The sequence below is a fragment of the Mesoplodon bidens genome, assembly GCF_964165515.1.
Source record: "Mesoplodon bidens genome assembly, chromosome: 16".
NCBI classification, from domain to species: domain Eukaryota; kingdom Metazoa; phylum Chordata; class Mammalia; order Artiodactyla; family Ziphiidae; genus Mesoplodon; species Mesoplodon bidens.
This window is the reverse complement of record NC_138173.1, coordinates 23,658,158-23,782,131: the sequence shown is the minus strand read 5'-3', so window position 1 is coordinate 23,782,131 and position 123,974 is coordinate 23,658,158. Positions and strand designations below refer to the sequence as shown.

Sequence of the window (123,974 nt, the reverse complement as noted above, 5' to 3'; positions counted from 1 at the left end):
TCACCTTCTGGTCACCTCCACCTAGCCACTAATAGCCACCATTTATTGAGCTTTTAGTAGGTGTTGGGCATTTCACACCCATTTCCTTTAATTCCTCACTCAAGGATGTGGTGCTGTGACCATCTGACAGATGAAACCACAGCCAGTAGACATGGAGCCAGAACCTGAATTATTTTTTTATTCACTTGTCATCTGCCATTACTAATATTTTTAAACAGCATACTAACAATTTGCAAGCTATATGGGAAAAAAGAAGCTTGTGTTTTTAATAAATCAAGAAGGAAAGTGTGGTTCAAGGAATACAGCAGGATCAGAAGTGCCATGATGTTGAAATACTGCCATTAGGGTTATCCTTACAATTGGCACTGATACGGGCAGGGACAGTGTGCAGATTCACTCAGTCCTTTACCCTCTCTCTCATTTGATGATTCTGATGCTTTACCAAAGGCAGAGAACTAGGCACACTTGAAGTCAGTTGATGCAAACTTACTCTTATCCATTGAAAACATCAGGATTTGTCCCCAAATGCATTATCACAGTACTGAAGGAATTTATCATCTGGCTGAGGTAGGACACGAAGATAATACATCTACTGAATTTTAGAGCTGGGATATTAGTAATCCCATTTGTTCTGTAGATGCTGATTTAGTTAAGTTTACAAAACACTTTCTTAAATTTAAGACAGAGGCTATGGGCTTCCCTGGTGGCGCAGTGGTTGAGAGTCCACCTGCCGATGCAGGGGACACGGGTTTGTGCCCCGGTCCGGGAAGATCTCACATGCCGCCGAGCGGCTGGGCCCGTGAGCCATGGCCGCTGAGCCTGCGCGTCCGGAGCCCGTGCTCCGTAACGGGAGAGGCCACGGCAGTGAGAGGCCCGCGTACCGCAAAAAAAAAAAAAAAAGACAGAGGCTAATAACTTGGTTTTTACGTGAGGAAACCAAATCAGCAACATTAAATTGGCTTGCCTGCGATCAGGACTGGAGGTCGAACTAGAACTAAGAACACTGGTCAACACTCTTTACAATTTACCACACTTTTTCCTGAAGAGAAACAGAAGTAGCAAAAGCCATAAAAAATAATGCAAACATATCTTCGGCAAGACTTCATTAATGGTCAAGGGAAAGAAACGGTTTATGTACCAAAAGGGAGAACTCACCTGGAGTAGAATTTATCTTAAGCTCTCCGCCGAATTTAAGGACTGCCGAACAGGTGGCTAGTAATAAGTTGTGTGTGATTCATACAGTCATGCACCATTCTAAGGTTAGTGCACTTCTAGGGTTCTGTCTGCTGTCTACGCAGTTGATGAGAACATCAGAGTTTTAAAATCCACAGTCAAAAGCATTATTGGGAATTCCCTGGTGGTCCAGTGGTTAGGACTCTGCGCTTTCACTGCTGAGGGCATGGGTTCAATCCCTGCTCAGGGAACTAAGATCCCGCAAGCTGCGCAGCGCAGCCAAAAAAAAAAAAAAAAAAAGTCTCAGTCAAAAGCATTACTAAAATAGGGGCTGTGGTCATACATAAAAATTCCTTCTGTCCAAGTACTTGTAAATGAGCTGGAAAAGTGCTTGCTACCTCCCTCCAGGTAACTACGCATTAATATAAAAATGCTGGGTAGAAGTTGGGTGGACAGCTTAATTCATAAACACTTCAAGCATGGAGTTAGGCTCGGTTTTGAAGGTGGGCAAATTCTGGCAATTAACTTGGGGCGGGTAGGGAGAAAAGCATAAGTGAGGGTGGGCCTCTGGTCGTGTATGTTTTGGCATTACGAAATTCCTTAATTCCCTAGAAGGGATTGTAGCTAAGAGGTGACCAAAAATGTGTCAAGTTAATATTTTTGTAACGAAACTTAGATCCGGGATTTCACAAATGTTTGAGCCCTACCATGTGCCCGCTGTCAGGTATTCAACAGCAAAATTCCTGCCCTCAGAGTTTACAAATCGAGAGAGCAGACGCTCAACTAAGTAAACTACGTGGCATATTGTCTGGGATTCCAATTCTAAATAAGATAGTCAAGGAGAACCTCTCATTTGAGCAAAGACCTGAAGAGCGGTGGCGACCAGAGAGAGCCTTGGGGCCATCTGGGGCAGACACGCAGGCGGCGGGGCCAGCAAGAGTCGCATTACCAGAATTTACAGCAGTACAGGCCCAAAGGGCACCCGCGAGGGCGAAATTGCTCCGAGTCAAAACCCTTTCCATGCAAAACTTAGCGCGTCGCTGCTAGTAGGGGACTTGAGCCACCAAGGATTTAGTCCCCCAATTTTACCTTAAGTCTCTCTCACACCACACTTCTCCCTTACACCGATTAGGCCACGCCCACCGGCCCACAGTGCTCCGCAAGTGGGCGGACCTCTCATTGCTCCGCCCCGTGACCCGCACGTTCGCGGAGAAGCCAAAGGTCAGAGGTTGTGGAGCCGTCATGGCGGCGCTGTGCCGGACGGGTGCCGTGACGGCCGACAGTCATTTTCTGCGAGTGCTTGTCTTCTTTCGGCCCTGTCGAGACGCAGGCACTGAAAGTGGCTCCGGAAGCGAGAGTTCTGATTCCACGGAGCCTAGGCCGCGCCTAGGCGGCTTCGCGAGCTCTTTGAAGCGGCACTCAGAGCTGCAGCGGAAGGCGGAGCTCGGACGGATGAGGGTGAGTTGTGGGCGCTAAGCCAGCGACGCGTTGGCGGGCGGGGCCCGCCGTTGTGGGTGGAGCCGGGAGCCGGGATGGAGCCCGGCGTAGGGGGTGGGCCCGGCAAGGTGGGTGGGACCGAGAGGCGGGGACGGGGCCCGGCGTAGGGAGTAGAGTGGGGGGCCGCGGTGTGGCTTGTCCCACCTGCTGGCCACTTAGAACAGAGCGTGTGGTGGTGTTTTTCCTCCGTTTGTTGTACTTTTGTACAGCATTTACGTGCTGGGCGTGCGCTGCCCACACTCCTTTGCATGCGTCTTCCTCGGGCGAGTGCTGGAAGGGAAACCAGCAGCGAGGGTTGCCAGTGACGCGCCTAGGGCGACTCTTGGGACTCCGAGTAAAGTTGGACTCACACTGGGAGAGGCAGGGCCCTTTGCTCCTCTTGTTTCTACCCAGTAGCTGCAGTGTGGACCTTAGTGTCTGGCGTACCAGGCTCATAAATATTTCTTAATTCAGTGGAGAGGTGAATCAGAATTACTGTCACTATGAACTTGAGCAAGTAATGTAACCTGTCAATGCTTCACTTTCCTTCCCTGTAAATGACCTTTTCCTTTTTAAAATCCATCTGTCCGAGGCAATAATTTTGTAAAATGCGATAAAATTACTAGATAAATAAAATGGAAGAAATAGACGTAAATACAAGTCAGATTTTTTGAGTCAGTGGACATGAAATTGGATGTCTGGCAGTATTAAACTGTATAAAAATAAATTGTATCAATTTCTGTACTCATCGCCTTGGGAACCAGTACCAAACAGTTTACCGATGGGTAGTGTCGTGCGTTATAGAAAACTGCCCAGCATCTAGCACGGTGCTTGACTCTTAGTGGGCACTCCGTAAGTGTTTGCCCAGTGCGTGAATGAATGAGTAGAACAGAAAGTGCACATTTGTACTTCAGGACAATCTGAGCAGTCTTTGAATTGAGATCTTTGTGTGACTGCTCACAAACGGTTGTATAAGTGAGGATAGGACAGGCTTGAGCATGTGAGTTAAATGTGCTACTCCAGAGTAATAACTGAGCAAAAACAATTGTCAGAGTAATGAGAAAACTGAAGGTACCACATTAGTTTTATTTTAGTGTTTATTGGAAGTTTTCAGTACTTTTGTGACATATTTATGATGAGGAATATGAGTAGTTGTTAGGTATTGATGTAAAGATTCAACTTTGTGAAAAATCTTTCACTTCACTCTTTGAAGTTTCTGGAACTATGTAATTGAAGAGTATCCTGAGATTACAAGATGAATAAAGTTCGTCTTTATTGTGTGATCAGGATTTTTGAAAAAAAATTGTAAAGTATAAAAATAGTATTGCAAAAGGAGCATGTAAATAGCACTGAAGGTTACTATGGGAAATATAAAAGCCCCCTTTTTCTTTCCCTCACTTTCTCAAAGCTGGAAGGTGTATTTTTATAAATGCATACTGCTAGAGATTTTATGTATGCATATATGAATATAAGCTAATTATTTATATATATATATATATATATATTTTTTTTTTAGAATGTACAAGTTTTGAACTACATTATTAATGTTTAAGAATGTAAGCTCTGGATTCAGACAGACTTGGTTTGAATTCTAATTTTTCTGTCATTTACTGGCTGTGTTTCCTTGGAAGGTTACTTGATATCCGTATATCTTCTTTTCCTTTTTTTATAAAAGGAAAACCTGTCATGGGATTATTATGAGATTAAATGAATTCATTATTTAAACACTTAGCACAAGTACCTGATAATAAGCACTCAGTATATTTTCATTGCTGCTGCTGAAAATTGCTATTCTCACTTAAGTATAACTCTGAATATTTTTCCTTATCATTATATATGTGTAGTGTAGTATACTTACTGCTGTCCCTAGGTATCCATGGGGGTTTGGTGCCAGGACCCTCTGCCATACCAAAATCCCTGGATGCTCAAGTCCCTTATATAAATGGTGCAGGTAACCCTCTGTGGCTCCCGCATCCGTGAATACAGAGGTCTCACTGTATATCTCATTGAAAAAATACTTGTTTGGTATTCCATGGTGCGGATATAGCATTATTTTTTTAACCAGGCCTTCACTAATGAGCTTCTAGGTTGTTTCTGGGGGGTATTTTCCCCCTTAATACAGACAGTGGTACAGTGAGCATTTACATTTTTCTTGCTTATTTATGGGATATATACTAGGTCAACGTGTACACACAATTTGAGTTTTGATACATACAGACTGCACACTTCCACTTACAGTGCATGACAGTGCCTGTTTCCTCACCCACTTATACATGTGGGGTATTATAAGTGGATTTCCTTGGTAGTGGACAGTCAAAACAGAATACAAAAATTGGGAACTGGAGTTGTTTATCTCTCACCTCTGATACCAGTTTGTAATTTTTATCAAAATAACTGCATGTTCACATTTTTTGACTTAATAAGTAAATGCTATCAATTTGAGCTCATAAAATACACTTATACCAACAAAATACTACACTTAATGTTATATATATTGGGGTTCTATGTAAGATTTAATTTGTAACATGGTTTCTGCTTTAAAAAATGTTTTTAGAAGGTAAACAGTTTGCTGTTCCCTAAACAAAGCACTATTTCTTTACCTTTGCTCTTTCCCCTAGAATTAGCTTCCCTGCCTGCAAATTCCATAGTAAAAATCACCTCTTCTTTTAGGCCTTTGTCATTTCACCAACCAGGTGAAACTCCTTCTGAATGTCTTGGGGCTTTGTTTTATGCTACCTTTATTTTACACACACAACTCTTAAGTTATATTAGAGCCATTTGTGAACTTGTTTTATCCCGTCTCCTAGATTGTAATTCTTGAAGGTCGGGGTAGTTTTTTATTTACCCTTTTCATTCCTTCCATAATGCCTTACACATAAGTAGGGATTTAATATATATTTGTTGATATGAATTGGAATAAGATTTACACAGTTTGATGTCTGAATAACTATAAATGAGAAATAACATCTCGTGTTATTGGATTAAAATGTATATATACATAGGAATGGAAGTTGACATCCTACCCATTGGTTTAATTCTTACTCTCAAAGTGCAGACATGTATCTATATGTGCACCTCAGAAATAAGTGATATTCAGTAAGAGCCAAGCAAGTTATCCTTACAAGGGACTCCCCCTACCCCCAGGCAGGAATTTAATCAAGGACAGTTAAAGGAATCTCAAGTTTAAATGACCTGAAAGGCCATTTACTCATCCGTGCTCACTTATCCATTATCTTTTCCTTGATTCATTAGCTTTAAGATTGGTTTCTGCATGTATCTCTTTAAGTGTTTTTTTTGTTTGTTTGTTTATTTTTTTTTACGATGGGAGCAAGTCCTTTTCATTTTTGTAACCAACATAACACATACTTATGAATACAGGACATGGTAAATGTTTGCTAAATACATTTTTAAAGTCAAATACCTTTTTTCTTTTTTTTTTTTTTTTTACTATTTAAAAAACTTTAACCCTTTTATGTCACTTAGACAATAGAGATTTGTAGAACCTGTTAAGCCGATGGGGAGCTATGGTATAGTGAAAGATCCACCTTATAGCCACAGGGTGGCAATAGTTGAGCAAAGAATTGGTTTTCTGCTTTATGAATATTACTGTTTCTTAACAGTAGAGGGGGGCATATTACTTTTCAGCACATTGAAAAAGTGGTTTGCAAGAGTTTATGAGGCTACACAGAATGTTTTATTTTTTTAAGGTGGAGAATAACATTTTATTGTTTTAGCTTATTTATGTAGAATACTGATATTATACTTTATAGTTTCATTTTAGCAATATATTAGAGTTTATGTAAATATTTTTAAATGTTATTTTTTACTTTTTCATGAACATTTCTTATCGGCACTTTTTATTTCAAAATGCTGGAATATTCCAGAAGATAGAATATTTAAATCAGCTATTTTGTCCTTTCAGAATACTGGGAAAATCCAAAAAATAGCTTAATTAAAGGATTTGTTTCAATTCTCTTATTTTTAGTATAAGTTTTAAGTCTTCTGAATTCATAAAATAGCAGTATTATACAGCTTTATTTAACCCTTTGTTTTCTCACTAGTTTTATATTGACAACTTTAAAGATTACACAAATGTTTTAAAAACTAATATGTAAAGGAATGATGAAAAATATTTCTGGTTTTAACCATGGTGCTCCCTAGTTTTTACATTAGAGAATTTTAGGAGAGTTATCTCTAACTAATAAATAAAACCTTCTGAACTGTCTAGTTTCACAGTAGAGTCTAACATTTTCAAAGCAGGTTTAGAGGAAATGACCAGCTAATATAAAAACAATGAAAGAGTGTATTGAGGTAGGTATAAATCTCTAGGGAAAATAGGTTTTTTTATCAACAGCTATAATATACCTATAAATAATACTATACATTTCCTACAAAGAAAAGATGAATATATTCTGTATGTATTTTGTTTTGTGGGTGGTCATATGCTCTGATCGTACGCAATCAGACTCTTAGGACTTCTCAAGTCAGCATTAGCTTTCACTAGTTGAATATCTTTCTTAACTCTTATTTTTGCTCAGGCATCTCACTCCCTTCTTTTAATGTGTTTGGATTTTGCTTTATTTTGTTTTTTCTTTTAAAGGTTATAGTAAGATTTTCTCTTTTGATTAATTTTTCTAATGTGATTACAACTCTTAAGTTTGTTTTTATCTATAGGTATTAAATAACATAGGAAATAAAGGAAACTATCACATTTGAGTGGAGCCTGGTTTGTAGGGATTCGGGCCTGCACCTGGTAAAATGCCTAGTCGGTCAATAGTCTGGGACATGTGAGATACCTCCCCTACTCCGAAGACAGAAGCAGTCCCTGCTGTCATGGCAGCTTTGTTCTTGAACCCACTGGGGAGGTGAGCAGGAGTGGCTGGGGAAAGAGGTTGACTGACCTCCACGTGACTAGTTATCTTATCCCTTGATTATTAAGATTCTTTTCTGCAGAAGAAATGATTCACATTTATTTTCTCACTCTGTGTCCATTCTATCTTCCTATCTCTTTCCCAGACCTTCTTGTTATCTGTTTCCTAGTCATGTTCCTGCTAAATCCCTGACCATCCAGCAAAATCATTAGTCACTTCACACAACTCAATATAGATCCCACCTTAGGCCATCTCTCTTTCCAGGCAAAACGATCATTCAGGTGTACGCTCAAAGTCCTTTACTGCTGCCGTTCAAAGGTACTCTAGCTCTGCACTACGCTTCACCTAGGGAGGTCTGTCAGAGTCTCATTCTACGTGTATATACTGCCACTGCCACATCTGCTGGGTTGTAAAGCTCAAGTAGTAGAAGAGCTTACCTGATAGCCTAGACCTTTTGCAGAGCCTTGTATTGTTCTGGGCACCACTCAAAACGGGCAGCTTTTTGGGTTACTTGGTAAAAGAGTTGAAGAAGCATGTCCAAATGAGGTATTTGTTGCCTACAAAATTCAAAGAGACCCACTAGGCATTGAGCTTCTTTCTTAGTGGTAAGAAAGGGTATGTTGACATAGCCCAGACCATTGGCTCCCTAGGAATTTCACTAAGGCCCAGTATTTTTGTGGGATTTATTTCCCACCCACTGGCATATATGTGTCTTACCATGTGTCAGGAGGAGTTCCAGCTTTCTGCTTCCAGGTCTAATCAGCATATGAAATGGAGCAGCATGCTGCTGTCCAGTGGAATGGAGTGGCAATCAAAGTCTTAGTAGACTAGATTGTGGCATAGAGCTAGAGAATTAATGTAACCTGGAGGTATATAGTCTTCACTAGCAGGTCTAGAAAAAGAAAGCATTTGTTAGATAATTATTGCATACCAGGTGCTGGAGGATATTTGATTTGCTCCAGCCATGAAATGACATCTGGAATAGCTGAAATTGGAGTTACCACTTGATTAAATTTATGATAATAAATTGTCATTTTTTAAGACCTGTCTGTTTTCTTCAGGGCCTCGTGGGCAAGTTGAATGGGCGTGTGGTAGGAATCACCACCGTGCATCTTCCAGGTCCTTGATAGTGGCACTAATCGCTGCAGTGCCTGTAGGAATGTGGTATTGCCTTTGATTTACTTGTTTGGTAGGTAGGAGAAATTCAACTACCTACCAAACAAATTCATCTTTTACTTGGCCTTCTGTACCTTAATAGCCTTCACTCCACAGATCAAGAAACCAGTGTGGGGATCCTGTCGGTTGCTGAGTGTACCCATTACAGTTTTGCATTCTGGAACTAGGGAGAGAACTATAGAGCAGGTTCATGGGATAGAGCTGAGCTAAAACTCCATTTATCACGTGATCTCTATAAGCCCCTGTTCTGACTGGCATTGAGTTGGTTCTTGAAGAGTTAGCGTCAGTTCAGATAATCCCTGAAAGGTCTGATGATTTCTCCTTCCTCAATGAACAGTCATTCTGGTAAATAGCCACAGCTCCTTTTGGGAAAGCTAGAAGGAAGATGGGTGATATAAATTTTTGCTTTTGTAGCAGGATCTTTCCTCAAGGGGACACAAACCTCCTCTTCATTCAGAAGGCTTGGTGTCTGAGAATTGCTTCAACTTTGGGAATTGGTTGAGGGGCTTTGATATTCATATGTGGTATTCAAGTCAGACTGCTGTTCTCTAGAACTAGAGTTTTCCCATCTATTTTATTTCTAAGGACACCATAACCAACCAGCCAACACCAAAGAGCTCTACAGGTCAGATTAGTTGGATTGCTGTTAGGCTCTGCTGCATTATGATAACGGTGCCCACCATGTTGTTGGCTAGTAAGTGCTGGCTTGACTCCTGCCACATTATCTCCACTGAATTCAGGGAGCTCTTGTTGGCAGCAGGTCTCACTGTCAGTCCTGGCCTACAGAGAATCACTACCACACAGCTTTCAGGAATGCTGGTGCTCCCTTCACACAGGTATTTCTCTTAGCCTTGGTGAAAGTGAGTATCTTATAGATCCTCTTGGGGGCCCTAGTAAGGAGTGGTGAACAGATCATAAACAGTAAATCCACTCCAGCATTCTACTCACTTCAAGCCTTTGGATACCTTTCTTTGTGGTATACTGAGGAAGTTCTGGTATTTCAGCTTCATCTAGTATAGCCTATCACTCTCAGCCATTTAAGCTAATATATTGTATCTGAATCTCTGCTTAGTGAGCCTATATTGGTAAATTTGGCTCAAGGCAACACTGTCTTCCTCTCACTCTGATCCAGTACCCTTAGGATCCATTCCCACATATATCCTCAGTTTCTTTTGATATAAATTAGCAAAATCATGCAAATCATTCTGGTTATCCAGCCTCCTCTTGTAACTATATTTCTCCCTATCCGGCATAATTATTCTCCTGCTACTATGATATACCTCTATTATAAAGGTTTCTAAACTTTTTTGATAATGCCCCTTCATTAAGAAATTTTTGAACATATGTTCCAATATTTATTTATTTCGTTTATTTATTTTTGGCTTTGTTGGGTCTTCGTTGCTGTGTGCAGGCTTTCTCTAGTTGCAGCGAGCGGGGGCTTCTCTTCGTTGCGGTACACGGGCTTCTCATTACGGTGGCTTCTCTTGTGGCGGAGCACGGGCTCTAGGCACGTGGGCTTCAGTAGTTGTGGCACGCGGGCTTCAGTAGTTGTGGCACGCGGGCTTCAGTAGTTATGGCTCGCGGGCTCTAGAGCGCAGGCTCAGTAGCTGTGGCGCATGGGCTTAGTTGCTCCGCGGCATGTGGGATCTTCCCGGACCAGGGCTCGAACCCGTGTGCCCTGCATTGGCAGGTGGATTCTTAACCACTGTGCCACCAGGGAAGCCCCAATATTTACTTTAAAAAGATTTATGGGGCTTCCCTGGTGGCGCAGTGGTTGAGAGTCCGCCTGCTGATGCAGGGGACACGGGTTCGTGCCCCGGTCCGGGAAGATCCCACATGCCGTGGAGCAGCTAGGCCCGTGAGCCATGGCCGCTGAGCCTGCCCGTCTGGAGCCTGTGCTCCGCAACGGGAGAGGCCACAACAGTGAGAGGTCCGCGTACCGCCAAAAAAAAAAAAAAAAAAGATTTATCTACTACAGTACTATTTATTATACACATTTTAAAGCATTCACAAGAAACAGTTTAAAGGGTTAAGTAAAAAAAATCACTAGAAGTTCCAGAAGTTTCTTCTTTTGTTCTCTGGGTTATCATGGAGATAACTGTTCTTTCATATTACTTGCCTTCTTTCCTTCAGCCTGCTCTCTAGGTTTGTATTCCTTGGTCCCAAGTCTCCTAAATCTTTCTGTGCAGTCTCCCTTTAAGCTTCTCACAAGTGTTTCTTGCTTTCTTCCTCAATTTCTCTTGATAACACTACTTCTCAGATGGGTTTGAGAAGAAAAGGAGTCATTTTTGTTCTTGCTTCTCTACCATTTCAGACCACTGTTGTGTTAGAAATATTTAAGGAAAGATTCCTTGATAGAAATCTTCTCAATTCTTTGAGTTTTTTTCTTCAGCATTTGACTCACAGCTTTTCTCTTTTCCCCTTCTTACTTGCCGTCTTCATGGACTTCAGCATGTACATCGATGACTTTGCTAACACTTGGGCAACAGAGATGCACATCGTATTCTAAGTATCATATTCTTTTTTTTTTGTTTGTTTGTTTTGTTTTTTTGTGGTACGCGGGCCTCTCCCTGTTGTGGCCTCTCTCGTTGCGGAGCACAGGCTCCAGACGCGCAGGCTCAGCGGCCATGGCTCACGGGCCCAGCCGCTCCGCGGCACGTGGGATCTTCCCGGACTGGGGCACGAACCCGAGTCCCCTGCATCGGCAGGCAGTCTCTCAACCACCGCGCCACCAAGGAAGCCCTACGTATCATATTCTTAGACCTTCATTTCTACTTTCTTTTACTTGCAGATATACCATAATTTGTATGTATACAAATTCATTATCACTTGGAGCGATATCTTCAAGTTCTCAAACTCCTGAGCCCTCTTGGACCACAGTTTTACGCCCTTCACCTTCTCCATTTCCGGAATCCCACCCTTATCTACTAGTCTATCAGCTTTTTCTCTGGGTCTACCTTTCTTCATTTTCAGTCTGGAACTACTTGGCAGCCGTTCTTAGGATCTCACTCCCTTAATCTTTTGTCTTGCCTTCTATCCTAGATCTCCCTAAATGCAACTGACATTGCTCCTATACCTGGCCTGCCGTGTGCTCCTAGGTCTGCTGAGTGCAGGGTTTTTCAGTCTTGGCACTGGTGACACTTCGGACCAGATAATTCTTTGCTGTGGGAGCTGCCCTGTGCATTGTAGAGTGTTTAACAGCATCCCCGGCCCCTACCCAGTGCATTCCAGTAACATCCCCAGTCATGGGAATCAAACATGTGTTCAGGCATTGACAGATGTCCCCGGGGCAGAGGGGGGAGTTGGGGGGTGGGGAGAGGGAGGGCAGGCAAAATTGTTCTGTTTGAAAACTACTAGGATTATCCATAAAACTTGATGGTGACTGGGTCTATAAGAAATTGATTAATTTTTTGTTTAAAGCTACATTTTAGGAGGTGTTTGCCCTGTCAGAGGCACAGTTTGAGAGCTTTACATATAATCATGTGTTTATTTAATCCTCACAACAACCCTGTAAAATAGGTATAATTATTAACCCCATTTTATAGGTGAGTACACAGCAGCACAGAGAGTCTAAGTGCATTGCCCCAACCACAGAGCTGGTAAGTGGTACCGCCAGGATGTGAACCATGTGGTCTGACTTCAGAGCCTTTAGGAGCCCGCCCTCCTACTCCAGGCCTTACTAATTGCTCTGTGACCTGTCATTTCGATTCTTTTCTTTCCTGATGGGCTAAGTTACCTATTGCTGAATAACCAACCCTCCTAACTTATTTCTCTAGACAATTTATTCAATTATTATTATGTTTTTTAGAGAAGAGAAGAAAAGTTTATTGTATTTATTTTGCCAGGGCAATAAATGCCTTATTATTAGGTATTGTGCACTTGGCCTTTTTGCCAGGTGTTCTGTGCTTGACAGAAAATTGCCTTCCCTGCCTGTATTCCTTTAATTATTCCCTTTGTTTTCAGGCTCTCTTCTCATTCCAGCTTTCTACAATTCCTGGCCTAATGGAGTCCAGCACCTTTATGGGATTCTTCAGAATAGATTGACTTATTTTCATACTGCATGTGTTTTTAGCTGCAGTTTCCTTCACTCTGCTTCACTAGTTACCACCCTTCTACATGTTTTCAATCCACTAAAAAGTTGTTGAAATCTCTTATATACTTTTTGTCTCCATTTTCTTCTCTTTAATACTGAGGGTTTGTAATTTTTTCATTCATTCTTTTACCCTCATTGAATGAAATTTCAGGAGGGGGAGAGAGATGTAAGTGCTCACTGTGCCATCTTGAGCCACTAATCCATTAATTTTACTAAAAGAGCATTGTTATGAGCATAACATTTACTGGTTAGGGTTGAGGAAACTGAAGTTGTTGCAGCACAGTTAATAGAAGGGAGTCTTTTTTTTTGTAATAAACATTTATTTCATTCTGATATCTTTTTTTAACATCTTTATTGGAGTATAAAGCTTTACGATGCTTTATAAAGCTTGGGGAGGGGGAAAGATGGGGAGGGGGAAAGATAAGCGGGAACCAAGTGGGAGAGTGGCATGGACATATATACGCTACCAAATGTAAACTAGATAGCTAGTGGGAAGCAGCCGCATAGCACAGGGAGATCAGCTCGGTGCTTTGTGACCACCTAGAGGGGTGGGATATGGGGAATGGGAGGGAGATGCAAGAGGGAGGAGATATGGGGATATATGTATATGTATAGCTGAATCACTTTGTTATAAAGCAGAAACTAACACACCATTGTAAAGCTCGTAAAGCTTTATATGTGGGCTTTCTCTAGTTGTGGCCAGCAGGGGCTACTCTTTGTTGCGGTGCGTGGGCTTCTCATTGCGGTGGCTTCTCTTGTTGTGGAGCTCGGGCTCTAGGTGTGCGGTCTTCAGTAGTTGTAGCTCGCGGGCTCTAGAGTGCAGGCTCAGTAGTTGTGGCACATGGGCTTAGTTGCTCCGCGGCATGTGGGATCTTTCCGGACCAGGGCTCGGACTCATGTCCCCTGCATTGGCAGGTGGATTCTTAACCACTGTGCCACCAAGTAAGTCCCTGCATGATAGTTTTATACATACATACATATGTACATAGGCTTTATATATTAAAACATTTTAAGTACTACATATTCTTTGTGTTCTAGATTTTCTAATATAAATAATATAAAGAAAAAAGTTCTATATGTAAATTTTTACAGTTAGCATTTGATATATTTCTTTTGAGGAATTTGTATCTATATAATATTACTGTAAACATATGTGTAAATTTATGTAAGTATGTATATGAATATGTGCACCGTGGGGGTTCCCTGGTGGTCTAGTGGTTAGGATTTGGTGCTTTCACTGCCGTGGCCTGGGTTCAGTACCTGGTCGGGGAACTGAGATCCCACAAGTCGTGTGGTGTGGCAAAAAAAAAAAAAAAAAAGTGCACTATTATTTTTAACTACCTACCAGATAGACAGTGTTCCCTAAAATTTTATGGGTATCAGAAACCTAATAAGTGTGAAACTAACTTACTCTCTTACTCCTGCTGCACTGCTCTCCCACCTCGTCAGTGGCTCCCCTTTTCCCTTGCTTTCTACAGCCAATTGGGTATCAAGTCTTTGCTGTACTTTTTGGTAAATAGGTCTGTATCCCTTCTTCCCTATGGCCACTGCTTCAGTGTAGGCCCTTTCTCATCTCTGTCCTAGTTACTGGAGGAGCTTCTCAACAGTTTGCCCCCTTTCCATTTTTCCCCCCCTTTCTCTGGTCCATTTTGCATACTGCTGCCAAAGTTTTTTTTTAAAACAAAGAACAAGTACTGTCACCCCATTAATGAGAAACTTCTTTTGATTTCCCACTGCTTATAGGATAATGTCTAACCCACTTAGCCTTTGGTATAGGACTCTTTACAACCTGAATGAGGGTAGCAATTATTTTCAGCAATTTTTGGACCCTAATGTCTTGTCACGTTCGTTTAACTGTTTCATATATTTTCATATCAAGGCTAGAACGGAGTCTGGGGTACATGACAGGCACTCGGTATTCAACACATATTTGATGAACGAATGAATGAAAGTGGAACTATTCCCTATATCTGTAATTCATTACCTTCCCCTGTTCTATCTGGGCAGTGCTATTCAACTTTCAGGCTTCAAAGGGAAAAAACAGTACAGCAGAGTAACAGGAATACTTAGGAAATCTGAGATTTATGACCAATTCCTAAAGGAAGCAGTCAACCCTAAGGCACCTGCTTTACCTATGACAACTTTATGAATGAACTTTGTAGCAACATTTTCCATAACCAGGATTAGACACTGAGATCTATGATACACCCAGAAGGTGACAGTGTGCCTGGAGTCTTTGCGGTCTGCAACAGCATGAGAGGAGCTAACAGTGTTGGTTATCATCATGGATTGTGCTACATTTATTATTTTTAGAAGCCATTTGACAAGTAAATGAGGAATTCAGAGATGATTCTAGACCATGTTTTTTGAAGGAGGGCTTTATCTAATTATTTGTTATAGTTTCCAAAAAGTATAGCAAGCATACAATTTAAAAGCAAATTCAGGTATTGATCAAGGTGTCATACTTGTGGTAAAATGATTTCACTCACTGAAACACATTGACTTCCATTGTAAAATATAACAAAGTGAAGGCAAAAATAATGGAACAAAAAGCAATAGCATTCTATTTTACTTGATTTTAAAATCTCCTTTAAAATAATTATTCATAATTTTATAAAGTTAATAATGTAGTAAATATTTTACAACACATTTACTAAAAATCTCAAGAGATCTTATTAAATAGTCAAGAACACTCTATTTTCTAAAACCTAGAGGGAAATACCATTTACTATCATACTAATCTCAGCCCTTCACAGTTGTAAAGTAGATTGTTGTTTTAGGAAGAGGCCCTAGTGATGGCTGAATTATCTTCAATATGTATTCAAGTATTAGATCTACTATTGTATCTTCCTCTCATCTTCTGCTGTTTTAATGACATCATGGCTTTAATTGAAAGTCTACCTGCCCCCCGTTCCCCCCCAAAAAAAACAGATGAAGAAGAAGAATAGATATCAACCACAGAAGTGGAGTAATGGGAAAGCAGGTTATAGGGAAAAATGAGAAGGACCTTCCCAGGTTGCAAGCAGAATGAGACCCCCAAGCTGATAACCTGTCTGGTCTTGCCTGGAACAGTGCTCTTCCCAGCTGCTCTGGATGGTGTAGTGGTTCCCAGCAGAGGGTTATAGTAGCTGCACTTGTCTCTGACAGCGTACTTCGTATTACTCTCTTTGCATCAAGAGGACAATTCATAGCTGTTTCTGTGTTGAGCCTATAAGATGTGTTTCATGCTTGGCTGTCTGCAAAAGAACTATTTTCAAGGTGCTTGTTTAAGGAATTAAATATTATACTGTGTAGAATCATAAAACTAGTATTATGGCTCAAAGTGTAATATTCCTGGCTACCTTTTCAGCTTTATTTGGCATCTAGGTCTACTGACTTGTCTTTGGTTTAGATCAACCCTTATGTGCTAAGGATTCCTTCCCATTGGGTTTCAACCCACTGAAACAAATCTATCACCATACCCTCCCTCCAGCATCTAAGGGACTTGGCATCTGTCAGATGATTTGACTTTCTTTTTCTTGAAGCAGAGGTCATAAACTTTTGGTTCATAGGTCAAAATGTGCTCTGATTTATAAAATGAAAGACTTTTTTTCAATGTATAAACACTTAAAATTGGAAATTTTACATTAATACATGGATTTCTGGCTTTTCTTGGAAAATCAAAAGCTGTGGCAACACTGGACTTGAACTGCAACTGCAGCTAGAGTTGAGTAGTGGCTAAATTTTTAGTTTGACATGTATTCTTCTGCTTAGTAAGCTCCTGGCTGGGCATTTGATTATTTTCTAATCCTTGGAGTATCCCATGCATTAACATTGTCATAAATATGGTTTTGTAGTTTTTAAAGTAAGTGTATTATCAAACTCTTAGTAATTCTCCCTTAAATAACAAATGTAAAATTCATTCCAGATACAGGGTATACATAGGCAGATCAGATTGATAATATTCTTCTGTGATGAGCTCTCACAAACAGAAACTCAGCTTCCCTTAGTTTGAACCGAAGTGCGCACACACCACACCACACACAAATTAAAGATGAGTAGAAGGCACAAATCTGTATTCGTGGATTTCTGAAAAAGCATGTGTTTGGAAAAAATTTTGGTAAGTTAAAAAAAAAAAGTAATCGGCTTGCATCATATGTTCAGCCCTACCTCAAGGAAATTCAGTACGTCAAACAACTAGAAAGTGAGTAGCACAAAACAATTAAAGCTGTCTTTCCTTTAAAATTTTACTTTAGGAAAAAGAAGAAAATTATAATGTTAAAATACAACATTAAAATGATAAAGTCAAGTCATTTGAAAATATTACGTAACAAGAGCTCGTGTTCAGACTGCTAATTAAAGGACCCTTAATCATTTTTATCTTAATGCTCACTTAAATTTGTATTAAAGCATAGTCACTTTTATTAAACCAGTATTCGAAGGCATTTTTTATTTTGCAGATGGTCAGTACTAGGACTGAAGCCAATTGCCTTCTTGGATGCCCTCCTCGCACAATCCCCTCCCTACCCCCTCCTTGCCCGAGGCCTGAGGCTTTGTCTAAGGGGGCTCCTTATCCCGCTCACATTCCAGATTCCACCCTGGGCCACCACATCTGCGCCATCCCCCACCAAGCACAGATGCCTGCTTTTCCCTGGCTCCTCTTCAAGAAGGAAAGGAAGGAAAAGGAAGTTGAAGAGCATCCCAGGCTTTTTAAAGCAAAATTCCATTTCAGTATTTTTATTATTGCTACAAAACGTAAATATACAGCAAATTGACTTTTAAAAATTTCCCCCGTAAGGCATTACTGTACCTACCATATTATACCTTAGCATTGAACTATTTGCATATAAATATCTCTTTTCATGTTTAGGGCTCTCCAAAAGATGTGGAATCCTTCGCGTCTATGCTGAGACATTCTCCTCTTACACAGATGGGACCTGCCAAGGATAAACTAGTCATTGGACGAATCTTTCATATTGTGGAGAATGATCTTTATATAGATTTTGGTGGCAAGTTTCCCTGTGTATGTAAAAGACCGGAAGTGGATGGAGAGTAAGTAGAATCATTTCTAAGTGCTTTAAGCGTGTGCATAAAAGTTGAAATACCTCAAAAGTATTACTGGACTTTAATTGGTGATTTTTTGAAAAGACAGAAAATATGTTTATTTCTCTTCATCATGCTAGTTAGTCAAGTTAGGCCAAGTTCATGTCATGTCATATTAGTCAAGTTAGGCCAGATCCATGTCTTCTCAAAGCAGTGAGATCAGTTTTGGGGAAGATTTGGATGTCCATCCTATTAATAAGGCATTTCATGCCATAAAATTAAAACCAGCTTTGGAATAATACATGCTGCTCAGGCCATTTTACGTGTAACTTTTTTGCCTCTTCTTTTCCACAGTCTCCATCTGCTTCTCAGAGAAACCTCTGCTTTCTGTTTCTTCATGTTCCTTTCTCTTACTTTAGCAAATTCTGATGCTTTATCATTTTCTTTTCTTACTATTTTGCATCTGCTCTCTGGATTATAATTTCTCCTGAGCAGAATTCATTCTGTTTATAGTCTGTGTAGATAAAGATAATTGTGAATATAAATATGCCTTATGAAAACCACTAAGGTGGGAGACCTGGGAGTAGAATATAAAGAGTGAAAAGAGAGGTGGAACTAAGACTCTGAGATTGGAAAACAATAGTCATCAAGATAGAAATGAATTTTTTCCACCAATTTTTAATGTACACTTTTTTTAGATTTTAATATTTCTGACAACAGGATGCATCTTATAGTTGATGCAATTTAATTGGCAATTTAAAAATTCTTATGGTGACTCATAATCAACGGCATCTTAGATAAGATGAATTACAGTGATGAAGAAGTTTGTGATGTTTAAGAATGAGTCACACCATAGATATGAGTAAGGAAAGAGTCTGCTCTAGTTCTAAGGGAGCAGTTACAAGAATGGGTTGCCTCTTTCCCGAGAGCTCTGGATACCTAAAGGTCTTCTTGATAACTGGGCTCACCCATTTAGGAGACAGGAGCTCCTTCTACCTGAATCTGAATAGGACCTGACAAACTCACCTGAATACACGTTCTCAGATCAGTGATATGTGAGTAGATACTTAACAGCGAGCTCTCCAATAAATAAAAGGCCTTGATTTGCCGATTTCTGTGGTATGAAATAGTTCCACCACGGCCAATGTTAAGTTACCTGTGTGATGTCATCGAATGTGGAGTTGGAAATATGAGTGCACAGTCAGCTTTCACAAGCTGGTGCAGTCTGGCTCCAGCACACCTCTACCGCAGGTAGTCAGAAGCTAAACAGTGTCTCAGCAAGGTGAATGATGCAAACCAGGTGATACCTGGAAGAGAAAATGGGTTCTGTGCTACGTGGCATGAGAGGTAATGGCTAGGTCTTGACTTGCCCTGGTATATCAAATAACATGCAAACTTAGTCAAAAATAGTAAAACCTAAAGAAATGTCTAAGTAAGATGTGTCTGTCCATCTAGATTTTAATACTGCAATCTATATTGTGTAATGGGTATTGAAGGGATTAAATTAGGTAATGTATGTAAAGGTTTAGAACAGTGATTGGTATATAGTAAACAGATGCTACTATTACTATTCTTTAAATCCTGATGACTTAGGGTTTTTGTGACCTAATGATGACATCCCTCAAGAATTTCTATTGAGAGTTTTTGCACCAGGCAAGTTGTGAAGATATGTGGTCCTAAAATTATCCTTCAAGAGAGGCAACCTAAACTCTTTCATACTGTCAGCAGGAGCTGTAGCAGGTCATTTTTCATTAATAGAAAATATATCAGTAATTTGAAAATGAAGTACTGCTTTGTTTTATATAAAGAAATCCTCTCCTCTCTTCCCTACAATTGATAAGCTTTACATCTTGCTACCATGGGTGCCACCCAGTTGCAGTGGCCATCCTTATTCTTACAAGCTGACCTAACATGCAGCCAGAACATCTGGTTTATAAAAACATCATTTATAAAAAAATGTGTTTTACATATAACTCTGCTGAATTATGGGTATTTCACCTGCTCAGTCAAATTTATTATAAATTGCAAATGCCAGTGATATACATGTTTCTTTATATTTGTGGATGGAATTTTGTTTGTGATATTTCTTTCATGGATATTTATTTCTTTGTGGATATTCTTTTATCTAAAGTTTTTTCCCCCATTTTATGTTATATTCTTGAGCATAAAATTTCAGAATGCTTTAGGTGTCTAAAATTTCTGATTTGATTTTTATGCCTTATTAACTAGATCACAGAATTTTAAATATCAGTATTTTTGACTAGATATTTCTCTAATCAGTTCTATAATATGATTTGAATTTATTTTATGTGTAGTATAGCTCTAAATGGTTAAATACTGGAATCTGTTGCAACATTAATTAAATTAATTTTAATTAGTTTAATTAAATTTCAGTTTAATGAATTGAAATATTAAATTAACTGTTCATTGAAAACTATGCACATACCACATAAGCACACATCCTATTAACAGAAATTACTATATGGTTGAAACCCCTGTCTCCACATGTACTCTCCTCCCAGTGAAGCAGTCTATTTAACAGAAGTGTTTGTCGCGGGAGAGTGGTGGCTCATAATAATTTTGCAAATAAATTCTCTAGTCTAGGGGGCAGTCACTGTATAAGAGTCTTTTTTTTTTTTTCCGTAGGAGAATTAAATGCCTGTATCTCTTTGTTCTGTAGTTATCTGCCATAGTTACCTTCACTGCTTCCATCTACCTGCCCAGTATCCAATCACTCTCACCAGGAATTCCCACTTAAACTTCCAAAGCACTCACAAAATCAATATATTCATGGTTGAGGATCATGAAAAGGGAGGAGCCATACTGGTGCAGGAGTTGATTTGTTCGTTCGTTCATTCATTCATTCATTCGTTTATTCAACAAACGCTTCCTGGACCTCTTCAATTTGGCAGGCACTGTTGTAAGGGCTGGTAAAGAAGACAGACTAGCTCTCTGCTCTCATGAAGTTGGGGGGACTTAGTCTATTGGGGCAATGAGGAACAGATAGTAAACTAGTGCACAAATCAATTTTAGAAATTGATAATTAAATGAGTAAGAAGGGGTAATATGGTGACAGGATGTCTGGCGAGTAGAAGATAACAGTAGTCAGAGAAGGCCTTTGACTGACGTCTGCTTCTATTGCTAAAAGTCTAAAATGCCACCAGATTGCTTCTTTTTAAAAAAGGTGATAAACAACTGATAAGAATCCTAAATTGTTTTGGTTAACTGAATATTCTAATTAGCTAAGTTATAGCCTTTTATTAAGTTCTGTAACTTTTTTGTTTTAATATATATATATATATATATTTTGTGTGTGTGGTACGCGGGCCTCTCACTGTTGTGGCCTCTCCCGTTGAGGGGCACAGTCTCCGGACGCGCAGGCTCAGTGGCCATGGCTCACGGGCCCAGCCGCTCCACGGCATGTGGGATCTTCCCAGACTGGGGCACGAACCTGTGTCCCCTGCATCAGCAAGCGGACTCTCAACCACTGCGCCACCAGGGAAGCCCTGTTTTAATATTTTTGATTATTGTTTAAAAGAACCAAGTTTTCAGTCTTTGACCCAAGAAGCTATAGAGTTATGCAGAAGGGCTTCAGAGATTGCCCTGGGAGTAGAGAGGGGAGTTAGGCCCTATTTCAGAGCAGCTCTGCATTCATTGTTTTATATGTTACAGTTCTGGGAGTGTTTTGTTTAAGGTGTTGGGGGGGAGTGGTGGTGAGTATTTGTATCACAAAAAAAAAGTTTGAAAAACACTTGTAAAAGAAAAATTAAGTCTAGAAAGATGTTATATTAATAGTAACAGAATATAAACTATAGTATTTAAGCATGAAAGGTAGTATTGTGATCTACTTTGAGTTGCAAAACAGAAATATTATAATTACATTCAGAAATTTTGGAGGTGTGGATGGGACCTGACTCTTACAGTACCAACCTCAAAAGTTTTAACCATTATATATTTTTAAATATCAATTTATGACTTGGAATCAGAAGTCAGATTATGACAAACCATAGTGACACTGGTATTAATTTCTTTGGCAGTTGTCATTGAATTAACTGACTTGCTAAATTAATCAAGATTCCCTTGTATAAAACCCATTGACGCATACCAGCACTTAGACGATTAGGAATTAGTAGTCCTCTACTATAAGTGGGCACTTTTACTTTCAGTTGAGGTATGTGTTTAGCAAAAGCTAGTTGTGTTTATTCCAAAACCCATTTATATTATTGCTAGGTAATTTATTTGATTATTGCATAAATTAATAAAATATGAGCACAGAAAGTGTTTTTGTTCTTATGCAAGCTAATTTTAATGTTTTAGAAAGGCTCCATAAAGGAGAGTTTTTTTTAATGAAATTGCTATTGAATTAGTTTGAGCAAGTAAACCATAAAGATGCGGGGTGGGGGGCGGGAATCATAAAAATCTGGAAGGAATTGCTTTCCAAATGTCTTTTCTGTCCCTGTATTACTTTAAAGTGACTGACTCTGGCAATTGCAGACATTGCAGTCTAGGTATTGTTTATTTAAGGAGATCAGTGCAGAGCTCCAGTGAGTGAGCCTCTACTTAGCAAGAAAACCTGGCTCTGTGTCAGAATATTTGCATTAGTTGCTAAGTTAATATCTTTAGAGTATATGTGTATACTTTTTTAATGAGTCCTCACTTTGACCTACTTTTCCATGAACGAACCTATGAGTCAGAGGGCTTCTACTGTGACTTAAAAGTATAAAGCACTTTTCCCTTTAGACATTTGTGTGTGTGTGTTATTAATACAGCACACAATTTAACAAAATTTGTCCTAGTGTGGATTAAGATCATTTCCTTTCTATGTCTGATAATCCCAATAGCCATTTTTTAAAAACTTATGTTGGCACTTTATGTACATCGTCTGATTTATTCTGCACAAGATGCATAGAAATTAGAAGATATTTTCCCCATTTTCCAAATGAAGAAAATGAGTCTCTGAGCATAATAAATAAGGTGGTACAGCCGTACAGTTATAGTTCACAAGGCAGGGATTCAATCCTAGGGCTGTGTGTATCCATCACCCAGGAATGTTCTTTCACTGTACTGTGCTACTCTCTAAATCCTACAACATATAGCTACTAAAGTGTCATAAAAACGTCCTAAAATAGCCTCACATATGAACCAGGTTTATACCAGGAACCCTGAAAACAGTACGGTAGTGAAGCTCTATAGAGGTCTGTTAAAGACTGGTAGGTAGCCTGTTCTAATATCCTGGGTTATGGTGTCTATGGTATAGTATATTTGAATAGTATTACCACCAATAAGCTAATGACCAGAGGGCCCAGGCTTTGTTTCATAATGGATGTGAATCATAATTGTGGTGAGACCTGTAGTCACAGGAACTGGTTAATGTCTGACGATGATTAGTAGCTTAGAGTCAGAATGCCTCTTGTTATTTGGGAATGATATATTTCAAAAAAGTTTATTTTACAAATAGTAGAAAGTTGACTGTGCATATAACACTTAATTTTTAATTGATTCGTTTTATAAAATGTGTCATTTATTTTCTTGAACCTTGTTAGACCTAAAGTTGTTTAACCTGTTTTTTGTCTTTGTTTTGATGACCCAAGGTCATCATTATAAACATTAATTCCTGTATTGTATCTCAACTCAAATATATAGAATTATTGTTTCTCAGCTACATAACCCTCTAGTTCTGTAGTTTTTGTGTTTCACCTTTGGGTGTCATCTTTCTTTTTCTACTGTTGTATCTGTGTCTGCATTTTTAGCTTTCTTAGACTTCCTAATTTTCCTCTCATATCTGATGCCTGAGAAATTGGTCACCAAAATTGTGCTTAAAATAAGAACAACTAGAGTTTGAGTAAGGACCTCACGGCCTCTTATGTAAGTAAAGTGTATGCACTTTAGTACATGAACTTCAACATATATTTTGACTGCTCCTAAACTCCCCTGCTTAATTCTCATTGGGTTCTGTGGAGACTTGGTGTCACCAGATAACCAACTTCCTGATAAGTGAAGTGTAACCAGGTCAGGGTCTTGCCTGTGTTGACTGCCTGTTCACTGATGCCCTTGATAAGGATTGTCACGTATCAGAAAAGTGTTTGCTGAACCAATCAAGGTGCTGAGTGTCTTGGATAAGAGCTGTTGTTGTGGTTGAGACTTTAACACCACCAGTAGGTATGGTATCGAAAATAAGATAGGATTATTGGATCTCAAATACTACTTGAGATGGTGCCAATTCTTAACAGTGAATTTGTAAGTAAATGAGTAAATTTCTTAAGAATATTGCTAAGTGCAGAGTATTGCTTTACGGCATTGATTAGTTTGGTTGGCTTGGAATGTACCTGTCGTACATTTTACCTGTCTCAAGAACTAAGCTGCTGATTTTATTAATCTTATTTTTAAGTAAACTGGGCCATGGTACGATTTTTCACTGAGTCAGCAAACACTTAATGAGCAGCTCTTGTGTGCCACCTCTGCGTTTTATGCTAGAGATGTACAGATGAAAGACAATCCCTGCTTTCAGGGAGTCAGTGATTCAGTCAGGGGATAGAGAAGTAAACCGATACACATAGTACCGTATGAGTTCTATTTCTTGTGTCCTACAGGAACGGAGAAGAGGGCATCGATGATGGAGTCAGCTTGTGTCAGAGACGGTTTCCCAGAGGAGCTAACAGTTGAACTGAGTTGTAAAGGGTGGGTAGGAGATACAAAGTGCAGAAAATGGGAGGGAGCTGTACTTGACAGAGCTTTCAGTGAGAGAGAGCCTGGCTCTTCCGGGAACTCAAGTGGCTTAGTTGGCTTAAGTTTAGGAGGAGTGAGGGGGAAGAGTAGGGAGATGGGCAGGAGCCAGATCTTCAAGGGATTTATATACCATTCTAGAACATTGGGCCTTTATTCTGAAAGTGGTAAAGACACATTAAAGTATTCTAACAGGTAACATGGACCACACTTGTGTTTCAATGAGATCATTCTGGCTGTGGTATGGTGTGGAGTATGTATTAGAAGAATGAAACCGGAGTTAGGGAGGCCAGTAAGGAAGCTTCTGGAAAGAAATGATAAAAATGTGAATTAAGTCTAGGGGTCAGGAAAGGAGACTTTTATTAATAATTTAGGAGACAGAAGAAACAGGTCTTGGTAACTGAGTAATGGTGGCTTGTGAGTCAGAGGGAAAAGTTTCTGATGGTGTTTGATTTCAGACATGAATGACTAGTAGATAGTAAATTGAGTTGTATTGGGGAGGTGGAGAAGGGAAATGTATTATGTTGATACTTTTGCCTGCTTCAAAAATTTAAAAAATGCCCAGATTTAGATTAGTTTGATTCTCCTTTTCCCCACTCCTGGTTATAATACTTGTGATTAGTATCAGTTAAGGAACATTCCTCTTTTTCACTGAAATAGAAAATCCCTGTGGTTAAACCATGCATATCTTTTTGGTTAAAGAGTCTTATTCTCTAAATCTTTTTATTTCATTATGTTATATTTTAATTTTGATTTTTTTTAAGAATTGTATACCTTTCTATAAAATCCTAAAGTTCAGTTTTACAAAGTCCATTGATTTCTTAATGTTTCATGAATATTGCCTCTCTTAAAGCATTATTTCTACACTCAACATCTCTCTCAACACACATGATTGACAGCTCTGAAAATCGAAGGGTTTCAAAACAAGCATGATTGGCAGTTCTAAGGTAACTAGCACATGCACTGAATACTATTTGTACTTTTATTTGACACTAAGGTGGAATAAACAAGCTAATTTCCCAGTCTTTGTTTCTATTTCAGGTTGTGTGATGTATAGGGTCACATAAAGAGTGGGATAGATACTAAATGTTTCAAAAACTAAAGTTCTCAAGGTGTATTGGTAGGGGGAAAAAGAAAATAAGAATTTGAATTAAGTAGTTCTTTTTATTCCAGAGGACATGACTTACAATTAAAAATATGCATGTTTTTAAGTAGATTGGTGATTGAAAGTCATTTTATTAGGTTTTCCTTAACAGATCTCTGATTATTTTTTTAGAATAAAGGAGCATCTGCTGTATTTAACTTTTTAATAAGAAATCTTAAGAATATTATAAATATTCTTATAAATACTGTAAACCTTAAGAAAATTATAAACTATCTCAAGAATGATATGAGTTCATGAAACACATGTAATTCAGACTGAATAACATTAGACCAAAAAAGGGGGGATCATAGATGCAGAGAGCAGATTGGTGGTTGTCAGAGGTGAGGTTGTGGGGTGGGTGAAATGGTGAAGGGGGTCAAAAAGTACAAATTTCCAGTTATAAAATAAATAAGTCCTGGAGATAAAATGTACAGCATGATTACTACAGTAATAATACTGTGTTGTATATTTGAAAGTTGCTAAGAGAGTAGATCTTAAAAAGTTCTCATCACAAGAAAAAAATTTCTTTTGTAGCTATTTATGGTGATGGATGTTAATTAAACTTCTGGTGATTATTTCATAATATACACAAATATTGAATCATTATGTTGTACCCTTGAAACTAATATAATGTCAAATGTCAATTATACCTCAATAAAAAATTTTTTTTTAATGAATAGTATTAAAGTTTCCCACCCACCCTCCTCACTCGGATATATGGCATAGCGGTGCTCTTTTGGATCGATTTTTTTCTATTGGATTCTACTTAGATTGATGTACAAAATTGATTTACTTTATGTGGCATATTCACATACATACGGCTTTATTAACCCAGAGATTGTGTAAATTTACATGTCTAGTAAGTTTGCCGTATATGCCTTCCCAGGACTGTAAAGGTTAAAAGTGAATCTGGAAACTACTATGGTGGCTGCTTGTTAAGAGAATGCAAGCAATTAAGTGTTCCCACAAAAGCTTTGAAGTTAATATCTTAATAGGACAATGAGGAGAAAAAGTCAAGGCTGCACTCCTACAATTGATTCAGGCTGTAGTTCTATTGACTTAAAAGTAGATTTTAGAAAAATTAAAAGTTATCTTAATAGAAATTGTGAGTTCTATTTTAGTTTGTAGAATTTTGTATTAATTTAGATTGCCACTTGATAACATCTAGAGACTTTCAGGGACCCAGAATTTCAACATGTACTTTATGGTTAGTAATAAGAACAATAATAGCTAACATTTGTTGAACACTCTGTGCTAGGCACTTTGCTAAGAGATTTGCCTCTGTTTTTTAAAAATCTTTTTATTAATCTAAGGTAGATACTGTTAGAATCCTCATTAAAAAGCACTGAAGAAACGAAGGCTTACAGAGATTTTAAGTAACTTAAAAACTAGTCAGCAGCTAGTAAATAAGCAGACTGGTGAGAATGTTAGCTCTAAGTCCATATTGTCAACCTCTACTTTTTATATACTCATCAAATACACTTCCAGAGTGAGTGTGACTTACTAATTTTCTCAGCAAATATTTACTGAGTATCTTAATTACAGTGTGCTGAATGCAGTTTAGAAGAACTGTATGGCATCTTTAGGAGGAAAGATGCATAGAGCCCAGCAACACAGAGGAATATATGAGTAAATGCCTAAATGAATGGTGTGGTTAAGCACAGAAGTGTTCAAAGGAGAACTGGAGAAGCGAGAGTTGAAATGGTTTCATGAACAAAAAAGAGGGCTTCTCAAGGAGATGGAACTTTGGCTAGATTCTGGAGGATAGCGGGAGGGGCACTGGGAGATGGATAATGAGAGAACAGTGGTGGGGGAGACGGCATGAGCAATGGCACAGAACTGAGAATGAGCTTGGGGGGATTGTATTAGTCATGTACATCTGTGTAACATATTACTCCAAAACTTAGTGGATTAAAACAATAAACGTTTATTATCTCACACAATTGCTGTGGGTCAGGAATCCTTGGGCGTCTTCACTGGACAGTCCTGGCTCAAGGTTTCTTATGAGCTTCAGTTAAGATATTGGCCAGGCTGCAGTCATCTGAAGGCTTGACTGGGACTGCAGAATTTGCTTCCAGGGTGGTTCCTCACTTGCCTGGCATGTTAGTGCTGGCTGTGGACAGGAAGCCTCAGGCCTCATCACATGACTTCTCCATGGGCTGCTTGAGTGTCCTCATGACATAGCAGTTAGCTTTCCCCTGAGTGAATAATCTAAGAGAGAGCTTGAGGTCATTGTGATGTCTTTTATGACCTAGTCACACATTGTCACTTGTGCCATATTCTGTTCTTTAGAAGCAAGTCACTAAGCCTAGCCCATACTCAATGGGAGAGGAGTTAGTCCCCACCTTTTAGAGGGAGGTATATACATAATATGCGTACATATTTTAAAACCACCATGGGTCAAGGGCCCATGGCTTGGATGAAGTTTTAAGGAATAAAATATTTGCTTTGCTAGACAGACAAGGATCCTGATAAAAAAATTCTGAATTTCAAGCTGAAAAATTGTGATGGTGGAGATACAAAGGAGTTGTATTTGGGGATTGGTGTTTTGAACGATGACACTGGTAGTGATGTGTGAGATGGAATGGATGGGCAAGGCCAGTTCTGAGACTATCACAGTAATCCAGACAGTGGTTTACTAAGGGCTGGCCTAGAGTGAGAAGAGATGGGGAAGAAAAGCTTGGAGAGACTGTTTGAAGAAATGACTGATAGGCTTTGGTGACTGGGGCTTGAGGTTTCCAGCCCAGTGACTAGAAAAATGGAGGTCACAGCAAAAGGGAAGTTGGGTGGAGTTGCTGTTCATAGGGCAGGACATGGAGCTCAGGTTTTTTAATTAATTAATTATTATAATTAATTAATTAATTTTTGGCTGCGTTGGGTCTTTGTTGCTGCAAGTGGGCTTTCTCTAGTTGCAGAGCGGGGGCTACTCTTCATTGCAGTGCACAGGCCTCTCATTGCGGTGGCTTCTCTTGTTGCAGAGCACAGGCTCTAGGCGCGCGGGCTTCAGTAGTTGTGGCTCACGGGCTCTAGAGTGCAGACTTAGTAGTTGTGGCGCATGGGCTTAGTTGCTCCGCAGCATGTGGGATCTTCCTGGACCAGGGCTCGAACCCGTGTTCCCTGCATTGGCAGGCAGATTCTTAACCGCTGTGCCACCAGGGAAGCCCAGAGTTCAGTTTTAGACATGTGGTTATTCTGTAGACGTTTGGCCACATGAAAGTGGATTTATGAGAAATTAGACTGTAGAATAACAGTAGACCTGAAATTAGCAACTTCATATTGGGCTCTAAGTTTCTGTATCTTCTGACTTTATCAGCAAAACACACAACAAAACAAAAAAGAAAGGCAACAGCATCAGTGCAGATTTGTGTTTGTGCCACGTTAAGTGAGTGTGATTTTTTTTTTTTTCCCCAAAAAGAAATCTTGTGGTGTTTAGGTTCAAGCATCCTGTTAGAGCTGAATAGCTTTGTTTCTAAAAGTGAAAGGCAAATATAGAAATAGCAGATGGGATCCTTTTGGAGAGGTAACATGTCTTGCCAGGTGTATTCAATATAGGATCGTATTATATGACTTCAACCAGAGTTCTGAAAATTCTTTCATTCATTTCTAGTAGATTCTTCATTACTTTACCTTTTTCAGTGTCAGGTCTCTTGTTCCTGTCTTCCACCTCCTTAGCAGATCACCTTATCTTCTTTATTAAGTTCATACATTAGTTTAATCTGTGTGAAATTGCTGGGTTTTTTAAAGTAAAAAATAGTTGAATATCTGAAATTTCAAATGATTCAGCCTACTACTCCCTGGCTTTCCTATTCTCTACCTTAAATTTTCTCTGTATCATCTTGTCTAGATTCTATAAAGTTTGAAACATTTTACCCCTTCAAGCTATTATTCTGTTCCTCCCTGTCCCCCAAATTGCCCTTATTTTCTAAATTTCCATTTCTTCCTCAGTTTAGCCCACCTGACTCTGCCCTCACCATTGTACTAATTGAAAGCACCCTCTTAAATTCATCAGTGACCTTCTGGTCCCCTGCCCAGTCGTTTTTGCTCAAGCTGTCTGTAATATTCAGCACTCTTTGTTGGCTGTTCCCTTTTCTGAAATTGTCATATACCTTCTTTTTCTTGGTTCTCCTTCTATTTCCCTGTTGTTTTTCTACACTCCTATAACAGTGCTTTATAAAATTTTTGAGGATAAAATGGTAGGAAGGAGATACAGTGGTTCTTGGAATGTGCAGGGAAGTTGAGCGGGGCAAGTATCAGGAAGAACATGGGCCCGGAGGGCAAGTCGCCTTGGTTCTAATCCTACATCAGTCAGTGTGTACAGTGAAAGTTCCTTTATCCAAGAGTCTAAACCTAGGCTAATTTAACCAAGAGAATTGTTCAAAAAGGAGTGCTTTGGAGCTCCCCTATTAAAAAAACCCCAGCATTATAATAATTGAAAAATACTTTATAAGCCTGTAAATGACACTTACGTCTTCATTTATATGTACCCCTTCTTCTTTTATTTGGTAAATTCAGTTTCAACATAGTCCTGTACTTGAAAATAAGATGCTCTGCTTTTAGCTTGTTTTAATTTTTAAGAAAAGATTTTTCCATAAGTATACTACAGTTAGATTTCTTCTAAAGTTTTAATTCAGAACCTTAATTTTGGACCGAAAATAGAATACTTTGTGTTCCTTTTAAAAATGCAGATTAGCTATTAATTAGCTTAATTAGTACTGATTGAGCATATTATAATGTTCACGTGGATTTTATGCTATTGCCTGTGTCATTTTTGAATTTATTAAGCAAATGATTCTTTCCTTGATGTATTTTCCTTGAAAGCATTTTCTTTTATATACAGTACTGTTTTGAAAATGTGGTTATCAATTATTGTTATGATATATAATGGAGAGAGCTATACCTCTTTCAGTGTGGAATATATGTTATTTGGCTTCCAAAGAATATATTGCTGTGAAAGTACATAATTTGAGACTTAACACTTTTGAGTTAACCTAACCGCAAAACTTCTACTTTATTCACCATCCATTTAGTTTTAGCCTTTACATTAATTTTCTGTTTACTAGAAAGAGATATGCCAAACTATTTTTGAAAGTTAACGACTACACATCAACTCTTTAGATCTCAGTCTTTTCCAGGAACTAAATATCTTTTCCTAATTGCAGTTACCAATATTTTAGCCTGTTTGCTGAATGTAATTTATTTAGAAACTTTAATTTTGAATTTTGCTTGTTTTTCAAATACTGCACCTCCAGCATGAATGTTTTAAAGTTGTTTCATTTATTTCACTGAAGGAAACGAAACATTCTGCCATTTGAAGGAAAACGTTCCAAACGTGGTACCTAATGCTTAGTATATGCGAGCTTGTGATATAAAATCTGTGTATGTTAGTAATGGTGCTGATGATGTTGATGACTGCTAACAGCAGCAGCCACTTCCTAATTTTTAGCACTGTTAGGATATTCTCTCTCTAAAGCGGTCTTAAATGACTTTAAGTAAATAAACATATGCTATTTCTTTGGCAAAAATAATTTTAAAATATCTAGCATAGTGCCTTGCAGATTATAAGTTCACCATAAATATTCATTGCTTACTTTTTTCTTTTTTTTTTTTTGCGGTACGCGGGCCTCTCACTGTTGTGGCCTCTCCCGTTGCGGAGCACAGGCTCCGGACAGGCAGGCTCAGCGGCCATGGCTCACGGGCCTAGCCGCTCCGCAGCATGTGGGATCATCCTGGACCGGGGCACAAACCCGTGTCCCCTGCATCGGCAGGCGGACTCTCTACCACTGCGCCACCAGGGAAGCCCCATTGCTTAATTTTGTTAGACAGGAGTCACAAAAGCATTTAGCTAACAGTAGGTATTCCAATTATTGGTTGACGTATACTGTTATTAGTTGCCCTTTGGTGTTATAAAGGAACAAAATTGCCTTCAGTGAAGAGTATTGAGTATTCCTGTTTCAGTAAAGAAGTGAGATCATCCTAATTTTAAGAAGAAAAATAAAATTAATGTTGAATTAATGAGAATTTATTACTTTCCAGAATGAAAATTAGGATGTACTTGTTCTTGTCTTCATAGTTGTCTAACATTATCATAATCATTATAGCCAACGATTATTAGCTTTAGCTCTTATTATGTTGAGTCACTTTTCTAAGCATCGTAGTGGTTTAAGCTCATTGGCCCTGAAATAAGAATTCCTGAATTTGAATCCTGGCTGTACTACTTATTAATTGTGTGATCTTGGGCAAGTTGCTTAACTTCATGGAGCCTCAATTTTGTTGCCTTCAAAATAGATGAATGAAATGATTACTGCAAATGGCTTGTGTGAGAAATAAGGTCATCATCATCATCATCATCATCATCATCATGAACATCTGACATTACCTTTTCTACGTGTCAAACAGATAACGATACCTTACTTACATATCTTACTATCTACTTACTATCTACTTTACAGAGGAAGAAAAGCGAGCCCCAGAGAATTAAGTGACTTTCCAAATCACTTAGACTTGTGTCAGTTACACTTAGCAGAAAACTTGAAGACTTGTGGATTAAACATATAGAGACTTACTTTTCTTGCATAAGAATCCTGGCTGCTGGAGCTTCCGGGGTTGCTTCAGCAGCCTGACAACATTAGGGCTGCTTTCTCCTTGCGTCACAGGTACAATAAGGCTGCTGATTCTCCTGGGCTACATATCTGTGTTCAAGAGAGGAAGAGAGTGGGGGAGGGTACAGTCAGCTTTTCTGTCCCTTTTATCAGTAAAACAAAAGCTTTTTTAGAAATCTCTTCCAGACTTCGGCCTACCTTTCCTTGATCGGACCTGTATAAGATGGCTCCTCCCTAACTGCAGAGAAAGCTCTGAAAACCTGCGTTTAATCTTTTCATTGTGGAGGCTGCAGGGGAGGAGTAATTCCCCTCTCATTAACCTAGCCAGAGGGCCCTGCTGCTTTGCCTAAGATCCAATAACTCTTCAGTGGCAGAGCTGAGATTCTAACCCAGGTGTATCTTGCTCCAAAACCTATTTCTCCAACTCTACCTCTCAAAGAATCAAGACCCCGCCACAAACACTTTGAATAACCATTTTCCAACTTCTGTATGCAGGCACAGTTTTTCTTCTTGAAATTTTGTATTTTTCAGAATAAAAATTTATTTACCTTTTTAGGCTGGCTGAATTTTGAAGGTATAGGTTATGTGTCCCTCCCTATCTTCAAATAAAAATATAAACCAAAAATTAGTGACTGAATGCTTTTTCTATTAGAAATGATTACCAAGATATGTTTATTTCAGGGAATTTCTGATAACATTTTTCAACTTTCTATAGTAAAAAAACATAATACATCATTAAGGTAGTGAGGTTTTGCCTCTTTCCGTTCTAATTATTATGTTTTTAACTCATGGTAAATGAGTTTGTTCTATGCTCATTTCCTAAGGGGTGGTTATCCACTGATTTCATTTTCTGGAATAAAGTTATGTCACAATTCTTGGAAACTGCATATTTATTTTTTTGTTTTGTTTTTTCAGAGATGAGGGTGGGATGAGGAGTGGGTGAAATGAAGGTCATAATCCAAATTCTCTATTCAGCCCTCAAATATATAACCATAATTTACTCTTATTTTGTCTTTTTAATATTTGAGATAAGTTACATTGAATTTTGTAGAGAAAAAAAAGGATAAGATACAGTAACATTTTGAGCTAGGCAACATTATCCACATTTTGTAGGCAAGCAGACTAAGCCTAGAGAAGTTAGGAAACTTCTGCAGTCAATGAACTAGTACACGGTAGGGTTTGGATTGGAGCCCAACCTGTTGCTCCATGCATTGAGAGGATAGAATCCTCAGCAGTCTGTTCACTTAGGACAGATCGTTCTGTTTCTTTTAAAATATTTAAATGACATGTTTATCAAATAAAACATACCTCTAGGTATCACTTTTTACATTTGAACAACTTTTTGTTGCAATAAGCTTTTGTAAAATAATCAAGAAACATTATTAAGTATAAGCCATAGTTTAACTTAAGCCATACCTTTTGATTTCTGTTTTACCAAATCACTTTACCAGAGATGTTATCAAGTAATATTTACCTCATGTAAGCTAAATTCACCCACATTGTCAATGGTAAACCATCACTGACTAATAAACAAGTGAACTGTTCCCGTATTGACCTTTCTAGTCTGAATTGCAAAGTATGTCTTTTTAACTAATGACATTGTGATGTGGTCCGTCTACATTTCTGTGTACATTTCTCTCTTTTCAGGTTCATTTTTTTGAATTGGATAATTAAGCAAAATATTTCGAGTTGCATTTTTTATTATTAAAAAAGGAAAGTAGAAAAAAGTATTTATACATCTATAATCGTAAATATCATCAAATACTGTGTTCTTTTACATTAAAAATGTATGGGTTACTGAAAATGCATACATTTCAATTTATGCAAGTATTCTTTCCCACTTTTCTATATACTCTTTTGTTTATTATAAAAAATATGCTACTGACCAAACCAAATCCAATTAATTCTGTTGGTTTCTTCATTTTAGATTAAAACTTTAATTCATTTATTTATTCTGTTGATATATATTGATCACCACAATGTCAAAGCTAATATTCTTCAGTGATCAAGCCAAATTACTAAAGTTATACTTATGTTGGAATTTCTGTTATTAATTTTTTCTTTTTGTTTCAACTTGTAAAAGTAATGCAGTCTCATAAAAAAGCTATGGGAAATTCCCTAAATAGGAAAATTTTAAAACTTCATAGGTCCAATTTTGTAACTATGTATGGTGATGGATGTTAACTAGACTTCTTGTGGTGATCATTTCGCAGTATATACAAATATCGAATCATAATGTTGTTCATCTGAAACTAATATAACGTTATATGTCAATTATAACTCAATAAAAAAATAGTACTGCTAAAGCTCTAAAAACAAAAGAAAGAACAACAAAAAGAAAACCTTCATAGATCCACCAGTCATTTTGGTGAATTTCCTTTCAGTCTTTTCATCTAGACACAGGTTTTCGTTTTGGTTGTATATGGTTTTAATCTCTCTATATAATTTTGAATCACGAGTTTCTCAATTTTGTAGCATAGCCTTTTTCATTATGAAGGATGCTTTGTATATCACTAAATATAACACCATTTCTTTAAGCAATCCTGTTTATTAGACATTTAGGTTGTTTCTACTGTTTTAACTCTTATAAGTGGCACAGCCATGAACATATTTGAGGGTAAGACTTTTAGGACTATTTCCTGAAGAAAGATTAAGTGGAATAAGTAGGCTTAAAGGTTATTGATATTTTTCACGCTTATACAAACAGATTGAACATTTCATAGGTTTTTTATTAATAGTATTTCCTTTTTTGTAAATTGTTACTTTCTTTGCCTAGCTTACTTATCTTTTGGGAATATAGTGTCTTCCTGAGCTATGTATATGAGCTCTTGGTATAATTAAGGTTGTTCATCTTTTTATTTAAAAAATATCATTTTATTACAAAAGTAATTAAATCTTATTGCAAAATACAATAAATTCACATAACTTAACAGAAATAAAGATCATCTAGTGAAAACATAATGTCAAAAAAATTTCTTAACAAGAAATCATATTTTTGAGTACTATTTTATAACTGGGTTTTCCCTCCAAATAGTTAGGTGTCTAAATATGTCATTATATATGGAATATATAGCATTCCATTACTGTAATTTATTTGATGTTGTTGATGTTGTTTCCAGTTTTCACTATTTTTATAAACACTTCAGAGACAATTCTGTGCATAAATCTTGATATGATTATTGGATTATTTCCTTGAAATAAATTCTTTGGAATGGGAAGACTGGAAAGGATGTATATTCCTTAAAAATTTATACATATTTCCCATTTGCCACAAAGAAACGATTTGTCCCTAACACTAGTTGTTATCATTTTATTTTTCATGTTTGCCAGTCTAATAGACAAAAATACTGTCATTGTTTTAATTTGCATTTCTGATGACTTAGCAGTGGTGAACATCTTGCCATTTATTTAGTCCTGAAATGAATGTTGTATTCCAGTTTCATTGGCCTGTTCCAATTGCTCATTAGTCTTTGGATTTATCATGTTTTTATTAATTTATACCCTTTGTCATGCTGTTAAAACTATTTACTACCAGTATATTATTGGTTACATTTGCCATACAACATTTTTCTATTATTATATAATTGATTTTGCGTATTTTTTCTTTTATAGTTTCTAGTTTGGTTGTCATACATAGAAAAACCATTCCCTCCATGGAAATATTGGCATATGTTTCCTTCTAGTATTTTATAGTTTTATATTTCAGTCTTTTTTCTTTCTTTTTTTGCGGTACGTGGGCCTCTCCCTGTTGTGTCCAATCCCTTTGCAGAGCACAGGCTCAGCGGCCATGGCTCACGGGCCCAGCCGCTCCGCGGCATGTGGGATCCTCCCGGAGCGGGGCACGAACCCGTGTCCCCTGCATCGGCAGGCGGACTCTCAACCACTGTGCCACCAGGAAAACACAATATTTCAGTCTTTTTTTTAAACTGTTTAAAATTTATTTTGGAATAAGTCAGGACTCCTACTCCCCCCCACCCCATAGTAATGATTACTAATATGCATTGAGCTCATATTACCTTCTTTTGTTGTTCTTAAGACACATTTATTTGAATTTTAACCTCTCTTACTTCCTTGAAATCACTATTGTCCAGGTGACAACAATGACATAGTTGTCATTGCCTGCCCATATGCAAAATTAGTCTTGACTGTTTATATTATTAACTTATATTTTGAGCTATGTTCTTGGTAGACTGTAAACCGCAATGTATTGTGTCATTCTCAGCATTTTTTTTCTTTAGTAAAATAGAATAGGAGATATTAGAATGCACTGCATATAGCAAGACTAATTATAGCTTTTAGGAAACTTATTTCAGTTTTGTGTTAATGTGTGTGTAGAAGGTAATCTCTTCAATATAATTCTTGTGTATAACTGAACCGCAGAAAAATAACTCCAGGGGTGCTGGGTTGTGATGTAAACCATGTTTCTTACTTTGTCAGCCATCATTGTCCAGAGATTGTAATGGTGAGGTTAAAGGCAATTATGGAAGATTGTAACCACTGCTGACAAGAAAAGACAAAGTGGCTGGTGCTGGAATGGGATAAAAGCTCAGATTTCTGTGCACCTGGATCTTCTGAGGATCTTCACTCTCTCTTCTGCTCCTAATTAGACTTTCCCCTGGCCACTTGTCTACCTGCTGCTATTCCCAATGTTGTAGACTTTTTCCGTGGCAGAAGCACCCAAGGGAGTTAGTCATGCTTGGCCAAATTTTCTTTTAAGCTCTGCTTCACACTTAGTAATCATAGATACTAGCTTGCCTTGCCTTCCTATATAGGAAGCACACCCAATATGTAGAAGCAAAGCCCCTCCCTATCCAGAATATACAGTTTACTGCATAGTTTATAAAGTTGTTGTTCCCAAATTGTTTACCACAAACCCACTGGACAATAACTCTTTATCATCTTTACTATATGGTTGTAGAAGCTAGCTTTCATTTTCTTTTCCAAATCAGCATATTATCTTTACCTTGCCCTGTGAATATCCATCAGTTTTCCATCTTAAAGATAGTTTTCCTTCCTTCTAATTACTGAAAGTTTGAGCTATCACTTGATTAGATAAATTCTAATTTGGTTTTTGAGAAAATTTAATTTGTCCTTTTTAACTCATGTTTAAGATTTCCCACTATTTTAGAGTGTTTGACGTGTATCTATAGCCCAAGTATAATATTTTCATTTGGTTTAAATGATACAGGGAATATTTACTGCATGGTAACCCTTTTTAAAAATAGCATCTTAAAGCTCTCTTTCTGTGTTGTGAACTCTGCATTTGAATTTCGTGTGCTAATAGTATGTGGTTTTTAAAAAAGCATATTTATCAATACTTGGGTTTTTTTCTTCCGTTACCTATTAGCAGAAAATAAGGAGTTTGTATTCACGATCTGTTTAATTATTATCATTTTTAAAAGCAAGAACTTTCTGATGGATGGGAATATAAAATGCTGTAGCCACTTTGGAAAATAGTTTGGTTGTTCCTTAAATACTTAAAGAGTTACCACATGACCCAGCAGTTCCACTCCCAGGTATATAACCAGAATAAATGAAAACATATGTCTACTCAGAAACTTATAAACAGATGTTCAAAACAGTGTTATTCATAATAGCCAAAAGGTGGGAAGAACCCAAATGCCCACCAACTGATGAAATGATAAGCAAAATGTGTGTATGTATGTGTGTGTGTGTGTGTATGAATATTATTCAGCCATAAAAAGTAATGAAGATACAACTTGCCTGAACTTTGAAAACATTATGCTAAGTGAAATAAGCCAGTCACAAAAGACTACATATTGTATAATTACATGTACATGAAATGTCCAGAATAGGCAAATATATTTAGAGGTAGAAAGTAGATTAGTCATTGCCTAGGGATGGGAGGATGAGGGGAGGGGCTTAAGGAGTTGATGGTTAGGGGTTGTAGAGTTTCTTTTTGGAGTGATGACGATGTTTAAGAATTGATTGTGATAATGGATGCACAACTCTTTTTAGTGAGTACAGTATACTTAAAGCCACTGAAGTGCTTACTTTAAATAGGTGAATTATATGGTATGTGAATTATATTTTACTTTTTTAATAGTCATTTTCATTATAATTCATGATTACATTAGAAACTGACATGGATCTCTTTAATAATAAAAATCTACGTTTTCATAGGCTTCTGCTTTCTTTTCACTCAGTTATGTAGTTAGAAAATCCAGTGTTTACTTGAGAATGGTGGAAAAGGCCAAGTAATATCTTAGAGGCGTTATGACAAGTGTTCACCTCATAAGTACTCTGAAAGGGCCTCTGGGAGCCCAGGTCAAAAGACCATACTGTCTTATGAGAATTGCCCGTACTCAGTGTCTTCTGGAATTCCTTATAAATTTCAGTGGGCACGTGGCCAACAGAACATTCCATTGCCCTACTGGTTTTCAAGGTGTGGTTCTGGGGCTACACGTTAGAATTTGCATTTCTAACCTCCTGTTCCCCTTTGATTTACCCTAACGGGCAATTTTTAAAAGGAGTCACATTGTACCTAAAGTTAGATTTTCATGCTGGCCATGCTTTTTTTATAAAAATAGTGTATTACTCACTTGGCCAACTCTCCCTGCCAGGGAAAGGACCCAAAAGCCTTATGTCACCCGCCAAAAAGCTAGGTGAGGCTCCTCCTCTCTCCCCAAATCAAGTTATTTGGAATCCCGAGCAAATGCAATCACAGAACAATAGTCTTTCCTGAAAAAGAAATGGCAGAGTAAGGGAGTCAGGACACTCAGTTTCTTTCTGTTTTGGTTTGTGAACTTGAGCAAGTCATGCATGGTCTTTGGTCTTCAGTCCCATCATCTTGTAGATCTTTTTACAGCCTTACCAACTCTAAAATCTATGATTTTAATTTGGGGGGAAATGATCTGATTACAGCTGTCAACAAATAGGCATTTAGACACACTGACTGCTTTTATTCATGGTTTCCCAAATTGCAGGCATGCTGATTTTGTAGGACTAATCCCGCTGCCCTCCTCTCCCTTATCATGGCTTCTAAAGGAAAGTCCATTGTTTGTTTATATTAAAGGCAGCATTTTCCCAAAGTTACTATACAGTGCAGTTCACCTCATTTCTTAGCCCAAACAATACATGTGGTGCCACAGAGTCTACTGTCAAATAGCTTTAGTTGCTCCTTTATAAAACAAGCTAAGAGTAGCCCTTGTCACTGCCATGTTAGTCAGAGTATCTCAGCAAATAACCAGAGACTTTATTTATAGCAGTGTATGTTTTGGATTTATAACATTTTATCTGTTATAGACATAGTATATTATTTGCTTGGTTACTTTATAATTGTGATAGTTTCATGCCACCCACCGTAGGTTGTTCTGCAGTGGTTATTCTAACCACAAATTAAGGAGTTATTTTTCTGCGGTTCAGTTATACACAAGAATTATATTGCAAGAGTTGCTGGAGCCCAAGTTCTGTAAACAGTTATTTTGGAAGAAGTCTTTGTCTAACAGACTGACTAGATTGCTGGTACTCAGAACATTAGAGGATGGAGTTTAGATGAGTAAAATGTAACTTGTCAATAAAATTGTTGAATATTGTGCTATAAAATGTCAGGTGAGAATTTGCCAAGTGCTCTCTGTGTTGGTATATGGCAGCAGTCTTTTCAGTAGGACAGAACTGTAGGAATTTTCCTGTGCCTAGAACAGTGATGGTTTATACTTTGGGGGTCATAGGCCCGCTTGAGGATATAGTGAAATCACATTGTGTGTCTAGGAAAGTTCACACACGTGTATACATACACACATTTTGCATGTGATTGTACAGGGTTCACAGATTCCCCCAACACATTCATTAACCTTTAGGGACCCATGAACCTAGGTTAAAAATCCATGATCTGGAAGTCTGGGAGCAAGGTAGATTTTATCTTCTGGGGTCACTAATGGTGATAATTTGGAGGTGGAGCCGTATGTTCTTCACGGCGGTGTATAAGGTGCGCTGGATTTGTTGAAATGTAGAGGCTCTTCCTATGATAAGCGCCATAGGAATGGCATCACACATGCCTGGCTCTCTGGTTTACTGCTGTGTCCAAACATGTATAATAGTAGGTGCTGGGTAAATATTTATTGAATGAATGAAGAGGTCCAAGGAGAAATGTGTTCTGTGGAAGAAGAGCTGACTCCTGTTTCCAGATCACTGTATCTTGTTTCTACCCTTTCTTAATAGCTGATAGTTCAGAAGCAGAATAAGCCAAAATGAGAATGCATCTAGTAACATTACAGAGGATGCATCTGAGCACAAATTTAGTTTTCCTATTTACTTCTCACCTTGCATAACCATAATTTTTCTTTTGTTGGAGATGGCCAAGTTTTCCCTCACTCTGTCTTTTCCATTTCAGACATGACTTTAGTAATTAGAGAAAAGGCAGGATTCATAAAAAGTTTTTGTACTGTTTCTAGTTGTTTTGAAGACCTATAGGATTTCTTGAAATATATTTTTGGCTAAATTTTTAGTTTTATAAATAATGGAAATTTTGCTGTGTGAGATTTTAGTCCAGATTTTTAAGTTCTCTTTCTATATATTAAAAAATAATGGCCCAAACCTAGGCTTAATATTTGCTTTCTTTTTTGAAATTCAAATAGGTATCTAAGATTTCTAAGTTTTTTCTGCTTCCCTGGTGAATGACTTCAAAAGACAATCCTTCCCACATAAATGCCTTTTTTTCCCTTAAATAGGTTTAGTGCATCATCCTCAGTCACCTTTTGAGAAGTAAATGAAGTCACATTGAAGTTTATATATAAATTACACTCTTTTTTTTGTTTTTTTGTACCACAACTAAGAAAGAGAGCTCTTAAATTGATTGACTTAATATAAAAGTCTGGTTCATAGTCTAAGTGATACGAATAATTTCTAAACAGGAAGCTAATGTTTAATGACCATTTGCTATGATCCAGGCAAATGCTTTACATGTATTAACTCATTAACCTTACAGTATTATTATTCCTATTTTATAGTGTTGGCAACTGAGCACAGAGAGGTTGAGTAACTTGTCCAAGGCCCTGAGTCACTCACTCATTAGTAATGTGCAGAACCTGGATTCAAACATTTGGAGTCTGACTGCAGAGCCTATACTCTTAACCACCTCTAGACTGCCTCAAACTCTGTAATTAAGAATGGATAAATGCCAGAGGCAGTCAAGGAAGGCTTCATGAAGGAGATCATATTTGAATTGATTCCTAAAGAATGAGTAGAAGGTCCTTAAGTAGAGAAGAGAAGAAGGCAGAATGTATGGATGCCTAGTAATATGAAAGGGTTGTGTGTTGTGAATAAGGCTGGGAAGGGAAAGTTGCAGGGGATGAGACTAGAAAGAGATTGAACTCAGGTTGTGGATTGACTTGTATTCTGTTCAGAGAGTCTTGGACTTTCCATAACACAAACCCAGAGATTGAGTTTGGGCTGGTTACTTGAGAATCAAGAGGGGAGTTTGTTAAAAAGGCAAATTCCTAAGCCCCATTCTAGGAGATTCTGATTTAGAAAGGTTAGGATGAGGGATAGGGATCTAAGTGGTTCTGCTGTACAGACATGCGTGGGACCTCTGCTGCTGTGAAGAACTATTAGCGGTTTATAAGCAGGGGTGTGACAAGGACAAGATTTTGCTTTAAATGGAAATTATTGAAGCTAGTACAAAATATATTGGACATTTGGAGGCAGAAGGGTCAATTAGGAGGCTATTCTAAAAATTCAGAAAAGAGATAGTAAGATCTTGAATTAAGGGTCTTCCCTGGTGGCACTGTGGTTAAGAATCCGCCTGCCAATTCAGGGAACATGGGTTCGAGCTCTGGTCCGGGAAGATCCCACATGCTGCGGAGCAACTAAGCCTGTGCACTTCAACTACTGAGCCTGTGCTCTAGAGCCCGCAAGCCACAACCACCGAGCCCGTGAGCTGCGACCACTGAAGCCTACGTGCATAGAGTCTGTGCTCCGCAACAAGAGAAGCTGCTGCAATGAGAAGCCCGTGCACCGCAACGAAGAGGAGCCCCCGCTCGCCGCAATTAGAGAAGAAGCCCACAAGCAGCAACGAACACCCAACGCAGCCATAAATAAATAAATAGATAGATAGATAAATAAAGATCTTGAATTAAAACTATGGTATTGTTGATGGTATTGAGGGGACTGAATAAAAAGATATTTCAGAGTAAGAATTGATAAATAAGCAGGAAGGAGACAGAGAAGAGATAGAGGATTATGCTAGGATTTATATAGGCTGAGCAAATGGGTGGACAGTTATGCTTTACCTGAGAGATGAGCGAGATCATTTTGCTATACTAACTTTTACTTATTTAGATATCTGTGCAGTCAACATAATATAAATAGTATATATCAAATTATGTGAGTTGAGGCCAGGCAGACTGTTTAGTATAGGTAACAAAAACTCAAGATATTTAGTAAAGGCTCCAGGGAGAAGGAGCTCAGCAGTTCTGTCAGAAGTCTCTCTCCCCTAGCCAAATGCAGAGAAACTGGAGGGTCAGGTTCAAACATGACCTGTCAGCTTCTTGGGGCAGTGCTGGCCACACTTCTCTCTGCTGTACACTCTTGTTACTTGAGGAAATCTGCCCTCCACCTCTTTGTCTGAGCCCAATTAGTATCCCATCCCCCTACCCAAGTCCTCAGGCAGTGTCTTCAACCTTGATTATCCAACTTGACACCTGCCTACCGGGCACAGAGCGATACGAAATTCCATCAGAAAGCATGTTGCTCATGCACAGCGCTTGTTTCTTGCTTATGCTGAGTGCCTTTTACAGTTACCAACACAACAGCACCTTTAGCTACCCCTGACCACCCAAGCAGTGGTCTGTGGGCAGCCATGTTGAAGCAGTGTGGCCTTTTCCAACTGATTAGACCAGAGTAGGCACCTATACCAAGCTGGAATCAAACCAAGTTCTAACCCCTGGATTTTGGAATTGTGAACAAGGGAAAGGTAATTAGTCTCTTCACATATCTGGGGCTTTAACTTGTAAATTCAAGGGCTAAGAGTAGCCGTATTTTATGCCATGCAGACTGGAGAACACAGAAAGCTGGTTCAAAGGAAGAGAGAATTATGCAGACATGTGGAGTGAAGACAGGTGAGAATCATGAGAGGGTTCACTGCCTGAGTCTCTCATGGCTTCTCAAAGTTTCTCGACCAGCCCTTCTTGAAGTCTGCTCCAGGGTTTCTGAAGGCACCCCTATATCCTTATAATGAATTCATTTTTTCTCTTTCTTCTTAAGCTAGTTTAAGTTAATTTCTGTTTGGGGGAGCTAAGAGTCAGTATCTACACATCAAATGGTTCTTGTTCTTGTTCTCTTTCTTGGTTTTTATTTTTTTATTTTTTTTTATTTTTTTTTTCCCAACACCCCCTCTTTCTTGGTTTTTAAAAGATATGCTACCAGGATGTGCTATCAGGCACACTAGGCCACCATTTTTGAAAGTATTTGGCTTTCAGACAACATCCTTGGATTCAGTGATTCAAAATACAGATCAGGCCTTCATATTTTCAGTTCAGCATATGCATTTGGGTTGAACATTACCAGAATTAGCCATTTAAAGTGGGAAACACAGTGGTGTGAGTTCCAACACAGGTTTTTAAATCCAAGTACATATCCAGTATATCTCTAAACACTTATAATTCAGGGTTCTGGTTTTTAATGTTCTTTTCCTAACTTTTTTCAAATGATTCTTTGATTCTTGCCAAGTTTTATAGACAGTTTTTGAATATAGAGTAAATTGGACTTTATTCAGTATCTTAGTCTCTTCTGGATGCTATAACAAAAATACCGCACATGAGGTGCCTTGAACAGCAAAACTTTATTTCTCACAGCCCTGGAGACCGGGAAGTCACATAATCTAGGCACTAGCAGATTTGGTGTTTGATGAGGATCCACTTCCTGGTTCATAGCAGCCGTCTTCACGTTTTGTTCTCACATGGCAGAAGGTTCAGGGAAGCTCTTTGGGGTCTCTTATTTTTTATTTTTTTATTTAATTAATTTTTTTGGTTGCATTGGGTCTTTGTTGCCGTGGGTGGGCTTTCTCTAGTTGCAGCGAGCGCGGGGGCGAGCGGGGGCTACTCTTCGTTGCGGTGCGCCGGCTTCTCATTGTGGTGGCTTCTCGTGGCAGAGCGTAATCTCTAGGCATGCGGGCTTCAGTAGTTGTGGCTCGCGGGCTCTAGAGAACAGGCTCAGTAGTTGTGGGGCACGGGCTTAGTTGCTCCGCAGCATGTGGGATCTTCCAGGACCAGGGCTCGAACCCATGTCACCTGCATTGGCAGGTGGATTCTTAACCACTGCGCCACCAGGGAAGTCCCTGGGGTCTCTTTTAGAAGGTCACTAACCCCATTCATGAGGGCTCTATCTATCCTTGTGACCTAATCACCTCCCAAAGGCCCCATCTCCAAATACCATCACCTTGTGCATTAGGATTTAACATGAATTTTGGGGGTACATAAACATTCTTTCTATAGCGTTCAGGAATCAAGGGTGCTTTAAATGCATGTATGCAATTTGTCAAAAGTGTTTTTTTTAAGGACATTTACATTGGACTCAAAGAATCATAAATGTATATCTTCAAGATGGAAAATTTTAAGATGCCAAACTAACTCAAACAGGTAATACCTTGGGATAGCCTAGTCAAGGAAGCTTCCTAATAAATATAAAGTAAGATAGAGCATAATAAATAAATAATTATAATAAATAAATAATTATAAATAAATAATTTATTTTAATAATTTATTAATAATAAATAATTGTATTTATTTAACATAATAGATTATTTTATTTTATTTTATTTTGGTGGGGAAGTGTACCATGGTTTATTAATCAGTGCCCTGTTGATGGGCATCTGGATTGTTTGCAGACTTTTTTTTAAAAACTTTTTAGTTTATATTGGAGTATAGCTGATTAACAAGTTGTGATAGTTTCAGGTGCACAGCAGAGGGACTCAGCCATACATATACATGTACCCATTCTCCCCCAAACTCCCCTCCCATCCAGGCTGCCACGTAACATTGAGCAGAGTTCCCTGTGCTATACAGTAGTCCTTGTTGGTTATCCATTTTAAATATAGCAGTGTTTACATTGTCGATCCCAAACTCCCTGACTCTCCCTTCCCCCATCCTTCCCCCCACACCCCGTAACCATAAGCTCTTCCTCTCAAGTCTGGGAGTCCGCTTCTGTTTTGTAAATAAGTTCATTTGTATCATTTCTTTTTAGATTCTGCATATAAGGGATATCATCTGATATTTCTGCATATAAGGGATATCATCTGATATTTCTCTTTCTCTGTCTGACTTACTTCACTCAGTATGACAATCTGTAGGTCCATCAATGTTGCTGCAAATGGCATTATTTCATTCTTTTTAACGGCTAATATTCCATTGTATATATGTACCAGATCTTCTTTATCCATTCCTCTGTCAATGGACATTTAGGTTGCTTCCATGTCTTGGCTACTGTAGTGTCTTGGCTATTGTAAACAGTGCTGCAGTGAACATTGGGGTGTACTTATTGTTTCGACCAAGAACATAATTTATTTTAATGAAAAAATATTGGTCACATTTTTATAGTTAGCATACATGATTATACTGTGCTAATCAAGTATTCTTCTTATGAATTATAAAAAATTACAGCCAGACAAACTGCAGGCTGTTAAATAAATTAGTTTACAAGAATGAAAGTGCTTTATTAGTATATATTATGTTGTTATATAGTACAGTTGAACAACTTGGCTAATTTATATATTTTCATGTTATTTTCTAAGTTCCATTATTTCTTCTTTGAGGCATGAGTTGTATAAAAGTGTATTTTAAATTTCCAAACAAGTAAGAATGTTTTATTATCAATTTCTAGCATAATTGTATTGTGACCAGAGGAAAAATACAAAATTTTTGAAATTTGTTAGAACTTCCTTTTTAGCCCAGTATTTGGTCAATTTTTGTAAATGTTCCATTTTCAAAACAGTTTTAATGGTGGATTTGTCTTTTCTGCTAGTAATTCTTTAACTTTTTACTGTATATAACTTGAGACTGTTTTACCTCTTTCATACAAATTTAGAATTTTCCTATCTTCTAGGTAATTTTCTTCTTTTTTCCCATTATGTAGTGACCCTTTGTGTCTATAGAAATGTTAAAAGAAGCTCAAGTTTTGCAAAACCCAGCTTCAGTGCTCTGTTTAGTCTTTGAGTTCCAGCTCTCTTTTCTTTTTCTGCCTTTCTATAACCAGTTCTAAATTGCTGACTCAGTGATACAATTAAAGAAAACATTTTTTGGTATTTTAACCACTGTGTTTATTTCTTTTTAGCAGGAGCTTTGGTCAGTTTACTTATCCTAACATATCGCTGGATATGGAAGTCTGTTACCTTTATTTTTAATTTAATTGTAATCAAGGTCATTCATGAATATTTGTCTATGTTTATACAAGTTTAGATTTTGAAGAATAAATTAAATCAGAGACATATGGAATGAATTTTTAAATAAGCGCAAAATTTTCCTTAAACTTCTGACATGGTTCTTGCTTGGTATTGATGTTCCATTGACCAATACCATGAGAGATTTAAATGTGGGGAGGCATTCTGGAAGTTATTGAAATGGGGGACTTTTTTTTATTTTTGTGATCATTTATATGCTTAAAGCATCTATCCTCAAGGCAGTTATTTTTCATTAATTAACTTCTTTGCATTCTCAGAATCATTGCAGATATAATTGACATGTAAGATTAAATTCATAAGCATGAAACTAATTATGGTTGTGTGGTGATGAAAGCAATTAAACAAAGCATTTTACTTTTTGACTCCTACTAGACTAGAAATAGTCAGCAACTGCCTGTTCTTTAAAAAGGATATACCTTAAACATATTTTAATTAATAGTATATTATCATTTATGAGGCTACTGTGGGTATGTGGTTTGATTCTGTACCAGAATCTTCTATTGAAAGGACTTCTTTCCTTTGCTAACTGTAAGAATAAGGATAGTACTACTTAGCAAGTTGTTACAGTTGCTTTCATAGGAATATTAGTGAAACGGTACAGTGTAGTGTTTATGAGCACTAGATGGGAAGTCATATTGCCTGGGTTTACTTATTTAACAGTGTAATCTTAAGCAAGTTACTTAATGCTCTGTCCTTTAATTTCTTCACTGTAAAAATAATAGTACCTTAGATAAGTCACTTAGAAGAGTATCTGGACCCTAGAATATCAAACACTTAATTAAAATTGCTATTGTTTTCCCTCTTAGGAATAATTTTTTTTTGGTATCTTTATCTTTTTTTTTAACATCTTTAGTGGAGTATAATTGCTTTGGGAATAATTATTAGGCTGTACATTGATGTAGATTTTGGGAAAAATTCAAATCATATACCTTTTTTAAAGTTTTAATATTAATAAGCTTGTGTATCTTATATATAGCCTATGTCACATGTATACCATCCATGAAGCTTGAATTTATTTACTAGAGACCACTACAGACAGCCTCTGGGTATGTGAAATATCCTCCTGGACTCAAGGATTAGCGATCTCAATCATCTGGTAAGAATTTTCCGTAGAGTCCTGAAAAAGCAGTTCTCTCTCTGTAGAAGTGGTAATGGAGTTTGTGATGTTAGTACTAGTTAGAGAATTACAGTAGTGGTTCTAATAGCAATAGGGGCTAGTGCTTAGTATAGGCAGTATTTATTGAGTTTTTACATAGTACCAGGTCCTGTTCTAGGTGCTTTACATGTAGTTTATCTTCACAGCAACCAATGAAGTGTAGGTACTATTAATATATCAATAATTATTTTTTGGATAGAGAAATGGAGGGACATCCCACTTTACAGGTGCAGAAATTAAGATTTGGAGGGATTATACAAAGTCACACAGCTAGTAATTGGCAGAACCAGAATTTGAACACAGTCCTGTCCCAAAACATGTACATAAACACAGATGCATTTCTGCCAGGATGTTTTTGGCTCAGGGCAATGACATTTCATTCATCTTTGGCACTTGTCGCTTACTTTAGCTACGTTTCTTGGCCAGTTATCAAGCAAACCAATCTTAAGCCTATGGTACTGTCTATTCATAGTCTCCAGTGAATTGTCTTAGAATTCTGTTTTATCCCTGGGTTGGGTTCTTTATTGTTATAATCCCATTACCTTGGGAAGTAGGCATAAAGATAGATGTGTATATACTTGGGACAGTATGCTGTTAATATACAAGCAAAGAAATGCTCACTGCCAGTCTTGCTGATGCCTTGGATCCCTACCTGGATCTTGCCTCCTTACCTGCTCTTTGGCCTCATTCCTGTGGTCTCTAGTGAGTCCTGGCCTGCATTACTTTAGTTCCGTACTGTGAGCCAGTCCCAGTTTCTCTTTGCGCCTAACATAAGCTTTTGAAAAAGAAATATGAGAAATGTGACAGAAAGCAAAACTCCAAAAGACCAGTAATTCAATCAATTAGTCTATTAATATCAAACCAATGGTGATTTTTCTTCTCTTTTCTAGGCACTCTAAATAATGCTTTCTTTGTATTTTAACGCAAAAATCACTTTATTTGGGTAAGCTGGGGTAGGAGGAGTTTTAGCAGGTGACTTTCCAGTTCTCTCTTGACCTGTTCTGTGCCTCTGGAGACAACTGCTGGCCACAGGGAAGAGTGTGGAGCATTCTTCCGCCTTCACTTCCTCAGCTCTTTAGCCCCCATTGAGCTGTGAACAGTGGCTGAGGACAAAAGCTGTATACACTGTACAAACAGAGCACCAAAGCAGCAGTACACTGAGTCATTCTTCGCTCTGTGTGAGAACTGAGGGGGACTCTATTCATTTCCTTTGTGCTGGTGTCTGTCAACAGCGCTGTTTGAGGCAAGGCCTATTGTGCTGGCCAGTGTTTCTTATTGACCTAAGTCTGTGCCTGCTATGTTCCCAGGGTCGAAGTTGCGAGTGAGAGAATGTTTGAAAAGGGGTAATCATAGGCTAAATGCATTTTGCTGCATTGTCATCTGACCTATTAAATCTAAACTGTGGTCTCCGTTAATGCAAACAGGTAATTATATAGTCACAGCTGCAGCTATTGACATCTGGTTACCACCCCCATAGGAAAAAAATATGTTTTTTGTCTGTGTCTAGGTTCTTATATGCTGGACATTAATGATTTTTAACTGAAAATAGATAATGGATTAGGAGGACTAAAAGAGCCGCAAGGTGGGTGCTTTAAAATAGCCTCTGCCACAGCTGTTTGCATATGTTTTCCTTTGATGACACAGTGCATTCCCATGACTCCAGAATGAGTAATCTCCATTCACTTTTAGTTTTTCAGGTGTGTAAGGTAAAGATAATTTTTATGTTTCCATCCCATATAATCCCATCATACTAAGTCACTTTGGAAGGTCTACCTCTGATAACTGTGTCTTGATTGCTTGCCTACTGGTTTTATCCATTGTGTTTCATTGTCCTGATACCCCGGTATAGGACAGTATTTGCAAGAGGTCCACACTCCCCAGTCGGTACAATTCTAAATACAAGTACATTGGAGTGAATTGAGGCTTTATAACTATTAATTATGTTAATAAATGCTGTCTTTTCTAGTTTCTTTCAGTATTCAAAGGAGCCAAAGTTATGAATAAATCAGTCCTGGTACATCACATCCTCAGTGTCCTTTGGAGACAAAATACGTTTATATTAGTAGAAGAAAAAATGTTTAGAAACATGTTCCCACCAACCATGAAAATCCATTTACCACAAGAGCACTCTATACCTGTATTTCATTCACCTCCATAATTCATTATTTTACAGTATTTTAAAAAGCCTAGTAGGTGATTGACTCTGTGGTAGGTATTGGGTCACAATTTAAAAATAAAAATCTGCTGTCTTAGTTTTTCTGATTCACGCTATTACTAGTAGCATTATGAAGTCTGTCAGGATGGAACTGAGGCAGGAGACAGAGTAAAACAGTTTTAAGACCTTGTAACTTCGAGGTTTTTCTGATGCTTTGACATTTCCTGTCTCCTAAATGTTTTGCTGCAGTACGTCTCTAAGTGGGTAGTTACAAATCGCGTTGGGACCATGAGGGGGAAGCACACAGGATGCCTAAGCGCTTGGATTATGCTGCCTTTTGAGCCAGAGTCCTGTGGACTGGGCTCAACCCATGCCTCCTTGCTGTGCACGGCTCCGAGTGTGTTAGGGCTGGGTGCGGTGCGATGTTTGAGATTGTGGTGGTTATTCAGAGGATGGAAATTCATCACGACCTCCTGTATCCTGGTACTGGAGATATAATGATGAATAATAGAAAACTCTTACAGTCAGGGAACTCAGATTAAATGCCTTCTTTTTTTTTTTTTTTTTTTACCATCCTCAATACAAGCACAAGTTTGAAAAAAAATGGCCTTGTGATTGAGTTTAATAGAATAAATGATACAATAAAATATCAAATACTAAATATATTCTGCATTTGAAAACGTGGGCAAAAATGAAGTAATCTTTTTACTTTAAAAATTATATTTCCTGTTAATGTTCCTATGTAAAGTTGGCATATTCTACATGGAACAACACTATGTGAAATTAAAATATTTACTAAAATGCATGCTGGTCACTATCTTAACTCTCAGAAATGAAAACTATTTTCAAATTCTTACAATGAAATTTTTTTACAAGTAATAATTTAAAAAAATTTAGTACTGTTTCATATATAGAATTATTTTGACAGATACCAAGTGTAATCACTTCAAAAGGCTTTTCATATTTGTAAGAAATAACAAACCATATGCCATCTTGTAGAAGCCTTGATTTGGAAAGAACATGGCTCTTGGCCAGCAATTAATTAAGCCACTCTTTTGTTTGACCATATTGTGGTGTTGTATAGGTTTGAAATTTTCTGTCTTCACCAAATAGGAATATTCCTGTGTATCCATGATAGGTATTAGGGAAAGCAGTCAACTTTTGCTGTTATTTTCCTACAGAGTAATGGGAATTATAAGTACAAGTAACTGAAGCACAAGAAGGATTGGGAAAACTATTGGGATAAAATGGGAATATGAATTTGGTACTGGATAGCCGAAAAGTGACCCCTGTCACTTCTGTCGCTTTAAAATTACCTCATTGTTATCAGGAAGGTGGAAGCTGAACATCTGTAGATGTCTATTTGCTACAGAATATAGAGTGAGAGAAGATTACTTAATTATCTGTTGTGTGTAGTGGGATACCCTGTTGTCAAAAAGAGAAAATAATTAGCCTGACCAGTCAATTTCCTGCATTTCTCCTGAATCCAACTCAGATATTCTTAAATTATCTTCAAATACAGATCTTCTCTGATATCAGTTGGTAGGGGCTCATTTAGGATACTCAGTCTTCCTCTCATCATGCGACTTCACTTGCTTCTCATTAGAGCAGAATTAACTTTTTATTCAGGATATAGTAGTTAAACAGAGTTATGGGCTTGGGTCTAAAGATTGCAATCAGGGAAGGCTGGCCTCAACAGAGAGCTTCCTTTCACCCATTTTGACCATTGTCACTGCTTCCCCTCATTCATCCTCATTGCTGTTGATCTTAGCAAGAGACCCAGAGACACTATTGCTTTGCTTACAAATAAGGTTTTATGTTTGATCTTTTTCATTTTGTAAAAGATAAAGCACCTAAGTCTTAAAAGGGTGCTTTCTTTTTTTAATGAACAGCAGTGGCTCTGGGAATTTCAAAAGCTCTATAATGTTTTGTTCATATGGTAAAAAGGATTCACAACAGACATTGTGATCCGAATACTTGTTTTCTTTCTCTTAATGGAAAATTATTTCCCTGAGGTTAAACATGATTAAACTGTAGAAGTCTTCTGCACTTTACTGCAAACCCTAACAAATAAAACCAAACTCCACTTATATTTGGAGTGGCTTCCTGAACCCTAGCCTTAGATATTGAGTTTCTTCTTTACGGTAAGTACTGGTAGCAATTACTGTACCGTGGTTACCTGCACGCAGCCACCCACGCACCCTGCTGTGCACTGCCTACAGTCTGGCACTTATCTTTATCTTTGGGAAGAGTGAAAGCATATCAAAGTGCTTCGCAAATAATTGTAAGTGGGTGCAGTACAGAGAGGGTTAACCATCAGGCATTTTCAGTGGCTTAATTAAGCTCTGGCAAAGAGCCAGGATCAGTAGAAAATGGGACAACCGCAGAAACCAGTGGGTTTCAGCATCTTGGCAAGGTCTGGAGCATTCAGCAGCAGTCTGTGCTTGTGCCTACCTGTTGTGGGAAAGTGAGAGGCTGTCCAGACGAGGGACAAAAGCAGCCAGGCATTTTCCCATCCAGCTTTCCTTTTGTATTTGTCTCTTTAAAAAGGAGGCAAGAGTACCTGTGATCCAGCAGACTGTAGTGGTTCACTGCACTGTGCTTTGCACCGTGCAAGGAGGGGCTAGTTTAAACCCCCTGAGGAAAGCCCTGTCACCTCTCTGAGGCTGCACTGTGTGGAAAGCAGTCTTCCCTGTAAAACAGGATGTTGTCAGGACTTGAGGTTTGGGAATGATCCATGGGGAGATTTGGCAATGTTGAGAAGCTTCAATCAGTCAATGTTTATTTAGCCTCAGTGTTTTTTCAAGAAAAGAAAGTACTAGAGTTTTATTGTAGTTGTTATTGATAAAATTAATATTGATCATAAGATTATGAACCTTTGAAATAAAATATCATTGTCAACGTGTATTATTTTTAAAAACATACCGTAGTTTTGTGAAGTGTACAAATCTACACTTTACCAAGGATTGTAATTAAATACTTTCTGCTTCTCTTTTTAGCTAAAATAAATTGATTTGCTATTTGAATGATTCATAACTCTTTTAGGACTAAAGCTTCTAATCTTTCCTTTATACCAAAAACCCATATTGTAAATGTGCTTGAATTTCTTTCTGCCAAAAAAGTTTTCTGGGCAGAATTATTTCAGTTAGGGGAAACCACTTTGCATTAGACACCTCCTTCTGGCCCATTTATTTAGAATTGTACCGTTTCATCTTTCAGGATGAAACCCAACTTTAAAAAACTAACTATAACAAAAATATAACAAAATCTTGTATATCTTAGAGAAAGCTGCATTGTTTTTTTATTTAGAAAAGCCAATTTTCCTATAATTATTAAAAATAGGTTTTTCAGCAATAAAAACAAAGTATTGATACATGCTAAAAAATTAAAAATAATAAAATTAAAAAAAAATTAAAATTAAAATAGGTAGAATACATCCCTGGGAGTAACAATTCTATTTTTTTTTCATGTTCTATAGCCTTTGTGTATTAATAACAGTATTTTGGAGCTGATTTGGTTTTACAATTAAAGTCAGATTAACAGTAGAATGTCATTAGTTCAATAATCTTTGCTGCAGTTAACATAATCCTGTACACTCTAATATTTTATAAGCTCACATGTGAAAACAGGAAAGAATTTCATTTTAAAATCTGTTGTGTAGCTCCAGCTGTTAAAGGGCTACTGCCATTGTCTATACCACACATTTATTTTGGTACTCGTTCATAGATGGGCTTGTATTATTTATTTAACTCTCCAAACTAGATTGTAACCCCATATCTGTCTTTAAGGCAGTGTTGGACAAAGGCTTAGAGTGAGCCCTTATTAACTGCAGTTGTGGAATTTGCTTGATTCAAGTGAGTTGAGCAGATCAAAACTAGTTTGGGTATACTTGGGGGTTAAATTTGAAACATTTCTTACAAGACCTAAGAAAAATTCACCCTGACTTTTTATACCAGCAGAATCCAGTGTCTGTAGTTTTGAGCACACGTCAACGTTTGTGAGTGTTTTAGCTGTGTGGACAGAGTGGAGCAGCGGGGCAGCTGCCACTCTCTATGTCAGTTTCTGTTGATACACACCCATCAGCATAGTCTCTGTTTCCCCCCCCCTTTTTTTTTTTTTTGTAAATGTCTTTAACAACTTGTTGGTGTACCAATCAAAATTAGTTAGCAATAAAAATCATTTTTTAAATAGCCTTTGAGTTCCTCTGAATCTCAACATTTTCTCCTTCACTCACGGATCTCTTTTCATATTATGCTATCTGGGGGAGATTTGCAAAAGTGATGATAACAAGTTTTTCTTGTAGCTCTTGCTTTGAAAATATTGCAAAAGATAAAGACATTGTAATGCAGCATGGATGAACCCTAAAAACATTATGCTAAGTGAAAGAAGCCAGTCGCAAAAGACCACATATTGTGTCATTCTCTTTATATGAAACGTCCAGAATAGGCAAGTCCACAGAGACAGAAGGTAGATTTGTCATTGCGAGGGGCCAGGAGAGGGGGAAATGGGGAGTTTCTGCTAATGAGTGCAGTGTTTCTCTTTGGGGTGATAAAAATGTTCTGAAATTAGGTGTGACCATAGTGGCACTAAATGAATATACTCCGTGAATATACTAAAAATCTGAATATACTCTTTGAATACACTAAAAACCATTGAATTGTATACTTTAAATGGGTAAATTTTATGATATGTAAATTATAGCTCAAAAGCTGTTTTAAAAAGCTGTAATAATGGGAAATATTGTAGATTAAAAAATTATTAATATTCTATGCTTATAGTTAACCTCTCCCAAAGTACTCCACTTTAGCATAGTAAATATAAGTTGTATGTGAACTAAACCATTAGCCTAGCTTGTAATAATACTGACAATATAGCAGTTAATCTGTACAGTCCTGAAAGTTGACCATTTAAAAGACTTTTTGTGTTCTTGGACCACATCATTATCAGCAGAGTTAAAATGCATTCATTCAGCAAATATTTGTTGACTTTCTACTATATTCCAGGTACGGTCCTACATGTTAAAAACACAGAGATGACCAGAGCATAGTTTTTACCCTCCAGAGTCTCACCATTAGGAGGGTGGACAGACAAAAGCAAAAGCATACCTAACGTGTGACAGTGTCATCATACTCGACATCCTAGAGTGGGTTTTGGGAATGCTGTGTCTACCTCAAAGCACTTGGGAAGTTTCTTTGAGAATAGGAGTTTGGTCTAATTGGAGGAAAAAGACAATGGGCCAGAGAGATGAAGGCTTCTAGGCAGAGCGAATGAATGGCTCATGCCAAGGCCCAGGGGACAAAGGGAAAACAAAACAAGCCCAGACAATTCAAGAACTGCAAGTGGCCCAGGTCTCATCTGAGGTCAGAGTTCATGTGGTGGGAGCTGCCACATGAGGCCAGCTGCGCCAGGAAGGCAGGCAAGGGTCCTAGTACCAAGGGCCTGATAGGCTTTGCTAAATTCTCAAAAGAACAGTTCTTAAGAACTGTTCATTTGTTATACATTTGTTAATTTATAATCACTCAATTTAAGTGCAGAAACGCAGTATTCAGTTCAGCCTTTCATTTTTTAGACCAAGGGCCAGAGAACTTTGTTCAAACTAGGACTGACACCTAGAACTCTTCTGAGTCCCATTCCAACAGGTTTGGTCCTGTATCACTTGCCTTTGGAAAATCAGAGGCTGAAAGGTTTAGTAACCCTCAGTAAATGTTAGCTATTCTTAATTTTCAGAAACATTTCTAATACTGTCCAGTAATAACTAAGAAGTACTGAAAAATTGTCATCTTTACACATCAAAAGTCAACTTTACCCATAGAACAAATGTTTCGACGAAAACCTTTGTTTCAAAATTTGATTAGAAGCATAGATTTATAAAGTATATGACTGTTTTTGTTTTAAGCCACTAAGTTTTGGAGTGGTATCTTACATAGAAAAAGATGACTGGCATAGATTCTAGTACCTGAAAGTAGAATAATGATATAAAAATAACCCAAGAATGTGACTTTGGCTTTGGGACCAGGCAGTGGGTGGAAGCTGTATGAACCTTGACATGTTAGCAGGAGCCTAAGGGGCATCAAGGAGACTGTCAGTGAGGGATTAGATGTTACTGGAAGTTGGGGGAAAGGGTATCTTTGTTGTAAAGTGGAGGAAATTTGGCAACATAATCACAATAATATGGAAAATTGAAAATGTACCTAATGAACTAGGTGACCTAGATAAGGAGCTTTCCAGGCAGAGGTTAAAGGTGCCCGCTGGCTTCTACCCTTTATAATAAAATGAGAAGAGAGATAAGCTAAAATACAAGATGCTAACTCTAAAATCAGCCAGGACTTGCTGGGTTCAAAAATAAATTTATTTTCTTGTTCTTTGCCTCTCCAGATAGTAGATGATTCTAAAATTAAGAAATGGCTTATGGGCAAAGGTGAAATCCAAGGGTGCTGTCAGGGAAACATGGTCTAAAGATGAAGTCAAAGATGTCACTGTAAAACCCTTTACCCAGACCTCAGAATGATTTAATAAGGAGGTATCTTATACACCCTTTCAAATAGACAAAAGGTCCTCTTAAAATCTAAAGGGTGTGCCTCACTGATCTTCTTTCATTAAATAGATTAAATAGACCTTCTAATATTCTTAAGAACATTATTGGTAACAGTTTTAAAGTTAGAGAAGGGCTTATCTCAACAAGATTTGTGGGTGTGACTTCGCTTTGGTCTAATGGAGTGAATCCAGTATTACTCAGAAAACTCACAAAATTTTTAAGAGAACTGTATTGGAGGAGACGCTGTTAGCTGTGACTAAAAGGGACAAAGACTGTCTAAAATGAAGAGGTGTTTGGACTCCTGGATTTCTAAGGGGAGGAAGCAGGCTTTGAAAACTACTATTCCACTGCAAATGCAGGCTACCTTTTATGAAAAAGGAAACATAGTTCAGAGGATGGAACCAAGAACCCAGAGGGCAGAGAAGAGCCCTAGAGAGTCATTCCCAGATAGTGGGACTAAGCCTTAATCAAGCAACTGGCAAGATTGACTGGCTTTCGGAGTTGTTATGGGCCAGAACCTGCTATGTGCCTCCTTTTTCCCCCCTTTTTAGGACAGAGGGTCTAGAGCAGTTATCTTATGCCTGTCCCACCAGTGTATGTTGGGTATTTATGCATAGAGGTGTGTACTTTGTTTTTTTAGTTTATAGGGCTTTATATCAAGAGGAATGGCAATAAAGGATCTGTTCCCATGGAACCACACTAAAGGTGTCTCATTTGCACCTGGACTTGATTTAGATCATGAGATCTTGGACTTTGAGCCTTAGCCTGATGCCACCTTACTAAATGAGACTTTGTGGAGATCTTGGGAGGAGGGAATGTGTGTATTTTGTTTGTGAGGGGAAAGTAAATAATTTGTGGGCAGCATCAGACTGTGCTGATTTTTAAGCATATCCACAAATTCTCTGATGCTCCTCCAATCTAGAGGTGGAGTCTAATTCCCTTCCTTTTGAATATAGGCTTGCCTTACAGTACTCACTTTTCACAAATGGAATGCAGTGGAAGTGACTGAGGAAGTGACATGATTTCTGAGGCTAGGTCATAAGACGATTCTACCTCGCTTTCTCTTTTGGAATTTAGCTGCTGTGCTGTGAGGGATCCCAGACCGCATGGAGAGGCCAAAGGTAGGTGGTGTTCTGGGTGACAGCCCCAGCTGAGGTCCCAGCCACATCTAGTGTCATGTGCCATGCCTGTGTCTGAGGAAGCGATGTGGGGAACCCTGGGTGAGAACTGCTAGCTAGTTTGGGGTTGGTAAGTTGCTTGGTCAGAGTGGTTATGAGTTTTGTCTTGTTTGGCAGTTAATCTTTTTTTTTCTTTTTTCAATCCTTTAATTGAAGAATACCATTCATAAAGAAAAGTGTACCGATCCTATGTATACAGCCCAGTTATCCCGAAGTGAACACACATGTAACCATCACCCAGTTTAAGAAATAGGAAACTACTAGGGACTTCCCTGGCGGTCCAGTGGTTAGGACTCTGTGCTTTCACTGCAGGGAGCCCGGGTTCGATCCCTGGTCTGGGAACTAAGGTTCTGCGTGCCAGCATGGCGTGGCCAAAAAAAGAAAAAAAGAAATAGGAAACTACTGGTACCTCAGGTGCCTCACATGTGCCCGCACCCAATCACTACCTCCTCTCTCCTTTACACAGGTCATCCCCATCCTGATATCCAATGCCAGAGATTAATTTGGCTGCTTTTTACCTTTACTTAAGTGGAATCATAGAGTAGGTGGTTTTTTTGTCTGGCTTCTTTTGCTAGCCTGTTGAGATGACCATATTCCTGTGTGTGACGGTAGTGTATGCATTTTTGTCACTGGACAGCAGTGTACTAATGGAATTGAGACCTCACTGTCCTCTGCAGCAGCAGGAGAGTTATGCATACTGCTTGTGTCATGGAATATGCAAGCAGAGTGGCACTGTATTTTTTTAAAGCAAGAGAAAACCGGCTGCAGCCTGCTGAGTGCAAGCAGCTGCTGCTTGATGTCTTCCACTGTGAGAGCACCTTTCTGACAGGTTCTCAGGCTCAAGTCTGAGGTCAGAACAGGATTAAGACAGGAACCCACTTTGCACTGACAGCTGCTCCGTTAGTCAGTGCACTGACTTCAGCTCCATGGCTTCCAAGGAATGTTTAATTAATTTTCTCACTACCAAAAGTTATCTCTGAGAAAGCTGTAATCATGTGTTTTAACTGGGTGGTGTTTTTTTTTTTGTAATCGGTTATCATTTTCCGACAAATCCGATGAAATTTTTGTCCCTAAAGCTCTTGGATGCTTTACCTAACACAAATTTATCAAATGTATCCAATTGTGAATGTTACTATCCAGTCTTCTCTTTATTATTATCCAGGAATAGATCATTTGCTTTGCAGACCTAGGCAGCTCTCAAGAGACACCCAATCATCCATCGTATTGAACAGCTGGTTCCCTGTAGCAGAGAAACTGCTCATGGGAAATAAGGAACTCTGTTGAGGGTGTGGGACCCTTCCCTATGTGGAGGACCCAGATACAAGGATGTAGGAAGAACTGAGCTAGTGAGGACAGGGATGCATCTGCTGTTGCTCTTTCTCTGATGGTTATGTGGAGATGAAATTCCAGACCATTTGGATCTTGGCACCAGAATGCTTCATAGGAAGAACATTTCTACCTCTGCACAAAAGCTAATGTCATTCTCTTGCCAGATAGAATACAGTGACATTTCTGTTTCCAGTGGAAATATGTTTGTTCCTATTCTCTATTTATTTGGTACACAGCTCATTGATGATGAGCTTAATTTTGGAAGGCCAGGGTAGGAAGAGAAAGAAAATAGGCTTACTAGAAAGTTAGTTTCTTTCTAATATACCATGTTAAGTCCATCATGATGATACCCCTCAATCTATATGAATAAAATTGTTTCTATCTAGCTATGATCTAGAAACCACTGAGAATATTCCAGCAAGTTTTGAAAGGGGGTGTTTTTGAATGGTTTGATTTAAAATATGGACAATGTAATACATAAAATTCACTTAGGGGAATAAGCATTTATTTTCCAAAGTTGATAAAGTAGGTTCTGTGAGATCTGTATTACTACCAAAAGTGCAATATCTTATGTACCAAGACGTTTTCAGCACTTAGAATTCTTCAGCTGCAATTAACAGAAAGACCCACTTTAACTGTCTTAAACACTAAGGAAATTTATTAACTAAAATAACAAGGAATTCAGAGGTAGGACAGTTGTAATTTAGTTGTGATAAGTGCCCTGGGTCCTCCTCTTTGTAACTCTCTAGTCTAGACTAGCCCTCCTCTCCATATAAGTTTGTACTCAGGCTGATCCCTTTATGGTTGCAAAATAGTGGTGACAATGCCAGGTATCACATCCAGAATTGACAACTTAAAGATGCAGAAAAGGGGGTATTTCTTTCTTGTGTCTCTTTTTTTTTTTAATTTTTGTTTATTTATTGGCTGCGTTGGGTCTTTGTTGCTGCGTGTGGGCTTTCTCTAGTTGCGGCGAGCAGGGGCTACTCTTCGTTGCGGTGTACGAGCTTTGGGCGGGGGCTACTCGGCTTCTCATTGAGGCGGCTTCTCTTGTTGCAGAGCACGGGCTCTAGGCGCGCGGGCTTCAGTAGTTATGACTCACGGGCTCAGTAGTTGTGGCTCGCGGGCTCTAGAGTGCAGGCTCAGTAGTTGTGGTGCACAGGGCTTAGTTGCTCCGCGGCATGTGGGATCCTCCCGGACCAGGGCTCGAACCCCTGTCCCCTGCATTGGCAGGCGGAGTCTTAACCACTGCGCCACCAGGGAAGTCCCCTTGTGTCTTTTAAGAGTAAGAAAACTTTCCCAGAAGTTCCCCTGCAGATATTCGTCTGTATGTTATTGGTTGGAATTTCATCACATGCCAAGATACAAAGCAATCATTGACAGGGGGAGAGACCACCATGACTGATTCAGACTTGTCAGGATCTGCTAGGCTGGCTGCAAAATTTGCAGGATTCACTGCAAAGTGATAATGTGATGCCCAAGCCAGGGACAAGGAAATTAATCTTCCCTTCCCATGGTCCCACAACCCTAATTCACCATGGAGGGCAACCCAAGGAGATTGCTGCCTGTGTGCCAGGATGCACAGAGGAATTATGCCCTAAAGTCCTGAGGCACATTGTATATAAAGAATTAACTTCTATACATATAGCTGATTCACTCTGTTATACAGCAGAAACTAACACAACATTGTAAAGCAGTTATACTCCAATAAAGATGTTAAAAAAGAATTAACTTCTTATGATCCCTGGGAGAATTGATAAAATAGTCATTCAAACCATTGTCTGTAGGGCTTCTGTCTCTGGCTGAACCCCAGTTGAGAAAGGCTGCTAGAGGGTCCACTGAAGACCAGCGGCTTTGTTACTGTTTCATCCAAACTACCTAAAAATAAAGATCAACACCAAAATATTAGATAAGCAAATGTCCTATTGGTAATATGAGTATTGTATGAAATATGAAAACCTTTTTAGTTGTACCCTTGGGGTGAAGGAGTGAGATCTAAAAGATGAAATACGGAAATACTAGTCAATGGTCACATCCAGTATTTTATTTTTAGCTGGTGATTCTGTTAAGCCAGCCTCCCTCGCATCCCGGAGACTTGGTGTTTATTGGCAAATCATTTTCCCATCAACAAAGTCACAAAAAATGATTTTCTGTCATGTGAGGGGAGCAACAATTACTGTGAACCAACCTTCAAGTAGGTATATTATGCCAAGAACTATAATATACATATTAATTATGCCATATAATATTTGGTCATAAGAGATACCTGGGAAGGTACAATTCAAGATAGTATTTATTGAAATATAATCATGGTGACAGCACCAGTCCCTCAGAGTGTTAAAATTTAGAGCTCTGTTTTTGCTTCCAAAGTTCAGGCAAACCACTACTTTATGCTGTATCACTGATGTAATTATCTTTACTCCACTAATAATTGTCAGACACATGCATGCTACTTGATTTCCCACTCTCTACCAACTCAGGATAACAAAATAAATACCAGCTACCAAAACTAGACCAAAGTGTCACAAGAAAAGAGAACTACAGACAATATCTCATGAACTGGGATGTAAAAATCCTTAATGAAAGGCTAGCCATCCAAAAGTAATTTTTTTAAAGGAGTAATACGTCCTGACTCAAGTGGAGTTTTTTCTGGGAATGTAAGTTCACTCAGTGTAATTTATAATATTAATAGAATAATATTATCAGACACAGAGCATTTGACAAAATTCAACACACATTCATTAATTAACATTCAGCAAACTAGGAATAGCAGGGAACTTCTTCAACCTAATACAGGCATCTGTGAAAAACCTACAACTAAGATCAAACTTAATGGTGAAAGGTTCAATATTTTCTAAGATCAGAAATAAGACACAGACGTCCATGGATGTCCCCTTTTCACCACTTTTTTTTAAGTAATTTTATTTTTTTAATATTTATGTAATTTATCTATTTATTTTTATTTTTGGCTGCCATCGGGTCTTTGTTGAGGCACGTGGGCTCTTCCTTGTGGCATGCGGGATCTTTCATTTTGCCTAGCAGGCTCTTCGTTGCAGCGCATGAGCTTCTCTCTAGTTATGGCACGCCGGCTCCAGAGCGCGTGGGCTCTCTAGTTGAGGCACGCAGGCTCAGTAGTTGTGCCGTGGGCTTAGTTACCCCTTGGTATGTGGGATCTTAGTTCCCCAACCAGGGATTGAACCCGTGTCCCCTGCACTGGAAGGCAGATTTTTTTACCACTGGACCACCAGGGAAGTCCCCACTTTCACCCCTTCTATTCGACATTATACTGCAGGTTCTAGCCAGAGTAGTAATTAAGACATACAATTTGGAAAGAAAGAAGTGAAACTGTCTTTATTTGCAAAAATCACAGTCATATATGTGGAAAACCCAAAGGAATCAGCAAAAACCTAGTAGCACTAAAAGTAAACTTAGCAAAGTTACAGGATATAAGATCAGTATACAAAAGCCAATGTATTTCTGTATACTAAGAAATAAACAATTAGAAAATGAAATTTTAAAAACTTTATTTACAATAGCATAAAAATGTCTAGGAATAAATTTAATGAAAGATGGATATGCAAAACCTCCACACCAAAACACAAAATATCACAACGGGAAATTCAAGAAGACCTACATAAATGGAGGCATCAGTATTGCAAATTAATCTATCGATTCAATGCAATCTCAATCAAAGTCCTAGCAGACTTTTATGAAGAAATTGATGAGTTGATTTTTAAATTTACTTGAAAAGCAAAAGAACTAAAATAGCCAAAACAATCTTGATTGCTTCTTATCTGATTTCAGTACTTACTATAAAGTTACAGTAATGAACACAGTATGGTACTGACATAAGAAGAGACATAGAGATCAAGGAGGTTTGAAAGGGTTTGTTGGTTGGTTTGCATGGAGATATTGTACATGTTTTATATTTATTCCTAGATATTTTATCTTTTGTTGCTAGTGATATCTTTTCATCTACTATGTCTTCATACTAATTTTTGTTTATATCTATGATGACTGCTTGATTTTTGTGTGTTAATTTTGTATCTAGTCACTTTACTAAGTTTATAGTTTGTAATACTTATTACTTTGATTATTTTAGGTTTTCCACAGCATAACCATCACTGTGAACAAGGAAAATGTGTCACCTCCTTCCAATTTTTATGTTTTTCTGTTTCTTTTTGTTTTCTAAATACATTGGCTACGTTGGCACTCCTTGTTATTAAAGTACGAGAGTACCAAGTTGCAGGTTTTCTTTTTTGTCTATTAAGCTGATTTTTTAATACTTAGAGAGCATTCTGAAATTTTAAATTGAAATGATGCCTTTTAAGAAAAGCTTCTAATTTTAATTGGAAAGTAATCACTTTGTAGATCTATGATTAGTGACTTGCTGATGCATTTTTTTATTTACTGTAAAGTAACTGGAAAATTTAGAAATTATGTAAGAACAAAGAAAGAAGAAAATGAATCCTGTCATTTGCAAGTGGTCATTGGAAATATAATGGTGTGTTGCATTCTAGGGATTTGTTTCCCAAGTAGGATATCTCGAACAGAGAAGGTGTATTTTAATATGTAGTGAATGATATTTTTAAAAGCTAGCTATAATTTTGGCAAATTGGTTCTCTTCCTATAAGATTTTGAACCTTGGAGTAAATATTAAATTGGATTTCTGTCAAAAAAAGTAAGACTCTTTTGGCTAGGAGGATTGTTTGTATTTTCATTGGTAGGAAAGAGCTTATGTTCCAATATCTATTTCTTCCTCACTTCAAGCAAACACATATTAAGAGAGTAATCCAAGAATGCCACAGTGTAGTATATATATCAAAACATGACTATTGTTATAGAATTTCCTAAGTTTTTTTTCAGGTGGAGGGAAGGGTGAGATGAGCCCAGAAGAGAGGTAACAGATTATTGCTGTAGTCAAGGTGTGGTTTAACTTTGACTTAATGATTTAACTTTGGACAGTGGTATTGGGGATGTAAGGGAAAGAATGGGCTCATGAAATATTTAGAAAATAGTAAGCAGTGGAATTGGTATTTAAAATGGAGCATTGGGGTCAAAAGGCTTTTCAGATTTCTATTTTAAGAACCTTGGATAAGAAAAATTTGGTCTTGAAATTGTGTTAGACCTTTTTGGATTGGTCCCTAACAAAAATTAGATTCAGTAGTTTTAGGAAGATTTCTCACTAACCTCCTTCACTCTCGTTGTAAAATGTGGCTTTACAGTATGTGCCTTGTAGTGTTGTTTGAAGGACTTAATAAGTTAATATTAAGAATATTGACTTATTAAGAATATTGTACTGGACACATATTAAGTGCCCAGTAAATGTTAGCTATTTTTCTTCTGATTTGCACAGGATTACTTATATGGACTTGCTTTTTCTTTTATTCTCTCCCACCTTTTTAGACTGTATAGTTTCTTTCGATATAATTTTGAAAATTTTGAAGTCATTCATTATATTGACAGTTAATGGGGTACTATATTTATTCAGGTAACATAGAAGTAAGGGAGGAAAGCTCTGGAGCTGCACATGTCCATTGAGTTGACTCCTTGACATGAAAGCAATATTTAAATCTGGAGAAAAGTTGGATAGCCACAGTAGAGGAGAATGTAACTTTTAGGAACGTGCCACAGTGGAAATGTAAACTGCTGTAAAAATACAGCATTCTTGTAAAATAGTAAAGGAATGGTTAACTTTGTTAAGTATATCTTAATAAAACCTCTTTTTAACTGAAAAACTATGGGAAATAAAACAGCTACCTGAATGTCCACCACCTAGAATTAACAAAACACTGGTTTTGGTGGTGGTGGTTCTTCTTGTTATTGTTTTACTTCAGATTTCTTTTTAATCAAGGAGACAAATCAACAGGTTAAAAAAAATTGAAACCCCCTCTTGTATAGTTGGGTGAAGCTAACTGAGACAAACCCAAACAAACCCCAGAATTCTAATGGCTTACCACTATTTCTCACTCATATAACACTGCCATGTCACTGTTCCTGGGTAATGGCTGGCGATGTAAAGACCCAGACTCCTTTCATTTTATGGCTCCACTATCTGCAGCACATGTTCCAAGGTCACAGTGCTCATGAGGATCAAGCTGATGGAAAAGGAAAGAGAAACTGTGGAAGGTATTCCCACTGATTAAGTTCCTTGGTCTTTGTGTGACCAGCCTCATTTCTGCTCATATTCCTTCCATTGGTGAGAAAATGTCACATGACCCCACCTCGATGTAAAGGTGCTGGGAATATAATCCTTGGCCTCCCAGCAACAGCATGAGGAGGGTTCAGAAATCTGTGGTGAATAGCCCGTTTTCTCTGGTATATTTACTTTGTTTAACTCCCCCATACCATTTACCTTTCTCTCCAGGGGTAACTATCATCTTGAATATATAACATATAATATATACTTTGTAATATTTTTACTCTATGGGTACGTAGCCATAAAGAATATATGATATTGCTTTGTGTGTGTGTGTTTAATTTAAACATGTTATTTTATTTAAAAAAAGTTTTATTTTATATCATCTTGTAACATTTTGACTCAACACTGTATTTTTGATATCTGTCCAAGAATCTACATTGAGATCTAGTTCATTCACTTTATCTGCTATATAGATTGTACTCTATAGATATACCTCAATTATTGTTTATACTTTTCCCTATTGAAACTTTAGGTGGTTTCTAGTTTTTAATATTATAAATATTATGAGCATTAGCTTTCTTATCTACATTTCCAGAGACAAATGCATTTGTTTCCTTATATTATCTGAAAGCTTAATCATTGGATTGAAGACTGTATATACATTTTCTGTTTTATTAAAATACTGCCAAGTTGCTTTCTAACATTATTATTCCATTTTAAATTTAAAGTTTATGGTGGTTCCCATTTTCCCTCATATTCATCAAACTTTGGGGTTTTTTTTAAAAACTTTATTTTATTTTGACAGTCTAATAGATGATATATTTTTATTTGCTTTTTCCTCATCACTATAAAGTGACGTTGAACATCTTCTTTATACATTGGCCAATCAGGTTTCCTCTCCTGTGGGTTGACTGTTCATATTCTTCATCCATTTTTCTATTTGTTATTTTTATATATTCTAGATATTCTTTCTTATATATGTTACAAATTACCTCTCTTCAAAATGCCTTATGTTGTACCTTTTTCACAGTGACTTTTGTCATGCAAGCGTTTTAAATTTTGGTATAGTCAACTCTGCCCATCTTTTCCTTCAGGAATGGCTCTTGCAGTCTTAAAACACAGTCTACAAATTCTTTGCACATTCTTCCCATCAAGGAGGGTCTGTATCCCCCCCACCTTGAATCTGGACTATATGATTCCTTGAACAGTAGACTAGCAGAGGTGACATTGTGCCAGTTTTGGGGCCCAGGCCTTAAGAAACTTATAACTTGCAATTCCTGTCTCGTGGGATGGTTTTGAAACACAACCACCATCCTGTGAGGAAGCCCAAGCCCCGTACAAAGTTACATGTGGACAACAACCAGCAGTCAGTTCTAACTTGCCATCTCTGTGAGTGAGCCATCTTGGAACTGTCCCAGCCCAGTCACCCCAGCAGACATGGTGTGGAACAGAGGTGTGCTATCCCTGCTGAGTCCTGCCGAAATTTCAGATTCTTGAGCAGAATAAATGATTGTGGTTATTCGAAGCCACTGTTTTAGGATAATTTGTTATCCAGCTGTAATAGTTGTATTCTGTGTGTCTTATCTGGAAAAGCCTTTTCTACGCTGAGGTCAAAAAGATATTTCCACTATTTCTGTACAATGTATTCAAAGCTTGATTTTTCAGACTTAGTTTCTGTAATATATTGGTAGCTTATTGTTTTATTGTGATAGTATACATATAACATAAAATTTACCATTTTAATCATTTAAAAGTATACAATTGGATGGCATTTAGTATGTTCACAATGTTATGCAACCATCATCACTGTTTATTTCCAGAACATTTTCATCACCCTAAAAGGAAACCCTGTATCTATTATACAGCTTATTTTTGTGTATGGTTTGATATGGAGATATACATAATTTTTTTTTCCAGATGTAAACCAATTTTCCCAATACATTTTACTGAATGGCCCTTCCTCTTTCTTACAAGATTAAAATGTTTTCTCTATTATATACTAAGTTCCCTATGTATACTTAGGTTTGTTTTAGGACAATTTATTCTTCTCAGTTCTCTTGCTGAGGGATTTAGGAAAGTAAATTTATATTTATAAACACACTGCCTTTTGGGTAGGCTTCTTTCCAACATCCCTTTGGTAGTTCTCTCTGTACAGTTATGTATATATATTTTTCTTTAATACAATAACAGATCTCTGAATGGCTTTCCATGTGAGCAGGATGCTAGGACTTTCCAAAATTACATACTGGCTTTGTCAAAACTTATTATATGTTTTGTATAAAGTCATATGTTCCTATGCCAATCAATCTAACTATATTATTAAAAAACACCCCTTGTTGATAGTAATAGTTAGTTGATTTGAAATTTTGTATTTGACAAGATTGTAGCTTTAAATAGGATTAATCTTAAGTATACATATCTTACTACTGTTCCACACTGACCTAAGCAAGTGTGGTCATGCCCTATTCTTGGGTTCCTTCTGTAGATAATGGTAACCTCCAAGGAAATTTGAAGCAGGTAAGGACTAGCTACTTCCTTTAACATCATTATCAAGTTATAATGAAAGCAAATCTCAGACCCAATTCTGCTACACATAAAGACACACAGAGATTTGTTAACTAAGTATTAACAAGCAGGCACAGGGCAGTACTTGGAACAGGAGGAAATCCCCGTTCTCAGTACTCAGAGGGGCTCTGCCCAACGCCTTGCAGTAAAGGGGTCACTTAAAGGGGAATTGTGTCTCCTTCATACCAGCAACAGGCAAACAGAATCCTCCACGTTTCAGGCTGATAGAGGAGTGTTTGATTTAAAGGAGGGCATCGTCCAGCAAGGAAAGCATCCATGCCCAGTTTGGTTCCTAGGCTTTTTTCGTTAAAGGATGGAACAAGTTGTTAAAATACTCTTTAGCCAGCCTATATTTCTTGAATGCTTTTTACTTCACAAATGGGAGCCCATTTTTAATATTCATCATGCTAGTTATGGGCCACTATATTCACCAATGAAACCTTTTCTGACATTCAGTATGGTGATTAGCAAAAGGTCAGTTGTCCACTGAAATACAGATAATAGAGGCACTTACAGGGGCCACCTTTAGAATATGGATTTTTATTATGACTACAATTTGACCATCCCCTGAAATATATGTAAGTATATTTTAAATATTTCAAAGTAAATTGCAGATATCATGATCAAGTATGGTGTACAATATTTTTATTAAAGTAAAAATGTTTTCTAAAAAAGAAATATAAATATCAGTTCTGCTTATAAACTCTATCTAGACTTTTAATCCATATTAAATGTATTCAAAGAGGGCCATTTTAATGAAACAGAAACACTCTTACAAATGTTAGTTCCCATCAAATTATTGTCAGTCTCAAATTCAGTTGTACCCTGGGATGATTCTCAGATTATTTTGAAGCTTTATAACAGTGTTAATGTTAGAAAAATCAGTTGTTGTTTGTAACTCTTAAATTTTTGGACACAAATCTTTAAGATTCTTTATTGCTTAATTTATTGAAATGAAAGTAGAAATCAGTACTGTTTATGTAATAGTGAGGATTTGCCTCTGTGCATAGAATGCTGAAGAATCTAAAATTTTAAATATCAAAAACAATGTAATATCTCATAAAGAAAACAATTTGGAAATAGAATGCGTTATTGGTAGAAATTAGTTGTATTCATCCTTTCCTTGTTCTCTTGTAGCTATTGTCGCACAGCACACTCTACAGCAGTATGACAGGCAGGCAGCTGCCTACACAGCCATTGCCAGTACTAGAGATTTTTCTAGGCCTTTAGCACTCTTCTTTCATCTGTAAGGACAGGCAAGGCAGCTGTCTTTATGTATTGGTGTAGCGTTGGTTGGCATGGTTTGCTAAGGCAGCTGCTAGCCTGACTTCACAGCTGGGGAAATAGCACTTGGAATTAACAACAAAATTTAACAGAAGTATGAAAAAGACAATTGGCGGGGGCTGGGTGGGGGGGTGGGTCTTTTAATCTTAGATCTTGGCCAATTCAAATGGAGTAGGGCTATTGATTCCTCCTAAAAATATAGATAATTAATGGAAGGATATTGAAGTAGTTTTCATTGAGTTTCCTGCTAGCCTTTTATTTCCCCCCCGAATCTCCCCTTCCTGAGTTATTTAGGACAGGAACATACAACTGTTTATTTTATTCAAAAGTAGGCCACATATTCAAACTTCCTTTTATCTGTAGACAGCACATGAGATTTTACCTTATATTAACCATAGTTATTGATAACTTGTTAGAAACTTTTAAAATATTTGTTAATTTTTTTAGTATTTTTAAAGCAATCTCAAGACCAGTCTAATTAACTTCAGGTGATAAAATTGTACAAATAGTGGCCTAGTGTTGCCCAGAGATGCATTTTGATGAAGTCAGTGAACACGCTGGGATTCTTGAGAACTCTTGGATAAATTCACATTGACCCATAACAACTCTGACTTCCAGGCTTCTGGTACTGGTCCTCTCAGCTTTGTTCATAGAAATTTCATGAAAGAAACTAGTGTCACAGAACCAGATGGATACAAGTATTGCCTGGAATTGGTTATTTAGACAGAAATTTGGGGATAATTCCGGGATTTTGAGACTCATCTTCAAAATCCCAGAGATGTCATGCCTTCACTTTGAGCAGAGTCAGTTCTTGAACCCGAGCCATCCTGAGATAGCTACAAAGCATAGTTCATGCTGGTGACAATTTGTGACTCTCTTGAAATTGTGACTTTATTTTTACCCATCTTCCAAATGTGTTGCTTCCTGAAATGCAGCCTGGCCTGGCCAGGGAGAGCCAGTGCAGTCTCTGTCACCGTCTCTCTACCCACTTCCCTACAGGATTAAAATACAGTCCCTGAACATCCTCAAGCAAATCAGAAATGTTCTCATTTTTACCCCGAAATTTTAAGTTCACTATTCTCAGACATCTTGTCCCCTCAGTAAGAAACTCTGTGTGCACTAGGGGGTCTAAGTTGAGTCTCAGACCTCCAGGAGCTTTAGCCGATGTAGCTTACTTACTAACTTCAACATATTTCCTTGCCATCTGACCACATTAAACTAAGTTAAATAAACATACTACGCTTTTCCTTCTTCCATAGCAATGGTCAAAGTAATTAACATGAGCATGAATATGAAAAACACTTTTCATCTTAATCCCTTTCTCCCTACTGTACAATACTCGTTATAAATTCTTAGGATGGATGGTGCAATGGAAGATATACAAATCTATCTACTCTTTAGATCTGAATAAATTGTTGACAGTTTTCTCTTTCTTTTGCAAGTAACAATGAACTTAAGTTTTCAACATTTAAAACCAAACTTTCCAAATTCATTTCCAGCTCATTAGTTCATGCTAGCTAGTTTGACTTAAAGAAAAATTTGAGCCTAAAATCTTGGAAGAGCTGTATTTCAAGCTCCTGTTGACTTAGGAGGGCTAAGAGCAGGAGGTTTGATTGGATGACTTCTCAGAGAGCTTCAAGAATATAAATTTTATACTATATTTAGTTTGTTTTGTTCTGCAGATAGCTTTCTTAATCAATAATGGTTTAGTGTGGGGAACTGAGTGTTGAAAGTCTCTGGCTTTAAGATTGACCACCTGTGTAGCACAGGGAACTAAATTCAATATATTGTAAGAACCTATAATGGAAAATAATCTGAAAAAGAACGTGTGTGCGTGTGTGTATATAAACTGAATATATACATAACAGTATATATATAACTGAATATATATATATATATATATAACTGAATCACTTTGCTGTACACCTGAAACTAACACAACATTGTAAATTAACTATACTTCAATTAAAAAAAAAGATTGTACAAACTCAGTATTTTATATACAGAGAATAATAGAGGATGTGGAGAATAATAGTTACATCTTTGTGCTATTTGGAGCATCTTTCTTCAGTTGGTGATCTGGAAGAACAGAGGGAGCAATGGATCAAGATGTTATAGTACCACATCTGGAATTGAGGAGGGGCTGGAATATTTGAGGATTTTCATATATTTTGCCAAATGATTAAATTTATAAAGTAACAGCCAAAGATTATGTCTTACCTCTTCTAAAGACACATTTTTCTAATGTCCTACTAATCTGATTTAACATTTTTATTTTATATTTAAGCATAAGATTATGTCAGTGATTTCTCTATTAGTGGGGGGAAAGGGATTATACATATTTACAAATGATAGCTGCTTTTCAGGTATTTCAATACCTAGGTCCAAATAATAATGAAATATAATCAATGTTATATGCTTCATTGCTTTCTTCATGTGTGAGAAAACTTTCAACAATTCTTTCTACCCCAAGGGTACTATAGATTGCTTGTACTGTCAGTACTTTTCTCCATTTCTTTTGTCCAGTACAATACACCTCCTTGTCCCTTTTTTTGAGAGTGGTGGTAGAATTTCACCTACCATTTAAAATGTAGATGATGCATTGTTTGGGAAAGTTGGCTTTGAAAAAAGTAGTTTAAATCTGAGTGAATTATCACCTAGGTTGTGTGTGTACCTAGACCAGCAACCTGATACTGTGGGAAAGCTATACACCACCTTTGGAGACTGTGAAAAAAGAAAGATTCTGCTGTATAGTTTCTTTTGCTGTGACATAAAGGCAGGGCTTCTTAATCACTTGCCTGTTGTTCTTTCCAAATTTATAGTATATACCCCATCCTGCAAGACTGCTGGCAAGAGCAAAATTTATAAGAGAAACTTTAAAAATCATTCATCTAGAATAAGACTCCTATAATGACAGCTCTTCAGAACAGAGCAGAGAACCTGAAAATAATGTGGAATTCTAAAAACAGTGGCCACAAAACCTCTGTAAAAACCTGGTCTCTTCTTAATACGTTTCTGCCCAATATGTAATCCCTTAAATTCACCCCAAATGTAAAGAATCAGAGTATCTGGGGATGAGGCCCAGAAGTCAGCCTTCAACACGTCCCCCAACTACTTCAAGCGCTAACTCAAAATGAATGTTTGTATACTTCCAACCCCCTTAAAGAGCTTCACCAACCCTCATTAACCTATATTTCTTAATAAGATTTTTTTGTTTCTCAGCCAAGAGGAGATTAGAAGTGGTTTACTTCTAAAACCATGTGGGAAATTGAGACAAGTACCAAGTCATCTTAATGACAACTGAGACCAGGCTGGGCTTTTTGTTTGTTTTTATTTGTGTTTTTTGTTTTATTTCTTATTACAACATTGCTTGTACAATAAAATTTAAAATGCAGTTATAGTCTCAGTGACCTAAAAAAGGCAAGGAACTACGTGTATTGTAGGCAACTCTGACTAGCTATACTTTTTGCTTTAAAATCACCATGCAGGCAAAGTATTTAAAAAATAACAATGGGCTGATTGATGACATGGAAGATGTTTGATTGCATGACTGCATCATGATGAGTCTTTAGGAATCAATATGCCTCTCAGCAAGCAATGACTTTGTCTAAGGAGTATTGACCCGCTTTGAAATGTGTAAGAATGTGGTGTGACCACAAAAGATGTTTTTTTCAGTGTGAGCAAAATCATTTTGAAGGGAAGGATGAAAATCATTCGTGAAACCAGGTAGCTGAATCCAGTCTTAAGGAATTTGTAGAGAAACTCTGCCCTGATCTTTCAGTAAGCATCTCTGAAACTGTGATTGCTGGTGCCTGACTATAGAAACAGTACACAGAAGCAGTAGTCACCACAGACATCCTGCCACCTCTCTCCCCCTTCCCACAGGCAGAGAATCCTCCATTCATAGACTTTATGTTAAATGTTTGGTTTCACTTACTTAATATTTGTGAATGTATATAAAGATTAATTTTGTTTCTTTTTCATTTATTTATGTGATCAAATCAAAGCTCCTTGAACATAAAACCTATTTATATCACTGAACTTTTAGTTCAGCTTCCCTAGAAATCAGGTTATGACCTGACAGTCTACTGTGGCTTTTTGACAAATTTGCAAAAAAAAAATTGTCCAGTTATCTATAAATTCTGTTATGTCAAACAGTTGTTTTGGGTCTAGCTTGTGTTAACAAATAGACTTTGCCAGTGTCTTGAGGAGAGGGGAGACACTGGCAGCAAGTAAGGTATCTTTGATCTGGTAGTGTCACTGCTGAAACTTCAACCATAAGGTGTCCCATAATTTCAGCATTCGATCAATCTACTTCTCTTGACCCTATAACGTGGTAAAAAGAGCACAGACTGGAGTCAGAGAGATCAGGGTCCGAATCCTAGCTCTACTGTTTACTAGCTCTGTGACTTTGGGTAAGTTTTTTCACCTGGAAAATGATGATAGTAACACCTACCTCTAAAGTTGTTTGTGTGAGAATAAATGAAATAACATGTAAAGTACAAGAAGTACAATGCGTGGCAAATAGCAAGACTTAGTTAAATTCCATTTAAAATAAAGTCCAGTGTTCAGCACAGGCCTTTGTTTCTGTGGCACACCCTCCACCTGCATCTTGGTGATACGGCATTCACATTTCACTTGATAGACAAGCATTCCCCTGCAGTATGTTTATTCAGTAATTAAACCAGAAGGAATCAGTATATCCTTTAAAAGTTGTATTATTTGTTGACAGGTCTTCACATATCTAGTTAACTGTTCTGCCTTTAATTTTATTTATGAACATATTTGGTCATATACTAGTGAACATAAAGAACAGATGGATCAGTTAGCTTCTAGAATAATAACACTTTAAAAATATCACATGAAAACCCTGCTTATGTACAGTGAGGGGAAATCCAGATCACAAAGCAGGACACTTTTTATTGCTTTTCCAGTGATGGTTTTTAAATACCATGTAGTAAACTGGTGTCAATTAACAGAGTACAGCTCCTTCTCATTTATATTTAACAGCTGCTTTGCAAACACTTTTTTTTTGGTGGCCATTTTAAGCAGATAATTTTATTTTTTTCAAAAGAAATACATAGGTTACTGTAGCAGAATCACAAACAAGCTATGTAATTTAAAACTGGTTTATAGAATGTATCGCAGAAAAAGAATGATATAACTCACAGGATAAAGCCCACACTTTGTCTGCTTTCAGAATTCATAGATCTTCTCTTTGTAGCTTCCTGGCTCCTGTGCAAGATGTCAGAGGAGAGTAAACAGATTAAATGGAAAGTAATAGAGAATTCCTTTCATCCTTTTAGAATAAAACTGGAAAGTGATTTCCTTATTAATCCAGTTTTGTAGTATAAGGTAAGACAGGTAAAAAATGCTCTCCGTATTATCTTTGACTTAAAGAATAGAAAACTTCATTATTTTCCATTTATTCCATTTCTACCAATAAGGTACACACACACACACACACATAAAATTACAGTTGTTTCTTGTTTATGTTGTTTCATTGTTTTAATCTACTAAAAGTTAGAGATACATTTCACATGGACTGGTCTTTCAGGCTATGAAATCAGTGTCAGCTCTAACTATCTTCATTAAACTTTTTGAGTTACAATTGGGTGATTGCCAACTACTACTTAAAGTGATAAATCTAAGAGATTTTTCCATTCTCAATCTTAAATTATTGTAGTGATTCCCTCTTCCTGTTTGTCTCTTGCTAACAGCTTTCATGTGAAATTTTACATGATTTTCAATGGAACAGTTTTTGAAAACCTGGGAAAATGTTAATGTATCTTTGAGAAGAAATGAATTACCCTTTATTTATTTAATGATAATAAATTAAATTTTTCCATCAGTTCTAAGAAGAAATAATTCAGGGACTTTTTTCTGGTTTAAAACTAAGGGCATGTTTATTATAAAATAGAGAAATTTATTATTACACCACCATGAGAGAATACTATTGTTAACATTTTTTGTGGGTTTTTTTTTTGCGGTACGCGGGCCTCTCACTGTTGTGGCCTCTCCCGTTGCGGAGCACAGGCACTGGACGTGCAGGCTCAGCGGCCATGGCTCATGGGCCTAGCTGCTCCGCAGCATGTGGGATCTTCCCGGACCGGGGCACGAACCCGCGTCCCCTGCATCAGCAGGCGGACTCTCAGCCACTGCGCCACCAGGGAAGCCCTTGTTAACATTTTTTATTTTTCCTAAGCAGGCGTACATTTTTAAAAGGTGGATTGCCATTATATATCATATTTTATAACCTGCTATATTCACTTAACTATGTAGTGAAAGTTTTTATTATATATTCTCTTAAACTTCATTTTTCTTGGTTGTATAGTACTCCTTGAAGAGTTGTATCATAATTTATTTAACAGAGCCTCTATAATTGGATATTTATCTGTTCCTAAATTGTTTCTATTTTAAATAAAGCTACAGTAAACATCTGGGTGCCCATCTCTTCTCACTTGTTTTGGATAAAATCCAAAAAGTGAAATTGCTGGGCCAATTTGTATATAAACACTCATACTGCCAAATTGCTCTCTAGAAAGGTAGTACTAATTTAAAATGCCAGCTATTCCATTCCTTTGCAGACATGTGTAGTCTGTTTTCAAATATTAACCATACTGATAGCAAAAGTATCTAAGTTTAATTTGCATCTATTTGGTCACTAATGAAATTTAGCCTTTTTTTTCTTTTGTTTAGGGAGCAGATAGAAATTGTGGGTCTATAATATGTAATTTTCCTCTGGTCAATTCCTAGTCATATTCTTTATGCATTTGTCTCTTGGTGCACCTTAATTTCTTTTACCTCTTTAAGCCCAACTATTGATTTGAGGTGAAGGTAAACAATAGAAAAGTCTTTCTTCGGCATGAAACACCAAAATGTAATATTCTTATGGAAGCAATAGCTTTTGTTGTAAACTTTCTACAGGGAACATATAGTGTACAAGTTTTTTATTCTCGTGAGTATATTACCATTTTTTAGTTTTTATTTGGATTTTTCACTCTCTATATAAGTAAAGTTCTAGAATATTCTCGGAATTGGGTAACTTCTTTTTGTTAATGTACCTTAAAGTCAATACTCTTCAGATGATCACAAGTCTAAGCTCATAGGGAATCAGGATTTGGATTTAATGTGTTTTCAGGATTTGGATTTAAAGTAATAATAGTAGATGGCAGATGTAGTTGTTTGTCACTTTAAACAAGCAAACAAACAAATAAAAGGGAAGAGGACGGGAATGAAAGACCATTTCCTTACCAGCAATCACATAGTTTATTGTCTAGGAAATTAAAAAGAAGAAGAAAACAGAAAGTAAGAGAAAGAAAAAAGAAAAGAGCCAGTTTTGTGTACTGTCGAGCACACAGATGTTCCTCTTGGCAGCCACACAGTACTAGTCAGGATCGGGGTTTGTGCAGACGTAGAATGTGAGGCTTCTTTGTTGGAGACAAAGTGTTGCCTGTGGTGGGAATTGCTGCAGTGATGGGAAAGTATCGTAATGTATTGTTGGACCTCTGTGATTTTCAATAGAGACAGTACATTAAAGTAGCTTTGTGGGCAGTGGATTGTTTCAGCCAAGCCTGGCTAATAACACACTCATCTTGGCAAACTCTATTTAAAAGGTAGAGCTGGCATAGTTTTGTGGTCATGGAGCCTGTCCCATACTTGGGCATCAGAATTACTTTTGCAAGCACTTGTTTGATCTGACAAGAGAGTTTGTGACTGTAAAGTTAGGACTGTAACCAACTTTTCAAATGGAACTATTTCTTTTTTTGATAATTACTAATAAACTAGTCTATTTCAGAATTGTTATAGAAAATATCTTTTTAATTGAGTTGTTTCTTCTCCACCCACTCGTTCATTTGGGATGAGATTTTGTTATAAAACAGAAGATGCATGATTTACATGTTTTACAATTTAGCAATCTCTCTGTGTATAGCTAGAGTGTGTTTTTGTTTAAATATAAATACTGTATTGTGAAATGGTTAAACCATATGTTTAAATCTAATCACTAGAAAGCAAAGGTGAGTATTTAATTTGCCTGCCACTATTACCTGTCCTGATTTTCCTTACAGTTTACTTGAAGTAGAACAATTACCCTAGATGTTAACTGTATTTTAAGGTTAACATTTAAACTTGAAGGATTGATAATTGAATTTTTTTGTTGTTCCTTCCTTCCCCCCTTTTATGTTAAATATAATATTGGATGAATTTTTATGGCCTTTTAATTGCTTGTATAAAATCTGAACAAGAAGGGAAAGGAGATCTTTTTTAAAGTAGTAAAGACTGGTACCTTTAAGAAACCCCTGATTAGACAGGGTTGTTGAATGAGAGATTGAACTAGTATGTTCATGGAGGTTCATGGAGATTGAACTAGTATGTTCATAGAGCTTGTCAGAACCGTATATACATAGTCAACTCTCTCTTTCGAAAGAAAAAAGTGAGACCCAGAGAAATTAACCTGGAATATTCTCTTTGTTAATGAGGTGTTAGAACCTGATTATAACCCTCCTAATTCTCACATCTAAGTTCTCTCTTATACATCCTTTAGTCTCCTCAAATCAAAGAACCTTCATTAACTACTATTGAAGGATTCATCAGCTATGTTCCTTACCTTCAAGAAACATAGGCATGCACTCATTAAAACTTACTGATAACAGAAGACTTAAATAGTTCAAGAGAATAGTAGAAACGGTATCTCAGAGCACTACTTTAACGGCCAAAAGAACTGTGCAAACAATAGTTATTCTTGAAACTCAGTAAAAGGATACATGTCTTCAGGCTGGGGGAGTCCAAGGAATACCTATTTCATAGAGGTTGGGTTTTGAGGTAGTTCTGGATTTTCTTGTCTACCTCACTGGTGAATTCCCACTCATTCTATAAAATTTAACATAACTGTCAGCTCTTCTCCTTATGGTTTCCTGACATTGGTTTCCCTAATAGAATTCTTTGTGTTTACATATACTACCTCTAGTATAGTATTCCACATTTTACTGTAATTATCTCCCCTGCTAGACTCTAAACTCCTTGAGATCACAGATTTATTCTTCATATCCTGAATATCTCATTGTTATATAGTGGCAATAAATATGTGTTTCAAATAAATTTAACATTTGCTTGTACTCACACAAGTAGGAATTCATAATGATACATTGTTATGGACTGAATTGTGTCCACTCAAAGTTCATGTGTTGAAGCCCTAACCCCTATTATGACTATATGGGGTATAAGGAGGTAATAAAGGTCAAGTGAGGTCATAAGGGTGGGGACCTAATCCACTGGGGTTGGTGTCCTTATAAAAGGAAGAAGAGACGTGAGAGTACTCTCTTGCTGTGTGTGCACTGAGGAGGGGCCGTGTGAGGACATGGTGAGAGGGCAGCAGTCTGCAAGCTGGGAGAGAGTCTCTTCCAGAAACCAAATCAGCCAGAACCTGCGTCTTGGACTGCAGACCCCCAGCCTCCAGAACTATGAGAAAATGGATGTCTGATGTTTAAGACACCCAGTTTTGTTATAGCAGCCCAAGCACACTAATACACTTATATAAACGAACAAATGTAGGAGTAGACATTGCTTTAGGAAATTTAAAGTCTTGCCTCCCCAGATTGCACCATGCATCTTTGAAAACTTTGCCAACTGCTGTCTGTCTTTATAAAGATCCAACTCTATTTCCAAGGCAGTTTGCCACCCCGGAGGACGTTAACAGCCAGGCTCTGCCAATTATAACAGGAAGTAGGTGGTCCTACACGTGCATAAATTGTTTGTTAAAACAAGAAGAATACAAGCAGTATATTAAAAGGTTCAGCCCAGCTCTGCTGTGATCCTGGATGCATTATAACCAAGACACACAGTATTATCATCGGTAGGATTAGATCCAGCTGCTTTGATCCTGGAATTTGGTGTGCCAGCACAGCTATATCTCACTGCAACACCTTTGCCCGTGGGTAAGTTTCCTAATTAGCCCTTCAGTCCTCCCCACCCAGAGTCTTTCCATCCTCACTTCCTACAGTTCGTTTTCCAGAGAGTAGCCAGAGTGATCTTCAAAACAGAAATTTGATCGTGCATTCCTCCAAGATAAACCCCAAACCTTTTCTGTTGGGGTCTGAGGCACTATGGGTGGCCTGCCTCCTTCCTTCCTCTCTGCCCTCTCACTCCTCCCAGTGTCCCTGCCACCCAGTGCTCTCCAGCCACGCTGGCCTTCTCCTGCTTCTTTAAACATGCCAACTTGTTCCTTTGAGCCTTTGAACTAACTGTGCCTCTGCCTGAAATGCCCTGCCCCCATCTTTACACAGCTGGCTCCTTTTTTGTCATTCAGAGCTCCACTTAAATGCCACTTCTTCGGAGATGCCTCTCTTCACCACCCAGTCAAATGTCACCCCTGTCTCTCATACCACCTTATTTAAATTTTCTGCACAGCATTTCATCCTACCTGATTGTTTATTGTCTTTTCCTCCCTACCACAGTATAAGCTCTATGAGTGCTGGAACACTGTCTTTCTTGTACATTGGTTACTCCAGCACCTAGAACAGTGCCTGCCACAGATGGGCCTTTAGGAAATATTTGTTGAACAAATGAATGAATGAAGCAATGAAGCAACGAACAAACTGACAGGTTGGAACCCCAGACCCAGGGCAAGCACTCATGCTGGGCCCACCTTTCTCAGGGCTCATACTCTGTTCCTGTGTCCTTCGTCACGGGAGTCCTACTCTCAACAGAAAGGCCCTCTAGGTCTAGAAACACATTTGGTCAAGGGTCTAGCTACTTATCCAGTAGATTAGCACTCGACAGCCATCGAAAGTTAAACCCAATCTCTTTGAACAGGAGATCTTTGAAAACTTTTCTGTCAACTTCTGTCCATCCCCAACAGGACTCAACCGCCTGCCAAGTCAGTTTGCCAGCCCCAGTGAGCCTTACAGCCAGACCTACATTGATTGTGACAGAATTCGTTATATGCCTGAATAATTTCTTTGTTAATAAATCAAGGCCTGTCCTGACTAGACTTTCACTGAGCATTTCCTAAGTCCTGTATATACATTCTCTTGTACAATCTTCTCAGCAATCCTAGGAGGTAGGTACTATGGTGATTCCCATTTTACAATAAAGGTAACCTTGCTCAAGATTACATAATGGTCATAGAGTGGTTCACATAAAACAAGTAAATTGGGGAACAGAATTGTTCTTAAGCACTGTCAGTTTGTTATCCATGGTCCTAGCTATCACTGAACAATAAACCATGGCTTTCTTTAGCTATTAATATGACATGATATATGCTTTTTGAACAGAATTGTGCTATTCACTCACCCTTTTCTGGCAAGTTTAAAAGCTCTAGGATCTTGAGCTTTTTCCCCACATTTTGTAGGCACTGATTTAGGAAGTCCATTTACATGGGCAAAGAAAGCTGTATACAGATAACCTCTATAAAATAGAATTTGAGAGGGGAAATGAATGCTCATCAAAGTTGAGTTTCTTAATCCCTTTTTAGCAGTGAAGGGAAAAAATTTAATCACTATTCTTCCCTGTTTTGCTTTACTTTAAGAGCATTAGAATTTATTCAGAGTTGCTAATATTGGTCAAAATGCTATCCTAATACAGTTCTTTTGGAATTTTAGTATTTTTTGAATCTTGTTTCTGAGTAGTAAAAGCCTTGAAATAGTATCATTATCTAATCCCAAGGAAATAGCCACAACCTCCTACTAAATAAAAATAAAAGCAAAAAAAAAAAAGCTCTTATTTACAATTTTTAATCACAAAGAGATGCTTTGATTTTGATTCGGAGACTCCAGAGTGTGTAATATTTCTTTTTTTTTGCAGAATTTTATTCCAAAGATATTTGACTCTTAACAATATTTTACTCTATTAGCATTTAGAATAAAGTCACCCTAGAGATACCAATTTGCTCCAAAACAATTTCTTTTCTCAAATCAGAAGCAAAAAAAAATCACCAACTGGCTGAGCAGAAGCCCCCTGGTCACTGTGCAGTCACACTCCTGTGCTGATAGGAATGACCCAGCGATCGGGGAGCACTTGTGGCATTCTGTAACACTCTGTCAACATGTAGGCTGCTGCTCAGGATTTGAAGTAAATCAGTGTGGCCTTGAGATTGGAGCCCAGTTAAGGTGCACATATGACTAGTGGTGGAATGCACTGTGGTCAAATGTAGACTCCCAGTGTACAACTCCAGTTGCAGAAGTTTTGCGTAGCACATGAGAATGTATATTCACTCTAGTCTTCCACAAATGTTTATCAGGTGCCTCTTATTTCTAGTGTAGTGCAGTGCTACAGAGTGCAAGTTCAAAAGTATCACATTAACATAGATTTATTAAAGAGAACACCGTTAAGTAACAGAAAAAGGTAGCTCTATTTGACCTCTGTCACTTTTCTCATTTGTATCCAAGCAGAGGGTGATTTAGAAATGGCCTACCTAGGGAAGTGACAAATAGAAGGGGTAAAACATCTGTTTTTGCTGGTCAATTAACTGTGTATTCTATCTGAAACAAAATTTAGTTTGTCATCTAGCCAGCAGTCGCGTCAGGCATCATCTTTAGCTTCAGATTTGAGCTAGATGAATAAGTTAATCGTGCCTAGAGGATATTGCTATCCAGAAATAAGTCAAGGCACCAACATGGTCTGAGAGTTAAGTGCTGAATGGTAAACTAAAAAGGGGTCGGAACGCGGGCCTCTCACTGTTGTGGCCTCTCCTGTTGCGGAGCACAGGCTCCGGACGCGCAGGCTCAGCGGCCATGGCTCACGGGCCCAGCTGCTCCGTGGCATGTGGGATCTTCCCGGACCGGGGCACGAACCCGATGCAGGCGGACTCTGAACCACTGCGCCACCAGGGAAGCCCCGGATTTTAAATTTTTTACTGCATATCTGACCTACCATCTGACCATTTGGCTGCTCTTTTTTTTAACTTGCTTTCCAGCTTTCATGCTTCCAGAATGGTGGAAGACCTAATGAGTATTCTGAGTCATAGAATCATAAAATTTTAGAAATGGAAAGAATCTTAGAAGTCATCTGATTCAGCCCTTACTGAATTCCAACTCCATCACTGCCACAGTCGTCTCGAAAATTCCCTGTGATTTCCTCCATTAATGCACAAAACACCCAGTTCCTCTTCCAGCCAACTCTGTTAGAAGTTCTTCCTCATATTAAGCTGAAATCTGCTAAATCTGCCATTCTGTAACTTGTAACCCTTTTTTCTTATTTCTGCTTTTTGGAGGCATACAAAGTAGATGCGCAAAATAAATATTGTGACCTCTTTAATAATATTATCTAATCCTTGCCCTTCACATTCTTCTGACAGGTATAAGGTCCTTTTTCAACTTTTTTTTCAACCTGTTAACTGCTCTCCTTCCCTTAATTTTTCATTCACATAATACAAGATTCTTTCACTGTCTTCTTTCCAAACAGGTGACAATTCCCTAGAGTGGTCAGAAAAGTGCAAGGAGATTGGGATTATTATGTGGGAAATGTGGAATATATACTGTACTAATTCAGCCTAAATTACAGTAACTTTGGGGGGAACAGAATCGCATTGGTGATTCTTATTGAGCTTTCAGCGATCTAAAAGCACCTTATCGGGCTTCCCTGGTGGCGCAGTGGTTGAGAGTCTGCCTGCCGATGCAGGGGACACGGGTTCGTGCCCCGGTCCGGGAAGATCCCACATGCCGCAGAGCGGCTGGGTCCGTGAGCCATGGCCGCTGAGCCTGCGCGTCTGGAGCCTGTGCTCCGCAACGGGAGAGGCCACAACAGTGAGAGGCCCACATGCTGCAAAAAAAATAATAATAAAAATAAATTAAAAAAAATAAAAGCACCTTATCACGTGAAATGCATTTAAACGACTTGCTTCTCTGAACGTATGTAGTCAGTTTTCTGTTTTATTTTTAATTTCACAGAACTTCTCTAGGCTTCATTGCCCTCAGTTTTAAAAGGCCATGAACCAGAGTGTTTCATGCATATACCCAGATTTGGGGGTGCAGAGGACAAATATCAGCCCAGGACTGTGAAGGGCCAAGTCGCAAGCTCTATTCCAAGCCCTAAGGGTCTCTCTTAAAACCAGCCTGACTTCAGCCTTGTCAGCATGTGATAGGAGTCTTTGTGCTCCATTCCCTGCTTCCACTACCCCTTTCCTAACCGCCGTCCCCCGCCGCCCCCCCCCGCCAACCCCAGACACTGAGTCTCGTCCTACAGAGGAGGCTGTTTGAAACACTCTGGATTACATGAAATCTGCAGGCATGTATTTGATTCTTTTATGAAAGGTTTTTCTCTCTCTGACTCTTGCCAGCCCACAGAGGCTACTGAGATAACAATCTCTTAAGTATTTGCATTTCCAAAAGACATCTGGTAAAGTCTCATGTCTTATTGAAAGGGCACAGAAATCAGGATTGACCTGCTAAAGTAGTCCCACCTCCCACCGAGGGAATTGATGGAAAATGGGTTTTCACTCCATTTTTGCCTCCATGGGTTGGGAGGAAGCAGGATAGTTTCTCTCTTTCTTGTTGGTACCCCCTTACCCCAGTTGAGCAGGTGTTTGTTGAAAATTCAGTAATACCTATTTAATAAGTAACTAATTCAGAGAGACAGAAACAAGATTAAAAGAAAAAAGGAAACTGAAAATGGGTTGGTAACAGTGAATTTAGAAGTCCTCTGTTCTCTTAATGTAGGCAAAACTACAGGAGTAAGGAATCTGGAGACAGAGTTTCTGCCATTGAAGGACATTATTAAGGACATTTTAGGGATGGGATCAGGAGATGACATCTGCCATAAGATAATTTTCCAGCTAAATTTGACAGTTGTTGTATAAGCCAGCAAGTGTTAGGTTTTCAAGTGCCATGGAAGTGATTTTGAGAATCTTTTGGTCATGAAAATATATCCTTAACTGCAATAATCCTTATATGGCCAACCTAAAATGATCCAGCCCTTTGTATAGATGGAAATACATATTAATCTCTTCAGTTTTCATAATAGAAAAACAACTTTGCTCATCTCATATTTGATATTTAAAATGTGCAGTTCTAACTTTGACCTTCTATATAACGTCTGTATTGCATGCACGTGTTAGGGAAATTAAAGCTTGAATTGAGCAAGATTCACCTTGGCCCCCAAACTGCCGTGAACTATTCATTTGGAGTTTGATTGAGACAGAGACTCAGAGAATGTAACTTATGAACACTTTAAACAATACATTTTGAACAAGACCCATTTGAGGAGTTTTTCCCCAAATATGCATGAATCTCCAGCTCTACCCTGTTGATTTTGAGGGAGTAGGTCTGGGTTGGACCCCAGGCATCAGTATTTTTTAAAAGAGAAAACACTGTAAAAAGTTTCCATAGTCAATTGATTGTGTTTTGCCTCTCAGCTCTGACTCCCTGCAGACTCACCAAGTCTGTCCTTATAAAGTAACCCCTGGATTTTATTACCTTCCTCTCTCAGCCCCAAATTCAGACTTAAAGAATGCCTTCAATGAGTTTCGTTTTCCTTTTCTTTCTTTTATATATATTGAAGGTTGCTGTCAGACTTATCCATTTGAACAGTATTCTAGTTATCTTTAATAAAATTACATTTGAAGTTACTATCCTTTCAGTTCTCTATTATACTTTATATAAGTATCAACAGAGTGAGTTTCATAATAGCTACTATTTATTGAGTTCATATATATGTGACAGGCACTTTCCATACCTTATAATGTGTTAGCATCAAAGCAACCTTGCCAGGTGTTATGTATCGCTTTACAGATAAATAAACAGTTCATACAAGGTAAGTTTCTTGTACTCAGTCACAGTCAAATCTAGACCTTTCTATAACTTTTTTTTAATTCACATCTTTATTGGAGTATAAATGCTCCACAATGCTGCGTTAGTTTCCTCTGTACAACAAAGAGAATCAGCTATATGTATACACACATCCCCATATCCCCTCCCTCTTGAGCCTCCCTCCCACCCTCCCTATCCCATCCCTCTAGGTCATCACAGAGCATCGAGTTGATCTCCCTGTGCTATGCAGCTGCTCCCACTGGCCATCCATTTTACATTCGGCAGTGTACATATGTCAGTGCTACTCTCTCACTTCATCCCAGCTTCCCCTTCCCCCACGTGCCTTCAAGTCCATTCTCTAAGTCTGCATCTTTATTCCTCCCCTGCCACTAGGTTCATCAGTACCACTTTTTAAGATTCCATATATATGCGTTAGCATACAGTATTTGTTTATCTCTTTCTGACTTACTTCACTCTGTATGACAGACTCTAGGTCCATCTACTTCACTACAAATAATTTCATTCCTTTTTTTGGCTGAGTAATATTCCATTGTATATATGTGCCACATCTCCTTCATCCATTCATATGTCGATGGACACTTAGGTTGCTTTCATGTCCTGGCTATTGTAAATAGTGCTGCAATGAACATTGTGGTACATGACTCTTTTTAAAGTATGGTTTTCTCAGGGTATATGCCCAGTAGTGGGATTGCTGGGTCATATGGTAGTTCTATTTTTCGTTTTTTAAGGAACCTCCATACTGTTCTCCATAGTGGCTGTATCAATTCACATTCCCACCAACAGTGCAAGAGGGTTCCCTTTTCTCCACACTCTCTCCAGCATTTATTGTTTGTAGATTTTTTGATGATGGCCATTCTGACCGGTGTGAGGTGATATCTCATTGTAGTTTTGATTTGCATTTCTCTAATGATTAGTGACGTTGAGCATCCTTTCATGTGTTTGTTGGCAGTCTGTATATCTTCTTTGGAGAAACGTCTATTTAGGTCTTCTGCCCATTTTTGGATTGGGTTGTTTGTTTTTTTGATATTGAGCTGCATGAGCTGCTTGTGTATTTTGGAGATGAATCCTTTGTCAGTTGCTTTGTTTGCAAATATTTTCTCCCGTTCTGAGGGTTGTCTTTTCATCTTATTTATGGTTTCCTTTGCTGTGCAAACGCTCTTAAGTTTCATTAGGTCCCATTTGCTTATTTTTGTTTTTATTTCCCTTACTCGAGGAGGTGGGTCAAAAAGGATCTTGCTGTGATTTATGTCAAAGAGTATTCTGCCTATGTTTTCCTCTAAGAGTTTTATAGTGTCCAGCGTCACATTTAGGTTTTTAATCCATTTTGAGTTTACTTTTGTGTATGGTGTTAGGGAGTGTTCTAATTTCATTCTTTTACATGGAGCTGTCCAGTTTTCCCAGCACCACTTATTGAAGAGGCTGCCTTTTCTCCATTGTATATTCTTGCCTCCTTTGTCAAAGATAAGGTAACCATATGTGTGTGGGTTTATCTCTGGGCTTTCTGTCCTGTACCACTGATCTATATTTCTGTTTTTGTGCCAGTACCATACTGTCTTGATTACTGTAGCTTGGTAGTAAAGTCTGAAGTCCGGGAGCCTGATTCCTCCAGCTCCGTTTTTCTTTCTTAAGATTACTTTGACTATTTGGGGCCTTTTGTGTTTCCATACCAATTGTAACATTTCTTCTTCTAGTTCTGTGAAAAATGCCATTGGTAATTTGATAGGGATTGCATTGAATCTGTAGATTGCTTTGGGTAGCATAGTCATTTTCACAATGTTGATTCTTCCAATCCAGGAACATAGTATATCTCTCCATCTGTTTATGTTATCTTTGATTTCTTTCATCAATGTTTTATACTTTTCTGAATACAGGTCTTTTGCCTCCTTAGGTAGGTTTATTCCTAGGTATTTCATTCTTTTTATTGAGATGGTAAATGGGATTGTTTCCTTAATTTCTCTTTCTGATCTTTCGTTGTTAGTATATAGGAATGCAAGAGATTTCTGTGCATTAATTTTGTATCCTGCAACCTTACTAAATTCATTGATTAGTTCTAGTAGTTTTCTGGTGTCATCTTTTAAGATTTTCTATTTACAGTATCATGTCACTGGCAAAAGGTGACAGTTTTACTTCTTCTTTTCCAATTTGTTTTCCTTTTCTTTTTTTTCTCTAATTGCTGTGGCTAGGACTTCCAATACTATATTGAATAATAGTGGCGAGAGTGGACATCCTTGTCTTTTTCCTGATCTTAGAGGAAATGCTTTCAGTTTTTTACCATTGAGAATGATGTTGGTTGTGGGTTTGTCGTATATGGCTTTTATTATGTTGAGGTAGGTTCCCTCTATGCCCACTTTCTGGAGAGTTTTTATCATAAATGGGTGTTGAATTTTGTCAGAAGCTTTTTCTGCATCTACTGAGATGATCATATGGTTTTTAGTCTTTAATTTGCTAATATGGTGTATCACATTGTTTTGCATTTATTGAAGAATACTTGCATCCCTGGGATAAATCCCACTTGATCATGGTGTATGATCCTTTTAATGTGTTGTTGGATTCTGTTTGCTAATATTTTGTTGAGGATTTTTGCATCTCTGTTCATCAGTGATATTGGTCTATAATTTTCTTTTTTGTGATATCTTTGTCTTTTGGTATCAGACTGATGGTGGCCTCGTAGAATGAATTTGAGAGTTCCTCCCTCCACAATTTTTTGGAAGAGTTTCAGAAGGATAGGTGTTAACTCTTCTCTAAACGTTTGAAAGAATTCGCCTGTGAAAGCATCTGGTCCTGGACTTCTGTTTGTTGGAAGATTTTTAATTACAGTTTCAATTTCACTACCTGTGATTGATTTGTTTATATTTTCTAATTCTTCCTGGTTCAATCTTGGAAGGTTGTACCTTTCCAAGAATTTGTCCATTTCTTCCAGGTTGTCTATTTTATTGGCATATAGTTGCTTGTAGTAGTCCCTTATGATCTTTTGTATTTCTGCAGTGTCAGTTGTAATCTCTCCTTTTTCATTTCTAATTTTACTGATTTGAGTCCTCTTCCTTTTTTTATTGACGAGTCTGGCTAAAGGTTTATCAATTTTGTTTATCTTCTCAAAGAACCAACTTTTAGTTTTATTGATCTTTGCTCTTGTTTTCTTCGTTTCTATTTCATTTATCTCTGCTCTGATCTTTATGATTTCTTTCCTTGTACTAACTTTGGGTTTTCTTTGTTCTTCTTTTTCTAGTTGCTTTAGGTGTAAGTTTAGATTGTTTATTTGAAATTTTTCTTGTTTCTTGAGGTGAGCTTGAATTTCTATGAACTTCCCCTTTAGAACTGCTTTTGCTGCATCCCATAGATTTTGGATTGTCTGGTTTTCATTGTCATTTGTTTCTAGGTATTTTTTAATTTCTTCTTTGATTTCTTCAGTGATCTCTTGGTTATTTAGCAATGCACTGTTTAGCCTCCATTTATTTGTGTTTTTTACTGTTTTATTCCTGTAATTGATTTCTAATCTCATAGCATTGTTGTTGGAAAAGATGCTTGATACAATTTCAGTTTTCTTAAATTTTCCAAGCCTTGATTGTGACCCAAGATGTCATCTATTCTGGAGAACGTTCCATGTGCACTTGAGAAGGAAGTGTTGTCTTCAGCTTTTGGGTGGAATGTCCTAAAAATATCAATTAAGTCTATCTGGTCTGTTGTGTCATTTAAAGCTTGTGTTGCCTTATTTATTTTCTAACTGGATGATCTGTCTATTGGTGTAAGTGGGATGTTCAAGTCCCCCACTATTATTGTGTTACTGTCGATTTCTCCTTTTATGGCTGTTAGCATTTGCCTTATATATTGAGGTGCTTCTATGTTGGGTGCATAAACATTTATAATTGTTATGTCTTCTTCTTGGATTGATCCCTTGATCATTATGCAGTGTCCTTCCTTATCTCTTGTAATAGTCTTTATTTTAAAGTCTATTTTATCTGAAATGAGAATTGCTACTTCAGCTTTCTTTTGGTTTCCATTTGCATGGAGTATCTTTTTCCATCCCCTCACTTTCAGTCTGTATGTGTCCCTAGGCTGAAGTGAGTTTCTTGTAGACAGCGTATATAAGGGTCTTGTTTCTTTATCCATTCAGCCAGTCTGTGTCTTTTGGTTGGAACATTTAATCCATTTACATTCAAGGTAATTATTGACATGTATGTTCCTATTACCACTTTCATAATTGATTTGGTTTGGTTTTTGTAGGTCTTTTCCTTCTCTTGTGTTTCCCACTTAGAGAAGTTCCTTTAGCATTTGTTGTAAAGCTGGTTTGGTGGTGCTGAATTCTCTTAGCTTTTGCTGCCTGTAAAGCTTTTGATTTCTCCATCAAGTATGAGTGAAATCCTTGCCGGGTAGAGAATATTGGTTGTAGGTTTTTCCCTTTCATCACTTTAAATATGTCCTGCTGCTCCCTTCTGGCTTGCAGAGTTTCTGCTGAAAGATCAGCTGTTAACCTTATGGAGGTTCCCTTGTAGGCAATTTGTTGCTTTTCCCTTGCTGCTTTTAATATTTTTTCTTTGTATTTAATTTTTGATAGCTTAATTAATATGTGCCTCGGCATGTTTCTCTTTGGGTTTATCCTGTAAGGGACTCTCTGCACTTCCTGGACTTGATCGACTCTTTCCTTTCCCATGTTAGGGAATTTTTCGACTATGATATCTTCAAATATTTTCTCAGACCCTTTCTTTTTCTCTTCTTCTTCTGGGTCCCCTATAATTCAAATATTGGTGCGTTTAATGTTGTCCCAGAGGTCTCTGAGACTGTCCTCAATTCTTTTCATTCTTTTGTCTTTATTTTGCTACCCGGCAGTTATTTCCACCATTTTATCTTCCAGCTCACTTATCCACTCTTCTGCCTCAGTTATTCTGCTATTGATTCCTTCTTGAGTATTTTTAATTTCAGTTACTATGTTGTTCATCACTGTTTGTTTGCTCTTTAGTTCTTCTAGATCCTTGTTAAACGTTTCTTGTATTTTCTCCAGTCTGTTTCCAAGATTTTGGATCATCTTTATTATCATTACTCTGAATTCTGTTTCATGTAGGTTGCCTATTTCATCTTCATTTATTTGGTCTTGTAGGTTTTTACCTTGCTCTTCGTCTGTAACATATTTTTTTGTCTTTTTTTTTTTTTTGATGGGTGGGGCTGTATTCCTGTCTTAGTGGTTGTTTGGCCTGAGGCATCCAGCAGTGGAGTTTGCAGGCAGTTGGATAGAGTCGGGTCTTGGTGGTGAGATGAGGACCTCCGGGGGGCCTCATTCTGATGAATATCCCCTGGGGTCTGAGGTTCTCTGTTAGTCCAGTGGTTTGGACTTGGTGTCCCACCACAGGAGTTCGGTGGTCCCAACCTCTGGCCTGGGAACCAAGATCCTGCATGCTGTGTGGTGTGGCAAAAAAAAAAAGAAAAAAGGAGCAGTACAATAACAAAGAATAAAAAATAAAATAAAATTAGAAAGATAAAAAAGATATTAGGAAAAATAAAAATATAATTGAAACAACTGCAACAAGGTAAACAAAACCACAACAGGAAAAAAAAAAAAGGCCTTGGCTCTGGGGGTCAGAGTTTAGGTCGGGTTGGCTCTTAGGCAGGGGCGGGGTTTAGGGTGGGGTGGGGCCTAGGTGGGGGTGGGGTTGATGTTTGAGCGTGGGGCGGGGCCTCTGCTTCGGACCTGTGCGGAAGGGGAGAGGCAGCACATCCAAAGGGGGGCCTCCATAGTGTGGAGTTCTCCATAGTGTGGAGTTTGGAGCTAAGGCCCTGGGTGAGGGTGTGTGGGTGGGGTTTAGGCCCAGAGCGGTTGGAGGGTGTCTCAGAGGGTGTCTCCGAGTGTAGAAGTAGGGCCTTGGGTTGGGGTGTAGGGGTGGGGCTTGGGCTCTGCACGGCAGGAGGGAGGCTCCAAGGGCAGGGGGTTAGGCCCGGGAGCCCAACAGGCTCCCCAGTGCCTAAGTGGACAGGGAAAGCACTGGCCGTGTTCCCTTCTGTTCCTCCCTGCCCCCCGCCTACTGTCTCCCCCATGGTCTCCCCTGTTCCTGCTGGGCCCCTAACCGTGGGTGGGTCTTGCTGGGTGTAGGAACTCCCTTCCTCCAACCACCCTTCAGGGGTGCCGGCCCTGGAGGTCCGGCCTTTACTTTTGCTCCCCCTTCCCTCCCTCCCACTCCCTCAGGACCTACACGGCTGGAGGGGGCCTCGGTGGGCAGAGGGTCAGGCCTGGGATCTCAGCAGGCTCCTGGGGGCCCAAGTGGGTGGGGGAAGCCTGGCCACGCTCCCTTTTGATCCTCTGCCCTCCCAGTGGTTCCCCAATTTCCCCCTTTGGGCGTGGGATCCCTTCCCCTCCCCCAGCCGCCCCTCAGGGCTCCAGTCCCGTCCAGCCTCCACTTCTCCTCCCCCCCACTCCCCCCCCCACGCCCCACATCGTACCCAGTCACTAGGGGTTCCTCCCGTCCCCTTAGGTGTCCATGGTCCCCCAGTGGTGCCTGGTAGGTGCTCTAGTTGTGCAGAGACGCGAATTCTGCATCCTCCTAGTCTGCCATCTTGACTCCACCCCTCTGTAACTATTTAAAGCCCATATTCCTTCCTCTGTTGTACACTGACAAAACTTATCTCTGGCAATAAATGTGTATATTTTCTTTTCTCATAAAACAAAACTTGTATACCATAAAATGTATCCTCTGCTTAGATGCTGTAATTCTGGCTCCAACTTTGATCTAATGTTAGTCATCAGCGTATCTCAGGTGCCTGAAAGCATTTATTCCTTATGTTTCCTTTGGAGTTTTTGGCCCCTCTAAATATAAATATGTGTATATTCTTTTTTATTATATATGTATATTCTGACCAGCAGCAAACATTTTGGGTTTTTTTGTTTGTTTTTGTTTTTTTTAAAGAAGATGTTGGGGGTAGGAGTTTATTAATTTATTTATTTTTGTTCTGTTGGGTCTTTGTTTCTGTGCGAGGGCTTTCTCTAGTTGTGGCAAGCAGGGGCCACTCCTCATCGCAGTGACAGCCTCTCACTATCGCGGCCTCTCTTGTTGCGGAGCACAGGCTCCAGACGCTCAGGCTCAGTAGTTGTGGCTCATGGGCCTAGTTGCTCCACGGCACGTGGGATCCTCCCAGACCAGGGCTCGAACCCGTGTCCCCTGCATTAACAGGCAGATTCTCAACCACTGTGCCACCAGGGAAGCCCTGTTTTTTTTAAAATAAATATGGACTTGATATAGTTATTAGGTTATAGGGTTTTCCTTTCCCTAATTTCTTAACACATCTTCTTTTGTTAACTCTAGGAAAAAGTTATAACTATCATTATTGATGCTATATGTAATATATTACATTATATATATATTCCACATTATTAAAAAGTGAAATTATTTATTGGACATTTAAAAATGTTCCATTTTCACATTTCATAAAACAAATCAATGTTTGAACAAGAGACAAAATTTCTGTTTGTGGCACAAAATACTTAACTGGCAGGGCAAGGTTAAGAAGAATTTGGTTTAAGGGAAAAACAAAATCATACATTTATAGTAGAGTTGCAGAAAAAGATTAAAATTCTTATCCATGATGATAGCAATTTGAGGAAATGCATTTTAGTATTATGAACATTTTAAATTTTAATGAGTTGAATTATTGGAGAGCTACAGAACTTTATGAGCACTCTCTACCTCTATTTTGTTAACCATGGATGCTGTGCTTGATAAGACAGTATAGATAGTATGTGGTGAGTCAGTCTTGACAGGCATCTTACAGATTGAACAGAAAGAAGCAATAGACTAGAAACACTGTCAAGGAAACACAGTGATGGTACTTTGAAAAAGGGAGACAAATCTGAAATACACCACAGAGTCTGCATATAAAAGTTCATTTGGGGCTTCCCTGGTAGCACAGTGGTTGAGAGTCCACCTGCCGATGCAGGGGACACGAGCTCGTGCCCCGGTCTGGGAAGGTCCCACATGCCGCGGAGCAGCTGGGCCCGTGAGCCATGGCCGCTGAGCCTGCGCGCCCGGAGACTGTGCTCCGCAACAGGAGAGGCCACAACAGTGAGAGGCCCACGAACCGCAAAAAAAAAAAAAAAAAAAAAAAAAGTTCATTTGTTAATTGAATATTTAAGACTATAATAATATTTTATATATCTAATAAAAAGTCTTAAAATTTTGCATTTTGTATGTATATTTAATCAATTTTGCACTTAATAGCTCTCTATACTATATCTGTTTTCAAACACTTAAAATTGTATGAAAGTAGAACAAAATCATAGAACTGCAAAAGACCTTAGGTCTCTTCTAACATTGTGCTTTTCAAAACTGAGGAAATTGATTCCCAGACAGTTCATTTAAAGAGTAATAAAGTACATATATTCCCTCATGCTCACATGCAAATGCTCTCCCTCACACACACACGCACACACACGGACAAAGTACGGGCTTCACACAGAGATCAGCATTACTGTGAACATTTGTATGAATTAGAAGGGACAAATAGGTGGTAATTGAACCATTAGAAACATTTTAGCTTTCTCTCTTCAGAAAACAAAATTTTACTTCTAAAGTCTTAAAACTTTAACGAATTGTAAGAAAATCAGAAAAAGTTCTCAACTATTTTAACTTACTGGGATGAAAACATAGATGGTTAATGATTTCAAGAGAACTATTTTTAAAACCTCTGAGAACTATGATTACAGCAAGACAGCTAAATTGACTAGCAAAGTCAGAATTCCTTACAAGATTCTCTTTGGATACTGAGGTTCAATCCAAGCCTTGTATTTGTCGGCTTTGTATTATTTAATATATGTATATCAAAGAACTAGTCAGAGAGACTGTCTCTATTTTAAGTCTACGAGAACCGTCACCAGCATGCACTGACAGATGTTAAAGAATGTCTGTGGAAAGAATGTCAAAAACCTCTCCAAAGGAAAGTCTTTAAACCATGTCCTTAATACAGAAATGCAAAACCAGATTTAATTGCCCTTTTCCTCAACAGCTCAGACATGCAGGCTCATTCACTGCAGCATATGGTCTGCGAAAATGCACCGTGGAAGAGAGCAGTGATGGTGAAGGCTGGCATTGAATCCATTTAGGCTGGAGTTCACAAAGATCAGTCGGAGGCAAGCACTTGAAGTTAAAGAAACACACCAAGCAGTGAAAACACAGGCTATTTTCATTTTGAACATGCTCACTGGAGACATCCTATTTGCTTTCAAGACAACAGTATTCCATGTTTTATAATATGAAATACGGCATTTCTGAAAAACTAATATCCAAAGTGTTTTTTTCTAATTAAAAAAGGTATAAAAATAGACAACCTTTCATTAAGCCATGGAGACTTTTTTCTGATCATTCATTATTTGTTACCACGGAAAGTCACCATTTTCCTAGTGGGGAACAGTTAAAACAGTGAGTCGGGCGGCAGCCGCACGGTTTACATTGTATTTCAAAGGGAAGACATGAGGCCATAGGAAGTGGTAACTTCTTATCACTGCTAAAGGGGTTAAGTTTACAGTTCTTCTGAGAAGTCAGAGGTAACTGAGAACTCAAGGAAAGGAAGAGGAGGAGACAAGTCTGTGAATCCTCTTATACAGCTTTGTGGTGTTGGCCAGTGACTTCCATGTATCTTAATTTTCTGTCTGTAACATGGAAGAAGCTGTCGTTACAGAGAATTTCATTTTAACCTATAAATATCTAAAAGACAGTTCAGTTGCTCTGTGTCTAGTACAGTGTCACACAGATTTGAGGAAAAATACAAAAAATCACAGAAAGGAAAGAAACAATTGAGGAGTTAGGAATGGCAAACATGGATCTGATGGTTTATTATTGCTGGAATCTAATTAGTAATAGCTATTTATTATAACACATTATTTCAGAGTTCTATGTTTCTTGTAAAACTAGCCCTCCAGTGTTATATATGGTAGGACAAATATGCTTACTATTTTTATTGTCAATTTGAAATTGTCTATAACTGCACTAAATGGCTATTTAAATTTGATTCAAATTAAATAAAATTTAAAAATTTGGTTCCTCACTCACATTAGTCATATTTCAAGTGCTCGATGACCACCTTATATGGACTGTTTCTGTCATTACAGAAAGTTATGTTGGGCAACGGTGTTTTGGTATTATTGACATTTTAGTTAAGTTTTTATCAATGCATTTCATTGAAAGGTGAGAAGATAAATCATATATTTTTAGATAGCAGGTGTAGAGGGGATGGATCTCCTCCCAATGCAGACAATAAGCCAAAGTTTAAGCTGTAAGGAAGGCACATTTAACCCATGTAGCAAGACACAAAAATGAAATGGTGGTGTTGTTATGGCAGTGTGATTTTCTGAAATAGTGAGCAACTCTTGCTAACACTGTGGACAAAGTCAGCCTTCCATTAATTTACACAGTAATCACATTCTTGGAAATTTAGTGTATACTTAAACTCTTATTTTTAAAAAAACCAACTCTTTGTATTTAGCAGACAGAGTTTTAGGCTTAGATAATTATAAGCAGGTTTTTCACCCACATCAATGTCTAGCACAGATGCAGGACAACTCTGTTGTATGGAAGAGTTCTGTGCATTACAGAATGTCTCCATCCCATCCACCCCTACTAAATGTCAATCTGATCATTGCCATACAGTACTTCTGAACATTTCCAACACATTTTGGTATAATTATTTGCTATAAACAAACATTTATGGTATAAATATTCAGGATGGTGGGGCCCATTCAGCTTCTTAAGAGTCATCTCAAGCCTGTTCCTTTGTTGGATACATTTTATTGATTTATCTTTTCATTCCATGTTTATTTGATTTATTTTTTTTAATTGAAGTATAGTTAATTTACAGTGTTGTATTAGTTTCTGGTATACAGCAAAGTGATCCAGTTATACATGTATATATATTCTTTTTCATATTCTTTTCCATTATAGTTTATTACAAGACATTGAATATAGTTCCCTGTGCTATACAGCAGGACCTTGTTTATTTATTTTACATACTGTAGTTTGCATCTGCTAATCCCAAACTCCTAATATATCCCTCCCCCCCTTACCCCCCTTTTCTATATTTTTTAAAGTGAAAATATTATGCTTCTGTGGACCTAATTCTCTTTTTAACATCTGTCCTTATTCATTCCTAATAGTTTTAAACTTAAGGAAGTGACCAGGGTAATGAAAGAAAAATTCCTTCTTTACATATGCCATGGACTTTTGTCTTATATCCATTAGAAAATGAGGCCGTGGTAGATAGAGGTTGGGTCTACCACTTACCAACTGTGTGGCTGTGAGCAGTGGCCCAGTGAGCTTGTTCATTGAAGTCCTAGGTTTCATTAAGAAACACTTTGAGAATTAAACAACACACATAATTATCACAAGGCCATGTTGTTGTGTAGATGGAATGAGAACCCATTTCTTTTACCTCAAGAAATATAAACAGACTTAAAATCTAGCACAAAACTTTTTAATCTTATAGGTCCGTAGATGACCTTCAGGTAATCTGTGAACCTCTTAAAATTGTAGCAAAATTATGGGTATTTGTGCATTTTGAGAAGGAAGAGTCCATTGATGTAATCAAAGGAATGAGGAAAAACTAATTAAAATTTAAAAATAATAAAACCTCATTATAGAAAGAAGACATAGAGGAGATAGTGTCTGGTATATAAAGAAAGGGGATGGTTGATTAGGTTAGAAGTTAAGTCTACTATTGAAATGGTAAAAAATTTTTTCTTAATTTTTGAATTTTATTTAATTTATTTTTTTATACAGCAGGTTCTTATTAGTCATCAGTTTTATACACATCAGTGTATACATGTCAATCCCAATCGCCCAATTCATCACACCACCCCACCCCCACCCCCACCCCCACCACGGCTTTCCCCCCTTGGTGTCCATACGTTAGTTCTCTACATCTGTGTCTCAACTTCTGCCCTGCAGACTGGTTCATCTGTGCCATTTTTCTAGGTTCCACATACATGTGTTAATATACAATATTTGTTTTTCTCTTTCTGACTTACTTCACTCTGTATGACAGTCTCTAGATGTATCCATGTCTCTACAAGTGACCCAATTTCATTCCTTTTTATGGCTGAGTAATATTCCATTGCATATATGTACCACATCTTCTTTATCCATTTGTCTGTCCATGGGCATTTAGATTGCTTCCATGTCCTGGCTATTGTAAATAGTGCTGCAATGAATATTGTGATACATGACTCTTTTTGAATTATGGTTTTCTCAGGGTATATGCCCAGTAGTGGGATTGCTGGATCATATGGTAATTCTATTTTTCGTTTTTTAAGGAACCTCCATACTGTTCTCCATAGTGGCTGTATCAACTTACATTCCCACCAACAGTGCAAGAGGGTTCCCTTTTCTCCACACCCTCTCCAGCATGAAATGTTAAATTTTAAAGGAAGCTAAAAAATGCTTCTTGGAAGAAAAAATAATGAACCTATTGAGATGATCATCTTCCCCTTCCAAGAAATAGTATGTGCTAAAAATAGATTCATTGACGGCTTAACTCCATCAAGAATTAAGGAAGAGTGATAGGAGATAGGTAAAATTAGACAGCCCTACCCGCCCCTCAATCCTCAGTATTCCTTGAACCACTGTCAAAAAGAATACTAGAATAGATAAGTCACTGTGACTGACAATATAGTCTACTTTCTTGTTTTCAGTTATATTGTGGTTAATGCTGGGAAGTGTGGACTGTTAAATGTGCAGTTCTCTGAACTTTACTTGCTTTTGTTCAGTGCTATTTTGCCTCACATCTTCAAAGGAAATTCACCATTCATTTCAAGAGAAATTGTTTTCTTTTTTGTAGGACATTTATAATGTATTTATATATATTGCATGTTATATACATTATATAATACATTTTAAGAGAGGAATGCTTATACCATTAAAATAAGTAAGATTTGAATCAAAGAAAATTATTGAAAGAAAACCCACCCCCAAAACATACCTTCTACAGAAATCCTTCATTGATTTAATTACTTGGAATTATATCTGGGACCGCCCTTGTACTCCCCATCACGCCAAGGCTGGAGCATCAGGTGTCACTGTGTTTGTTTTGATGGTGATGGTGGTGGTGGTGGTGGTGGTGATTGATGATGGTAGCTAACATGTATTGAGTATTTATAAGGGCTTGGCAGGTGTTAACTCATTTCACGCTCATAGGAACCTAGAAGGCATAATTATTTCCATTTTACAAATGAGGAAGCTGAAACAGAGAGATGAAGTAACAGCTCAGAGTTGTATATTTATGGATAAGAGCTGGGCACACATCTGGCCATCTGGCTCCAGAGTCTAGAGTCTTGACCACCACATTGCCTCTTCTGGATATTTATACTTAGGCCCAAACCTTTGAATAAATAGGCCATTTAAGAACTGCATAAACAAGCTGGGGAAAGAGTTTACTGGCATTTTCATTTTAAATCTTGTTATGTGGAACAATGGAAACCCAAATGGGAAGACTAAGTGGTATTAAGTGATTGTCAAAGACTACAATACTGAAGGTTCACCTCAAATTTCATTGGCAGAAATGGAGTTCTCAGAAATACATTAGTTATTTCTTTACTTCCCTTTAATAAAGTGTTTCAAAGTTAAAGCACGGATAAGCTCCACATTAATTGTATGGCTGCTATTCCTGTTGGGTGAGGACTATGCTAACCTTTCCATGTCCCGGGTCTCCCAGAAAGGACAGTCTGTGTCTGGGGGAGGCAGCCCCACCCCAGCTGTCAGTAGGCTTTGTTCAAGGGACTGTTCTTAGGTGCCTTTCTCCATTATATATTGTCATTCCCTGACCCTTTTTTTTTTTTTTTGATCTGTTTAAATTACTCACCCTAAAGTCTGTTGGCTTTTTCATCACTTATAGGAAACATCTGTTACCCTCAAAGGCTGTTAATGGTGGCCACAAAGTCCTGTCAGAGGTCCTCATTTTACTGGCCCTTTGTATGTGTGTAGGATGCTGTGTCTTGTATACAATAAAGGTAATTCTAGGCCAGATTTTTCTCAAATGCTGATCAGAGAAGACTGCATCCAAATCACCTGGGGAGCTTGTTAAAAAGGGAAATTCCCAAGTCCCACCCTAGATTTGCCAGCTCACTCTCTGGGGTTGCTTCCTTCATTTGCATTTTTAATAAGCACCCCAGGTGCTTCTGATGTACTGGAAAGTGAAAAACCACTGTTCAAAAGGCTACATTAAATGAAATGTATACATCTCAGTACTGTAAGAGAGGCAGATGTGATTAAAGCCCTGCCCATAACGAACCTGTAGTCTGCTAGGGAAGATAACACATAGAAATAATGCACAGTGAAAATTAAGTACCATAAAAGTAGAAACAGCTACTTCAAGGTAGCAGAAGTCAGAGAATCTTCTAGCGGTTTTTTTTGTTTAGTGTGAGGTATATACATGTGGGTGATTCTTCATTCATTTAGCACATGTAAAGTCCTGCAGTTCATTTTTCATCTCCTTTACCAACTCACTGGATAACTTCTAAAATTTGCATAATTTTTAGAGATGAAGACAAAACTTTCATATTATTAAAGGCTACTACACCTAAAAAAAGTGTTCCTTTCCATAAACTACCAAGCATACTGTGCACTCATGGTATTTCTGATTTTATTTTTTAACAGGAGATTGCTAGCATTTTATGACACAGAACGATCTACACTGAGAGCTTCCCCTTCAGTGAGACCGTGCCCAGAAATTGTGTCCCAAGTGTTTGTGAATGTTCAACCTTTTTCATAAAAAGTCACTGTTCCGCCTCATCATGGTTGTTTATAGGCCAGATATGAATAATGGAAGGAGAAGAGAACTAACTTTATTAACTACTGTGCACCAGGCACTTTGCCAGGCAAACTTCAGAGAGGTTAAGTAAATGAGCCAGGCCACACAGCTGCTAAAGCCAAGAGAATGGAAAACCTAGGTAGTCGGTAGTGTGGTGGCTTTTGCCAGCAAGCGTCTTGTTAATTTATTGACAAACATTTGAGTACCTGCTGCATTGGCACTGGAAGGATACAGAGATAAATACACTGCCAGATCTTGGGGAGTATTCGACCTAATGAGAAATCAGAGATTTACACAGTTAACCAATACAGGTGAGTGAAGGGCTCTGACATTTGCACTTACTGGGCTATGCGTTTTCAATATATAATATTATCCCATTTAACCATCCCAGCAAACCTGCCAAGTAGTCGAAGTCTGTTATATAGATGAGGGAATTGTGGTTCAGAGAAAGCAAGTTACCCAAGGTTACCCAACTTGTAAGTAGCAGGGCTCAGATTTGCATCCAAGTCTGTGACTGCAAAACCTCTGTCTTCCTTGGGAATTCGAATGACAGAATCTGCATTCTGATAAGGGGAATGTGGAGGCTCTCAGGAGCTGCATTTGATGCATTCGACCTGGATACTTAGGAATCAATAGGATTTATTTAGAAGGAAAGTCCAAGCAGTGCTACAACAGAAGCAAAGGTGCAGAGCAGTAGAAGTGTGTGGGAATGGATATTGGCCATTTCCACGTAAGCAGAGCAGATGTGGAACCATTATGAGAGGTGGACTAGGAAGGTGGGCTCTGGGAAGACCAGGTCCTACCTCAAGCTTTAGCTAAGCATGATGAGACCTGAAGGGCCAAGCTCAAGAAATATCTATGTTAAAAAATGAACTAAACTTGATAACTAATTGGATGTTGTGTGGGGTGTGGGGGTGGTGGGGGATGGGAAGGGGGTCGACGTGAATCAAAGCTGATTAAATGAATCACTGGAGTAGTGCTGTAAGGACAAATGAAAGAATCCATTAGAACACAGGTTACAGCTCCAAGTATTGCAGAAAATAGTGTTCAGCTTTACCTTGTCTGTGAACTTAGCATGTTTTCCCAGTGGTTAATTCCTATGGAATGTGTTCTATAACTGCTCTTTTCTAAGAATATAAAGCTATGCCTTAATATTCTAGGATATCTCTTTAATTTTTCTAAACAGAGACAGAAAGTAAGATCTATGCTGTCAGATACACACACCCATGTACATATATATAAACATACATATAGAAGGACTAGGAAATGTGACTGACATCATGATTTTCCAGATTTTACAAAAGGACATTTCCTTCTGTAACCAGAAAGAAAAATAACTTAAAAAAAAAAGCCAAATAGCCTAAATGTTTACTTGATGGACCACTAATAAATTCCTCCAGAATACCTAATCAAACATTGTTCATTATATGGTCTACTAAAATCATTTTCCAGTGACTTTTTTGGAGAAATCTGTTTCTTCATTTTCTGTTTATATAAAATTGTTTTAATTTTAATTTTAAGACTAACTTGAGTACTTGAGGTATATATTTTTAGATTTTTAAAGATTTGTGGTTTTCATTCAGTAGCCATATTTTCACTTTCCCGTACCTTTTCATAATGTTGATGTTAAACTCTTAAAATAATTGATCAAGGAAGAAAGACAAATGAGTATCAGTTTTCATTTGGTATTATGAAATACTTGAAAAATTTTTTTGACCAAATTGAGCCATCATGCATGTTATGGCCAGCATTATACTTTAGTTACAGTTCAATCAATCCCCAATACTAAGTACTTTGCACTTAGACTGTTTTCCATTTTGTTTTTGTAAAATTTCTTTTACTTTAAAAGAAGATTTTAATTTTAGAAGACAAAATGTTTCTGAAAACATTTTTCCCCTTGATACTTTTTGACTTTAAAAATAACTGACATTAAAATAAATGTCAGTTTCAAGAACCAACTTGTTTGAATTTCAGTTTGGAATACATTTTTATATAGGTTATAAAATCTTTAAAGGCAGCTTTAAGATGAAAATTCTGATACAACTAAATTACTTTTCTGTCAAAAACAACTATTTCTCATATACTAGTGTTAATTTTGTTATCTTGAGCCAACACAAATTAAAATTAGAATTTGGGTTTTACTTTAAAGGAGTTGTTCATTTAGTGATATTCAGAATTAATGGAATTTTTTTTCTTACTATTTAGGAAATACCAGAAAGGAACCAGAGTCCGGCTGCGGCTATTAGATCTTGAACTTACATCTAGGTTCTTGGGAGCGACAACAGATACAACTATCCTAGAGGCTGAAGCAATTCTGTTAGGACTCCAGGAGAGTAAAGACTCAAAATCAAAAGAAGAACGTCGTGAAAAATAAAAGAACTTTGCTTAGCGTATTCACTCCTTTTTTGTTGAACCCAGGTATTCATCACGAATGCCATTAGACAATTATGAATAAATGATCGGAGAAGACATAGTAAATGCAAGCTATAATTATAGCTCTTATTTGTCAGAATTTTCTTTAGGTGTATCTCTCCTCCCCCTGTTTTTATATCCATTCTTTCCTTTGATTGGAATAGTGTAAACTGTACTGAGAAACTCTGTCATTCAATAAATATGTTTTGAGTGCACTCTTTGTACAGGGCATTGTTCTAAGTACTAAAGAAACAGCAGTAAACAAGTTAGACAAAATTGCTTGCCTAGTAGAGCTTACCTTTGGCTGGGGGAAATTGATAACAAGTAAAATATTGATATATAGTATGTTAGACAGGGATGTGTGCTGAGGACAGAAATAGAGCAGGAAGGACAGAGGATCTGAATAGACATTTTTCCAAAGAGGACATACAGATGGCCAAGAGGTACATGAAAAGGTGCTCAAAGTCAGGGAAACGTGTCAAAACCACGAGATACCACCTCACACCTGTTGGAATGGCTGTCATGAAAAGGCAAGAAATAGCAAGTGTTGGCGAGGTTGTGGAGTTTTAAAAGGGAACCCTTGTGCACTGTTTGTAGGAATGTCAGTTGATGCAGCCACTACAGCAAACAGTATGGGGTTCCTCAAACAATTAGAATTATCACATGATCCAGCAATTCCACTTATGGGTATTTCCAAAGAAAATGAAAACATTAACTCAAAAATATATACACCCCCATGTTCATTGCAGCATTATTTACAATAGCTAAGGTATGGAAGCAACCTAAGTGTCCATCAATGGATTAATGGCTAAGGAAACTGTGATACACACACACACACACACACACACACACACGCACATAATGGAATATTATTCAGCCATTAAAAAATAAGGAAATCTTGCCATTTTTTTTTACGTCTTTATTGGCGTATAATTGCTTTACAATGGTGTCTTAGTTTCTGCTTATAACAAAGTGAATCAGTTATACATATGTTCTCATATCTCCTCTCTCTTGTGTCTCCCTCCCTCCCACCCTCCCTATCCCACCATTCCAGGAGGTCACAAAGCACCAAGCTGATCTCCCTGTGCTATGCGGCTGCTTCCCACTGGCTATCTAGAAAATCTTGCCATTTTTGACAACATGGATTGACCTTGAAGGCATTGTGCAATGTGAAATAAGTCAGAGAAAGATAAATACCCTAAGATCTCACTTATATGTGGAATCTAAGAAAAAGAGCTCATGGATTCAGGGAAGAGATTGGTAGTTCCAGGGCAGGGGTTGGTGGTGGGGAGAGGGGGCAAAATGCGTGAGAGGGGTTAAAAAGTACAAACTTCCAGCCATAAGATAAATAAGCCATGGGGATGTAATGTACAGCATGGTGACTATAGTTAATAATACTGTATTGTATATTTGAAAGTTGCTAAGAGAGTAGATCTTAAAAGTTCTCATTACAAGGAAGAAAATTTTAAACTATGTATAGGGATGGATATTAACTAGATTTATTGTGGTGATCATTTCCCAATATACACAAATATCAAATCATTCTGTACACCTGAAACTAATGTATTTCAGTTATATCTCAATTAAAAAAATAAAGCAAGGAATGGGGTTATGAGGTATCAGAGTGATAGACTGAAATTTAGGTTGTGCTGTCAATGGAAATCCTCAGAAGAATTCACTTTTCTTTTTTTTTTTTGATGTAAAAGATTTTATTTTTCCACTGATACGGTATTTAGAAAAAGCTCTTTAAAGAGCTTTTTTTTTAATTGAAATATAATTGACATATAATGGTATATTAGTTTCAGGTATACAACAGAATGATTCAATATTTATATATATTGCAAAATGATCACCACAGTAAGTCTAGTTAACATCCATCCCTGTATATAGTTACCAGGAATTCGCTTGAATAATAACTGAAGGATTGAAGGAGCTAGTCCCATGAGTCCCTGGGAAAGAGTATTCTAACAGAGGGAACACCTACTACAAAGGGCCAGATTGTGCTTGTCCCATTTAAGGGGCTTGGGAAGAAGCCATCGTAACAGCATAAGAGGAATAGGAGATGAACCTGAAGAAGTGAGGGAGGTCTTGTTGGTCCTGGTATGAACTTTGGCGTTTATTTACTCTGATTGGGGTGGAGGGTCTTTGCAGGATTCTCAGCAGAGGAAGGGTATAATCTGACAATTTCACTGGATCCCGTACTAGCTGGGTAGACAAGATGAACAAGGGCAGCAGCAGCAAAATGTTAGGAGACTTTGCAGCAAATCCAGGTGAGAGATGCTGGTAGCTTGGACCAGTGGAGTAGCAGTGGAGATGGTGAGAAGTGATTGCAATCTGGGTGTATTTTGAAGGTAGAGACCATGGTATTTCCTAACATTGGATATGGAGTGTGTGATAAAGAGAGCAGTGAGGGATGACTCCAAGGTTTTTGGCCTGTGCAACTAGAAGAATTGAATTGCCTTTAATTGGAAAGGGAAGAGCAGGTTTGAGGGGGACTATGAGGGCTCAGTTTTGGACTCGTTAAATTTGAGATGCCTATTAACGATTTAAGTGGAGATGTTCTGCAGGCAGTTGGATATGTGGATCTGGAATTCATGGGAGAGGTCCTGATGTAATATAAAAACTTGCAAATCATAAACACTTTATCATACTTCGCAAATTATGTAGGTCAAGCGCCCCAGAACAAACATGACCCATTAGACGAGTCCTGTATTAAGTAGGAATGGCCCATCTCTGGTACTCCCACCAAGCTCCATCATCGGAGATTCTCAGTGTTTCACCTCAGCATGAACACTCTTGGTTGATCCTGGAGGTACAGCAGCTAGAGGCTGTCTACGACGCACACTCCACAAATCAGACTCTCACTCTTTTTTAAACCACTTCATTGAGGTATGACTGACATGTAAAAAGCTGTACATATTTAATATATACAATTCAAGGAGTTTGAGAAGTCTACAGCCATGAAACCATCACACCATCAAGACATAGACACATCCATCACCTCCCAAAGGTTCCTCCCACCCCCTTTATTTATTTACTTTTTTTTTTTTTTTTTTGCAGTACGCGGGCCTCTCACTGTTGTTGGCCTCTCCTGTTGCGGAGCACAGTCTCCGGACGCACAGGCTCAGCGGCCATGGCTCACGGGCCCAGCCGCTCCGCGGCATGTGGAATCCTCCCAGACCGGGGCATGAACCCGTGTCCCCTGCATCGGCAGGCAGACTCTCAACCACTGCACCACCAGGGAAGCCCTATTTATTTACTTTTTGAGGGAGACCTGAATAGTGTGTTTTTATGCCTACCACAGTTTCCAAACATCCAAGAGCCAGTGTGTAAAAACTACAGTTCTGATTTGTCTTTTGGTTTTCTGAGCAAGAATATAAACTTGAAATAAGTGAATTATCAGTCATGACAGGTTTATCATATCTTTGTAGGTGTATAATTTTATTTGAAATATAGATGTGTCATAAGTCTCTCAGCCCTTCCCATTTTCATTTTTATTTGGCCTAAGATTTAATTAATGTGGCCAACTCTTTAGTTTTCCATATGTAGAGAGGTACGGTGGTGTAGATTACCCTAATTATTCGTATTTAGCTTTAGAATATACACCCTCCAGAAAGTAGGCATAGAGGGAACTTACGTCAACATAATAAAGGCCATATATGACAAACCCACAGCCAGTATTGTTCTCAATGGTGACAAACTGAAACCATTTCCACTAAGGTCATGAACAAGACAAGGCTGCCCACTCTCACCACTGTTATTCAACATAGTTTTGGAAGTTTTAGCCACAGCAATCAGAGAAGAAAAATAAAAGGAATCCAAACCAGAAAAGAAGTAAAACTGTCACTGTTTGCAGATGACATGATACTATACATAGAGAATCCTAAAGATGCTACCAGAAAACTGCTAGAGCTAATCAATGAATTTGGTAAAGTAGCAGGATACAAAAATAATGCACAGAAATCTCTTGTATTCCTATACACTAATGATGAAAAATATGAAAGAGAAATTAAGGAAACACTACCATTTACCATTGCAACAAAAAGAATAAAATACCTAGGAATACACCTACCTAAGGAGACAAAAGACCTGTATGCAGAAAACTATAAGACACTGATGAAAGAAATTAAAGATGATACAAACAGATGGAGAGATATACCATGTTCTTGGATTAGAAGACTCAACATTGTGAAAATGACTCTACTACCCAAAGCAATCTACAGATTCAATGCAATCCCTATCAAACTACCACTGGCATTTTTCACAGAACTAGAACAAAAAATTTCACAATTTGTACTGAAACACAAAAGACCCCGAATAGCCAAAGCAATCTTGAGAAAGGAAAACAGAGCTGGAGGAATCAGGCTCCCGGACTTCAGACTATATTACAAAGCTACGGTAATCAAGACAGTATGGTACTGGCACAAAAACAGAAAGATAGATCAATGGAACAGGATAGAAAGCCCAGAGATAAACCCATGGTCACCTTATCTTCGATAAAGGAGGCAAGAATATACAGTGGAGAAAAGGCAGCCTCTTCAATAAGTGGTGCTGGGAAAACTGGACAGCTACATATAAAAGAATGAAATTAGAACACTCCCTAACACCATACACAAAAATAAACTCAAAATGGATTAAAGACCTAAATGTAAGGCCGGACACTATCAAACTCTTAGAGGAAAACATAGGCAGAACACTCTATGACATAAATCACAGCAAGATCCTTTATGACCCACCTCCTAGAGAAATGGAAATAAAAACAAAAATAAACAAATGGGACCTAATGAAACTTAAGAGCTTTTGCACAGCAAAGGAAACTATAAACAAGATGAAAAGACAGCCCTCAGAATGGGAGAAAATATTTGCAAACAAAGCAACTGACAAAGGATTAATCTCCAAAATATACAAGCAGCTCATGCAGCTCAATATCAAAAAAACAAACAACCCAATCCAAAAATGGGCAGGAGATCTAAATAGACGTTTCTCCGAAGAAGATATACAGACTGCCAACAAACACATGAAAGGATGCTCAACGTCACTAATCATTAGAGAAACGCAAATCAAAACTACAATAAGATATCACCTCACACCAGTCAGAATGGCCATCATCAAAAAATTCTACAAACAATAAATGCTGGAGAGGGTGTGGAGAAAAGGGAACCCTCATGCACTGTTGGTGGGAATGTAAACTGATAAAGCCACTATGGAGAACAGTATGGAGTTTCCTTAAAAAATGAAAAATAGAATTACCATATGACCCAGCAATCCCACTACTGGGCATATAACCTGAGAAAACCATAATTCAAAAATAGTCATGTACCAGAATGCTCATTGCATCACAATTTACAATAGCCAGGACATGGAAGCAACCTAAGTGTCTGTCGACAGATGAATGGATAAATAAAATGTGGCACATATATACAATGGAATATATAAAAATATATTAAATTATAAATTATAAAATTATAAAAATATAAAATATATAAAATTTAAAAGTATATATATTTTTTGATGAAGCAAATCCTTTTTTTTAATTGTGGTAAAATATACCTAATGTACGATTATCATTTTAACCATTTTTAAGTGTGCAATCCAGTGGCTTTAAGTATTGATACATGCTCATTGTTGTGCAACCATGACCACTGTTGATCACCAGAACTTTTTCATCATCTCAAACTGAAACTCTCTATCCATTAAGCAGTAACTCCCTGTTTCTCTCTGCCCCCATCCCCCATAACCATCATTCTATTGTACTTTTCTGTCTATAAATTTGACTACTCTAGGTAGTATTGTACAATAAGTAAAATCATACAATATTAATCCTTTCATGTCTGGTTTATCCCACTTAGCATAAATGTTTTCAAAGTTCATCCGTGTTGCAGCATGTATCAGAATTTCATTCCTTTCTAAAGCTGAATAATATTCATTGTATGTATATACCACATTTGTTTATCCATTCATCTATCAATGGACATTGAGTTGTTTCCAGGTTTTGGCTGCTGTGAATAATGCTGCTGTGAACGTTGTGCTAGAATATATTTTTGAACTTACAATTGAATGGGTCTGTGACCTAAACAACTTACGGCATGCAAGAAAAATATGCTATCCCATAATAAGTAATGGGGTGATTCAAGATAAGCTGGTTCATTGTACAGCATCTTCACAAACTCTTTTCTTGCACTCCTTTCAGGTGTTTGATGAAACCCATAACCGCCCCCAGTGCTTTGCCAAAAAGAACTGGCCTCTTTCTGTAATTTGCTGATTTTCCCTTTTCCATGCAAATGTTCTTTCTATTTCCATGGTGTTTCAAACAACTAGGAAAGACTTTAGAAATCATCTAGGCCAGGAATTTAAAACATTTGTGGGCACAGAAACCCTTATTCAAATAAAATTTTACTTAGTGTGAAAGATTGAATTAGTGATTTCAATTCTTCCCTTCAGTGTAGTAATACTGTAAATGCATACTCTCAGCGTGGTCTTATGACAATGAATTATACTTTCCTACCCCTTGACTTTGGACTTGGGCATATGACTTGCTTTGGCCAGTGGGATCTTAGTGACAGTGAACAGAGGCTGAAACATGCTTTAGTGTTTGGCCTTTCTCTGTGGCACAGACCTTCAGAGCATAGCCAAGCCTAATGGACCCACAGCCTGAAACAGAGCCATCCCAGACTTGTAGACCAGTGAGTGAAGTGAAAGCTTATTGTAAACCACTGACATTTTTGTGGCTGTTTGTTAAGCAGCAATAGCTAACTGATACAGAAATTAGTACCTAGAAGTGGCATTGGTCCTGGGATTGGGTGGTAGGCAGCAGGAAAATTGTTATGGGGGACTAGAAAAATAGCAGCCTGTGTTAAGTAGTAGCAAGACATTTGGTAAAACTGTCACCTGAGGTAACTTAGAAGATAGAAAACATACCTAATTAACAGAGACATTTGGCAAAAAAATGTTGAGGCAGAATATTGCAAGCATAAGCTGCATTTAATAAGGTACTACAAGAAATAGTTGAATTCAGGAAAAATTTTATCAAACCAAGGGTGTAGGCCTTAAAACATTGCTCAAGCAAAAGTGAAATCCACAGTGTTGACATGACCTCAGGGTAAAGACCAAATCTAGAATGTAGCTAAAACATTTTGAAAGGACTTTTGAAAGGACTAAAATATGTCTAGCAGATTCTTTCAGATAGACAGAAGAACTCACAGAAATCATAAGGGCAAAGTGTTACAGAAGCCTGAATGTGCCCAAAGTGAAGTAATTAAGTTTAGAGAGATAAAGGCTTACCTCAGAAAAAGAAAAAATTGTGGGTGTGCCTTTTGCATATGAAGTTTATTGGAATCAAATAAGTAGAAAGCTCAAAAAGTTTTGGGGAGATACCTTTTGACAGAAGTGCTTCCAGTCTAGACTAAAAGAGACTGAAACTGTTCAAGATATAAAAAGATTTCATGAACCCCAACTCCTACAGCCAGGAAGGGGTCTTTAAAAATGGCTTAGCTGATATGTTCTTATGTTCTTATGTTCTCTTCACAAGATGGCAAGGAGTATGACAGAACAGAAAGAACCTCTTGAGAAGCCAGGAACAGTGGAGAAAGATGGACCTGAGAGCCAACCCTGTGAGGCAGAATAGGGGTCTAATTGTGGAACACCCCTTACCTTAAGATGGGTTTCCCATAACATTTACCTAGTAGGATTTAAAAATTGCTGTGGTCCAGGGCTTCCCTGGTGGCGCAGTGGTTGGGAGTCTGCCTGCCGATGCAGGGGACACGGGTTCGTGCCCTGGTCCGGGAAGATCCCACATGCCGTGGAGCGGCTGGGCCCGTGAGCCATGGCTGCTGAACCTGCACGTCCGGAGCATGTGCTCTGCAATGGGAGAGGCCACAACAGTGAGAGGCCCGGCTACTGCAAAAAAAAAAAAAAAAAAAAAAAAATTGCTGTGGTCCAGTGATTGCTGTGTGCCCTCTATTCTTTACCTTTTCAAATTGGAGTATTTATTGCAGTCATCATGTTCCACCATTACACCTTAGGTGTTATAGTAATTATATATTGCTAAGTAAAAAATTACCCCCAAATTTAGCAGTTTAAAACAGCATACATTTATTATGTCACAGTTTCTGTGGGGTCAGGACCCCAGGCACAACTTAACTGGGTCCTCTGATTCTGAGTCTGTCACAGGCCTTCATTCAAGTTGTCAGCCAGGGATGGGGTCTCATCTGAAGGTTTGACTGGGGAAGGGTCCTCTCCCAAGCTCACTTACATGGTTGGCAGGATTCAGTTTTCTGAGGGGTCCTATACGGAAGGCCTTAACTCTTTGGTGGCTTTTGAATGGGGGTCACCCTCAGAGCTTCCTCCACATGGCACCTTGCTTCAACAAAGTCATCAAGATAAAAAGGGATCCATCTACTGGCAAGATGGAAGTCACTATCTTATGTGACCTAATCACAAAAGTGACATCCCCTTAAAGTTGCCATATTCTATTGGTTAGAAGCAAGTTACTCAAGGGAAGAGGATAACTCAAGGCTATGAATGCCAAGAGGTGGGGACCATTGGAGTCATTTTAGAAGCTGCTTGCCTTAGGTATGTGGAAGGCAGATAATTTTCTATTTAGTTTATAGGTCTCTGGGTCAAGAGTAGCAGGGTCTGGACTTCATAGAGATCACAAGATCCTGTATTTTTTGCAGATACTGTAATTGGATATGGCTTAGGGGAGGGGGCAGTCATCGGATAGGAGTGAATAAGTTTTTCATGTGAGTAGGATGTGAATAGTTGTAACCAAGAGGACAACCATGATAGATTGGATTATTCACCCCAATTCTTCACTCCCCTGTAGTAGAACCCTTGCTATAGTCTCATGATGGATAGGATGTAGAACCCTTGCTACTGGGGAACTTGTTTCTATAATTGATGTAAGCTAAAGATATAAGTAAGTTCAGGAAACATTTAGATGAATCTATGAATGGTAAACCCAGATTTGAGTAATAAAGGAAACCAGGGAGTTTGAAATGAATCCCAAAACTTCTGAGGCCAACATTAATGGAATACTAAGAGACTTTGAAACCACAGGCTGGTTAGACCATTGGGCTGACCCAGTATTGCATTTCTTATATTCATATCATTTGGTTTTAAAAATAAATACACATTTTAGTATAAATTCCTAAGGGAAACTTGTAGTTTATTTGAAAAGACTGTAACTTCCCCCCATGTTTCTTTTAAACTAATTACAAAGAACTCAGAGATGCTCTAAGCCAAAGGATGTAGGAAACTCTATGAATGAAAGTGTGTGATTTTATGTTCTCACACCTGTGTTCTATGTGTGGGAAATGGAAAACAGGATTTTGAACATAGGATCTTAGCCTCCAGGTAAGAAATTATATGGGACCCTGAAATCATCCTGTGGACAGATGAAATCTTTAGAAACCAAAAAGTGGCTCAGATTACTACCATTTGCTTCACAAAATTGCCTGCTTGAAAAAACAATCCAACTTTATTTTTTTTTTTTTTTACCATACTCTATAAGTCTCAAATCATTATGGTTTGGGAAAAATGCACATGAGACTGTGATAGCAATAATTACTTCAAATGAATAAAAGAAAGCAAGATATTGTGTTTTTTTTCCAGGCAACATTTAAATGCAGAATCCTTCATTTTTAGATGCAGTAAATACCACAGAAGCCAGTAGATAAAAATGATGTCCTAACTCCCAAAACCATACCAAAGCAGTGGGAATTCCACTCAGGCGGCCAGCTGAGACAAGGATTGTGGGTAAGTGCTGCAAGCCTGTTGGTGGGAAATAATGGTACGTCTGAGTTATGTTGCTGCATAACTATCTTTTAGATATATTTAGTGATGACCAATGCACTAGTAAATTTCCAAAATAGAACCACAAAATAGATTACAATTTAAGGTAATCCCATGCCTGTAATTTTTTTTTTTAATATTCTGGGCCATTAGCCATTTCTATCTTTGTTAACACCTCTCCCTTCCCACTCATCCTTTGGTGCAGGTGTTAACAGAACTTGAAATGACTAATCGACCAGAAAAAGTCCTGGAAAATCTACCAAGTGGATATTATAATCAGCCTCCACATCTTCTAATTTAAATGTTCCTTGACAGGTGTGGAGCAAGAACTAGAAAAGACACTCTTCCACAAAGAGCAAGAGGGAAAGTGATTATAAAGTGGGATCCTCTGGTAAACCACAATTTAAAGTCTTACTCATGTGAAGTGAATTAACTTTGCAGTGTCTATCTTCTAAATAATTCTCTAAGCTTAGGAAGTAATCTGTCATGGCTGTTTACAGTGTGGATTGATGACCACTTGAGTCTGTAATGTTTAGGGAAGACTCTACAAAGTTTCCATGGTTATTCAGGGAAACAGACTCTGAACTCACCTATAACAAAGAACTTGAGCTCATTAGACAAGACTTGCTCATCCTTATAGGACCCTAGGGTATGTTTTGGCTTATGTTCCTAATGCCCTGTTCCAAGACAGAGACCAGCTTCTGCTTTCATCAGATTGTTCCTTCACACAGCATCTCAAGCATATCTAGAGAGCTCCAAGTCAAGGCCCAGGGAAGCAAGGCCCAAAGAAATTTAGGTGTCCACTCTCCCCTGTGTCAGGGCCTGCTTGTCAGGTTTATTTCCCATTCCATAGCCGTCTTCCTCCCGATGAAAGACAGGGACTGTCCACAGAAGTATGCCTCTTCCCTGGAGCCTAGACAGGATTTGCATATTGGGATAAAACACTGTAACCTTCACATCTGTTGCGGAAAGATATAGGGAGGCATGGTCATTACCTAATGTTCTCCAAACCTCATGGCTTCATTGGTGGTGACCTGCCTCCACTTTCCACCACAAAATCTCTATGCAGTTGTAATAGGGAAGACTCCATATTGGATCCATTTCTTTTACTTTAACCTTTGTATCCAATTGATTTTACTGCAAGTTAATCACTAAAGGAATGTTGCCTATGGCTTAAAGTATACACAGTGGCCCATCTCTGGGAACCCTGCCTCCCATGCCTGAGTGTTAAGCTAAAAAACTTTGTTTAGCTCAGAGGAAACATCCTGATCAGGCCCACCTGTGAATGGCTGCAGGGAAAGAAGAAATTAACACATCCTCTTCAGCGTCTGGCCAGAAAGAGGAAATAGTTGCAAAAACTTATCACCTCTTTTTGTTTTACCTCCTCACCTCCCCCTCTTCATTCTATAAAAGAAACTAACATCCAAGCCCCAGGCAAGATGGTTCTTTGGGATGCTAGTCCACCATTGTCTTGGTCTGCTGGCTTTCCAAATAAAGTCACTATTCCTTGCCCCAATAACTCACCTCTCAATTTATCAGCCTGTCATGTGGTGAGCAGTACGAGTTTGAACTCGGAAACCCAGTGAGTTCATACTAGCATTAGCAAAGGTGCCAAGACACCACATATTCCTTTTTTTTTTTTTTGCGGTACACGGGCCTCTCACTGTTGTGGCCTCTCCTGTTGCGGAGCACAGGCTCCGGACGTGCAGGCTTAGCGGCCATGGCTCATGGGCCCAGCCGCTCTGCGGCATGTGGGATCTTCCCGGACCGGGGCACGAACCCGTGTCCCCTGCATCGGCAGGCGGACTCTCAACCACTGCGCCCTCAGGGGAGCCCCACCACATATTCTTTATGCTGTTTCTACTGCTGTCAATTTTCTCCCTATCATCTCTCCATCAATACACATTCAACACAAAATGCTTTCCCCAGTATAAGCCAAGTTTAGTACTTAAAAATAATTTTAGAGGGCTTCCCTGGTGGCATGGGTTCATGCCCCAGTCCGGGAAGATCCCACATGCCGCGGAGCGGCTGGGCCCGTGAGCCATGGCCGCTGAGCCTGTGCGTCCGGAGCCTGTGCTCCGCAATGGGAGAGGCCACACAGTGAGAGGCCTGCGTACCGCAAAAAAAAAAAAAAAAAAAAAATTTAGAGATATATGGAAAACATAATCTACTATTTTTCTGACTAACCATTTCTAATGGTATGTTCACATGGTTGACATTTATTAGAAAAAAATTCTTTAAAAATTTTATTTATCAAAAATATGGTAAACTCTTGCTTAATCAGAGAGATGTCAGTTGCTAGGGAAAATGTAAATGTCTACACAACAAAATCTTGCCTACGAAACTCTAAAATGGATTACTCAGTCGCCTGCCCCCAAAAACATTTCCTGCTTTTTAAAATAGAGAATACTGAACAGGATTTAAAGTTTCCCTTTATGACTCAGGGCCACCATTATGGAAAACAATTTCATAATGATGTGATTTCCCAGGGATTATTAAGGTGGGTAGAGTTGCCAGTTCCTACTGAGTGGCCCAGGATCATTGCACTCACTGAAGTTTTTTATCTTGTTACCTATCACCTCCCTGGCTATCAGCTGATACTCTTTACTTATGTCAATTTACCTGCTTCTTCTAGGAATTCCCACGCTGCTCTCAATCTAACTTTGGGAGATTCTGATTATACACTAAATGACTCTCAATGACAATCCATCAGTTCTTCTATTGTTTTAAACATTTTTGCCCCCTCCTTTCTCTGCTGTCAGCTGTCACTTTTACTGGTGTCAGTGTGCTTTTCTGTTTCTAACTTAGATGCTTGTTTTACAGTAGCCTGGAAGAGGATTGAGAGCAATTTTGTAGAATTGTAGAAATGTGTATACATTTTGTGATATCTATTTTCTATCTGAAGCCTTTCAATCCATTTTTTCCAGAACCACAGCTCTGTTTTAGATGCTAAAAACTGTTATCAGTCTATCATTGAAATGAAAGATTTTAGAAAAAAAGAGAAGACAAATAAGAAAATAACTGACTAGGTTTCAAATCAATTTTGAGTGTCCTGGTACAATTTCCCAGGCCTGAAGTATCTGAGTAAAGAAGTAGATGGAAGAATGGTTGGATTAATTATTTCTACATTGAAGCCTATTAGTACTTTGTAGATTTATCTCTTAGGGAGTTATTTACACTTTCTTAATAAACTGTTAATATGTCCAAGATAGGGATTAGGTTTCACTCATTGTCATGTCTTCTGTGCCCAACACAGTGTCAGGCACAGAGAAAATATTCATCTATATCTGTTTAATGTAATTTAGTGGATTCAGTGGCCATCACTGTACAAAATCCTCTATCAACAGAGAAAGTTTAGATGTTCTGCAAACTCTGCCCCCCAAGGTGGGAAGCAGACAGTTTTAGCAATAAGACTGGTACACATAATCTCCTGGATTCCCGTCCATTTTGCTCTTCCCCACCTCTACTCTTCACCTCCACTGCCAGCCCCTGCTTTCTGAGCTACCACTTTGTTTTATAGGCTTTGAACAGAAGCTCTGAAAGATGATGCTATATGAACAGACTTCGGGTGTCCGTATGAGTCTGGTTCATATCTCCTGGTAATTTTCTAGCAAAAATCTGGTTGCTGGGCCCATGCCTCCTTGTTTAGCATTTTGCTGGCCTGCAGGGCAAGGACAGAGAAGGTGACTTTGTGTGTGACTTGAAAGGATGTCTCATTATTATTATTATTATTTGTGTGTGTGTGTGTGTGTGTGTGTGTGTGGTACGCGGGCGTCTCACTGTTGTGGCCTCTTCCATTGCGGAGCACAGGCTCCGGACGCGCAGGCTCAGCGGCCATGGCTCACGGGCTTAGTTGCTCAGCGGCATGTGGGATCCTCCCGGACCGGGGCACGAACTCGTGTCCCCTGCATTGGCAGGCAGACTCTCAACCACTGCGCCACCAGGGAAGCCCCAAGGATGTCTCATTATTTCATGTTAACTGGGCTTTTTTACTTCTGCATTGGCACAAACATTAGAGTATTCACTATATTCATTGCAACCAGGGAAGATTTTCTTGAGTCTAAAGGTTGTGGCAAGTTTGAGGAGACAGAAAAGGAGAAGGCCCAGAATTCCATTCTCTCTTGGAGCATTCTGGTGCGTTCATGAATTGCATGCAGGTCTGGTAGACCTTCAATGTCCACTGCTTTCCTGCCTCTGAGTACTTTTCCCTCCATCACTCATAGATGCTGTTTACCCAAGAGTTGACAGGCAGCTTTTTCCTCAAGGATGCTGGAAAGATGGTTCCATTGAAGCTAAGCATTTGGCTCCCTGTTCGGTACCACAAAAAGTGGACAAGGATGCCTCTTAATCAAGTTTGTCCTCACAAAGAGATAATCTCTGCTCTTTGATTTGAGAACCACTCCTCTGGCCCCATTCTCATAGTAAACAATGGCTTGTTAAACTTTTCTCTGTGTCTATACACAAAACAATGTCACTCAAATAGAGTGAATAATTGCATGGTCTACACAGTATAACTTCCATCTGTTCCATCTGTGTTTCTTCTAGCCCAAGTCCCACAGATTAAGCTATGACGTAACAGGTGAAATATTTCTATTATTTACCTAAAAATGAAAATGCAAGCAGTGGGAGCTATGAAAGAGGCCTGGCTAGACTCAAACTTCTGACATCAGACAGTCTTCTTACATATACTCTCACAGGCAAGTTCTAGGGATTTATTTGTTTATTTATCTATTAGGACTTCAGAACAGATAAGTTGAACTGCTCTTTTTCTGTGTCCATTCCAAGTTGTAGTTAAAATAAAACAAAACAGCAATGACAATAAAAAAACATTTTTTAAGCGATTGTGTACAGTTTTTTGGCACTAATATAAGCTGTATGCTGGAAGCTACTCATTTTTCTGACCTCAAGTTCAGGTCTATGAGTCTGATCCCCCAGGGAATAGATAAGAGAGGGCACCTTGTTTTTGTGGACTTGAAAGTGACTTTAACTGTAAGTACGTAACTTCCGGATGGATATTCTGGCCCATCAGGCTTTACAAAAATTTGTTTTGATGTTGAGTTGTATGAGCTGTTTATATATATGTTGGATACTCACAAGCCAGTTAAGAAATGGGCAGAAGACCTGAATAGACATTTTTCCAAAGAGGAAATAGAGGTGGCCAACAGACACATGAAAAGATGCTCAACATTGCTAATCATCAGGGAAATGCAAATCAAAACCACAATGAGATATCACCTCACACCTGTCAGAATGGCCATCATCAAAAAGAACACAAATAACTAATGTTGGCAAGGATGTGGAGAAAAGGGAACCCTCGAATGCTGTTGGTGAGAATGTAAATTGGTGCAGCTACTGTGAAAAACAATAAGGAGGTTTCTCAAAAAACTAAAAATAGAACTACCATATGACCCAGCAATTCCACTCTGGTGTATATATCCAAGAAAAACCAGAAAAACAAAATAAAATGATTCAAAAAGATACATGCACCTCAGTGTTCATAGCAGCTACGTACAATAGCCAAGATATGGAAGCAGGCTAAGTGTCCATCAACAGATGAATGGATAAAGACGATGCAGTATATATATACTGCATGAATGAAATTTTGCCATTTGCAGCAACATGGATGGACTTGGAGGGCAAGTCCCCTCAGCCCCACAGTGTGTAGCCTCTGCCTGGAAATTCAGTGTCCAGCCAACCTCTATCTCCTCACCTCTCTTATTCCACTTCCTGCCTCCCTGTCATTCAAGCCTCAGACTTTCTGGCTTAACTAGCCTTCCGGGTAGGCAGGACTCACCTATGGGCATTTCCATGGTAGTAGGTTCTTAAAAGAAACAAACAGAAGAAGCAGCAAACACTAATATATTCTCCAAGCAGGTAGTATATTTTCAAATTTTCTTATGACTTGTTGGATTCCTTTCCAGCTTTTCATGGTCTTTTCACTTTGGTTTGCACATGTTTTAATATCCTCAAAATAGCTTATCTTGAAATCTTGCCTTCCATTTTGTAGAGAACCCAGAAGGAGAATGGTGCCTTTCTGAAAAGCCAAATAACTATGTGTCTTGTTGTAACAAACAGAATTGTTACTTGGGAACTAAGTATCACCATAGGTAAATGCTCTCCAGATGCCTGCTCTGCCACCAGAGTATAAACAGATATTTTCTGGTCTGTATTTACCTCTTAAAAATGCAGCTCTTTAAAACACACACACACACACACACACACACACACACACACACGAAAGAATTAAGAGGTCCTCGTCTCGAACTTTGGACAATTAGTAGTATTTCCCCCAAAGGGAGGCAAAGGGGGATTAGAACCTGGCCTGTCACTATGGAAACTTCATCAGTTGGCTGGACTTCATGGAAGCCCTCCTGGACTGCGTGGTGGAGGTCCCCATTCCTGGGAGCATTCCTACTCCCCAGAGGCTTTCAGTGAGGAATACTCAACAATGAGAAACAAGTAGAAAAGCTTAAACATCTCAATGAGCAGAATCCAGTATGGGGACCATCTCTGACAGTGCCTAAGTTTTCTACATCCTCGGACCAACAGCACGACACTTGGACTTTCCAGGGCTTCCTTGAAAGACAGTGTGGCCATCACATTCCACCTGGTACTACTGTGGAGACCGGGGCACAAGGATGAACAAAGCCAATACAGTCCTGGCCTCCTGGAGCTTAACTTCAGTGGGGAAACAGATATTGTACACATACTCTCAAAAATAAATATATAAGCAGAAATTTGGTAACTTCCAGAAAGAAAAAGTTCTGTTTGCATGGGAACATAGCTGGGTGACTTGGTTTAGATTGGAGGAGTCAGGAAAAGCCTCAGCAAGGATGGGGGAAACTGCGTGCAAGGACATATATGAAGACCCAAGGGCATGTGAGAGCTCGGCCAGATGCAGAGACAGAGACATCAATGGGCAGAAGTGTCAGGATCATTATGGGGCGAGTTTTTTTTCAGGAGAAAATCAACAATGATGGATTTACAAACCTGACAACCTTGAAACTGCTTCTTTGAAGATTAAAAAAACACAAAATTTTAACAGTTAATGCAGTAAAATTACCACTTGGTTATGGGTAATCTAAAAATATTCATGTGAGCTGTATTCATTAGTTCAACCCTATGTAAGAGAAAAGGCAACAACAGTGGCTAAAGCTACAGAGAGGTTTCTTGTTCTTAGTGGCTGGTTGTTTGGTAGCTCAAGGTCTCTGTGATTCTTGGCCTTTTCCTCATGACTACAAGGTAGCTGCTTATGCTCCAGCCGCAGTCACTATCTCAACTTTCCAGGCAGGGACAGGAGTGACGTGTACATCAGGAAAGCAAAACTTTGGATGGTGCTCATCAGTAGACATCACATAAAATTTTTTTAGTGTCATGTGGCTTCTCCAAGTTGCCAGAGAAGACTGGAAGTATTTTTAATTTGGGCATCAAAATTGGGTTCTATAATTAAGGAAAAAAGGGAATATGGATGTTGGATGGGCAACTAGTTGCCTTTGCAACCTACAGTTTTTTTAGCCTACTCTGTAGGTAGAAATCCTTTTTTCTACACTCATGCAAAATTTGTCACATGTACTTCAATAAATTATGACTTTGGGGCATGTGTTCATCATCTTCTCTATGACCCCCGACAGTCTGAAGGAGTCTTTTGCAGTATTAACTGGACTTCAACCAAAATGAATCTTTTCCAACGAATCATTCGATGAACCTTTGTGTTTAACACAAATTTGTTTCCCTTTAGGGTTGTATTTTTTCCAGTTCCCTAAAACCAGAGCATCAGATCTGCCCTACTCCCCTGTTAGAGGCAGACAGACATGTGTTGGCTTCTGCAGCCTGTCTGCTGTAGTTTGGGAGTGAAAGAAAACCAAGAAATAAACTTTCTGAGTGGTTTAATCAATCCAAGATGCATGCTATTTTCATATCATCTGTTGCTTTTGTATTTTAGAACTCTAGATTAGCTTTGCCCATCAGTATATTCTGAGATCTTTGTTTAATTGAACATTCTCCTGGGTTGAACTTGAGGAACCAAGGAAATGATTGGGTCTGAGTGATGGAAGGCTCCAATAGGTGTCTGGGACACCACGACTTATATCCTCATGGTCTCATGTGTTATTTCAGCCAGGGTTGGGGTAACAAGTCTATGTAGGTTTTGGTACATTTTGTGCTGACAGTGCCCCTTAAGCACATAACCACATGTGGTGGCCAGCCTATATGTTGGCCCTTGATTATCTCCACCTTCTGGTATCTCAGTCTTGTATAGTTCTTCCCCACATTGTATCAGAATTGGTCTGTGTGGCCAATAACATAGATACTATTGGCTAGGTCATAGAAGACATAATAGCTTCTGCCTTATTCTCTCTCTTGGAACTCTCGTTCTGGGAGAAGCTAGCTGCCATGCTGTAAGGACACTCAAGCAGCCCTCTGGAGAGACCCACGTGATGAGTCAGTAAAGCCTACTGCCAACAGCCAGTGAAGAACTGAGATCTTCTGCCATCAGCTGTGAGAGTGAGCCTTCTTGGAAGCAGATCCCCCAGCCCTCATTAAGCCTTACGATGACAAAAGCCTGGGTCAACATCTTGAGTGACACTGAGCTATAATTACCCAGCTGCTCCTATATTCCTGACTCACAGAAACTATGAAATAATAATTGTTTGTGGTTTAAAGCCACTAACTTTGGGGCTTATCTATTATGCAGCAATAGGTGTCATATCACATATTTTTGCTTTCTACCCTGGGGCACTGCAGATACTGATGACTGTTGGTTTGACCCAAGCGTACACATAGATCAGGAAGTTAACACTCTTGATGATGATCTTTGACCAAAGAGATGAGAACTGATGGACCTGCTTCCTATCTTTCAAGAGGACGATTCTGGAAGGCATTAAGTGGGTTTCTCGGGTGGCCCCTGAGAAGAATCAAGCCCTGTTTCCCACAGTCGTGTGTTCCCCTCCTTTGTTGCCTTACTTTCCCTGATCTCTCTCTCCTCCTTCCTAGGATCACCTCCCAAATGACCTATCTGCACACAAGCCCTTGTGTCAAGCTCTTCCTTCAGGGAAACCCAAGCTAAGATGAGGAGAGTGTGAATAAATACCACATGCCCCCCGAGCTGTTCTAAATGAGAACGTGAACATTTGACTTAATGGATGAGAGCAGCAGCTTAGCCTAGCTTGAATGGAATATACAAATAAGGAGCTCATTTTATTGGAGGACTTCTTTAGCAGTATAATGATAAACTCTTGTTTCTTTTTCTTCACTTTAAAAAAAAATGAGCATTTTAGATGATGTCAGCTTTGAAAAGTTCCTAATTAGACATTTACATGTCAAGGGCCCTTATAAACCCTTTCTCTTGGCATTAATGAGGAATAAACTAGCTCCTGAGGCAAAAAAGCTACATTGTACATATTGCATTCCTCAGTCCTCAAAACAAGAGAGCTCATTCTCAATAGGCATGGTTGCCAAGTTCAGGCACAGTTAAGAAGTTTCTTAGGGCTTTGGTGTCCACAAAGGGAGTACCTCCACCCTACCAGCCTACACGGTGGTCTGCTGGAAGAGCAAGGGCTCGCTGGGAAAGTATTTTCCTAAGGATAAAGAATTCACACTTCTTTCACTGTGGGGTTGGGGGGTGGGGTATCTTTCTTGGTCTCTGTCCACATACAATCATTCTGTATATGGCATGTTTTGGGGTGACAGTGGAATGAGTTTTCTCAATCTCACACCAGCCCTGGAGCTCCAAGACAGTGAGAGACAAAGGTGGGTCTTTTAACGTATGCTTTGGTCCATTTGTCTCTTTTCCATGAAAAGAAATGTCATCATGCACAAGGATTTCTTTTTCTTAACCAGAAGAATTCTTTTGCATTAACCTAATTTTATGAACCATCTGAAGTCTAAAGGGCTACTGTAAAGCCATTTGACTTCCAAAATTAGGGCAACTGTAATGGTTGGGTTCCTTTGGCTGTGATACCATTCTTTACCTGAGAGATGGTCAACAAAAGGAGAACAGAGCATCATTCCAAGTCCAAGTCCCTTTCCAACTGATTCAGACCCAGGCTTATATAGCACCCATTTACTTTTCATAGCCCCAACCCACCTTACAAATTCAAATTCAGATCTGTGATAAAGCTAACAGCTCTTTTGGCCAGGGGCAAAATTTTACTATAAATTTGGGCTTCCACATGAAGATTACAGAATGAGAGAAAATCAAGTGTAATGGGACTGACATGGGGACCACAATGGAGGACAGTGGACTTGGGAATGAGAGGAACCGAAATCCTGGTGAAGGGGTATCGTTCATTCGTTCACATTTATAGAGTGCCACTAAGTGCCCAACATTGTGCTGAATTGGAAAGGTGATGAAGGCACAGATGCTATCCTCAAGGAGCTCAGCCAGTGAGAAATAGGACCCGGCCTTTTAGGAAAATAAATGAGATTTTTGTTGGTTTCATTTTTGAAATTTTTCCAATGGGATGTTTTCAGACAAGGGTGCTAGGTAAAGTCAGACATTGATGCAATAATGACAGTGCCCATGATTCCTATTTCCAACCTCCTCTTTCCTGGTGGAATAACTTTACAAGACAATGTAATTGAAAGCTTCTTGGAAAGTGCTTGACAAATGTTAAGTTTCCACCAATCTAAGTGCATATAACAGCTTAAGTTCCCCAACTTCAGGTTATTTTCCCTCATGACACAAAAGCCTAGTTTCCCTGAACTTGCTCTCTCCTCCATATCATTCAGTGTTTTCATCATGACCCCCACCTTCACTTGTTCCTTCTGAGGGCAGGGGAGAGAGGGCTGCCCTGGAGCTTGCTGGTGAACTGAGCCCCATAGAAAGCTGATCCTTTTGACCACAGTATCAAAGCAATCCAGCTGCAGATTAAGGAAACAGAAGGCTCTGAAGCTTTGATTTAAGAGTCAGGTCATGGAGCTCTTTGAAGAGCTTGAGCTTTTGGAGAAAAAAAAAAGTGTGAGGCAAGTTCCAAATGCACATGCATCATATTTAGATAGAAGAGGTGGGAATGTAAAATAAAGTGACGTAAACAACAAGGTCCTACCGTATAGCACAAGGAACTCTATTCAATATTCTGTGACAAACCATAATGGAAAAGAATATGAAAAAGAATATATATATGTATAACTGAGTCACTTTGCTGTACAGAAGAAATTAACACAACATTGTAAATCAACTATACTTCAATAAAATTTTTAAAAAGAAAAAAATAAAGTGACAGATTCTTTAGCAAATATAACAGAGCATACATATCTTAATGAGTGTTATATCCTTCAATTCAAGTTACCATGGTAGACAAAATACTCATTTCAACTCTGTTGCTATTGCTCAAAGCAATTTCCTTTCAGAAGTGCTTGCAAAGTTGGCAGGGTATCCTTTTGAATATCATTAGTAGAAGGCATTTTATCCTTTGAGAGAGGATTTAATTTTTTGTTAAAGAGTCAAAAGCCATTTAGAGCCAAATATGATGGGAAAAAGCTAGTGATTAAGCTGAGTAATATTGTGTGTGACTATAAAATAACAAGGCTGATTTTGGTGCATGGGCTGAAGCTAATTCTGAGGCAATTCCACAAAAGCACCCAAAATGTATTTTTGTAACAAGTTTGCTAGAGCTGCCATAACAAAATAACACAGATTGGGTAGCTTAAATAACAGAAATTCATTTTCTCAGAGTTCTGGAGGCTGGAAGTCCAAGATCAAAGTGTTGGCAGGTTTGGTTTCTCCTGAGGCCTCTCTCCTTGGCTTGTAGATGGTCATCTTCCTGCTGTGTCCTCCCTCGGTCTTTCCTCTGAGCATCCTCTGAGCATGCATCCCTGGTGTATCTTTGTGCATCTAGATTTCTTCTTCTTACAAGGACATTTGTCAGATTAGATTAGGGCCCACCCTAACAGCCTCCTTTAACTTAATCATCTCTTTCAAGACCCTGTCTCCAAATACAGTTACATTAGGAGTTATGTGGGATTAAGGCTTCAGCATTTGAACTCTGGGAAAACACAATTCAGCCCTTAACAACATTCATCACCGAGGAAGTGTATAACTTTCCAAGTGCTCTAATCTGAAAGACAGTGTCATTTTTACATGTAAGTACTGGCATGCTTGTTAAAACTAATTACGTCCATCTATGGATGAGTGGATAAACAAAATGTGGTATATACATACAATGGAATATTATTCAGCCTTTAAAAGGAGTGCAATTCTGACA

At 38.3% G+C, this 123,974-nt stretch overlaps 1 protein-coding gene across 2 annotated transcripts; it reads left to right on the top strand.

Moving 5' to 3' along the window:
- The first annotated feature begins 2,388 nt into the window (after positions 1-2,388).
- Positions 2,389-102,188, top strand: MRPS28 (mitochondrial ribosomal protein S28). 2 transcript variants are annotated; one of them, XM_081258355.1, is made up of 4 exons: positions 2,389-2,631; positions 17,639-17,820; positions 57,614-57,657; positions 63,896-63,941. In XM_081258355.1, the coding sequence occupies exons 1-4, from the start codon at positions 2,416-2,418 to the stop codon at positions 63,925-63,927; spliced, it is 474 nt and encodes a 157-aa protein (XP_081114481.1). In that variant the 5' UTR covers positions 2,389-2,415; the 3' UTR covers positions 63,928-63,941. The 2 variants fall into 2 exon arrangements, with proteins under 2 accessions (XP_081114481.1, XP_081114480.1); XM_081258354.1 differs by lacking the exons at positions 57,614-57,657; positions 63,896-63,941 and adding an exon at positions 101,773-102,188.
- Positions 102,189-123,974: the final 21,786 nt, after the last annotated feature.

Bases quoted from the DNA above. Each gene is read 5' to 3' on its own strand.
- MRPS28 (XM_081258354.1), top strand. From the start codon at position 2,416: ATGGCGGCGCTGTGCCGGACGGGTGCCGTGACGGCCGACAGTCATTTT. The intron at 2,632-17,638 runs GTGAGTTGTGGG...TTTCATGTTTAG, and splicing joins CGGAGCTCGGACGGATGAGG to GGCTCTCCAAAAGATGTGGA. The intron at 17,821-101,772 runs GTAAGTAGAATC...CTTACTATTTAG, and splicing joins AGACCGGAAGTGGATGGAGA to GAAATACCAGAAAGGAACCA.